Source organism: Ambystoma mexicanum, chromosome 5q, assembly GCF_040938575.1.
Source record: "Ambystoma mexicanum isolate Mex_15411 chromosome 5q, UKY_AmexF1_1, whole genome shotgun sequence".
In the NCBI taxonomy this organism is placed as follows: Eukaryota; Metazoa; Chordata; class Amphibia; order Caudata; family Ambystomatidae; genus Ambystoma; species Ambystoma mexicanum.
Window position 1 is genome coordinate 112,433,885 of NC_090933.1, and position 144,179 is coordinate 112,578,063.

Consider the following 144,179-nt stretch of genomic DNA (forward strand, 5'->3'; position numbering starts at 1 on the left):
TTTTAAAATTAAGTTTTACTGTTCCTATACTTTTATTTTAAAAAGAAACCATTCTGCAATGGTTTTGTTTTAAAATAAATGTAGGAAGCAGTTGAAGCTTGCACTGCACTGACCGTTGCCTTAAACAGCAGGTGCATTTGTCTGTGGGTTTGTATTGTGCATGGGAGGGGGCGTGGTGATGGGGGTTGTGGGGGGTGGTTTCAGGCCAGCAGGGAACATAGTTCCACTACTTCTTTTCATACACTTCGACCACTGCATAAGTTTGGAGGCAATGTGTCTCCTGGAGGAAGACTTTCTCATGGTTCAACACCCTATACAATCGGGTGCTATTGTGGGGTTTATTAAGACCACATACATTAAGAGGTCGTATTTGTACCATCTGTCAGTATGATATGATATGATATGGCATTTGTAACGCGCCTATACACAAGTGTTTCAAGGCGCGACGAGGCAGGGAGGGGGGAACAAGGGGAAGACAGACAACGATCCTACTAGGCCAGGTGTCATTTAGATCGCGCAAGTGCAGGGGTAGGGGGAAGGGAAAAAGTGCAAGGGGAAGGGGAGGGGGGGAAGTGCAATACAGGGTAAGTAGAATAAAAAATAAATAAATAGGGCCAGCTGGTGGCAAGTGCAAGGTAAGTGCAGACAAGTGCTGGGAAGGGGGGGCTGTAGGGATACAGAGACAGTCCCGCAGTGCAGGGGTTGCCAGGGAGGCAGTGCAAGTGGAGAGTGGCTGGGCCAAGGACCGAGGTCGGTGAGAGTGGCCCAGGTGCAGGTTCAGTGCAGTTTCAGTGAAGAATTTAGCAGGGGAGAGGGAGAGAGAAAGCAGAAGCAAAGAGGAAGGTTTTGAGGTGCTTCCGGAACCGGAGATGGTTCTCCTCAAGTTTCAGGGAGGCAGGAAGGCTGTTCCAGAGGGAGGCCCCTGCCGCAGAGAGAGATCTACCCCCAGCTCGTTGCTTCGAGAAGCGGCTGACCCTGAAGGAGTTGGAGACAGATGAGCGAAGGGCTCGGGAAGGAAGATATTTAGGAAGAGAGAGTTGAAGGTATTTAGGCCCCAGGCCCCAGAAGGCCTTGTTGACAATGCAGAGGGTTTTGAACTTAATCCTCGCAGCCACTGGGAGCCAGTGTAGAGATTTCAGTCCTGGAGAGATACGGTCCCTGGACTTGAGGCCAAGGACAAGTCTCGCAGTCCTGTTCTGGATGAGTTGTAGAGGGCGGAGAGTGGAGGCAGGCAGATTAAGATAGAGGTTGTTACAGTAGTCCAGCTTCGAGAGAACCAGGGCTCAGGAGACAGTGAGCTTCTGGGGGAAGGAGAGGAAGGGAAGAATACCTCTGAGAAGGTGCAGCTGGTAGTGTGACTTCTTAGAGACGTCAGATATATGAGGAGAGAAGGAGAGTGTGGAGTCGAAGATGACCCCGAGGTTTTTTGCCTTACAGGTAGGAGCAGGAAGCGGGCCAAGAGAGGCTGGCCAGAGAGCTGCAGGGAAGGAGGGAGTGGGTGTGCCGATGAGTAGAATCTCAGTCTTACTGGCATTAAGGCAGAGGTGATTGGCGGCACACCATTCCTGGATAGCAGACAGACCGTCAGAGATGAGGGAAGGAGAGAAGGAGGCCGAGGGTAGCCTGAAAATGAGCTGGGTATCGTCCGCATAGCACTGAAAGTTGGGGCAGAGAGCGACGATGCGGTGGGCAAGGAGTGCCAGATACTGGTTGAACAGCCAGGGAGAGAGATTAGATCCCTGGGGGACACCACAGGTAGAGAAAAAGATGTCAGAGAGGAAGGACCCCAGTTGGATCTGGGAGAGTCGATTGGAGCCTGACCAGTGATACCCAGGTTATCACGGAGACGGTCGAGCAGGATGGCATGGTTGACAGTGTCAAAGGCAGAAGAGAGATCGAGCAGAATGAGAACACACGGAGTGTTGGAGTCGAGGTTCGAGAGCAGGTCCTCACGGATGTTCAGGAGAGCAGTTTCCGTGCTTCTGGCAGCTCTGAAGCCAGATTGATGGTCATGAAGACTACCAACAGATTCAGCATGGAGGTTAAGCTGGGAGATGGCCAGTTTCTCCAGGAGCTTGCCCAGGAATGGAGTGATGGAGATTGAGCGATAGTTAGCTGGGCAGGAGGGGTCGGAAGAGGGTTTCTTAAGAAGAGGGTCACAAGGGAGTGCTTAAGGGGGGATGGGAAGACTCCAGAGGCGAAGGAGTGGTTGCAAAAGTCAGCCAGGGCAGGAGCCAGGGAGTCGATGTGGTCCTTGATAGTTTTGGAGGAACAGGGGTGAACCTGTTTAGACGAGACTTTCATAGATCGGACTTGTCTGGAAACCTTGTCAGCAGAAAGAAGGGGAAAGGCAGAGAAGGAGGGAGGAGGGGTGGCTGCAGAAGGGCCTGAGGAAGAGCCGGGAAGAGAGGGAGGGAGGTGATAGGAGGAGAGTGAGGACAGGATGTCCTGAGTTTTAGAGATGAAGTGAGAGGCCAGTGCAGTGCAGAGGGCCTGAGAGGGGACAGGAGAGGTAGAGACTGCAGCAGGACTGGGAAGCTCCTTGCAGATTTTAAAGAGTTCGGCCGAGTTGTTAGATGCCGCAGAGATGCGGGCTTGGATAAGGGCTCTCTTCTTGGTGAGAACGGAGAGACGGTATTGCCTTTGGAGCAGGCGGCAGGCCAGTTTGTCAGAGGATGAACATGAAGCACGCCATTTCCTCTCTGCCACCCTGCACTTGCGTTTTAGGGTGACGAGATCCGAGTCATACCAGGAGTTACATTTGGCTTTGGGCTTCAGGCGGATTCTCATGATAGGGGCAAGGATATCAAGAGTATCAGATATAGCAGAGTGGAGCGTGGAAAGGGCTGTGTCAGGGTGGGAGTCAGCCGAAGGGTGCGGGGGGGGCGAGAAGGTGGCAGCGAAAGCCTCAACTGACACGCGCTTCATGGGTCGGATGACCGAGAAGGTGGGTGGCAGTGATGAGGGTGGCTTTACCTGTGGGGTAGGGAGGGTGAGGTGGGAGGAAAGGAGAAAGTGATCACTCCAGAAGAGAGGAGTGGAGAGAGGGACAGAGAGGGGAAGGGCAGAAGAGATCAGAGCATCAAGAGTGTGCCCTGCAGAATTGGTAGGCCCAGACGGGAGAATAGAGAGTGAGAGAGAGTCGCAGAGGTCACGAAAGAGTCCAGAGGGGGGACTGGAGGCATCTAGGTGGATGTTGAAGTCACCAAGAAAGAGGAGTTGAGTGGTTGAGGCCAGGAGTGAGGAGGAGAGGTCAGACCACTCAGAGAGGAAGGAGGAAATTTGACCAGGTGGCCGATAGATAGTAGCCACTGTAAGGGAATGGCTAGGAGAGAGAGAGAGTCGGCAGACAAGACACTCAAAAGAGGAGTAGGTCTGCGTAGGAGTGACAGTGGCAGGAATCCACTCAGGGAAGATAAGGGCCACACCCCCTCCCCCTGCACTGTTGGGCCTGGGCACGGAGAGGATCTTGTAACCGTCAGGTAGGAGAGTGTCAAAGCTGGTGACAGAGCTGCCTGTGAATCATGTCTCAGTGAGACCGAGGACGTCCAGGTCCAGTTCCTCAAGAAGGCGACAGATATCAGAGGAATGTTTGATGGCAGAGCGAGAGTTAAGAGTGGCAATGTGGAGAAGGTTGCCATCCTTGAAGGACTTTCGGGGAGGGGTACAGATCAGAGGTACGCCCTGCAGAGGTGTAGAAGAAGGAGGTGAAGAAGGAGCACGAGAGGGGGCAGGGAGGGAGGGTAGAGGCAAGGTAGCCAAGGACAAAGGAGGGGGGACAGCAGGAGAGAAAAGGAAGTTGATGAGGCGTGGGAAGCATCTATCAAAGAGGTGAAGGTTGGCCTGAGGGCCTTGGACCAAGACAGTCCCATTAGCGTAGACATTAATGATGGCCTTAGAGGAGCGGAAGGGGGCCAAGAGGACATCCCAACGGGTGCCACCATTAATGGGAGAAGAGGAGAAAGGAGAGAGCACAGAGACCATATGAAGCGTCCATAGGTCAGGTGAAGGCACGAAAAAGAGGATGTCAGTGAGAGTTTCCTTGGAGCAGGCATTAGTGTAGGTGTCAGCGATAGGGAGGCCAGGGTTGGAGACCAGGATGTCCTTTTTAAACTTTTTCCTACCAGATTTAGTGAGGAGAGCAGGATAGTCAATAGAGAAGCAGTTAGAGAAGATAGGCGAGATAGAGAGCACCATGGAGTAGGTGGGAGTGGAGCGGAAGACAAACGAGACGAGAGCACGCAGACAGGAAGTGAGCAGCAAGGCCAAGTTTACCACATTTCAGAAAACAACAGTAATGCGTATTAGGTACCCAGTGGAGAGGCCACCTAAGTTTGAGAAACCTGCGAGGGGAGAAAAACCCTAGTTTACCACAACTGTGGAACACAGTGAGGTGAAGACACCGTGCGCATGAGGTGAACAGGTGTAGGTGGGGTGTGCCGGGAGAAGGTGAAGAAAGCAAGGTGAAAACTGGCGCCTGGCGTCCCCTGCGGACACCTGCAGACACAGAGGTAGCCGCAACCAAGGAGCCGCCCTTTGCCTAAGGGGCCCTTAGCCGAGGGGGCTGCCGGGCAGGGGGGCTGCCCAGGGGGAATCAGTTATAAGGCAGAAGGAGGGGAGGAGGGAGTGTGGGCCGGCAGGGAGGCGGGAAGGGAGAGGAGGACCAGGAAGTGGCTGAAGGGGGAGGGGGGAGCAGGCACAACAACGCACTCGAAGCGCCGCAGTAAAATGAAAAGAAAAGGCAGATACACTCACTGGAGGCCCCAGAGGACCTGGTAGGGCTTGCCTTGGCCTGTAGTCACCGGCGACTGCTCTCACCCGCTCACGCTGCACAAGAGGCGATTTGATTGACATGTGGTAACGTCCGAGGCTGTGATTGATTTAAAACCTTCCCACCGTCAACCTTCTGTTTTGTTAATGTCATCCGGGGTGCAGGGTCTACGCCCAGATCTCGGTCTCAAGTCTGCAGTGTCTAGAAATCCCAACTCCGCCTCGCTGACAATGCCTAAAAAGTCTGAAACATGCCTGGCGTTGCTTGTGGTTTCGTGCAGAAGGGATATAAGCTAGACGTTCAGGCTGGACTGCCATTTTGGGGTGGCATCACCTTTGATTTTCATGTGGTCTTTCCCCTTCTGTGGTGACACGGCAGGCTGAAACACGATGGTCTGGAGGCTTGCCCAGAGCGATGACAAAAGTTATAATTGATTCAAAATCTTACAACCATCTATCTTGACAATGCTGTTTAGTGCAAGCTGATTCCATCGCAATTTCTGGCCCCCTGAATGTAAATTTAACAGCGCCTATCAGATTTTTGTAAGGACAACCCACATTAAAAAAGAAAAAATCCCCGACAAGCCCAAACTCAAGACTACCTTTTCTCTCCTGCATATTTCTCAACAAACCATCACCTGGCTTCCCAATTCCTGGATTCTCTGGTGTGCCCCATACTAAATCTGATTGCCGCTCCCTGCCCCTCCAGACACCCTCCCAAGACTCAGATATCCTGAAAGGTAAGGCTGCTTATTATATCAGCACATAACCATCGTGACACTATAACCCTACGTCATTTATGTCTTTTAATGGACTTCTGCTGTACAAGGCTGCCTGGGACTCTAAAGTCCTGCTGGTTGTCCTATGGTTGAGTCTGCACTGCATTTACAGAACTCTGCCAGTAGGTGGTAGCACAATGTCTGAAATGAGACTGGAAGGCAGCAGCTGTTTCCCAGTGATTGCATGACTGACATGTGGCCGATCCAATGACTGCAGGGCTCCTGAGAGAACAGGGAAGGCGGGGAGGACTGCGAGGAGAGTGTGTAAAGCAAGGAAAGGAAATACACTGTTTTTCAGGTGAGTGGTGTTTTAAATCTCGTCCTATTTAGGATTTCATCAGCTCCTCTCCTCCGTGAGTGGAGAGGAGATAATCCAAACGCATAATGACAGGAAAACTACCATTATGTGGATCAAGACATAACGGTTAATGTTTCATTTCCTGGGCCAGTAAACCATAGCTCTCAATTTTTTGACATCAAGGCGGATGAAAACATCCGATTTGTTTTGGGGTGGGGTGAGAGCCCATTGAAGTGAATGTGCGTATAGGGAGCTTGGCAAGTGAGACAGCTGATTGTAAGGAGAGTGACGTTTTTGTTACAAATTAATCTCGTATTGTATTTATAAACTAAAACATACTTTCTCACATGAGGCTAAATAAACACACCATAGAAAGTGGAATCTTATCAGTGCTGACTTGGATGACTTGAGTCTGTGTGGCCGACCCCTACATTTCTGTTTGGCTTTCTTCTGTGCCCACAGCTCACTCCCTGGCTCAATTCGTAAGACTGAGCCTGTGTGGTATCAGGTAATAAAATCGCAGCAAAAATGTCACAGGTAAAAAAAATTGCAGCAAAAATGCTGTGGTTTGACCTGGTAAAGGTGTACCCCATTTTACCATTTAAAGGGAGCGGGGGTGTCCCCCGCTCCCTTTAAATGGTATAATGGGTCCGGGGGTTGCGGGGGTGTCCCCTGTATCATTTACATGATTGTGGCGGCAAAACCACAGCATTTTTGCCGTGATATTTTGTATACACTGCCATTTTTGCCGCGATTTTAAGGCATGGAACTGCCTGTGTGAGGTATGCACCAGAGTCTGTGGCTCCAAGGCGGGTGAAAAAGATGAGCTGGTCGGGTGGGCGGGTGTCTGGATGCTTTTTGCGGGTTACACCCACTGAAAGCGGGGGAGTTCCGAGCTATGGTGAACTGTCCTGGAGCCTTTCGCCACAAGGTTCAAGTGTGGTACATTAGACCTATGCGGTAGAGACTGCATGGTCTTGGGCATCACCACTGAGGCTCCCAGGAGTTTCTTTATGCATTGCGCTCCAGATGTTATTCTGCCTTCTAGACCACACACGAGCTGGTTCCTGTATGTGTCCCCTTTTGATTTTACAGGAAAGAGGGGACAATAGGTGTAGAAGACGCGTGGCACACGTCCAAACTCCTGTAGAAAAGTAGATGATGTGGTTATGTTTGACCCTCAGCTAGTGCATGGGATTTGAGGAAGCAGTTTGGTGATGTTGCATTGTGTTTGGTCGACTGCAGCTGGAGTGACTAAATGCTCCATGCGCTTATAGCCAATTCATAACTATTCACAGGCATCTGTCCCAACCCAAGGACCACACGAGTCCCAGAAATCATTAGAACTACAGAGTTGTGGCGTCGTCATTGACTCATGTCACGTGGGGAAGGACACGGGGAAGTGGTAAGAGGAGGGGCGAGCGACGGAAAGAAAGTCAGTTCCAGTTCTGAGTTGTAAGAATAAAGAAGTGTTGCGCCCCACCTCCAGCCTCTGCCTTTTATTCATGCTAATGAAGCATAACAGGCCTCTGGGGGGTAAGGCGTCCACTGGGCTACCACAGGAGTGTAAGTGTAATTCGTGAGGGGTAAGAGGTCTTGTTCTGAAGCCCCTCACATCACTTTGCATGTGTTGGCTCCGACCTGCATACCATAATGCACTCTTCTGGGGGGGCCGGGCAGGTCGATCAGCCACCGGAAATTCGGGGGAGAGCAATCTGTGCCAGACAGCATCAGACACAGTGCTGTGCAGGGCATCTGCTACCTGTTGTAGTTGGCCCCAGATGCAGAATCCTCTGCAGAGCTGGAAACCTTTCACATAATTACTGCTGCCCACCCCCCAAGCCTCCAGCCCCAGAATCCCCATGGGACCTTGGAGAGGCTACAGTGAGTAGTGGACCTCATCTCTCCCCGTCCCCGCCTCCACTCACTGCAGAGCCAATCCTCCTGCACTTCTACCTCTACGAGGGGCAGGCGGCTCTCCTCCACATGGTGCCACCCCTCCGTCCATCCAGCGTTTCATCATGAAGGGTGGCTTCTACTGCAACATGGATGGATCGTTTGATCAGTGCCAGGGGACGATTTCACCTCTTCTACACCCTTTGTGAAATGCGCAGGCTCTCTTATTCACAAATGTATCCTGTGCATTTGTAGAGAGCCAGTTGGCAGCACATACAATGTGCTGGACAGACCCCCTTGCATAAATTGGTGTCAGAAGTATGATTTCAACTCTGATGTAAGACAGGCCCCAAAGCACTGCTTTGGGTTCTGGGAGTGCATTTCACAATGGCGACCATCTAAAAGGCCTGGCATTGTGAAACATCAACAACAGTAAAAACACATTTCTATCTCTTTTTGAGGGATAGAAATGCGAGTGGAACAGCGGTGTTAATACTGCTGCTTTTCCATTTAAGTAAAAGACAGCATCCAACTTTACCCTGTCATGCATTGCACATCCCTCTGCTTGTTCCAACAGGCGCAGGGAAATATATTTGTTTTTTTGCACATTTTAAAGTGCAAGTGTTGCACCTCACCTTACACATACACTGTGATGTCATTTGTGGATTGTTGTGATAAAACGATGCCAGCCTGTGAGCAGGAGAACATTCTGTTTAGAGACAGCTGGGCTGCTAGCAAGATTATGGGTAAGCAGATGGATCGGATCATGACACTTTTTTCTACTACAACTCTTGGTGTGAGTCATCTTTGCAAAAGCACCCCATTTATGAATTCGGCATGAGCTTTAAGATGCGCAAAAATGCACGCTGATTTGCGCATATGTGCAAAGGAAGTCAATCGTGGCTTCTGAATGTGCACATCATTGATGCACACATTCAGATTCCTTTTGATAATAGGGTGCAACTTTTTTTGTGGCAAGTGAGAGATGTGCTAGCATGACTCGACACTTGGCAAAAATATTATTTTGCCTATCTGGCCTTATATGTCCACATGTGTCCATCATTGCTAGAAATTGTGATCATTCAGATACACACACCATTGTTAGCAGCTGCCATTACATTTCCAGGTACTTGACCCATTGGTATGGATTGCCAACCAATACCCACGTGATCACCACATTATTGTGCATTGTCACCAAAAATCCAGATAGATCATTGCTGTGCATTGTCACCAAATATCCTGGTACTCATACCTGTGCCAGAGATAGGCATCATATATCCATCTGTTATACAAAGGTAGCGGGCGCCCCTCTCTCGCAAGAACAGACATGATAACCTGTTCAGTGGTTATTAACCACTTGAGAGTTCGCAGCCACTGCTTTTACTCACTGTGCCTTTCACAGATGGGAAATATCCATTTGCATATCAGTCTTTGTCCTGCCCGTTTTGGGGCAGTCCAGCACCGAAATACAATGGCAACTCCAATCTGAACGAGAGTACCACCAGCAACCCCATACACGTGTTTCACCCTTGTTGGGGATCATCAGTGAGGTGAAGCTGATGCCTCTCTAAGCACAGTGAGAGGGAGACCACGTCTGGTTGCCCCCAGGGGACCTAGGGTTACCAATCCCAGGTTCCTTAAAAATTAGTTATACAAAGGTAGCGGGCGCCCCTCTCTCGCAAGAACAGACATGATAACCTGTTCAGTGGTTATTAACCACTTGAGAGTTCGCAGCCACTGCTTTTACTCACTGTGCCTTTCACAGATGGGAAATATCCATTTGCATATCAGTCTTTGTCCTGCCCCTGTAAAACTATCATATATCCATCTATTCATACCATGGCTCGAGATTGCCACCAGAATTCCAGGCAATCATGCCTTTGCCGGGTATAGTCTTCAGTCTTCAAATGCGCACATATTCATGCCATTATCATGAATTTCAATCAAATGTCTAGGGTCGTGACATAGTATAGGAGGATCCTCTGGTCACCTATCCTAGGTGTCAATCACTTGGCAGGAGACAGTGAACCGGGCAACCAACAGGGTTGCCAGTACCACGCAGACCCTCCCTGGGCTCACAGCAGGGCCAGAGGCTTTGACCTGTGCCACAGCCCCATTGCAGTGGAGGCTTGACCCACCCTTGATCCATCACAGGGTCAACAAATATCCAGACAGCACTGGACATTTGCCACCTCCCCTCAGGGCGAGCCTGTAGCTCCATCTCAGCAGACACAGAGCCCCTGAATATGAAAAGAGGCCTTTACCTTTAAGGGGAAGCATTTGCCTTCACTCTACATTGGTTGCATGTGTTTTGATAAGTTGTAGTTTCACACATTACATCAAATTAGTCATTACAGACTTTGAGGGATCCCCCTGAAATTCACAAGCTACAATATTCCAAGTAAGTGGCTTACCAAATGCTAAAAAAGAACTAAAAAAGCACATTTACAGAAGATTAGAAAAGGGGGAGAGGGTACCAGAAGACTGCTCTGCCTGTACTAAATGTAAAAATCAGAGTTTGGGGGATATGCTGCTAGTCTTTTTCCTAAAGAAAGACACTCTGGGCCTCATGACGAGTTGGGCGGTAATAGCACTACCGCCAAACCCCCCCCCGGCGCTATTAGTGCCGGATCACGGGTTTGGCCGAACGGTTATTGCCCATTCCCCATTGGGCCCATTCGGGAATTCCTCATTCCCCATTGTGCCCAAAGGGGAAAACTCGCACTATTACCGCCGACGGATTTCCCGCCGGTGGTAAAGGTGCTGAAAATCGGCAAATTTGCCCGGATTGCCCCCCAGCTCAGAGCTGGGGGGAAATCCGGTAAGGTCATGATCTGGCGGACACTTAAATGCAGTGGTAATAGCGCTACCGCCGCATTTAACAGTTACCGCCAAACTCGTGATGAGGCCCTCTGTCTTGTGTTCTTATTTAGAGTAATAAACGTCAAGGTTCCTAAATGGAGACCTTAATCTGCACTAATTCCAATTATCAAGTTGTTTCAAGCGATTTCAAGAATAATTGCTAAAAAAAGGTTTTATAGAATGAAAAAGATCAAATTCGATAAGTCTTCTATAAGATTGGGGCCGACACTTGGCTGGTGTTTCGCATAAATGGAGCTTTTTCTGTGAAATTTAATTGGTATCTAATCATCAGAGTCATGTTAAAGATTACATATTTGCCAAGGCACAGAGGAAAGAAATATAATGGACGAAATAAGAACCAAAACATCATAAATTAAACACTGAAAGAGAAATTATAGTAGACATTACATAAATACATGAGATCACAAAAGAAAGGGGGGGATACGTTTCTTGTTAGTGAACAACTAGTGTACACCTGTAAGCAATCATAATAATAAGGATGCTAAACATATAGATCTGGATTCAGAGTTAAATTGGATCAGAATTTGTAGTGCAATAAGACATAGACACATGATCCAAACACTTAATTTGTGGTTTAGAAATGTGTAGTCAATCTAGTACTGATTACAAGTAAATAGGTTCCTAATATTATAATCATAGGAGGTGGTAGTAGTTGGTAGGTGGATTAGGGTTAGATACGTTTTGTTGAAATTGATACCTTACGAGTTTCAGTGAATGTTCCTTGATAAGGTTGCGTTTTGCAGATCTTTGTAGTAGAATTGATTAATCATCTGCTGCATTCTAATTGTAGGTATCCGATCTGTTAAGGGCTGAGACTGCTAAAAAGGTTAGACAATTCGGCAGAATTGAAAACATTCAAATCTTTTACCACTAAGTTGTGTGAGGGTTGGTTATCATCTAAATTGCCCTAAAAAAGTGATATTTGTGTGAAACACTTGGCAAGTGTTGCTCCAATCTTTTTACAGGGACATTGTTTCCCGGCAAGAGATTTATACACCAGTGATACGTTTGGTTCAATTCATGCTTATTCTTAAATTAAACCATTAAACGTCCAAATTTAAAACATCAGATAATTGCTGGATTGCAATTATTCATAACATAAGATGGTGAAATTGCACAGCATTATCGTTAAAGAAACTCATGATTGCACTAAAAAAGGAACAATAATAAACCTAATTACATTAAGAACAGGTGCACCTATAAAAATTAACACAAACTCAATACAATTAGGCAAACAAAAATTATTATTGAATAATGGAACTCTATTAAGCAAGTCTCTTTTAGCCTAAGACCCCAAATTGTAGACCTTTATAATTCTGATATTTATTTCCATAATTCCCAGGCTGCAACTATATAATCGGCTACTGCAAAGGTGACAGAGTCAGCATCGCAAATGCGACAAAGATAATGTGCCTTGGAAGTGGTTATTATTATGGACAGAAAAATCAGTCTTAACAAATACTTCGAGTTTGTATTGTAGCCAGGGTAGATAACTAAACAATGCCGCAAATCACTATTTGGTTGTTTGGTCCACCTGGCAACAAGTGTTAGTATACCCATTCTGACCTTAATATACAGTATATTGGAAAACAGGTTAAATCAAACGCACTCCCCAAATTGCCCTTTTACTCAAAATAGCTGCTCTGCATACATTGAGACAAACTAGCCAATAAGATTTGATTGATTGTCCCCTCTTCCTCCCCTCTTTATAGGCTTATTTCTAAATCAATTTGGTGGTGATCAATTACAGTGCATCACTAATAAAAAGGAATCTTCATCCTGAAGGCCACCTGTCCTTTGTGGCTCAGCCTCCGGTAGAACGCAAGGCAAAACACCCTTCTGTAATTGATAAATAATGAAGAACACCAGCTCTCAATCCAATGCAGACTGGGCCCCACGTTTGCCTGAAAGCTAACGCTGCACGTGCCCAGCTCTAACCTTAGTGCAGTAATAGGGGTCCTTGGTAGCAGTGATGCAAAGGACCTATGCACCTTGTTGTCAAATTTCTCCAATTCGGACAAGTGCGCGAGGCCCGATATGTCTGACACGTACAAGGTGTCTAGTAATGCGTGTGCTCAATATAGCTTGAAGACTAGTAAAACAGATTGATCATGTAGCATTTAATAAAACTGTGTATGGCACCTACATGCCTGGAAAATAAAGGTGAGCCTTTAGATACCTGTCTCACTTTCCAGAAAAACTAAGCTGTTTCTTCCCATTGCGAGTCATACAATTTGTTTTTGCGACATTCATTGTGAAGCCCTAATTAGAGCATATAGACTCAATTAAATCTAGCTGTTTCTTCAAACCCGTTGGTGTCTTAGAGATTGTAACCGCCATGTCCTTCAATTTTAAGATGCTCATTTTTTCACCATCAAGAAAAGGAGCCTACACTTCTAGATTATTGACTTCCAGAATAACGGTGCTGATAAATAATGAAAATAGCAGGGGGGGGCATCACACAACCCTGCCTTACACCTAATTGGACAAGGGAGCTCTTGGTGGTCTCCCTGGTCCCAAATCTAACAGTAATAACATTTTGTGATTACAAATTAGAAATCTATAACAGTAGCACGTGGGGCTCCCAAGTCTGATTAGTCCTTCTATTGTTATTTATGAGGGACAGCGTTGAATAGTCAATGCAATAAATATACTTCTCCTGTTATTAAAATAAACTTCTAGTTTAACAGATATAAATGAAATATGTTGTCAAGGGTACTCACCCCTTGGCAGAAACCCTCCTGCAACCTTGACATTACGGGGGTAATTCATAGAATTCAGCGCACGAGTGGTGCACGCGGCTGGCGCACAGAGGGACGGTGCGCTAGTCTGCGCCAGCCGCGTGCACCAAAACCCATTTCAGCGCACAGCGTATTCATGGATACTTACATCCATAACCAGCCATGGCGCAGAGTGGCGCAGCGACCCTGCAGCAGCGCCAGTTACGCCCCCAACCCCGCCCTGTGCGCCAAAAACATCGCACAAATCCCCTACACGGTGCAAAGGCCAGTGGGCCAGCATACTGCCCCCCAACCACGAAAATGCATGTAAAACCCCCCGCGTACCCCTCGGAATACGTGTACCTCGCTCACGCTAGCGAAAACGCATGTAAACCTCCCCGCGCACCCGTTGGAATACACGTACCCCGCTCGCGCAAGCAAAAATGCGTGTAAAACTCCCCACGCGCCGCTCGGAATACGCGTACCCCGCTCGCGCCAGTGAAAATGCGTGTAAAAGACCCCGTGCACCCCTCGGAATATGCATACCCCGCTGCGTCAGGTAAAATGTGTGGAAAAAGTCCACCCTGTGGTGTGGGCTAACTGTGGGGCATGGGGAGGGTGGATGGGCTGCCTGGGGGGCATGGGGAGGGTGGATGGGCTGCCTACGTATATTCCGGGGGTGCACAGGGAGTTTCACACACGATTTTGCTAGCGCGAGCGGGGTACGCATATTCCGAGGGGTGCGCGTGGAGTTTTATGATTTGGCAGTGTTTGCCCCCCCCCTCCCCATGCCCCGCAGGCAGCCCATCACCCCATACCATGCCCCGCAGGCAGGCCACATGGCACCATGCACTTGGGAGCCCCGACACATGTCCTCCACCCCACCCCCCAGTGACGGGCACCTGCCAGCAGGCCCCGACACATGTCCTCCACCCCATCCCCAGTGACGGGCACCTCCGCCCTCTTCTTCACTCGCCGCTGTGTAAAGGGAGACATTGAACACAAGCATCAGGGTACTGAACAATAGTCCCCTAGACACAAAGCAATAGCACATGAGTGGCACTGTCAAACGTCACTTCCATCATGTCCCTCCACAACACATGGGTCAGTGCAGGCAACACACATGCAGGAACAGGCATGGCACATGCAACAAACATTTGCATCCATGTCCAAGGCACCATAGAAACATCCAATGGTCGGCTGAAACTCACATGCATCATGGGACATGCTGATCACATGCACACACATCACCGGAGGGTCATGCATCTGGCCCCGTATACCCTAAGACACAGTGAATACAAGGATGACTAAGCTCTATCTGCAGATGAACACATCACGGACATGTGTCATGCATCCATGGCGTTTACCAGTCACTCACACACTACTCAGACTCACAGACATGTACACCATGCATGTCCATGACAGCAGCACCCATCTCTCATACCCCAGACATGTCCAGGTACAGACACAGGCATGCATACACGCGTACATTCGACATGCTGCTCCGCATGATGCATTGTGACACATAAACCATCCATGTGGGTCACGCTGACTGCACTCACATGCAGCACCATCATGTCCCTCGCACACACACATCCATACATGACCCATGTCACACATACAGCCAAGTAGCTAACTACCACCACACTGCAACATGCACTGTTTTAAATAGGATGCATGGGCACTTACCGCTCAACTCCAGACGGGACTGCATCCTGAGGATCTCGTGGTGAAGCACTGGGCGAATGCGCTCCAGGACCCTCATCTGCAGGGTGGTAAGCTGGCCCTGGAGCCTCATTGCATCCGCTGTGTCTAAAATGCGCTGGGCCTTCTTGAGGGTCCTGGACTTGTAGTCCTCCCAGCGCTTTTGGACGTGTTTGATGTCGCGGGGTGCTACCCTCTCTGCGTTGATGGCACCCACTATGTCCGTCCAGATCCTCCTCCGTCCTTCCTTGTCAGCGCGCAATGGTGTGAAGTGGGCATCATAATGCCCCAGGACTTTCTCCACCAGGATGCCAACTTCATTGGCAGCAAAGCTGGCAGCCCTCTGCCTCTCTGCTGGGGGGTTGCCACTGGTGCCAGATGGTGTTGCGTCGGACATGGCAACCCCCGAGGCAGGTGTGGGTTGGCAACTGCGTCCTGGGGCTGGGCTGTGGAGTGATGGAACACCAGTCAGAAGTCTTCTGCTCCAACAGGGGTGGTCACAGTAATTGGACCCCTGCAGATGGCAGATGTGCAGGCACCAAATGGCAGGGCACGGTGGCAGCAGGCAGCAGCAGATGGCGCATGGGAGGCTGCTCGGGGCTATGGGGGCAGTAATTCAGCCTTCTGGGCAGGAGCATGGTCTTCCGTGTGTTGTCGCGTGGCCAGCTTGATACAGAATTATTTGGCATGTGAAAAACAGCAAATTTGCGTGAATTCCGAGGAAAGGCCCTTAGCGCGTAAGCGCGTATGTGACGTAACACGCGCAGGCGTTTTCCTCAGCACGGGTGCATCCGCACGTGCAAAAAAATCATGTCCGTGTGTGAATTTGTGTAATTCGAGGAAAGAGCCTTAGCACGTAAGTGATGTTACGTGCGTGGATGTTGCCTTCAGCACGGGTTAAAAGTGAATGCGGGCCAGCAGACCACTGTACGTGCTGTTCGTGGAGACCAACGCGTGTGTTTACTCTGCTGGAATCACACGTGATTACTTCACAGTATCTGAAGTCCGTACCTCTTCTTTTGGCGGGGTGTTGTCTACGTGCACAAGCGCGTGTGTTTTTGATTTTTTTCTCCACGCAAGGCAGGCGGTGTTGCGTACGCTATTTTTCCCACTGTGGTTCCCCTTGTGCATCACGTACTGTTTTTGAGGTCATAGTAGCCTGCGTGTTCCGCACGTATGTCTTTTTTGTGTCCCTGGGTGACACACTGTACTGCTGGAGGTAAAACCCACGCACGTGGGCTACTGGGGTCGCGTGCACATTATTTTTTTTTAATTTTCAATTACTTGTTCTTATATTTTGTCAATTTTTGATATCTTTTTTTTACTTTTATTTTTTTAGGGGGTGCCTGAGCATTGCGTGACCCATCATTTTTCCCCATGGGTCACAGACAGCTTTGCAGGAGCGCTGGGGTACCTATTCCATCAATTACCCTGCCCCTTTCTAGACAATTGCCCAGGACAATTGTTGATTGAACCTCCCATAGCCTATTTTCCATCGGTGCCATGGTTGGGAGGCCACCAAAGGCTAAGGGCGGCAAAGCTGGGCATCCTCCCAGGCCTGGGCGTGGTCGGGCACATGGGCACGAGACTAGGGAGGACGGGGAGTCCAGGGTGGCTACAGGGGGGAAGAGGCGGGGTGCCCCTCTGGGGCAGGATGCCCAGCCACGTGCTGGTGCAGGCATGCCATCACCCCCTGTGGCTCCTGGTGATGCAGCTGTTACATCACAACCTGGCGCCCATATCACCCAACAGCAATTTACATCTGCTGTCACGGGCCCACCGGTGGTGGTAGCTGCAGGTGCAGCTGTGGGCACCTCCACCCGGGATCTGGGTCAGGCGGCGCATGTTGCGTTGCGTGACGAGGACTCTCAGGACGATTTCCATCTTGTCCGCAGGTTGACGTCATGTGTGTCCACTGTAGCTGTGACTGTGGCACACGTATCTGGGGCAGTTATGACATCTGCTGCCCCAAGCAGCCGGGTGGTGGTAACTGCATGTGCAGATGCAGCCACCACCACCCTGGCAGTGAGTCAGACCCACGCCAGGCCTTCTGTCATCTAACAACACCCACTGCCTTGGTCCAGTCCACCAGTGCCACTGCCCCCACTGATCAGGGCCACATTGCCCACTCAGGGTCAGTAACACCGGTCAAAAGGAGGAAGCGTGCTCCGGCACAAGAGGCTGGGACCCCAGACAATGAAGAAGCCTTCTGCAAGCAGGAACTGGACTTCCTTGTGGACTACGTGTCGGAACACCAACGCGATATGCTTGTGGGCCCACAGTGCCATACAACGCATCATCAGTGTTGGGTCCACTGTCAGCATGTTGCAGATGGTGTGACAGCCATGGGATTCCAGGTGCGCACGGCTCAGCAATGACCTCCGATGCAGTGCAGAACAAAAGCGTGCCTCCAATTATTCCGTGTCTCTGATGACTGGTGGTGGGCCACCACCAGAGGAGGATGAACTCACTCAGCATGAGGCGATCGCTTCAGAGTTCATCCCAGAAGAACAAATCCATGGAGTGGGAGGGAGGATGGATTATGATGCATCATCTGGTGAGTATTGATGCGTGTGACTCAATGACATGTGTGTTTGGCATGTGTGTCCCTCCCAGCTACAACTTGGCTCCTTCCTTTCTTCAATCTCGCTCTCTACCTGTGGTGTGTACCAGGGGTCTGACCTCTCGGCCTGACTATACAAACAGCACCTGGCAGCTCTCGCCTACTGCATTTTCATTTTCTGCTACCACTTCCAGTGCTATGCTTATGACAACCAACTCATTTCCAGGCTGCCCTTGGGCAACTCTTCTCCCTCCCTTATTTCTGATAGCCTCATTACCATTGTCATGATGCCTACCCCTGGGGACCCAGACCAAGTCCAGCAACCCCGGAAGCAGGCATCAAGTTACCCCAAGCAAACCCAACAACCCCCGCTAGGGGCTATTTGGGTGCAGTCCTGGCACCTATCGCGCCAGGCTCATATAGAGAGTCAGTCCTGGCGCCATAGGCGCCAGGCTCATAGATTAAAACTTACCTGATGCAGACCATGCTGCAAACTTACCTGATGCAGACCATGCTGCAAGAGCTCCAAGCCAAACAAGGCTTGGAAGGGACTATTTTACCTAGGGACTATTTTTTTTACTCGGGTGGGGCTGGGGAGAAATACTTACCTGGGACTATTTTGGAGGCTATTTAAACCACGCCCAAAGAGCAGCACATGCTTTGCGTTATTCTGCACCCAGCAGCGTAACGTTCACCGTGCCTGCAAGTCTGCATCCAGTCTTCTGCCACGCCCGCCTCGAGTTTGGAGCTCCTAGGAAAAGGGAGAAAGAAGGAGAAAAGGTTAGAACTAGAGCAATACCTTTGATTCTTACCTGAATTCCCGATCCATCGCGCCTCCGAGCTGGAAGAAAGAAGTTATTTTATGCGCGTCGCCTCGCCTGCTGCAGCGCCGCGCTGAACTCACCGGCCTTTGCAGCATCTTCACATTTCACCGCATCCTCCTGCATGTTACCGCCGCACTCTGGCACCTAAGGAGAAGACAAGAACAGCAAGGTGAGCCAAGGGAATACAGAGAGGAATACCCCCCATAGACTTACCTGATTTTACCAGCTGGGGTACTATTCTTCTTCACGGATCGGCGCAGCTTCCACTGCATCCTAGCCGAACCCCGGCCCCTAAGGGGAAACAAAAGGACAGCAAGGTGAAACAAGGGACTAACAAGGGGAACCCTCCTCACCACAAAAGACTTACCTAATTTTACCACCGGAGGCATTATTCCCAGAGACTTCATACTTTCTCTCAGTGCCTGAATAAGGGAGAAAGCAACAGGTTACATATGGGCATTATTTTATCAAACTGTGTTGGATAATACAAATCCTTACCAGAACATTACCGGTTGCCACGAGGAACTCTTCAGTAGGGTCAAGCTGCAACCTGCAAGGAATCGGACAAGAGTGAAAGTCAGGCATTTGCACTCTTACGAACTACATACTTATGGCGTCTTGCCCGGAATATCGGAGTCAATATTGTCCTTGAACTCACCAATTCCTTCGATTCAGTGAAGCAACTGGTTATCTACGCGCCCCTGCGCTCAATGCAGGATGGAGAGCTCATCTTTTCAAATCATCAGGTGAGACTATAAGAGGGAACATCCAAGGTGATCAGTGAGGAGAACAGCGGGGTGGGGGGATTTACGCTCAACTCCACGGGTGGTTAATTCCCTTTCTCCACTTGCAGAAGAATATTCCTACTTGCCAAGCTAAGCAAGCTAGGTGGGCCAGTCCGTCATCTCGGCCCTACGCGTCACATTGGTGGAGACAGCAGCAGTCCAGTGCAGATCGACGCCTCTGTGGGAGCTAGGTGAGCATAACAGAACGCGAAGCCTACCCACAAATTCCCACCCGGGCGTTATGGATACCTCAGAGACTGACCAATTGGCCCAACTACTAGGGGAACTAAGGGCTGAAGTGCATTCCGCCCATCAAGAAACCAATGCTCTTAGGAGGGAACTCATTTTGTCAAAGGAGCGAACTGATGATCTTGCTAGCAACTTTTGCAAAGCCAGGCTGGACTAGCACCCCTACCTGTGTTATCGAGTAACCCTTTGCAAATAAACCTACCAGGACATATTCCATTAGCCCCACCCGAACGCTTTGCCGGAGATCCCAAAAGGTTCACCGTGTTTATGAACCAATGCCGCTTGCACTTTTTATGCAGACCTGGAGCCTTGCCAAACGATCAAGCCAAGGTAGCCTTTGTATTGTCATATCTCAGCGGCAGTGCAGCTGATTGGTCAGTTCTACTAGTTACTCAGGATGACCCAATTCTACGGGATTTTCAGGGCTTTCAAACTAGCATGGAAAGACTATTTACCCAGCACTCCCAGGGACAGGCACTGGATAACGAACTTTTGTCCCTACGACAGGGTAACCAGGACCTTCTATCCTACATCGCAACCTTTAATAGGTTAATAGTGGAAACTGGATGGCCTGAGGCAAAACAAATCACGTTATTTCATCGAGGGCTTCGAGGAGAACTCAAGGATGTCTTGGCTCAAGTCGTGAACCCACCTCAAGACTGCGCTGAATATATAGACTTAGTGGTCCAGTTAGATCACAGACTTCAGAACAGAAAGGCTGATCAAGCCAAGTTTGAGAATCGGTGTTGGTCAAAACCCACGCTAACCCCAAAGGAGCAGATGCATCAGAACCCATGCAAATCGGAGGGGTTAAAGGACCCTTAACCGAGAAGGAAAGAGAAAGGAGACGGCAAATGCAATTGTGTCTATATTGTGGAACTTCTGGACATTTTCTACGGGATTGCCCTGTAAAACCACCCAAGAAGGTGGTAGGAGCTGCTGATAAGAGCCATATGGAGTCAGACTCGGGAAACGACCACGCCCGACAAGCGTAGAGGTCCGCTTGCCGAGCTTGAAGAAGGATACTCAGACCTCGCATTTCATCATACCAATGGTCCTCGTAGATCCAGGGCAGCCATCGCGTATGCACGCAGTAAGGGCATACATTGATAGCGGGTGTTAGGGAGAATTCTCTGTTTAGGCTGAATTTCCTAACCTAGTGAGTCCCCCAGCAGCTTTGCTGGATTTTTGGGGTTTATTTTTTTCTCCTGCCAAGAGTGAGACTCTTTTACCCTCACTCTTGGACATGATTTGAGTGTGTTTCTTTGGATCTAGAAGTGTTTAATGGGCTATGGGGTCTTTTACTCCATAGGGTTTCATGTGTTTTTGTGATATGTGTTACACAGCACCCTCAGTGCAGTGACACAGGGGTGTCATAGTGACCCCCCAGTATAGACTCCATACCCTGGGACTGACTACTGTCTCCCTTTTTTTTTTTTCCTACCTTTTTCACAAACTTATTAGAGTGCAAGCTAGTTAAGCGCTCACCTCTGTATGAAAATAAGTGGTGTTTTACTGTGATTTTCTAATAGGGAAAAAGGGGTGTATATATCATAATAGTAACTGTGTTTAGAATATTTTACAATAAGAGTGCTGGAGTGTTTCAACTGTGTTTTTAAATAAATAATTATATACTTTGATACCAAAGCTCTGGTCAGTGTTTGCTTGTATTATTGTATCTGAGTGCCTATTGAGTATACTTTGCATACTGCCTAACTCTTCTTGAGGGAAGTCTGACTGCTCAGCCACAGCGACTAGGTAAATCTGGGTGGTACAGACTGCTACCAAGTGGGTTTACTGCCAACACCTGTAGTCTTAAATCTTTTGCAGTGGTCCCTAAGGGAACTGCACAGGTTTCTGCCTAACAGCGGGGCCATAGGAAACTATGTGGACTATGAATTGGCTTCCAGGATGAATCTACGTCTCTGCCGAAAAAACCACCTCAGATGTCATCACCACAGTCGATGGAACTGAAATTGCCTCTGGGCCTGTAACTCATTCCACCGCAGAGATGACACTATTGGGTCAGTATGGGCATCGAGAGACTATTGTGTTTGATCTAATCAAAGCCCCACAGTTCCAAATAATACTGGGGATACCTTGGTTGGAAACACATAATCCTTGTATTGATTGGTGAGAGAAGAGAATAACCTTCCCGGATTGTGCCCAAGCCTGTTACCCAAAGAAAAATCAGAATGCAGGCCTGGCCACAGTAACCACAGCAGTCATGCAACTACCTCCAGAATACCAAGAATTCCAGGATGTCTTCCAAAAGGAGCAGGCAAACACCTTACCTCCTCACAGATCGTACGATTGTCAGATCGATCTCATATCCGGTGCACAACCCCCTTGTAGCAGGATCTATGCCCTTACGGAACCTGAGAACCTTCACCTACGACAATACTTAGACCAGTACCTTGCCAATGGCTTTATTCACCCATCCAAGTCCCCTGCATCTTCAACTTTGTTCTTCGTACCCAAAAAGGAAGGTGACCTCAGAACGTGCATAGACATTCCGCCTACACCATGGCACACCTTATCGTTAGACTTTATCACCGTTCTACCTCCTTGTAATGGGTTTAACACCATTCTAGTTACTGTGGATCTTTTTTTTCAAGATGGCCCACTTTATTCCTTTAAAAGGACTACCTTCAGCCTCAATCCTGGCCAAAAAATTCCTCGAAAACATTGTTCGCATACATGGATGTCCGTCCGTGTTTGTCTCTGACCGGGGCAGTCAGTTCATTTCACATTTTTGGAAAAAATGCTGTCAATTGGCGCAAATCGATGTGACGTTAGCGACCAGTCACCACCCCCAGACCGATGGTCAAACGGAGAGGACCAACCAGACTCTCGAACAATACCTGCGTTGTATGATACATCAGACAGAGAGTAATTGGAAAGACATTCTTTGGATCGCCGAATATGCATACAATAATTCAGTACACTCTGGAACTGGACAAAACCCCTTTTATACCTTATATGGGCACCATCCTCGAACCTCAGACCTTGACTCACCCCAAGACTTAGAAATGCCCGCAGTGGACCATCTGCACGCTACGATTACACAAGCCTTTAAGGAAGCAACTGCACATTTAAAACAGGCGAAAGAAAAATACAAGAAAGATGCTGATCGGCATAGAAGTGATTCTCCACAATACCAAATAGGGGACCAAGTATGGTTAGCCACAAAACATATACCTCTAAAGGGAACACCGACCTTTAACCCAGATATTTGGGACCTTACTCTCTTAAGGCCATTATCAACCCGGTGGCTGTCAAGTTGGACTTACCTGCTAATATGCAAATTCATCCCGTCTTTCATGTGTCACTTTTGAAGCCAGTACAACCAGGGACAAGACTAACCAAGCCACCAGACCCCATCCTTGTAGACGGAGAACCCGAATTTGAAGTTAAGAACATCCTGGACTCCAAACTGATAAAGTCAAAACTTTTTTATTTAATCGACTGGAAAGGTTACGGACCACAGGAAAGGTCATGGGAACCTAGTGACCATGTTCATGCACCCCGAGCCAAGGGAATACACAGAGGAATACCCCCCATAGACTTACCTGATTTTACCACCGGGGGTACTATTCTTCTTCACAGGTTAGCGCAGCTTCCACTGCATCCTAGCCGAACCCTGGCCCCTAAGGGGAAACAAAAGGACAGCAAGGTGAAACAAGGGACTAACAAGGGAACCCTCCTCACCACAAAAGACTTACCTAATTTTACCGCCGGAGGCATTATTCTCCGAGACTTCATACTTTCTCTCAGCGCCTGAATAAGGGAAAAAGCAACAGGTTACATATGGACATTATTTTATCGAACTGTGTTGGATAATACAAATCCTTACCAGAACATTACCGGTTGCCACGAGGAACTCTTCGCTAGGGTCAAGCTGCAACCTGCAAGGAATCGGACAAGAGTGAAAGTCAGGCATTTGAACTCTTACAAACTACATACTTACGGCGTCTTGCTGGGAATATCAGAGTCAATATTGTCCTGGAACTCACCAATTCCTTCAAGCCAGTGAAGCAACTGGTTATCTACGCGCCCCTGCACTCAATGCAGGATGGAGAGCTCATCTTTTCAAATCATCAGGTGAGACTATTAGAGGGAACATCCAAGGTGATCAGTGAGGAGAACAGCGGGGTGGGGGGATTTACGCTCAACTCCACTGGTGGTTAATTCCCTTTCTCCACTTGCAGAAGAATATTCCTACGGGCCAATCGAAGCAAGCTAGGTGGGCCAGTCCAATCCGTCATCTCGGCCCTACGCGTCACATTGGTGGAGACTGCAGCAGTCCAGTCCAGATCGACGCCTCTGTGGGAGCCAGGTGAGCGTAACAGCCATTTGCAATTGGTGTACTGCAAACAATCTCTGTCTAAATGCCAGCAAGACTGACATCCTCCTCATCGGTACACCTTCACCATCCTTTCCCCTCACTCTCTGGCCAGCCCCACTTGGCCCTCCTCTTACCTCCACCTGCAAGGCCAACAACCTCAGGATCAGCTTTGACTCAACACATTCCTTTTCCACATACATTTCTGACGTATCTTGAGATAGATTAACTTCATCTCATCCTCAGGGGTACTGTGCCTTTCTTATCATTCAACTACATGCTCACAGTCTCTCATGCTAGCTTTTACTCAAGGTTGGAGTACTGTGACAGGCTCTTCAAACATTCCACCTGCCTCCACAATCCACCCTCTACCACTAATCCAGTACAGGACTGCGAGACTTGTCCTTGGCCTCATGCCCTTGGATCCTATCTTCCCAGCTCTGTAATCCCTTCATTGCCTACCAGTTGATGCAAGGATTATACTTCAGACCCTCTGCATTGTGCACAATGATTTTTTGGGACTGGGTGCGAAATAGCTGCAACAATCCCTCTGCAAATTCCTCCCCTCTTGAGTCCTTTGCTCCTCCAGCTCAGACTCCCTCCAGGTCAGTTGTTAATTGAATAGATTAGCTGGGGGCAGATCTGTCTGTACGGCTGGGTACTCCCTTTGGAACAGCCAACTGGGCATGTTGAAGCTTGAGGAGAAAAATCTTGTCATACGCAGCCGGGCCGATTGGCGGGTACTTCTGCATTGGAGGCTCCGGCGCAGACCGTAGTTCCAGCACGTTGATTTCGCTTACGTGCAGCCGCGGTCTAGTTCTGCGGCAACATGGCGGTCGCTGGGAGGTATTTCAGTCTCTCACTCCCAGCGATCGCTGCGTTGCAACCCCCGTAGTGTTTTGTTTCCTGCTTTGGGTGAGAACGCTAGTATTTGCCTTATCGCGGCTTGGTCCGTGCCTTTCCCTTCGCCTCTCCTAGCTTCGAACGAGGCTTCTTCCTCTCTCTCTCTCTCTTCTCTCCTTTGCTTCTCTTTGGCTTTCTTTCAGCTCCCGCGGCTCTCTCTCGCCGCCGGCACGACTCTCTCGCTACTCAATCTTGCGAGGCGAGGACTGCCTTGTTTCTGCCACCATCAGCTGTCGTCTACCTCCTCCAATCCTCAGTAGCCGACTACCTACTCTTCTGCAACCACTGGAGACGACGTACCATCTATCTCCTTGGAAGACTCCGGATTGGCTTCGTTCCTTTCAAGGGTTTTTTCTGCCATCAAGGCTTTTTCCCTTGTCGCCTACTACGGGAGAGGAGTCCCAGGACTGCTTGTTTCAACCATTCACTGTGGCTTCCTCTCTTGGTAGACAAGTATCTTCGACCACGAAGAGAGATTTCTGCTCACGTCGGCATCTCAATACGGAAGAGTTGGAGGATTACCGATCAGGTGAGGAGAGTGAGACAAAATCGGACACATCTCTGCTTCCGGTAGCAACTCAAGAACTTCCTATTTGCTCCTTCATTAGCCCCTCTTCTCCCATGCTGAACAGTTTCCTCTGTCGACACTGTGCCCCTGCACACACTCTGTCCTTCGGGCCCAGGTCCCTGCTCACCCTGCCTCCCTGTTGCACTGCCTCCATGCTTCCAATTGCAATGGGTCTTGTGCGTGCACCCATACTGTCCCCCACTCTTCTTCTGCAGTCATCAGATTTGCCCTATACAAATTGTCTTGAACTTGACACTTGCTGGCTGCACTGCCACCTTTTGAATGCCTATTCTATCATTGTACTTCATTTTCCTTCTTTGGTCTCCTCTGCTTGGCACGTTCCCCTTCTCCCCCTTCCAGGGTCTTCAGCACTTTATCCCTTCTCCATGCAGTTGCGTGTTCTCAATGTCACTGTGCCCAATATGATAGTTGTTTTGAATTCCTTTTCTCCCTTGTCCCACTCCCTTAGCTTGTTTGTGCTCTGAGCCACTTGTGTACGAGTGCAATCTTGATGAGATGTCATATCATGTAATTTACATCCTTTGTCCTTGGTGCTGTGTGTCTCACTCTGACTGTGCTGATGGCAGTGGGTCCCCATGCACATGTGTGCACAATCATGTTCCATGTGCAATCCATGTATGCCCCTAGGTGTCCTTGACCACCTGCTCATTGTAGTATGTGTCCAGAATGATCCAAGTGTCATCCCATTTGGACAGCCATGTCATGCTCACTGTAGGTCTGTGTGTCATCACGCATGACTTCAGGCTGTCCACATCAGTATTATGCACATGGCTCCCCCTATTACAGGCCCACTACCTCTTTTCAACTGGTGTTGTCTTCTACATGCATGGGTGTACTATTGATGGTTCCTCATCTGTCCTCCATAATGTCCACTTCTCATCGGCTGTAGTGACATTTGAATGACGAAATGCAATAGATGCATGCCTACATTGTCTGGCAATGCACAGTTCTGTGTGGAACATGTCATTGCCATGCAGTGCCTCCCTGCTATTGCCCAGAGGGTGGGTGTTTCACGGAAACCATGCTACGTGGTGCATGCCATTTGCACATGATGGCTGCAATTGCCGTTACACTGCCGTCATGTTTGGAGATTGTCATTACTACGTACGTGTTGATGTTGTAAGTTTAGGGGGTACAGATGCACTGCACCGCACACACCCACTCCTGTGCCAAGTTAAGCCCTTCAACATGCAAACACAATGCTGCTGTGTGATGTTGACCTGACATGTATGTAACCATGTCCCTCTTTTCACTGTATGGAAAGGCACTAGCCTAGGTGCCTCCTGTGACACATGTACTGTGCATAGTTGATGGTAGTTGAGTGCTGCACATGAACATGCATGTTACATGTATCATGGTGTGTTTGGTTAGATTTCTAGCTATTTGTGTGTTCACACATGCTTATGCTAGGTGCCATCTTTTTGTTGCCATTTCTCATTTCGGCATTGGATATGTGCCTGCTAGAGGTTGTGTGTGATGCAGGTGATGTGCAATATGCAGTAAATGTGTTGCCTTGACATTTTGCACACATCCTTTTCTGCTTTTGGAATACCCTTGCATTGCAATGCCACTGGATGCATGTTGGTGTTTGAGTTGCCTGTGACGTGGCTGTTTCATTATTTGGCTGTCAATGTTGTGAACTGTATGTGTGTGGTATGTGCTACTGACATGCATGTCCTTGTTTCTTTTCATTATGTTGTAGGTGATGACACACTGGCGGCAGAGGATGAAGATATCATCCCAGACATGGTGGTCAGTTCACATGACCAGCCAGGCACCAGTGGTGGTCGTGGGGTGGCAGCCCACGAGAACCCACAGTTGCTCCAGGCCATCGTGTCCAGAGCTGACTCTGAGTCAGGCTCTGATGTATCCTCTGACCACTATGTTGAGCCGGATCTGCATCATGACGTGTCATCGCCGGTAAGTGATCCTGTGTTGGATGATCTTCTGTCTGCGACACCTGCAGTATGGGGCCAGGCAGGGTTGGAATGTCCGCCTGTGGTGGTTACGGGTGCATGGTCACACTCAACACCAGTTGCCCATGTTCCTGGGGCATCAGGTCGACGGAGGGATGCAGTCCTGCAGCCGTGGGTGGCACCAACCCAGCAAGGACCACGGCTCCTTGGGCCCAGCAGGTGTGTTGTGGCCGTGTGCCAGTGGGGTCAACTGAGTGGGAGCGTTCCATGATTGCCATAGCACAGCAACGGAGGGAGCAGTTGAGATGATTGCTCAAGGTATGCAAACTGTGGCCCATTCCATCCTCTCCTCTGTAAAGCGAATGGTGCTCCAGCAGCAGGCTACGCAGTCCACGTGCTGTTCACTCAGGCTGTGCATGGCGGCGTCTGACAGGGCGCGTGCAGGGCTGAAGTGGTGGCTCTGCATCAAGCACTTAATGCTGAAGCAGAAGCACACCGTGCAGCCCTGAGGGTGGAACACCAATCCCTCCAATCTACTCTGGCTGCGCTAATGATGGACGAGAGTAGGCGGACAGAAGACAGGATGGTGCAGCTTGAAAGAACCATCTCAGCTGAACTCCATGCAAGCCGAGAGTCACTCTGTTTGTCATGTGAGGCCATGCAGGCAGAACTCCGTCTCACACTTCAGTCCTTGCAGGAGGAAGCACGTGTGACACGTGAGATAATGCATGCTGACCTAAGTCTCATTTCCATGCAGGACCTGGTTTACCAGACCTGCATGCATGTTGCCATTGAGGGGCTAGGTGTGGTGAGTCAACTGAGCCACGTCTACTTTCTGATTTCCATCCAGAGGGTGACAATGACAACCTATCTCCCACATAGGTCAGGCCGTGCAGGCGCGGAGCCCAGTGAGTTTTTTGTTTTATCTCAACATCTACACATGTGGGTGTTGAGGTGCACCCTGTACCTCCCCCCTCCTGGGTGCTCCCCCTATCCCCCAGGTCATATATGGCAATTTCTTTCAATTTTTTTCCTGCAACAATTTTTTGTTTTTCAGCAGTATTTTTTTTTGGCCCGCAAATAATTACTTTATCCTGCTTTTTTTGGGTAAGTATGTTTATAATTTTTTTGATTTCAAAATTTGTTTTCATTTATTTTTTTCTTGTTTTTTATATTTATTTTTTACTTTCCTTTTTGAAACCTTATGTAATTTTTTTTATTTTTTTTGATAATTATGATTTTTTTCCTAAAAAATAGAATTGTTGAAGTGATTTTTATTTTCTGTTGATTTTTTTCTTTATTGCATTTTCTTTTGTCTATTGTGTATACATTTGACAGTGTGGTGCTTTGTGGCATTGGAAGGCATCCACTGTGTGTTCCAGCTGGGCCCATTCAGGCTTGTCTTGTGTATGTGTTTTGCTTGGGGTCCTGACACATATGCTACTCCTGCTTCCCCTTTCCATGGGCTCACAAGGATGGCTCGGTGTAACAGCATATCTCAGATGGGCATTGGGCTTCCGTCATATCTGTGGCCAGCCTGCAGTCTTACTTGTGTGTACACCCCTAGTGGGTATTCCGGATGTTTTCTCCAATGCATGTCTGCACTTCATTTTCGTGAGTATTATGTTGACTGTGCATTTCATCATGTTGCTTATGATAGTTCTTATGTATTGACTGTCTATGTTCATGCACTTCCTGCTGTAGGTGGTACCATGCACCCTTTGGCTGTGTACGACACACTGTTGGTGGGAGGGGTCTGTGTGCTGACAATGTTGAATTGGGACACTTTCCCCACAGTGATTTTGATATGCCACATGAAGGCTGCACGCTGAGTTACCCATGTCACCACGCATATCAACGACCACCCATTCCTTGCTTGCACCACTATGGCCATCTTGCAGCCCTGGCTAGTGTTTGATGTGCCATTTGAGGTATGAACGCATTGCTCTTGATTTGATTGTCATGTTTGTGTCCTGGACCTGCTCCCCCCTCCCATTGGTTGCACTTGGCCCTTGTGACAATCCAGCCAACCAGGATGCTGGAGCCTGCCACCACTACCAAAAGCCCACAATGGAGGCCCTGGGCCTCATTACGACCCTGGCGGTAAGGGGTTAGCGCCATCGTTAGCTGCGCCGACCCCTTACCGCCAATCACGAGTTCCCTTTCCGCCATGGCGGATTTTACACCTGCTTCTAGCGGGTGTAAAAATCCATGGCGGTAAGGGAACTTGGTGTTAATTACGCCACCGTAATTTACGGTGGCGTAATTAACGCCTTCCCCACTCCCATTATGCCCTATGCGGCAAAAATGGGAATGGGGAAGGGTAAATGGGGATTGGGGATTTACCGCCCCGCCAAGGTCGGAATGGGGCGGTAAATCCCCTTACCGCCATGGTGTTAACGTAGTTAGCACCATGGCGGTAAAGTCACGGCCCTGGCGGTAACTTTCTGCCAGGGTCGTAATGAGGCCCCCTGTCTAGCCCTGTCCACCAGCCTTCTGGGTCACTTGATTGCCCCCTGTCTCCCTGCCCCTGCCAGTCTCCCTCTGTCTCCCCCCCCCCTCATCATCACATCCCCTACACTTCTGTACCGTCTGGTTTCCCTCTGCCCCCTCTGTGTGCTTTCTTTCCCCATCTCCCCCTTTATGCATTTTGACCTTGGCCCCCTCCTCCCTTCTCTCCTCCCTCTCCCTCTCCACCACCCTTTACCCTCCTCCTTGTCCTCTGTCTGTCATTTTCCACCACTACCCCAATTGCCATCAGGCATGGTGATACTTAGCCGCTTGTTCTTTGCAGACATTTGCCCTTCTGCCTCCGTCCATCCTCCCCCCACCTTGACCTTTTTTAGTATTATTTTGCCACTTTTATCATTAGTCCCTCCACCACTGATTACAGGTCGGCTGTTCCCTCATTCCCTTCTGTGTTTCTTCTCCCCCTCCCCAGCACTATCTTGATTCTTTGTCGCCCTACCACAGTTTGTCACTTATTTTGTTACTCTCCTCACCTCTTCCCTCCTCTTCCCTCACTCCCCTCCTTATGTGACTCCTGCACTGCAACTATTGCCATCAGGCATCGCAATGTTGATGCTAGTTTTGTTTTCCAACATTCCCTCTCTAGACTCCCCCTTATTGTTCCAGACACTTATAATATCTACTTTGATTTGATAGTTCATTTTCACATTGTGGACTATTTGAAGGACATGTAGGAATGTACTGTTCTTCTCCCCTGTTACCTCCCTCATTGATGCGCTTTGATGAACTTTGTGTGTAGGTCGTATTATGAATTTTTATGATTCAGTGGTGGGTCACTGTCTGCCATTGTCGATGTGGGGTACTCAGGCATGCTGTGTCCCGACAATCCATATTCACTTCCGAGTCATTGATCGTGTACATGCATGACAGGGTACTATTTGGTTGAATGCCCTTTTTTCAAATGATGCTCAAGAGGTTTCCCCAATGCAATGCACACTCACTGTGCTGTCCAGTGAGCGGTGTTTGAAGTGCCAATTTTCAATTGTCCAATGTGCATGGCAACAGGTATTCTGATTTTTGTTGCTTGCACCACTGGTGGCATGCATTTGTGCCACCGTTTTCATGGTGCGAGGTTTTGGTCAGTCATTTCTTCAGATTCCATGCCAGGTGTAATGTCTGGTGCCTATTTACATTTCTCACGTGGCACTTCATGACTATTGTGTCATGTGTTGTGCATATGGTTTGATGTTTTGCCGTTGCAGATGGGGTTCAAGGGTGTTGGGAGGGTTTGGGTGGCATACCAGTACTTTCATGCCCTGTTTAGCAAGGGGGTGGGGGGAGCACCTTGCATGTGTTCCCTTTGGTCACATGGGATTGGTTGTGTTTAATTAGCTAGGGATGCACACAATGTGGCACTTCCGTGGACACATTCTCAGGGTGGTAAGGTAGTGACAGTTAACTGTCCCTTTCTCATCATCGATTGTGACCTGGTATGTGCCAGGCCTGTGTGCACTCCGCAGGGGTTGGCGTTTAGGTGAAAAATGTGGGCACAAGCTGGGTACGGGCTGCCTCGCCACATGCCCTTTCCCCTCCCATGTGGAGCGGCCGTGTGTGTGGTTGGGGGTGTGGGGACACCACCATGTCCACCAGTACGCCATGCCGTGGTGCAACATTGTGCAGGACACATGCTGCCACAATGATCCGGCACACTACTGGGGGTGCATATAGTAGCTGTCCACCAGAGTGGTCAAGGGAGCGGAAGTGTGACTTGAGCACTCCGAATGTGTGCTCCACTATGGCCCTGGTTGCAATATGGGCTGCGTTGTATCTTACCTGGGGTGGTGTGGTGGGGTTCCGTATTGGCGTCATCATGTAGGTGCTCAGAGGGTAGGCACGGTCCCCTTGTAAGGTGATAATCGTTGCCATTAGTTGTGCTTGTGTATTTGTCTTTGTGTGACATGCATGCATGTGCACAGGCATTTGTACTCACCTAGGAGCCATGTGTCGCCATGCTTCCCAGCTTCCAGGGCCTGGCTCAGGGCAAACATTCTGAATATGAAACTATCATGGGTGGACCCAGGATAGTTTGCATAGAGAGAGGTGATGATTCCCTTGGCATCGCATACCACCTGCATGTTGATGGAATGCTAGTGCTTGCGGTTACGATAGATGTGCTCAGTGGCCCTAGGTGGACGTAGGGCCACATGGGTGCAATCTATGGCACCGAGCACTTTGGGGAAGTGTGCCACCCTGTAGAAGTCCAGGACCACGACCTGCCTTTCTGCAGGTGTTCTGGGCATGTATATGTGCCTGCGGACTGAGGGGCGCACAGTGATGATTGCCAACACCTGGTGTAGGCAACGTGACTGCGTGGGCTGTGAGGCATCCCCCACTATGGCAGTTGTCTGCTGAAATGACTCAGTGGCCAAAAAATGCAGTACATTGAGCACCTTCTCCAAGGGGCTCAATGCTTGGGAGCACAGGGTGGGTGATGTGAGTTCATCCTCCCACTCCTTGACCAGCTCTAGGATGACATAAGGTGGATCCTGCGCCTGCCATAGACCTGGCCATCAGGCATCCCAAAAAGGCTGGTCCTGGGCAAACAAATGCAGGGCCTGGCTATTCTCCACCTCCTTCAGTGTCCCACGATCACTGCTGCGAGGAACGGGACATTCATCGTAGCTGTATATGCTTGTTTGTTGTTTGCGTGCACTTTTATGCTGCGCGGGGGCGCTTCCGTCTGCTTTTGTGTGGCGGATGTAATTGTGCGTGTACGTGTGTTTTGACGTGCGTGGGTTTTCCCTATTCGATTCCATGAATACGTGTTGTTCACTAGCGTGTGGGTGTTGCGTGCGTTTCCCAGCGGTACATCCCACGTTATGACTACATTTTCACGTGTTGTTCCCCATTCCCCGTTTTCCGCCCCCTTTTTAGGTGTGTGCGTGAGAAGTTGTGCGCTTTCCCTGTTCCTCTCGCGCATTCGTTTGGAAAGTCGCAGTTAAGTGTAAGGTAAGTGCAGATTTGGCGCACATCGGGGAAAAACACGTGCAGGGACTTCCATGAATCGCACGCGTGCGATTCACACGCATGCGCCGGCATTTTCACGCTTGTGCCAGCTTGTGCCACAAATTTCGCCGCACATTTATTCCATGAATTACCCCCTATATTTCTTTCTTCTACTCAGTTTTTTAAATGATTTTGTAAACTTTTGCCATACAGTTTGGCCGAACTGTCAAGTAGGGAAATGGCTCGATAATTTGAAGAGTCAATAAGTGGCCGTTTCCTAAACATTTGAATTATTTCACCCCTTTGCAAGCTAATGGGGATCACCACTTGCTCATTCAGATTGCTAAAAAGCTATGAAATAAATGGAGCCCACATGGCTAGTGTGTTTCTTGATAAGTCAACTAGCACTTAATGCAGGCCAGGAGCTTTACCCACTTTCTGCACCTCAATAGCTTGCGTAACTTCACTTAGAACAAAATCTCAAATATCATCTTCTTGCTCGCTCTGGGTGCTATTGCCCTTCTTGCCTTAAAGTGTTTGAAAAATGTAAATGCAACTCTTCTGCACCAATATTATGATCAGATGCCAAATGTTCAGTAACTCCACCCAAACTGTCTACTAAATATTTCTACATTCTTTTTGTAAGGACTGTTTTCTTCAATTGCTCCCACTTCTTCCTTATGGTCCTCCTTTTTCCCCAGATAATATGTCTTAATATTCTCATCTTCCTATCTGTTCTTTATTTCCTTCTGTTGTATCTTTTCAATTCTTCATAAGCCTCAACTTTGCTTTTCGATGCTCTTTGTCAAACCACGTTTTCATAGAGTTATTCATGTCATGGTTTGGCTTGAATTAGCAACAAAAGACCTAACAGTTGATATTAAATCATCATTAAATTATAAAATAAGAGAAGAAAATAGTATAATCAGGTTTAAGAAGACATTTAGTGAGGGGGAGGAGTCCTGAATAAAGGAGTTGGATAGTGGTTTCCAAATTTAAGTTTAAACCAGCGTATTGTACAACCATTATTAGAGGCAGAAATTGTGGCAACCATTGGGTTCCATGTTAGCATTATAACGCACTACTGCAGCAGACAGAAAAGACAATGATAGATGCAGAGGGACATGGCTTCTTTCGAGGCGGGGGATCATCAGGACATCACTTAATAAACCATCTACTGCTAATATGTATTTACATATTTTTGATATGGCTATGTTTGGAATCTGTTCAGAATGTTGGGCTGGCAGAGTTATCACTGGGAGACTTCTCCTGCATGAGCTTAGACTAGCATCATATAAATAAGTGAAAAGTATTTTTTATATCAGAAGCTTGGCTGGGAGGAATCTACCGGGCGACTCTCCCATGCCTAATCCCTTTATATAGTCTTTGTGTTTGAAGCAGAGATTCTCTTCGCAAATTTAGATCATCCATTACCAAGGTAACGTCACCCAATACAAAATCATTGATAAAGGAGATCAACCAGATGATCTTATCTATCGATTTAGCAGCAGGTCTAGCATGCACATCTGCAAGTAACAAATATGAAGTATTTGCCAATTTGTTGTTTGTGTCCAAAATGGCATTCAATTCTATTGCACTGCAGGCATTTAACGCAAGATTATCTACCAACAGCCAAATGATAAGTCCCCATTAGGCAATCCCCTGTCACTTTTGGTAGCTGTTATACATCTACCATTCAACATAAATAAATTAAACCTGGTTAGGCAATTGGAGCAAGCCTTAACCTTCGATAAGCGTCTGTCTGAGTTTTGCCAACGCAGAGCCTTCTGCTCAAACCCATTTGGTTATATTTTAGCATTAAGCACTCCTAAGAGGAAGACCCGACTAAAGGTATAAAAACATGATATCAGGTTTCCATCCTGTTTACAAATGCCATTCATATTAACCAAACCCTGAGGGTTATAGATGTTGATTATAAGCCATCCAAGAGGACCAGTCTCAGAAGCTTCTGTTAGAAACCTGAAGGTGTCTCACCCGCTTGTCCCTGAAGATCTGTCATCCAGGTGGCCAGGACACGGCCATCACTATTGGATCCAGTTCCTAGGGGTTGACCAGTGTTGGAGGATCACCTGGATGAGGGGTCTTCGGGGAGTGGAAGTGGGACACCGAAGTTTGAGACGTGGTACCCCCTTCCTTGTAACACCTTTTCCCCATCTTACCCTGTTCAATATTTGGCAGGTCTACCCCCTCACCCCTTTTTGACACAAACACTTTCTTACACCGTAACAGACAACGGACTAACACCAGAGCCATATACCTGACATGCCCCAACACAAGGGTCAAGCAAATTCGGCAGTTGACAGTAACCACGCACACCTGATGGCCCTTTACCTTCCACACAGGGATAAAAGGCAGAGCACGAGAGCACACTACGAGCGAGGCTGAACTCACAAGCAAATAGCTAGATCGGACCGGCAGTTCAAACGGAGGAGAAAGGCGGCGAAACCTGGAGAGACAACGAAGGGGGAACTGCCCTTGCCCATTTCAACTCAGACCCGCAAAGCCTCCGAAAGGGAAATCATAAGACTGGGAGTTACAGCTGGCGTGTGGAGGAACAGATGTCAACGGTGCTCAGGGGCCTCCCGCATTGATAGCACAGGCAGGGAGGCACGCTGGCTACCGTGGTACCGTCCTTGACTCCGGAAGCAAGACAAGTCAACGGGTTCAACACAGCCGGTGAGTTCGAGAATGCTGATAGCAAACCGAACTGTGTTGAGACCAAGGTGCATGTGTCAACATTATATGAACGCAAGGCAATTCAGGAGAAAGACCATGTTTGACTGTGTTTGAACTTTTGGGGAAAGCCCAGACAAGGGCCAGCTGCAAAGTGGTCAGGCACTGCAGGAGTGCTCATTCAAAAGACTCTTGCTGGCCCCTTTTGTTTTGAAACTGCAAGTACCAGAAGGTCCTCAGAAAGGGCAATGTGAGGTGTCAGAGTGGTCCTACAAGGGCAACATCAAATCCCTTGTACAATCAAAAGGCTCTGACCCATTACTGAGAGAAAGCTAGGGGAATGGAACCCCGCTTTCTGATAAGATTGTGAACTGTGGAATAAGGCGAGTGTGAACCCGACAGAGGGATGCCGAAAGAATGCCAGAAGAAGGGAACCTGTGCTTTCTGATAAAAATAAGCAAATCATGAACTGTTAGAAATTCTTGAACTGTGTTAAAGAAGGCCATAGTGAACCCGATGGAGGGGGGCCCACTTTGCAAAGAGGATCCGAGCCTGGCGGAGCGAGATCCTAGGGGCGAAGAGCAATCGACCAAAGGTGCAAGACCACTGAAGCAACTTTTGTTTGTTTGTTGTTTTGATCCAGCAGGCCTTCTAAGGCAAGAGACTTTGTAGGAAAGAGACTTGGTCCTTGAATGTTCTGTTATCGTTCAACAGACTTGTGAGCCTCGTACTGGAAAGCCCCAGGAGCGTGCTGTGCTCAGGAGTTCCGCCTTGCCCGGTGCTGAAAACATGGGGAAGGAATACCCAGCCATACCATCCTGACTTATCATTTTGAAAACACTTCTTTCTTTTCTGGTGAACATTATCCCACACTCTTTTTGGAACTTGGTGGTAAGGATTGGCAATAGGTTTTTTAGTGTAGGCCCTTTCCATTTGACAAGACGCTACTAGGACTGCCTTATTATTATTTGATGGTTGTAGCTTGCTCCCATCTTAGCTTTAGGTTTAGATTAGGTGTTTTTCTCACGCATACATACAGTTTAATAAACACCCTTGAACTGTGATCACTTGTGTCTGTCTTTACTGTTGCCACCATGAGTTCCTTACACTTCCTAGAGGATAACTCCAGCCAAAGTGTAATCAGAATACATCTGCAAATCAGTCAGAGTGCAAGTTGAACCACAACTAATGAACAGCTCCTCCCCCCACTCGCCCCTCCTTCGGGTGCCCCACAGAACCTCTAGTGGCATGTTTTTGAATGGTAATCTTCCCTTCAACCGGATATCCCCTGTACACCAGATGCCTTGCTGAGCTATGATGGTGAATAGAGTTAATTATTATACAAGCCATCCTCCTCAGACAGATGCATGTGTCATCTGGTGTTCCAAGACAGAATCCTACAGCGATGGTTAAGGCCGTTTATCATAATTGCAGGGGAGGAAGGTAGACGACCAGTCATCCTCACAAGTTGGTAGCATTAGACTATTATTGTCACAAATTATAACTTCCCTTCCCCCATTCTTATTTGTTGCAACCTGATAGAGAGCAAGGGCAATAGATTCCCACGGGAATCAATGCCCTTCTCACCAGGGCAGCTAGCATTAGTGTGGGGTAGCTGAGAGCCAATCTTTCTTGGTTCTGTTACAGACGTTACCTTTCTTGACCTATTTACTTGAGGTATGAAGGGCAGCCGATCTGCATCTCTCCTTTTGGGTGGAGACGTAATGCAACAAGTATACCCAAGCTGATCAAATTCACCTTTATCCACCTGGATAAAGTCAACCATGGAGTCCCTATAGAAGTGCACTTAAATAGTAGCCAGTCCAGCATAATCGAGTATTTCAACCGACTTTGCTTCATATGGAGAAATAACCTGTAATTGGGGAACTGTGAGGAGCCAGGAATGAGACGCGGACACAGAGAGCTCACGGTGGTTGCTACAAACTTTTATTCAAATAATACAGCGGTTGGAAAATGCCTCACTGTCCCTTCTCTAGGAGGTATTTCCCTACCTCAACCAAAACTAAGGGTCTGTCCTGTGTCAAGATGTCCAAAGCAAGATCTATTAACAAACTCAAGAATTAAGGCCTCATCATTATCAAGGGATCAGCGCCTAGCACCAACAGAAAAGTCTGACCAAAAATCACTTGTTTATGTGACTACATATTCAGAGCAAAGTTACAAGATCAAAAAGATTTTTATGAGGAACTGGGAGATGTTGAAAATGGATCCAGTCTTGGTACAATTGTTTGAAGATCCTCCGACTTTTGCTTACAGGAAGAGTAAATGCTTGAACGATTTTTTAGTTAAAGCAGAATATGAGACACACAAAGAGGTAAAGCAATTTAAAGGCACATTGCTTTGTAACAATTGTCAGCCATAATGTAATTAGAGGTTCAACCATTAATCACCCATATACAGGCAAACCAATTTATTTGAATCACACAAGCACATGTGACACATTGAATGTGATCTACGGTATCAGATGCCCCTGTGGCATCTTTTACGTAGGTCTGACATCCAAGAAAGTCAAAATCAGGTGGACTGAACATAAATCAAATATAAGAAATAAGTCTATTCACTCACCAGTATCTCAACACTTTATTTTCCATAATCACCCTATAGCCCAGATGAAATTAATCATCTTGGAACACATTAAAATCCCAAAACGAGGAGAGATGAAGTTACTCTTGACACAGAAAAAAATTGAATGGATTGATAGGCTTGACTCATTGGAACCTAGAGGGATGAACAATTAATTTGATTTGACATGTTATATTTAATGACTGTGATGTATAAATCTTGTCTGTGCCTTTAATGTGGTGTCAATATGGAATGTATTTCTGTTTTGATTGTATGTTACCCTCTCTCTTTCTTAGTAGTGATCTTCTACAAAACAAAGATTGAAATGTGAATACGACATTGTGTTCATACAGTTCCTTGCAGGACTGTATCAATAACTGTTTTGTCATGCTGCTTTTCCATTTCCAAATACCACCAGAACTCAGTGCAGCATAGAAGGCTTTTCTTGAGCCTTGCAGGTTTTTTAATACCAACATAAAACCCAATAATGAACAATATTTAGGAATCAATACATCTTATACCTGTGTTAGTATTATTTAACATATTGTTTATTAGTCAACGTTAATTTGGTACACATTTTTTTAACACGTTTATTTAGTTAATAATTTGTAGTACTCAGAAATTGGTGGAGTAAATGTGTTACATTTTAATATCTGTCATGGACCCAATTCTTAAGTAACGAGTCCAATCTAATGATCACGTGACTTTGTATAATGCCTACGTAACTTGTAGTAGGACTTGTAGGTGATAGTGGTATGTTGCAACAATAGAAGATCCATTGTCACGTATTTCGTAACTATGACAGTCTAGATCCATTAGTGGCTATAAATATCATGTGATTTTCAAGTCCAGTAGTCCCGTGATCGGGGGATAGTGCACGCGATAATCCCTTTCTAATTTATATACACTTGAATTGCGCATATTGTGGCTCGCACCAGGAAGACTCCTGGCAATAGGGATTGTTTTTTACAAAATACAAAATAAAGATCTTACCGTCATTTCGCGTATGTGGACTGGTTTAAACTTAGGAGTAATGTGACGTTGATGTGTCACGTGATCGGCAAGGCGATCACCTGACTTAACCAAGGAATTAGATAAAAGCGAGGCCCGGGACGGGAGGTTGCTAATGCAGCTGTTCCTCCCGTTCCCGGCCCTCGGTTGTTGGATATATCCGGATAGTGGTGAGTGCTAATAGATTGTAGATGGTTGGGCACTAGTTCTGAGAAAAAAAAATTACATTTTTTAAAAAAAAACACTTGTGTATTTATGATTGGATATAAATTGTTGTGGTGTTTACATTTTGATAGTAAGATTCATGGCACTTGGGTGCTTCTCATTACAGATCTACATGGGTTGCTGGGCAGCAGCACACAGTCTGAAATCTTTGGTGATCTTACAGTAGGAAGCTTCTGGAGATTTCTTTAAGCAGGTAGCTTTTGAGTTCAATTTTATTTTTTTTAAGTGTTATATTGGTGGTATATATTTTTTTGTTACATGCTACGCACAGAGAATTAGAATGTTACATATTTTTTTTGGATTATTGTCCGCAGATTTCGGTGAATTCGACTCAAGGTCCTAAACAGATTCCATTGGAGGGGTTTGAGTTACCCCAGGTGTACAAGGTTATTTAAGCCTTTAATGCTGTAGGTGCGCTTGGTCTTGGAAAGGGATGCACCTTGGACATATTATTGATTGATATTCTTTATTTTTGTTAATAGATAAGAGAATTTTGAAAGTAACATGCATACCTGAAGAAGGGGACATAGGACCCCGAAATGCGTCGTATGATGTGTTGATAAAACTATTGTAAAACAGTATGAAGTGAATACTGTCTGATCAACACAGGATTGTTACTGGAGTGTACTATATATACCTGTTTAAAAGCTCTTTTCTTCATTTGTGAAAATAAATACACATATTTTGTTTGAAACAATCAGGCATATGAAGTTTATCTTATGTTGATATTCGTACTCTTATTTATTTCTTTGAGAAGTGTTAGAATCAAATACAATATGAGTTGATGAATTATCTAATCGTGTTTACATTAAGAAAATTGTTCGCAATATTTACGTTTAGAACTTAATAGTTCTAAGTCTATTTATAGGTTTGAACTTTCATTTGAAGAGGACTGTTTCCTCAGAGGAGTGACAAGGTGATCACCTCAGTGTGTTCTGAGGTGTTAATATGCTTTCTAAGATGTCCAAAGCAAACATGTCCCAATTCTGAAATCCTATCCTAGCCCTCCCATACTAAAAGTAACTCTAATGTGTTAAGGGTATTGTTCTTGGCCTTCAAAGTGCACAAACGTTCAAGTTCAAAAGGAAGGGATAAATACAACAAAAGTTATAAAAAAGTCAAAATAATAGCCCAGTTCTTTATAATCCAAGAGGGTTATAGCTCAAAGGATCGAAAACAAAGGATCGAAAGACAAAATGGTCGAAAATTAAAGGATCGAAAGTCAAAGGGTCGACAAACCACACAAACAATATACACGGGTCATTTGATCGAAAGAAAGTGCTAGCCCATTGAAATAGCAATGAAAATAAAAAAGGGTCAAAGGACATGATAGAAAATGAAGAGGAAAGCACCTTGTATTAGTACAATAAGCAGAGCTGACGGTTGAAAACAAACTGTCAGTGCATCAGGAAAGTGACAGGGAGAGCAGCTGACCAAAACAACCGAGTTAACAGAGTATACTTGACTGGAAAAACGGTAAGTTACACACACTAAATAAGCAAATTAAAAAGTCGTTCACACAGTTTTATATTAGAAATGGGGGGTTCCCCGCAACCCCCCTATTTTTAAAAAAAATCTTTTATAAATGCGAAACCCTCCTAAAAAACAAAATATAAATAAAAAATAAGAAATTCGATCGTTTTTTTCACCAATTTCGATCCTTTGACCATTCGACCCTATTGCAATTCGACCAAATTGAGTCGCCCTTTGACTGTCGACCCTTTGACTTTCGATCCTTTGACTGGACACCATCCAAGAGGATAACTCCATCCTCTCGGTGTTGTAGTCCACTCCAGGGAAAATTACTCCTTTTCTAAAGTCTTTTCTGACATTCAATGCAATTTAAAATCCTAAGGGGATGAATGTTCATTGGTATTCTCTTTTCAAAATATCATAATTTGTTGCGGGTCTCAGACTTGCAGAATACATGGTATGTTCTCCTGCCAGGTTACACACACTTGGCTTTGCCTGCTATACTCTCCTGCCATGCTCTCTTATGTAGTTCATTCCATACACTTGATTTCACTTGGATTTGCCTGGCCAGGACTTTCTCTCTTCTTATTCACTCTTTCTCTCATCTCTATCTTTATATCTCTGCACATTAGGCTCAGTGCCTTTTTAGTAACAAAGTTTGAACTTGACTTCGCTTCGCCTTCTAACAAGCGAGTCTGGACCCTTGTTCAACATTGTTCGTTCCTTCAATCTTGACGCAGCATTCACTGCTGGGTGCTACAGTACCCCACTTGCTCTCTATGGGCTCACTGTTTGGTTCAGGTGCTCCTTGCATCTGTCCTTCCTCCTTCTTCATCGTTTGCTGGCTTGGCGGGCATCCAGCTAGCCAGTTGGCCTCTGCGCCGCCTTCCTCTGCTTTTGGTTATTTCGTCTGTCTGCTGGTAATCAATACATCGCTTCTGTCGGCTCGGTCACCTGCACAGCCTCAGTGAGAGCCTTCATGCTGCATTCCTCAGTTTGCCTGTTTCCGGGATTCTGATCTGTGTCAGAATACAGTTGCAAGGTTCTCTCCCTCGCGACAGCCTCGCAGCTGTCTTACTCTGCGTCTCCGTCTTTCGTGCTCTGCTCGGCATGAGCATAGGATACTGAGTGTCTCTCTCCCTCTCGCTAATCAGCTGTATCCACTTTAAACTTCCAAGTGCTGCTCAATAGCTTCCAAACACTAGACCGCTGCGTTGGCTTGTGGTTTCTGGCTCTCTTCGTTACTCCATCCCTCTTCATCGTCTCAGTACTTACCAATGATGGATACTGTCAGCAGAAGTGGCAAATTGATGAAGGGGATTACTACAATATCCCATCAAGGCATTATGAATGGAGGGGATATTCCTAAAAGGAAAAGGGCAATACCATGTCTAATACCATGTCTCATCTGATGATGCCTTTCCTTCCCCTTGAGGGTAGTCTCCTCTCATGCGATCCTCCCTCACATAGCTACCTCCAGGATCAGGATTAAGTAGCGGCTGCCGTCCTCTGGCCACATGAGGAGAGGCAACCTGCGGGAAAGTAATGATGATATCATCAGGACCATCACAGGCACATAATTGCATACATCTAAAAAAGAAGATCGATTAAGTATAAGCGCATCCGAGTTGTGGATGTCTAGGTGCATTCTTATCCACAACTCTTTTTCGATGCCACCCTAGTCGAACCATTGAGAATAGGGGAATCAACCATAGAGAGATTACTGAACACGGCCAGTAATTCTAGTACCAGATGACACAGCCGGTTTAATACCCATATTAATTTGTAGTTTGGGGGTATTAAACGCAGCCACGTGACAATTACAATTGGACATGCTGATTTTAGGGGACGTGATGACCAAATCTGCGTGGGCAGGAGGGAGTTGGTTTAGAATAAATGATGGACATCTTCTAAACTGATTGAACTATCTAGGGGGGAGTTATCTTCTAAAACAACAGATCTAACTAACATCACATTATTAGTATTCCCCTTACAGTTATGTGGTTGGAACATAACCATAAAGTTAAATGGTAGGGAACAGTTGTCCTTTAGATTTTTCCTTTTACAAGTCCCCTTCTTCTTAATACCAATTATTTGGCTTCCCATCACAGAATTCGTGTCAATACGAATGCGTACTCTGCCCGTAGGCTGATTGTAGGCCAAACCAGCTTTAAAAGGAGCTGGATTAGGGGCAGACTTATTTATTTATTTTCAAAACTTTATTCATTCAAACACAATCACAGTTTACATGGCTTTGTCGGCGTAATTGCTCCAATGAGGATCACAAGCTCAGTTCTGTATAAACATACTAGCATTGTTCCACCTGAAGACAGCGATTGTGTATTTATGTGATTCAGTCCAACTTCAGTTATTACACTTCCAAGCCTTTTATACTCCTCTCCCCCTCCCCGTCCCACCCTAACCCCATCAGGTATGGTTCTGTAGTACTGACATTCCCTTTCCTTAACAAACTCGAGGAATGAATCCCACACAAACAGGAATTTCTGATGCTTGCCCTGCCTCAGGGCCCCCACTTTTTCCATGGCCATTACACCCCAAAATTTGACCCACCAGCATGCTATTATCGGACCTTCCGCATTTTTCTACCCTTGGGCTAGGGTCATCCTTGCCGTTTTTAACAGGTGGGTGATGAGGGTGGCATTGTTACCGGATGCTGAGTGAACCCCTTCCACCTCTGTCCCCATCATACTACCTTTGGTGTGAGTGGAAGTTATTTCCCTGTAATCTCTTTTATGTTACCTAGGACCTCCTTCCAGTATACCGTGGCCTTGGGGCTTGACCACCACATATGATATAGGTCTCCTTTACCACTGCATTGTCTTCAACATGTAGGGGGGTAACTAGGGTTCATTTTATGCAGCCTATGGGGGGTCAGGTACCACCTGTAACATATTGTATATGCTGTTTCATTAACAGCAGTACATTTGGATGTCTTTTGTGCCCTCCTCCAGATTTGTCCCCATTCCTCCACTGTAATGGGTGTGTCCAGGTCTTTATCCCAGTTGTCCTTGTATGAGAGTTTATCCCCACGTTGTGCCTTATCTAACAGCCTATACAACCTCGATATTTCCCTTGTTAACGTTCCTTCCTGCAGTGTCAGTTCTATCCCTATCGGGATCCTCGTGGCTGCCTTCCTAACCCCCTTCTGTGATATCCAGTGCCTAATCTGTATATATGTATATCTCTTTTTCCCTGATGCCAAATTTCTGCTTGCATTCCTCGAATAGAAGAGGGTTTTCTCCATGAAAGAATTCCTTTAAGTGAATTGTTTGTGCCTGTCTCCAGTTATCCCAGAACCTGTGTTGCTTGCCCGGGGTAAAGTCCATGTTGTGTGCCATTGGGGTAAAGGGTCCTAGACCCGGTGTAATGCGCCGCCTTCTGAGTGCTCGGTCCCATCCCCTCAGCGACACTTTGGTGGCCTCTAGTAGTTGTCCCTCTGTCCCTTACTCGTAGAGCGTGTAGCGTTCCCAGGGGGATGGATGTTACCCCCTTCCTCAATCCCCATCCAACTATTTAGCGTGTCCCTTCCCACCCATTTCATCATTGGTGCTATTTGCGCAGCCAGGATATACCTCTTGATATCGGGGACCCCCAGACCTCCCAGAATCAGTGGCCTAATCAAAACATTCCTTTGTATTCTGGGTTTTCTCTCATGCCACACGAAGGCTGTTAGCTCTTTCTGTTGTGCCTTACTTATTTTAGGGGGATATCCACCGGTAGAGAGCCCACCATGTATAGCAGTTGGGGTAGCAATGTCATTTTGAGTGCCGCAATGCATGCGAACCAGGATAGTTCTTGGGCGTCCCATCTGTGCAAGTCTTCCATTAGTTGTTTCCACAGGGGTTTATGTTTGGCCAGTACAGGCCCTTGTAATATTTTGTTAATTGTATCCCCAGATATTCTATCACCTCACTCTCCCACGTTAGGGGGTATAATGCCCTCAATTTGTGCATCTCCCCCTTCTCTTCAGTTATGTTCAGTGCCTTAGATTTAGTTTAATTTATGGTGAACCCTGAGATCCTAGCCAATTCTTGTAACTTTTTCAATACCATCAGTAGTGTGTTTTTAGAGTTTTTAAGGAAGAGCAGAATGTCGTCGGCATATAGTGCTATCTTGTGCATTGCCATACCACATGTCACTCCCACCACTCCTTGGTCTTGTCTTATTATTTCTGCTATAGGTTCCATTGCCATGGCGAATATTAAGGGGGACAAGGGACATCCCTGGCGTGTACCTCTCTGTATTTCAATCTGAGCCGAGGTTTTCCCTTTGACCATGAAGGTCGTAGTTGGGAGTCGAAAGTTCGATAACACCATCATAATCAAGTCAGGGCCACAACCAAATTTCCCCAGGACCAGTTTCAAGTACGTCCAATCTAAATTGTCAAAGGCATGCCGTACATCTAGAGCAGCTATGGAAAACCTTTGTCCCGTCCTGGTTGCTAGGTCTATGATATCCACCGCCCGCCTTATATTGTCTTGCGTGTGTCTCCCTATTATAAAGCCTGCTTGGTCCTCATGAATTATTCCGGGTAGTACCTTCATCAATCTTGCAGTGAGGACTTTAGCGTATAGTTTGGCATCACTATTAAGCAGTGATAGCGGCCGGTAGCTAGTGCAGTCTGTGGGGTCTTTGCCCGGTTTAAGTATAAGCACTGTAATTGCTCGTCCCATGTCGGTCGTGACCTTGCCGCCTTCTCTTATATGATTAAAAAGTTTTGTTAGTGGGCCTAGTAATTGGTTTCAGAATGTTTTCTAATATCTGTTCCCTAGTCCGTCTGGTCCCAGGGTCTTATTAGGGGGTAGGTTTGTTATGGCGTCACTTATGTCTTGTGCCGTTATGGGGCTCTGTAAGGTGACATTGTCCTCCTTAGTAATTTAGGGTGGGGTAACTTTTGACATGTATTACATTTGTGAGTGTGGGTCCAGGTCTTCCTGTTTCAGAAGTCCCTGGTGGAATCTCTCCATTAATTCCAGTTTCCCCTTCTCTGATGCACATAGCTCCCCTTTTTTGTTTTTGAGCAGTCAATATAGTTTCAAGATCTTTGTTTATGTAACTTGGCTGCTAAGAATCTGTTGGTTTTCTCCACCTGTGTGTAATGTGTCTGTTTGGTGTTCAGTAAGGACTGTGCCGTGCGGTCTGCTGTGTGTGTTTCCAACTGGGCTCTTGCTTTCCAGAGTGCTCGCTGCGATTTCTGCGTTTGCCTAGTTTCATGCTTTGTTTCCGCCTCTTGTAGCTCTGACTCAAGTGTTTCTTCTTATTAAGCCCCCTTTCTCGCATGTATGCTGTGGTCTGTAATATGAATTCCCCTTGGACTACCGCTTTCCCCGCATTCCAGATTATTCCCCAGTCTGTTTCCCCATTGTCATTGTCTTGGAAATAGTTATGCAATACCTTCTCCATATGTGCCCTTAGTGCTATGTCTCGCAATATCATTTCGTTCAGCCTCCAGTTCTTACGGTTTTTAATCGCGTCTCTTGCCATCTCAATTTGCACTAAGACTGGACCGTGATCAGAGAGTTATTTAACTCCTATTTGTACTTTTACCACCTGTGGATCAAAGTGGCCGCAACTAATATCATATCGATTCTTGAGTACCCTTTGTGTGCTGCTGAGTAGTGGGTGAATTCCTTTTCTTGCTCGTGGAAAAATCTCCACTTTTCTACCACCCCTAAGTCCCTAAAGAGTTTCCCTAGCGCTTGCCTGTTTCTCCCGTCTGCGGCGGTGGGTTAAATTTCACATTGGCACCCAATAGTATAGCCACACCTGTGGTCTTTTTCCCGCCCGATGCATAGTACTGTCTAGGGAATGCATTATGGGTCATCCTTACAAATGCCATATCATATCATATCATATCATATCATATCCTCTTTTCGTCTGCGGGGAGTAGATGTGTCTCTTGTAGAAAGACTATCGATACTTGAAGGTCTCTTAGTCTCGCCACTATAGAGAGACGCTCCGTTGGGGAGTTTAGTCCCTGTACATTTAGGGTTATGATGTTCAAGTCAGCCATACCCCTTACGTCTGGGATTCTCCTGATATTCGCGGTGTCACCTCCCGCTGCCATTGCTTTCCCCTTTTCCCACCTCCTAAACCATACCTCTGAACTTCACCATAAATCTGAACTTCAACAATCCCTCCTCTGCCTCCTCCTCCCCCCTCATCTCCCCGTTCCCTACACTTTGGACCAAGGTTCCTTAGAACATCCCTGGGCGCTTCATGGGGCGTTGGTTCCTGTACCTGCCACAACTTTCCCTATGCAGGATATTTCCATACCCTGATTTAGATTCCGAGATGCCCCGCTCTCCCCTCCCTGCCAGGGCATGTTTCTCTCGTCTCATAACCACCTCTCCTCCTTAATTTTCCTTCTTCCCTTCCTGACCCCAACAGTGGGGCTCACTTATTGATTATTGTCTTATGTGCGTTTCTGCTTTCGGGCCTCATTTCGGTCGGGGGCCTGTTAGTGTGGCCTCTTCGCCTCAACTCTTTTTGGTGCCGGATGACCACTCCCATAATCTGGGTCCTTCTCCCTTTGAATTTTGATTTGACCCCCTGTCCGTTCGGGCTTCATCTTCCTTTATCTGTTGCAGGGTCAGTCCTTCCTCATACGTGGTGATACACTCTTGTCTGCCCTCCCAGGTGACCAGCAGACCAAAGGGAAATGCATATTTGTAGGTGATCTTTCTTGCAATTTATGCTCTCGTGACCGCCTTCATCAGTCTTCTTTTGTGTAGGGTAGATAATGCTAGGTCCTGATATAGTCGGACTTGTGTTCCATTGATAGAGACCGCTTGTTGCATTCTCGATGCTCGCTGGCTCTCTTCCTTTATGGTGTAGGATGTCGTTGCCAATAAGATGTCTCTAGGCCTAGCTCCTGGGTCCCCTTTCTTAGGTCCTACCCTGTGCACTCTGTCTATTAAAATGCCATCCAGTTATATGCCAGTTAGTAGGCTGCTGAAGCAATGCTGCATTGTTTCTTATCTGTGATTGTTTAAACCAGGCCTTTGACCCTTATGTTAGATCTACAGGATCTATTCTCAAGGTCTTCCGCCTGGATTTCCAGGTTATGTGTCGCCCAAGCCACCTGTTCGAGGAGTACACTGTTTTGTTTCGTGTCTTCCGAGATCTCTGAAAGGTCCACCTCTGTAATGTCCACTCTAGTCCCAAGCTCCGTGATCTCCTTTCTGACCTCCTGTAGCGAGGACTTCAATTCCTCCCTTTTTTTGCAAAGTTGGTCTTGGAGGGATTCCTTCATTCTACATTCCACCCCTTTCAAGCATTCCTGCAATTCCTCCTTGTTAAGAGCTTTCTGTAAATTGCTCTCTCCTTGCTGTTCTTCCAAACAGTGCTGCCTACAGCAGTGCTCCAGCTGCCCCCCTCGTAATTTAGCTGTGCCTTTGGCTCTCAGCATGGTGTTCCTAGATTTGGCCACGGGCATCTGTTCGCTGAGGCTGACCATATGTGTCCTCTCCATGTCACCCTGGAAGACCGGGGGGTGAGCGTTTCTCAATTGGCTCAGTATGTCTCTGCCCAGGTATCCTGCATCTGGTGTTAGTTTGTGCGTGGACTCTTGTCGTGTTTGCCCCCCTCCACGTTTCTGTGTCATGATCCCGGCTTCCACGCTTTGTCAGAGGCTCTCTCCAGTCCCCTATCGGGGTGAGCGTTGATTCCCTTGGGACCAGTGGCCTCAGGGCTCTATTGCCTCTGCTCTTAGTATGTGGATGAACTGGGGTGGTCCTGTGCAGGTCCTTTGTAGCAGTTGCGGTACGTTGTTTGGTAGCTCCTAGGGTCGGCCTGCCTTGCTTCACCCAGTTTTCACCATAGATGCTTTGTGATCTAGGACGCTGTCCCTCAGTTTAAGATAGGGGCCTTATTTATTCACTTCTGCTCCTTCTTCCTCTGCCGTATAAGATGGGAGTGGGGCCGTCCCAAGTTGCCCATATACCGCTTTGCTCCATTCTATGTGTTGCCCCCTTTGTAGTTTTATAACTGACAGTCTGTCTTCTGGTGTACGGGTGTTAGTAGTGCCTTATTCGTTGTGTGCTGGGCTTCCCTGTTCACTGTGTGCGCTTGGTGTGTAACTTTACTATGCTTCTTATAAAGTACCGCGGGTATCAGCCGTACCTCATTCGTGGTGTCGCCGGGCTTCCCCCTTCACTGTATGTGCTCGGCGTGCAGCCTTACTGGGATCCTTGGAAGGTCGCGTGTAGCGTTGGGGGATGCGGCTCTCCCGCTCCACGCAGTGTGTGTGTTGTGTCACTGCCCCGGCGCAGGCCGCCACGTTCTCCCTCCATTGGTACCTTACTTTGAGGTGGCCTGGAGCTCAATGTCACCTCTGCTTTGTTGTGTGGTCTTGGTGGAACGTGAGACACCACCTCTCCAGCTGCTCTCCATCCCCCACTTTGTCCACACAGGGTTCCAGCCTCCGTCTGCAGTGCCAGTTAGCCGGTCCGACTGCTCCGCTCACCTGCTGTGCCCCTGCTCCACTTCAGGCTACCGGGTCTGTTGCTCATTCTATCCTTCACCGCAGGTGTTGTGGCATCTGGGTGGTTACGATCCGACCGGCAATGTCCCTCACCATCTATCCTCGGGTCGATGGCGAGCGGGTATTTTTCTTTTCGCTCTTTACCCTGGGTTGATATTACGCGCCAGTCTCTCTGTGGAGCCTTCCCCTCGCCGCGTTCTCACTTCACAAGCTGTCGACTGGAGGTACATAGCGGCTGAAATTCGACTTTTCTGTCCTGCTCTCCTTTCAGTGGCCCTCATTACGACCCTGGCGGAATTCGGAAAACGATGGCGGAAATGCAATACCGCCATCGAATAGCGCTCGGTGCGACTATGACCCGTCACCGCAAAGTACGAAGCCATTAGCGACACCGTAGTGAACGCCAACGCAAACTGCACCAAGCACGCGCGCGCGCGCCATGCCAAACCGTAAACACCACCATGGCGCAAGGGTACGCCAATTCCGACCCTAGCGGACATGTACCTAACGCCATCAAGCATGGCGGAATGAACCATTCCGCCATGGTGAGAAGTACGGCATCGCAAATCAACCGTAAACGGCCCCACTGAGTGCCTGTACACCGCTCCCTGCCCACAAAGTACAACTCCCCGTAGGTGCAATGAAGTCACAATGCAACCATTGAAATGTACAAGTCACCCATGCATGCCAACGAACAAATGAAACACAAGAGGGGCCAATGGGAGCTGCAGGGCACAGATGGCACGAATACAGAAGCCATCCCAATGGACATGACCACAGTCCCCCACCAAGAAACGCACGCAAACACAGGCACCTGTGACCAGCAATATTCCGAAAATCACATCATTCCACCAGTCCACCTGGCTGACCGGCATCTGTTACACAAAACCCAATCCCCCGCCCCTGAGCATGACAACATTCAAACTGTCATATTGGCAGCCCCCATCCCTGACCTCACGGGCTTCGTAGGCAAACGCGTCCAGTACAGTACCACGCAACTAAACTCCGAAGCTGGAACCCAATGCAGATCTCCTCACAATACATCGCTCCCCAAATAGGAATATGCCACATCACTTGCAAAGAAGAACGCTACACGGGCCAAATCAGAATAGAAATTTAATGCACAACAAAATCACCAAGCCCATACAGCCATCAGGCCATGAACTCCAAAACACATTTCACCATTGTGGGCTGCATCCGCAAGAAATGACCAGCCACTACTTGTGTGACGCCCTGTTCCATCATGGTACACAGAGCCACATTCACGTACGAAAAGGCAACATGGAAGCGCACAGAACCGCAGGGCCGTCCCAATGGGGAGGCACTAGTCCAGCTGAAAGGCCGAAATGTTTCTCCGAGCCACCAGTACTGCGTAAGGGCATGTGGCCCATTGGCGATCGTCCCATAAGATCGTAATGCTGCTCCACTGATTAACACGAAGCAGCAGGTGTCGGGAGTAAAACCCATCTGCAGGAGTGGCATACAGATGGCAGTGGCAAAAGGGGAGGAGATACCTGTCAACCAAAAGAAAAGAAAAAGAACAGAATGGCCATCAGAACTACATTCGAACAACTCACTTCAATGATCACACTAAATCCACAGCCATATGCATGCTAGCCCACTCCAAAGGTTCATCACCACCCAAAAACCACTTGCGACTCATAACTATCTATATCGAGGTGTAAACACCATCACAAACGAGTGTACCTGTGCATGCGTCTGTCAAAACAGAATCCATCAGATGGGATTGGTAACGTGCATGGACACAAGTGTCTGAGGGCGCGTCGAGACAGGGAGGGCTCAACAAGGCCAGATAGACGATGGTCCCACTATGGCAGCCCTGCATCACATAGCGCAGGGTAGGCGGATAGATTCCAAGAAGCCTTGTACATGGCAAACTCTGTATCAAATCACCTGCCCATGCATCCATTCATCATTCCCTCATCCCGGGATTAAAACGCCTGAATATTTACTCACATAACATTAGAAATATCCATTGAGTCTGTGCGTTATGCAGCCTGCAAAATCCACAGTGCCCCAGCCCGTAATGCCAGTGTTGTGAAGTAACATGTATTTGGGAACGTCCGGCCTCATCGCCCACGTCGCTATTGCGCATCCCAAACCATTCATATCAATCATTGCATCCTCGCCATGGCCCCTGTCCCAAGGACATTGAACAATAGTACGTTATATTTGCAGACAGACCTGTGGGCATTTCCCCGCCGCTAGCTGAAAACCGAAAGCGCCGCCCTTCGAATTCCTCATTTGCAACATCACGTCGAAGAAGCATCTGTGGCCGTTTGAAATCACTAATTAATCCATCAAGTGCGGCTGTGTGTGAAAATGGCAACTGCCTTCACCCACAAATGGGACGCCCCGCCCGTCGTTGCAACTCGGTACAGTGATGCATGAGGGCCCACCGTTACTCGAGTACTACGTACCACTGACCCTTCACAAGTCTGTTCGCGACTGCACAGATAGTATGTGAAACAATGGGACCATAGCAGAATAAACATATCAACCAATGTTACACGGCCATCGGGTACAAATACATGATTGCAATAGCAAGATGCCATTCCCCGAATTGCAGCGTTGTGTGCGGGACGTGCTCGGCCAAAGGGGAGAGCAGTTTGCACAGGTGGAATGAATCACCACAGGTGGAGGCCATACAGCCTGAAAACACATAAATTGCACAGCCAGTCTCCTCCCACAACCACACCGAAATGCTACCGGCAGGACTCGCGATGTTGGCCCTGGGGGACCTGATAGCACTGCAAGTACTCCAACTCCAGGAAGAAGACGAACACCAACTACAACCGGCCGCACGGAGGAGACGCAGGAGGAGGAGGAGGGCAAGGCAGGGCCAGCAAGGGCCGCCAGCACAGCCACTACCACCACGCAGGCAGCCCGCAATCCCACGCCTCCGAGCACATCCGTTCAACCTCACTGATGAGCAGATCCACACCCTCTACCGTCTGGACCGGGACACCATAGCCGCCATTGTGGACATGACACAGGCTGACCTTGTCAGCATGATAGACAGCCCAACCGCCATCCCACCCCTACTGAAGGTGGTGTCTGTACTCCACTTCCTGGCCACAGGCACCTACCAGCACACAGTCGGACAGTTGCATGGCATTTCTCAGCCACTGTTCTCACGGACACTATTGCAAGTGCTCGATGCCCTCCTGCAGCACGCAGACGACTACATCTCTCTACCACGCTCGGAGCAGGAAATTACCAACACAAAAGTGGGATTCCATGCACTTGCCGGCATACCGGGTTGCATTGGTGCCATCGACTGCACCCATGTGGAATTGGTCGTCCCACATGCCATGGAGGCCCAGTACCGCAACCGAAAACAATTTCATTCTCTTAATGTACAAATGGTGTGTGACTCCAACAGGATCATTACACATTGTTGTGCCAGATTCCCTGGATCAACCCATGATTCTATGGTCTTGAGGAACTCTACAATACCACGCTACATGGAGCGACACGCAGGGAACAGATCCTGGCTACTCGGTGAGTCTCATTACATGCATGATAATGTGGGGTATGTGATTCGGCAATGACCTGGCAGGAAGGGGGGGGGGGTGTGCGTACGTAGCAATGGCATTCCACATCATACGTTTCTCGTCCACATACAGGTGATGCTAGATATCCACTGAAGAGATGGCTCCTCACACCAGTCCGGAACCCACGGGACCAGCATGAGGAGGACTACAACCATGCCCACTCACGTACCCGTGTAGTCATAGAACAGGCATTCGGCCTACTGAAGGGTCGTTACCGCTGCCTCAGCAGGTCTGGCGGGGCACTCCTGTACCGCCATGAGAAGGTTGCAAAGATGGTGATGGCATGTGTCATGCTCCACAACATGTGCGTACGTAGAAATGTGCCCATGCCCCCTGACGCAGAACTGCAAGCACCTGATGATGGTCATGATGAGGGCGGGGATGTGGCAGCACCTCAAGGAGTCTGCGAGGCACCGGAGGGCCGTGACATTCGTCAGCATCTCATTGATGTATGCTTCTAGCACTCACGCCTGGTGGCTGATACATGGACACGGGACTCGTGGCACTGTGTGTGTCTGGGACATGCACAATATGGACTGTACGCCTATGATGGCCTAGTACACAAAGATCAATGTCCACACATCTCATTGGTTGATCGTGCACTGTTTATGGCATATGTGATATCATGTTGAACACCCTATTGACCCGCCACCCAAGTGAGCCCAACACACCCCCTCCACCCTCCTACCTCCCCCCCGAACACCAGTGTCCAAAGATGCTCATTGTCAGTGGGCTGTCGCTATTGCAAGCCCCCTCTGCGGGTATCAGGGGCACCCCTGCCTGTGGAGCGCAGGTTCCTCCCAGAACTACGTTGGGGGCTGCCCTGGACGGAACTTGCAACGGATGATGTCTCTGCCTGCTCACGTCCATGCATGTCCCTAAGGGTTTGCGAGAGCTCAGTGAGCACACGGCGCACTGCGGCAAGTTCGGCACATACGTCCTTGGACGTCGCATGCAGTTCCCCCCTCAGGCTCTCGGTGCTTCTCTCCATTTGGACTCCCAGGCTCTCGGTGCTACTCTCCATTTGTGCCCTTAGTGTCTCTGTACCTCTCTCCATTTCTGCCCTAAGTGTCTCAGTTGATGTTTCTATGTCTGCCTTAGTGCCCCCACATTCATCGGCATGGTCCTTGAGGAGCGTGGCCAGTTGCTGCTGTTGCACGATTAACTGGTCGAGGGACTGTTGCCTCTGCTGGGCCATGGCCATTTGCGGGGGTGTCACAGAGGGGCTGTTGACCTCATGTTGCCTTGCCACAGGGCTTGTGGGGGATGGCCAGTCGTCGTCTTGTGGGTGCCCCTGCGTGGTATCCTCATGTTGTACGGGATGGGACAGACAGGGGGATTGGGACAGGTCATGGATGGATCTGTCTTCGACATCCCCGTCTTCTGTGTCGGAGCATGCTGCCATCAATGGGGTGTCACCTATGGTGCTGCTGCCACCAGAGGCAGTGCCTTCTGTGGCATCCGTTGGGGGGACCTGTGGTGGTGGTGGTGTGGGCATGCTGGCTGCTGGGGTGCCTGTTGATGTTCCCTCCTCTGTGCTGCCACCTGATTTGTGCTGCTGCCGTGTCTTGATGCGTGCAGCTGAGGTGGAGGGTCTTTGGCCGTTGGTCTTGGCCCTCTTTGCAGGTGTGCTGGTAGGGGTGTCCTGTAGCTCGTCGTTTGGATCGGACCCTGTGGTGGAGTAAAGGAGGGCGAGGGTTATTGATGGGTCTGTGGGAATTGGAATGGCATTGTATCACATGCATTGGGGTGGTACCTGAGGGTGATTTGGGTCGGGGCCTTGGAGGTGCTTTCATTTGTGTGTGGAGTGAGGGTGCAGTTGTTTGGCAGCCTGCAGTTAGGGTGTGCCTGCTGCACGTGTAGTGCGTGTTTTAGGGGTTTTTAATTATTTATGTATTTATTGTGGGTTTTAACGTGCGCTATCAGGCCGATGTGTGTGGACGTTCTCCTGGACATGTGTTTCTGTTGCACTATGTGGACACATGGTACTTCACATGGTTGGACTTTGTGGATTTGGCATTGTTTTATCTGGCCCACCTACCTGAATCTTCGGATGTCTGCACTCCTTTCTCCATCCCTCCGACTCCCTCTATGCTCTCCATTCCGATGGTGGAGGCACAGATTTCTTCCCAGGGGGTCAACTTGATGGGTGATTCAGGACCTCCCCCGGTGGCTGTGGCAATGTTGCGGTTGGCAGAGAGTATGCTGCGGACGCGTATCCGCAGGTCGTCCCATCGCTTTCGGCATTGCTGTGGGGTGCGGGGTGCGGTCCCCACCGCACTTACCCGCTGTGCCACCAGAGCCCATATGGCCTTCTTGTTTGCAAGTGCCGTCCTGGTCATTTGCGTGCAGAAGACGACGGCAGCATTCTCCTGGAGGGTCTCTGTTAGCACGGTGAGTTCCTCACGGGAGAAGTGGACCTGCCGCTTGCGGTCGCACGCTTTCTTCGCTACTTTTCCCATTTTTCTTGGTTTCGCTAGGGTGGATGACGGGTTGGGGTGTGTCTCAGGGTAGTGTTTTTAGTGGTTGTGTGGTTTTAGTGGTTTTATAGGTGTACGCGGGATGTTTCCCGTTCCGGGCCCATGTTTTAACTTCCGTTTCCGTATATTTCCGGTCACCGTACTTTCCGGTAGGCGCACACTGCGGTGTCCGCTGTGATGGGTGGCGGTATTGCACCTAGGGCGCCGTACGGCGGCGGTGTGGGCCATTTTGGGGTCTTTTCCGCCATCGCGGACTTTGCACTTCCGCCATGCCGTGGTGCTCGTGCCCGATGGGTCGGAATGGGCCGCACTTTGCTCCTTCGTACAATGGCGGAAACGCTATTTGCGCTGTGGCGGTCCGGTCAGTCACTTTCCGCCAGGGTCATAATGAGGGCCAGTACATTTTTGGGGGTCAGGAATAATTGCAAAACTTCGTTCTTTGGTGTGCTTATGATGCCTTAAAGTTCCCGCCCGGACCGAGCACAGGAGTTGTGCACTTTCACGGACCGGCGGGCATCTTGGAATTCCAAGGGCAGATTTTTTCTTAAGGGACTTATTTATTTCCTTGCGTGTTTTTTCGCTGGTTGGGTCACGCCTAACAGAGTGTGACGAGAGGCAGTCCTGAGCACGGTTATCCATGTTAACATCATCAACAATGATAAGTTCAGAATCTGCAGCCTGCTCTTTTGCAGGCAGTACCTGAGCACACGATGGCTGAGTTGTACTTTGCATCGGTGCATCTGCCCTCTCCTTCCCCGACATATTAATCACATTGAACTCAGATACACATGCCACATTTTTAGAGGCAACAATAGGAGCAAGTAGAGATTCAATTTGCATACTTTGGGGGCAAGCAACATTTGTTATCAGTCTTCTTATTTTAACTAGATCAGTCAACTCAGGGAGGGCAACCGTTTAAACATTTGTTAGATTACTTATGGTAGAGCATTTTTCCATAATTTCCCTGAGTTGCTGATCATACGATAACATTTGTTCACATTTGTCTGGAACAGCAGTAAGCAGCCCCTCAAGCACCAAAAAGTGAGGACGAGATGAAGAGGAAGATAGTGAATTCCCACCCTCAGATAGGTCAGGCAATAAAGAAAGCCCCTGATGTTCCTGCAGACTTTGGCACACTTCTGCCTCAAAGCCAATATAAAAAGGATAATCTACAGGCCTAGATGGGAGATACAGGGATTCGCTGCAGACTTTTGTTAGCGTTTCATAAGGTGTTTCGAATGTACTAACAGTTTGGGGCCAGTCAAAACTCTCGTGGGTTCCGTAACAAATGGCAGCTCAAGGACAGGCACATTAGGCATCGGCCTAGCCACGCCTTAATTAGTAGATCATTCTTTCATACAGGTTCTCGTTTGGGTGAGCCGCAATCAGTTTATCATCGGAACATCCATGTTCAGGAGCCCGATTTACTTCCAAGGAGTTAATAATCGAGCCAACAAGCTTACTTCCCAAACAACTCAATGGAGTGAGCAAACGCCTTAATATTGAATCGTGGGGCTCTGACTCAGTCGAGGGTGGGGGGTGGAAAGTACTGGTAAGTACTTAGTGATCTTTGATCAGTCATCAACTAACTTGACCACAGGGGCCCTGATGATTATAGGTGGACAAACTTTTCATTGGTGAAGCGCATACGGACACGGAGATCCACCAGAATTAGTGCCAAAGGTAGAAGCGTCAACAGTTACCTTTGAAGGCACTATAGGTTTCAAGCAGGAAGAGAGGACCATGTCTGGATTCATCAGCTGCAAATCATCTGCAGAAAGCAGTGAAGTATCCATCATCCGTTCAGCCAGGATGCTGAATGATAGCGTGACGGTGCTGCGCTTTGCGTGTTCGCCGTGCTGCATGCGCCCCTGTCAAGCCGCGCGCCAGTAAGCGCGTTTCTATGCAGCTCAAAGAGCGATGATTGGCTCAACAGTCACTGCAAGGATTCTGGCAGTTGGAGTACCTCACAGCAACATGGTTACTCAACAGGCCAAACACTGGAGAAGGTAAGAAGTAAAGCAGTGCTTCAGCGTTCCAAGCGCCCTTCTAGGCAGCTCAAAGGGTGATGATTGGTCCAACAGTCACTGCAAGATTTCTGGAAGCTGCAGTTCGGCACAGCAACACGGATAATCAACAGCCCAAACACTGGAACAGGTAAGAAGCAAAGCATTTTAGTGGCTGAAAAATAAGGAAAGAATATGTTTTACTAATGTTATAAAGTTAGAACTGACAAGAGAACTATGAGAATACAAGGATCATGAAGGATAAAAGACAGTGGAGTAACTTTGCTGAAAATGTTGGGGGGGACATACATGAAAGGGGCACATGCCAAATGAGTGGGACACGATGGTGTGCCACAAAAGTTGGGGGGGCAAGACCCTTGTCCCTCCCTAAAATTATGCCCAGGCATTCGAAGAAAGGGGTAAGGGAGTGAGGTCAAAAATAACCTTGACCCACCCCAGCCACCCATAACCTCCTATGACCTGCCCCACCCCACCAGAGCCTCTCGACCATGAAAACCAAGAGTCCCCTAAACAGTATCCCCCCATCCCAACACCCATGATAACTGGTAATCACCTAAACAACGTCATCCCATTCGCACCGCCCCCCACCCTGTACTCTGCAGTTTTCGGCCATGTGCCCTCTTCGCCTGCGAAGCCCTCACCCCCTACCCCTCACATACCCCTCACACCACTTCTCAGCACTTTTTCTCCCTCTTTCCCCAGACCACCCCTTACAACCCCTTTCACTTTTCTCAGCATGGCACGCATTGCTTTCTCTCTAGAACCATAGCTTCATACCCCTTCCCCTCTCTCCCCCCTGCCCTTTCTCAGACACCTCTTGCATCCAAATGGTAATGACCGCCCTTCACCCTCAACTCTTCATGCCTCACCAAACCTGCATCAGTCCAACCGCCTCCTCGCCAACCCCAGCACTTCTGTCATTGCATCCCCACCAGCCAACCACCAACTCTCCATCTTCGAACACGACCTCTCGCCCAATACATCTGAACCCACTACCCCCTCCAGACACAAACCGTACTCCAAAAACTTGCAGACCTCACACATCAGACAAACAGCTCTTGCCACCCACCCTCCTAACCCCGATCAGCCCATCTTCATCTTACGCGAGGCAGCCACTGCCCGCTCACTCTTCCCGCTCCCCTTCCACCACACCCACTCACCGCCTCCACAAAGAATATCACTGACCGGCTCCACCACCACCGCCACCCAGTCGGTCTCAGTCACCACCTCTCCGCCTGCCACTCAGTCCTGCTGAACACATCCGCCCACGAGCCTCAGTAGAGCTACCACATCCCATCAGATCACATGCCTCCTTTTCAACGCCCGTTCCGTGGCCAAAAACAAACACAGCATCTTTGACCTCCTATCCACTGACAATCCTGATTTTATCTTCATTACTGAAACCTGGTTCTCTGACGATTTCGAATCAGTCGCGCACAAGGCCTTCCCTCCCGACTATTCACTCATCTCCCACAACAGACACTCCAGAGGTGGCGGAGGAGCTATCCTCCACACACCTCATCTCTCCATCTCACTCGCCGAAACCCAGCCATGCACAGCTAACTGTGAATCGCTTCTAGTCAGACTCTCTCTGATGCCCACTCTCTCTCACAGTTTCCTACTCATCTACAGGCCTCCTGAATATGACAGACTTTTTGCAAACAGTCTCTGCGACTCACTAGTTACTACACTGATCAACCATCGAGCATTCACACTACTGAGGGATTTTAACATTTGGTTTGATGTGCCCAACAACTCCATGACCCAATCCCTAGTTGACAGTCTAGAGGCACTCAACCTTTCCCAGCATACCACAGGCCCAACCCACACTTGCGGCCACATCCTCAATCCAATCTTCAGCTCCTCTGACCTTGTCTCTGTATGAAGTCCCAAACCCCTCATCTGGACAGACCACTCAACCATTCCTTTCTCTGTAGGCACGCCCCACCCTCCACCCAAGGCCGATCCTGCTCCCTCACATGACCACAAAATTCTGGAACAAGGTCAAGATCCTGACTGACCTGGCTGAAGCCCTGCTAAGCACCCTACCAGCACTCCAGTCCTCAGATAAACCATTAGCGATCGAATCCTTTGACTCCTGGTTTAAAGAATCACTTCTTCTTCTCACCCCCTACCGCCCTACTGCCACCCGCATAGGACCATCCCCCAAATAGTTCACGCCCCACTTAAAGATTTTAAAAGGCCAAAACCACTCCCTCGAATGCAAATGGCGTGCATCCATAACCCCTCACAGCAAATCTATTTTCGCCCTCCATCACCGTAACTATAAATCTGAGATATGAAAGGCCAAAAAAGCCTACTGTAATAAATGAATCCTGAACTGCATCAGCAGCAAAGAGCTCCAAAGGATAATCTCTGAATTAGTGAAGCCTGCATGCACCACTCCCCCTACCAATATCCACGCAAAAGCTATGCGACTCCCTCTCTCATCACTTCCACAACATAGCACTGGACAGGATGGCCAGGCTTAATGCCAAACTTTCCATCCTCATGCCCTTCCCAACTCCCGCTCTTTGCATTTCCACTGTTCCGACTCCCGTAATGCCATCCTTCAACTCACGGCTTTCGGGAAACACATGGCAACTCTGGCTTTCGGGAAAAACATGGCACAGAGTCTGCTTTGTTGGATTTAAAATCTAGGCTCCTTAGACACATGGATCAAGGCGACCCCAGCATGTTGATGTTGTTGGACCTATCCGCCGCCTTCGACCTGGTAGACCATACGTTACTGGTCTCCAGGTTGAGGGAGGTGGCGGGTTTCTCGTCGTCGGCGGCGAATTGGGTCACCTCTTTCTTGAAGAATCGTTACTGGAGAGTGAGCAGCAATTTAGCTGATGCCAATATCAAGGAGTTGACGCAAGGGGTTCCTCAGGGAGCCTGTCTCTCTCCGATTTTCTATAATCTTTTTACGGTTCCGTTTCTTGATTTCTTGGACATTAACAACATTGAGTTTACTAATTACGCCGATGATGCTCAGTGTATCATACCCATCTCTGGTGTCTTCTCCGATGATGAACTCAACATCAACAGAATTTATCTGCTTATTCAAAGTTGGATGTGCTCTAATGGCCTGGCCCTTAACACAAGTAAGACAGAGCTTATGCTTGTGGGTACCGCCCCCAAGATCCGTAAGCTTGAAGATCAATATTCCAAATTGGTTATTGATGAATGTGTTATAGTGGTCAAGAAAAAAGTCAAGACTCTGGGCATTTATCTTGACTGTAATCTTAATATGAAAGCTCAGGTTGGTAGTCTGGTGGCTTCATCCTCCTACTATATCAAATTGCTCTCACATGCTCGACCATTTCTTTCCCATACTAGTAGGGAAACCCTTGCCAGGGCATTGATTAGCTCCAGGCTTGATTATTGTAGCAGCCTGTTAATTGGTCTTTCTAATGGTGAGCTTAACAGACTGCAGGTTGTGCAGAATAATGCTGTTAGGGTTGTCATGGACAAGAAAAGGTCTGATCATATTTCCGAGGCGAGAAGGGAACTTCACTGGCTCCCTATTAGGGAACATATCCTCTTTCGGCTCTTATCTATCTCTTTTAACTGCCTGAAACATTCAGGCCCTAGTTATCTCAGTGAGGAACTATGACCTAAAGTGAGTAAACATAATCTCAGATCCAACAACCAATATCATCTTATGCTTCCGGTATGTAAACTATCGCAAACCAAGGCAGGTGCCTTTTTCTCTGCAGCTCCTGTGGCCTGGAACAATTTGCCCTTGAAATTGAGATCAGAAAACTCCATTTGTGTATTTAGAAAAGGTTTGAAGACACATTTGTTTAAATAATCTTCGGGTCAGTGGTTTCTGCGCTATATAAATGTTAAATAAACTCCTTCAACCCGATCTTGAGCAAGAAGTGTATATATCATCCTGGAGACCATAGCCTACCAGCACCCACAACTAACCCTAGCCACGACAGTATTAAATTATAGAAAACTTCTTGTACTAGTCCATACAAATATTTGCATATTCTGGTGAAAATGTAGACCAGATGGAGGTACATTTGAAAGGATAATAAAATGATCTGTTAATTCTGAAATAGATAAAATCGAGACGTACGTGTAAAGCTATAATGAATAATTCATAATTCACACCTTCAGATCTTTTTGGGTCAGAGCAGCGTTGACCGTGGTAACCCCTCATTATGCTGAATATTAGCATAGAGTTGCCCTACATCCACAGTAGCAATAGTTATTTTCTTATCACTTGTTACCATACCCACCTCTCCCGGGTACATGTATTCCCATAGGAATCTGCAGTGGCAAAGAGAGGGTCCTGAATTATGGCAGGAAACCCAAATGCCAGCTGTCATTCAGCGAACAAGGCCTCCATTACCATACCCTTAAGAACAGATAGGATGAAGGGTCAGGGCATTGCCACTAAAGAGAAGACCTTCAAAGAGGCGGGACTAGCCAGATCCAAGTCCGACATCACAACTGGAATATACCCACAAGGGTGGGGCCCATCGGCCAATCCCAACCCCAGCTGCATGAAGAGATACACTTGAATTACCTCAAGCCAGAGATAGAGAGAGGCTTGAAGGGTAGACCCAGGTGTGACACGCAAAGAGAAGGACTGGCCAAGATGAGGGGCACGCCAATAAGAATTCCCACGTCAGGCCTTTAAACAAATCATCAATGGTGGGGCCGAACAGCCAATCATCATGCTGCTAACACACCTTTAACCAGATAGAGGCTGTAAAACGGAACCACAGCACTATAAAAGCACACAGCCCCCCAGTCTGCGAGTTGAAGTGATTGGTGTGGAAGCTGGAAACAGGAGATAGAAGCGAATTTGAGGAAAGATGGAGGAGTGACTGGGTCTAGAAGTATGACCCATGAGGCTGGAAGGAGGGATCAGGAGCTAAACCACACTGGAGCCTGAGTATAGGAGGAAAGACCTAGAGGACCAGAGCAAGTGCAAGGAGTATTGAAGAAGGTAGTAAGGAGTGGAGGAGGGGTGACCAGAGTTGGGTGTTATGAAGAGTTGGAGGGAGGTGATTATCAGGAGGAAGCGGAGAGGGAGATAACTGAACATTAAGAACGGAAGAACGCTGAAAGGTTGGCACACATGGGTGAAGGAGGGAATAGAAAGATTGAGATGTAAAATGGTAATAGTCTTCTCCGAATGGGTGAAGAAGGTGACAGAAAGATAGATCTAGAGACTATATTTGTGTTTAGTTAATCACAGGTTGTCATTCTGACAGAAATGTTTGACAAAACAGGCAATAACAGAGAAGCAGTGGCAGTGCTATGTGAAGGGCTGCTTACTTTGGAACATTGTTGGATTGGATGACATGTACCAGCTGGTGAAGGGGTAAGAGTAGACAGATATACCGGGGACAGGGACTGGAGGACATAAGACCACTTTCAACATTGAAAGCCTAAGGCCAGTATGTGCTTATTCATAATTTACATAGAGTAGTCCTGAATACAGATTACAATGGAGGTGGTTTGATACTAATGGTTATATTCTGAACCAAAAGGTGATAGAGAGAGGGGTTTTAGGAGGGGTATAAACTTGCTCGAAAAGGTCCAGCAAAGGTCTAGTGATCTAGAGATTGGTAATAGTCATGCTCAAAGTGGTGAGGAAGACGAGAGGGAGGAAGACAGATTTGGAGAGTGTTAGAAGCTGTGCCCAAAGGGGTGACACAGGGGATGTGGGAGAAATCTGGAGAGTGGGGACAATCTTGCCCAAAGGGTTGAAAAATGTGATAATAAGTGAGTGCCTTGGAGAGTTTCAGGAGCTCAGTCCAAGAGGCGAAGGAGAGAGAGGAGACTGAGATTTTGCGATAGAAGAGTGGGCGAGAGACACTGCTCATAGGGGCAAAGAAGGTGTTCCAGAGAGCAGCACAGTAGAGACAGAGTACACTGAACAAAGTTGGTTAGAAAAGGAGAGGGCCTTTGAAAACAGAGACCAAGAGCTGGTAGAAAGACTGATTGCAGAGTTTGGCAGCTTGAATCAAGGGAATGGGGCAGGCGGAGCCGAGCTGACAGTCATCTCCACAGGAGGGATAAGGAAACAATAACCTGAAGAGAAAGGACTGGCTTATTAAGCAGTGGGGATAAACTATATGAAATGAGAATCCTAGGGAGAGCAGTTGACCACCCCTCACCATGTTGAGGTCCCAGACCGTACCCAAGACTCTGGAACATGCCACACCTTACAGCCAAGCCCCATTTCCTTGGACACCAAAGGTCTAGGATGCCCTGGAGGGACTGAGCCATGAAGAACAGACTGGAGGAATTCCAGATTACAGTGAACAACTGACGTGCAAGAATAAAGGCCAGAAGGAGTATTAGAAGAAGAGGGGAGACATCCCCATCCAATTAGAGAACTTGAACCAGTACGGAACTCATGAAAGGTGTGTGGGAGCGATGGGCCATCAGGCCCCTCGCGCCCTCTACATCTCAGTACAAAACTCGGACCAAGTGCCCCCAGTAGTGGGTTCGCCCCTTTCCTTTATGCGATGTTAACCTTGGTTGACTTTCACGTAGATGGGACCACTGAGCAGGACACGGGGCATCCATTTTTGTACCCCTTTCGACTCCATCTTGGTGACTAGGCCTCACTGCGATAGTACAAAAACGCTTCTCTTCCCTTTTGGCACACCAGCCTGGCCAGGTGCGCAGGGCACAGGGCCCCCACCCCTGTTCTCACTCTGACTGGAAAACTTTGCGGGTCCATTCTCAAGCTGAAGCCGGAGATACTTGCAACACAATAATAAATGTAACACATCGCTCTTCCTCTGAGATCACTGTCCTGTATGTGAACCAGCATGAGCTAAGCATATAGCTCGTCCATCTCCACAAATGTGTTGTTGCCCCTCGCGCACACTCGCCAGTGGAAACTTACTGCCATTGTGACCCTGTGTCCCTGCAAGATATTCCTTTCATGTGCCAGACCACTGACCATGCCATGGTGCCCACCCAGCAGATCCCCAACTAACATTAGACCCCTGCTGCAATATATCGTTGCCTACCACTAACAAATGCCACATACCAGAGATTCTTATGTGTATGAACCCTAACTTCAACCAGTGTATTATAGCGGTCAAGACCCTTAACCTAAGCCTTGTATGATCCTATGTTATTGATAGTATAGATATATGTGTGACTTTTATAGAGACATGATAAACTATTGAAGGTCTTTTGAACAATTATTATTTAGTGCATGCATTTTTTGAGAATATATTATGTTAGCTTAGACAGTGACCATCCTACCTCCCAGCGACCTGACCTTCACCCATGCGGAGCACAGATGACTGACGTCAATCCTCCCGCGAACCAAGCGACCAACCCGGTTGAAGAGATGCCACCCCTCCTGAGACATCGAGTGAACTGACCAATCCGGGACCAACGTAGTATCCTATGTTAATTGCGTCATTTACCCTATAAAACGTAATGTAATGATAACTTGTGCAGAGCGCTCTCAGATATCTCTTGAATACTATTCACCAGAGATAAAACCTTTTATTGAACTCTTGCAGCCTGCTCTTTTTGCCTTATTCCTCGTCAGGGGTGTGTTTGTTTTTTATTCTTTTGCACGTCAAAGAGGGGGAGGGCACAAACATTTGGTGACCCCCTGTGACGTGATTTGGAGAGGTGCCTCGAGGCTCACACCGTGCGGCGAGATCCGGGACGCCCCCCAGCAAATCCATCGCCTCCGTGGCCGACCAGCCTGTGCGCACTACAAGAAAGGGTCAAAGGTTCCCAGTTGACGAATACCCGACTGAAAAGCTGCTAGCCGAGGCGGGTCATGGCTTGGTTGGGGTGCGGACCTGACTGGGGTCAGACCGAGAACGGTGACCCTCGGATTACCTGACCGAATACGTGAGTGCCATTGCGAAGGTTTCGAAGGAAAGGTAAGGGGGAAAGTACAGGAACAAGGGAACAGGTGATACTGGGTTAAAGCCAGAAGTAGGGACTGTGTGAGTGATGTTGAGGCTTTTCTGATCTGTCCTTTATATGGCCTTTAGGTTTTGTGAAAAAGTGAGAAGAAAAGGAGAAGAGGTATCCTAGCCCGAAGGGGGTAGAAGGCGGCGCCGCCTAGCATTGTCTCGTCCAGTGCAGATCAATAAGTGAAGATAAAGAGAAAATAGTAGGGGTCTCGTATATTGAGTAGACTCGGAGTAGTTATTTAGAATATTCTTTTTCCGCGTAAGCAAGGTCTCTTTGGGAACAAGTAAGAGGGTGTAAGAGGTGGGGAGTGAATGAGAAGAGTAGGTAAAACTGGGAGTGGGAAGAGGTGTTCAGTAACGGGAACAAGGGAGAAATTGAAGCGCGCCGGTAGTGCATGTGCATGTTATGTGTTATATGTTTTTGCTTTTTGACCATTTTGTGTCGCTTTTGCTAAAATATTGTAAGTGATTTGTTGGTAAAAAGTCATACATGCTAAAAGTGAACTATTGAAGTTAGAAATGCAATAGGTACAAAGGTAACATTGAATATTCGTACACAATAATTGCCAATAATTGAGAAACACTTGACATTGCTGATCTGTACAAGGGGACAAGTGGTTGGAGGGGGGTGATTAGAAGGGAGGCTCAGGTGCAAGTGCACGTACAAGTGAAGGGAGAAATATGGTCATGGGAGGAATAACACCACTAGCCCATATTTGCCAACACCTCCTGCTATATAGTGATAGAATACAAAAATACCACGATCAGTGGGTGATAGAGATAAAAGGGGACAGCGTGACACAAATTTGGCCAGAGGGCGGGTCGTTCGACAAACGGGTGTTAGATTTAGTGTCCACGCACTTATTGGCGAGGTATAAGGGAAAACAGTTGCAGAACAGAAGGGAAGTGCTAGATCTGTGATGAATGTTTGAGGAAATAGCCCCCACAGTAGAGGTAAGTTCAGGGAAGGCAATTGAAAAGGAGAAAACGAAGGAAGAGGTAAACGGAACACCGAAGGGTGAGTGCACAATCCCCACAGCTGAGAATAACACAACCAAAATACACCCCTTAATGACAAGGCCAGCAGTAGGATACAGCGAGCCTCTGTACATTCCACCATGCCCACACCCACCCCCTCTAACGGAGCAATAGGCACCGCACCACCGCCATATGACAAAGGAGGCCTGCATGGCCCAACGAGAGTGCATCCAGTAATTTAGCGCGATTAACTGGAGACCTAGACCGCCAGCTAGCGCATGCACAGATGGAAATAACACGGCTGAGAGCATTGTGTCATAGGGGCCAAATGCTACCGGGAGGAGGCGAAGTACCACCCTTGACTATGGCAGATCTCACACCCCTGCTAAGTGCAACAGGGGAGTTAGCTCCAACCACACCAGAACCAGCACAGTTGGTATTGTCCCAGGGAACACCCACATCACAAGGGCGAGAAAAAGAATGGCGATCAGGAGAGTTCCTGTTCCATCTGAACGATAAACCAGTGAGAATTATACGCCCAGCCACCCCAGAAAGCCAGCGCGGACAAGGACAAGAGGAGGATGGTGAGCAAGAAGAGGAAGTAGAGGAGGTGTGGAGCGACCTAGACGAATACAAGGAAGGAGTGGCAGCTGTAGGATCCCCACTGCCACATCATTTCGATGACATGGATCCACGATCACCCCCACGATGGCAGGGTAGATTAAGGCAGCAAGTAGGGAACATGTTGGTGAGTAAGATAAAGAAAGGGACGGTAAGTAAGACAGGGAAGAAACATAAGTTGCAGATGCAGCTGATACATAAGGGAGCAGGTAGGCCACACTACATTCCGTGGGCCCAAATGGACAAATACAACCTGTTGAAGCTCCTCCCCCCACTTGCGGGAGGGGCAGGGAAATTGATACATGCATTTGAGAAAAACACAGCAGGAGTTCCATTAGCGATAGGTGATGTAAAGAGTTTGTTAGTGTCCGCTGTCGGTGATCAGGCAGATGCTGTGTGGGAAAAAGCAGGGTTCCCAGGAGTGACAATGAATTGTGACCGCCACGATGGATCGCCGTTCAACAATGTTCAAGCGCAAGTATGGGATGCATTGCGGCGCACGTTTCCAGATATTCCAGATTTACATTTAGCGATGCAATGTACAATGGAGGAGAATGAGGATCCTACGCAATTCATACTGTGAGTACAAGATATGTGGAGAAGCGAAACTGGCACGGCGTGGAATCAATCCACTGCCCTGTTCTACTTTATTATCAAAAAAGGGCTCCCGAAGGAGGTACAGAAGGCCTTGGATAAAATAGCTGGGCTAGAAGCCAAGGGTTGGCCAGAAATTCAGAGTATAATTGTACACCACTGTAGGAGGATCAAAGAGAGAGAAAAGGAGATGGCACAAAAAAGGTTTGCAGACAAAGCAAAACTAGTGCAGAACAAATTGATGAAGGTCACCACCATAAACGCCAGAGTAACTGCTGATGGAGAGAACGAGGGGGATGAAAGTGTGGGAAACAGACCATTTGGAATAGCAGCGCTGTGGGCCGCAGGAGAACAAGGACAGTGGAATGGAGATGAACCACAGAGAGGACCGCAGTGGCAAGAACAACCAAGCAGAGGAAGAGGTGGGTACCGCTGCCAGAGAGGGGGGTTCGGAGGTATAGGAAACAGAGGTTTTGGTGGGCAAGGGATGAGAGGGGGACAGCAAGGGTCATGTTGGAATTGTGGAAGATGGGGACACTATTCAAGAGATTGCAGAATTAGGCCGTCAGGGTACTTTCAAGGGCAGCCACCCATGGACAATGGACAGGTATGGGGCTGCCCACACCCAGGTAGTCCCTATGGACTACCAATGGGGAGTGGAAGACCACAGGACCAGTGTTATAAAGAACCCCAAATGCAACAAAGACAGCCACGCCCACAGCCACATCACAGTGCATCACAGCCCATGGCACGACAAAACACTGTAGGGAACGCCAGCAATAACAGCTTTACAACAGCTGCAAACGGTGTACCTGCCCCATTCCGTGGTGTAACAGTAGTTGGAGATAATGTCTTTTCAGTGCCAGGGCAAGAAAGGTACGCAGATTAGGACAGCCCACAGGAAGCACTTGCGTGTCCAGTCCTATCTACCACCCTACGTGCAGAAGAGGAACCACTAGTGGGGGCAGAAATAGGAAATAAGCAGTTTATCTTCATGGTAGACTCAGGAGCAGAAAATCATGTCTTATGGAAGGGCGGTTTCCGCTCTCAGGCAGGAATTAGGAAACACAGAGGTTCTCTGGGGCTATTTTAAAAGTTCCTTACACGAAAGATCTTGATATCACGGTGGGGGGAAAAACAGTGTGCGCACCCTTACTGTACCACGAAGACGCGCCAATCAACTTGCTGGGAAGAGATTTGCTAAGCAAATTGAATATGACCATTTCATTTACAGAGCGGATGATAATGTGTTCCACCCCAGGAGTGTGCCCAGTACGAGCAATGTTGATGATCAGTACAATAATGAATGAGGTTGCAGTGCGAGGGATACCCATTGATATAGGCATGTTTATCTATGGCATCAAGGTGTTAGCCCGAGTAGTGCCTGAAATAACAAGAAAAGAGTGGAGGACACCATCAGACTTTATATTTCACCCAATCACAAGTTTAGATGTTGTGCCGGGCACGATAATGTCCATAGACATTGAGGCAGTTCAGGTATCGAGTAAACGTATTGTGGTCATAGGCTTGGACACGCATGGGTGCGAGTGGAGAACTGTGCTATGTTTAGGTCCCAACATAATGCTCAGAGACATAACTGATGAAGAATTATTCACTGATAACGAAGACGATGGAGAGATAATAATGGAAATAAGCATACCATGTGACATTATGATCCAGTACAGAGAGGTACACAACCCGGTTATGGCCAGTGTTAGTGCCCCATCAACAATATTTGAGGAAGACATGGCAAAGGTGGCACCAGAAATTTGGACTACAAGCCCCCATGATGTAGGGTTACTGCATGAAGTGACACCATAAAAATAAAACTCAAACCAGGTGCCATACCGCCGAGAGTGAAACAATTCCTAATATCCAGAGAAGCAGAGGAAGGAATAAGGTATCATAGTGCCATCAAACTCCCCGTGTAATACGGCAATCTTCCCGATCAAAAAAGCAAAAGGAGGGGCGTGGAGGATGATCCAAGATCTGCGCCCACTCAATGACGTCATCCAAAAAGAATTTCCGTTAGTGCCTAACCCGTCATCAATACTGTGCAGTATACCCAAAGAATTGACATGTTTTACTGCGGTTGACTTGAAGAATGCTTTCTTCTCCATACCACTTGATCCAGGATCACAGTACCTCACATCATTCACACTGGGAAACAACAGATATGAGCATCACAGACTCCCACAGGGGTACTGTGAAAGCCCCAGCATTTTTAACAGTGTACTACGTGAAGATATTGGGAACATAAATGTAGAGAGCACCATTATACAATACGTAGATGATCTGCCGTATGCAGCAAAAAAAAGGAAAAGTGCAGGGAAGACTCCATAACACTACTAAACGTGTTAGCTGTAAAGGGGTACAAGGTGGATAAAGGGAAATTACAATACTGCCTTGCCGAAGTTTTATACCTCGGACAGTTGATATCGAAAGACAGGAAACGAATACTCCCAGACAGAGCAGCTGCTATACGTAACATAATCATACCAAAAACTGTGAAGGACATGCAAAAGTTTCTTGGCATATGTGACTATTGTCGAGCATGGATCCTTGATTACGCAGCATACACACGTCCATTACTGCAAGCACTAAAAGAAGGGCAGAAGAACAGAGCCCCAATAAAATGGACACATGACATGATGACCCAGTACTTTAGGCTAAAAGACCTCATTGCAGATGCTCCAGTCCTCGCGAACCCAGATTATGAAAGGGAATTTTTCCTGCTCTCACACTGCAATGGAACACTGATGACAGCAGTACTGACACAAAAAACATCATTAGGCCACAAACCATTGGCCTATTACAGTGGAACACTAGACGCAGTGAGGCAAGGTCACTTCACGTGCGAACAGGCCCTCGCAGCTGCGGGCTTCGCCATTGAAAAGAGTGCCACAATTGTGATGGGATGTTCAGTAACACTATATGCCGAGCATTCATTATTTTCAATTCTCAAGCGATCAAAGTCAACACTGACAACACAAAGAGCAACAGCATATGAAATAATAATTTCTAGCCCCAATGTACATTTAGTTAGGTGTAAAACGGTAAACCCAGCAACGTTCATAACAGAGCCATGCACAATGGAGGACATGCAGGAACATGACTGTGCAACGTATGAGGGAGAGGGTGATGATATTCCCAAAGCAAGTGAAAACGCCCTGAAGGAAGGAAAAATATACTTCATCGATGGCTCAGCATCAATAAATCTGGAAACAGGGGAAAAACATGAAGGGATGGCAGTAGTACGAATGGAAGAAGATAGCTATGAAACAATCGTCCAAAAGCGCCTCCCGTCCCATTACTCCGCACAAGCAGCAGAACTAACTGCATTAATTGAAGCATTACGCACGGCCAAAGGATGCACAGTGACAATATATTCAGATTCAGCCTATGCAACTAACACTGTTCATTCAGGACTATCGCGTTGGCGTAGGAGAGGGTTCAGACGAGCAGATGGCTCGCCAGTACAGCATGCTGCACTATTGAATGAATTGATAGATGCATTAGCAGAGCCATCGGTAGTGGCAGTGGTGAAATGCCAGGCCCATACCAACAACACAGATGCGATCTCATTGGGGAACGCGGCAGCCGACGCAACAGCGAAGGAGGCCTCGTTTTTCAATACAACACCAGCAACAGAATGCATTGTAAAAGCAGCTACTGCAGAACCACTAGAAGGACCTTATAGTAACACACCCATAGCACAGCTAATAGAGCTACAAAGGAGAGCACCACCGGAGGAGCAAGAGTTGTGGAGCAAGCGGGGGTGCAAACAATCAGCCACAGACCTCATATGGAGACAGGAGACAACGGGAAAAGTAGTGATCCCGGTAGAATTACTAGAAGTAGCATTCCAACAGCTGCACTTCCCAGCCCATGTGGTGAAACAACACATTGCAGCAGACATTCAGGAATATTGGTTTGTCCCTAACTTACAGGAGCATTTGCCAAAGTTTGTAATAGAGTGTACGACATGTCAAACATACAATTCTGAGATGACAATGAGGACATTGCGAGGTACTTTGCCACAACCAGTAGGGAAATTTAGAGAACTCCATATTGACTACGCCGAAATGAGAGAGAGATGTAACGGAGAAAGATATCTAATTGTGGTGGTGTGTCCCTTCTCAAGGTGGGTGGAGGCGGGTCCATGTCCCCACCCAGACGCAAAGTGTGCGGCGAAGTTTCTAGTACGAGAAGTGTTTTCCCAGTGGGGAATATGTGATGTGATACGGTCAGACAATGGCGCACACTTTGTGAATGACCTCTACAAGGAAGTGACGACACTCTTGGGGGTAAGGCACAAACTGTGTTCCATTTATCATCTGATGGCCAATGGGCTGGTGGAGAAGATCAACGGCCTGCTCAAGAGCAAATTATCAAAGTTGTGCAACACACTAAAAAAGAACTGTGTATATTGCCTGCCCCTATGAACTCAGAACACAACCATGCAAGGACCACCATCTGAGCCCCCATGAAATTGTGACTGGGCAGCGAATACACACACCACTCTCCCCGATTAGAAGAGCGTCAGACGCACACAGGGCTGCCACAGTGCTGGGGGAAGAATTCAGGGAATATTTAACTCAGCTGACGCGCATAGTTCACAGTATAGCGCGCCAAATAGCACCACCATTCACTGAAAATGTGGCAACTGATACTACCAACCCAGCTACAGACAGCCCCAGCGGGCCACTGATGCTAGGGTCACAGGTGTACGTCTGAAGCATTGTGAGGAGATGGAATTCACCTAGGTTTCATGGCCCCTACGAGGTCATATATAGTATACTGACTGCAGTCAAAGTAAAGGGACTGAAATACTGGGTGCACCTCTCAGATGTGAGGAGGGCATGCGATAGTCCACTCTCTAAGATCGAACAGGAATGTGCAACTGGTACTACAAACGATATTGAGAAACAATGACAATGTGATTTACTGAAACATGAAAGGATGTTATGCCCTCTGGTTTGCTCTGCTAAATGTTTGCATCAATTTCCTTTCACTGTCCTTTATCTATCTATCTATCTATCTCTCTCTCTCTCTCTCTCTCTCTCTCTCTCTCTCTCTGTCTCTCTCTCTCTCCCTCTCGATAGAAATGCCTAGAACAGAGAACGTAATTGGAACACAGGGCTAAGAAATCCTTTTAAAAATGAAATCACAAAATGGAAATAATGAGTAAATATGAAATGTAAATATATAAATAAATGTACGTATTATGGTGACTTAACAATTTTGTATCGCCCCTCCAGGTGACAAATGGCCCAACGAAGTACAATTGCGGCGAATGCAATTATGTTAGATAGTGATAGGGATGCCATCAGGGCAAAAAGGTTTAGCAATGTTGAATGTGTTTTGAAATGTGCTGCAATTTTGTTTTCAGTGATGCTATTTTTCATGGATTACAGCGCTGGAAAAGCCCATAAAAACGCAAAAAGAAATATCACATAAACTATGCTTCCGTGGAGAAGGGAAGGTGAACATGGAGGAAGCAAGAAAATGCAACAAGACAGTAATAATACCAGACATGAAAAAAGGCACCACAGCCCTCACGGACATGTACTGGGTTTGCGGCAAGCAAGCATACCTGCATCTACCCGCATCCTGGAAGGGTACCTGCGCCTTAGCCACTCTCCATACAGCACTGATGGTAATACCAGAAAGCCATATCCAAGGGGCAGCAGAGGATTCGGCTGGCAGATAAGCAGCAGGAGATTCGGCTGACAAATCGGCAGCAGGGCAATCGGCTGGTCCATCGACAGTGCCCCAACGAGAAAACACAGAACTTCCAGCTTATGAACTATTGTCAGAATACGAGCTGAAAACAAAGTTGTCACGAAGCAAAAGATCATCCAACTACATTTTGTCCGAATCATCAAAACTCCTTGCTGAGATCCCGCAAAAATACAAGCTGTTCTCATCTGCAGAGAAATGTTTTGCATCGCTCCTAACACTAGGGCTCCAAGCACGAGCAAACGCCAAATGGTTGCAAATAGTACGCTGGGAGCTCATCCAACTGGCCAATGACACTGAAGAAGGATTCAATGTTATAAAAATAGACCTCCGCGCCCTACGCCTAATGACAATGCAAAATAGATATGTTCTAGATCTCCTCACTGCGATGGACGGTGGTGTTTGCCGAAGAATTGGGGGGGCCTGCTGCACATTCATGCCATCCGAAGATGCAGATAACGGGACACTCTCACATGTGATAACAGCAGTTCACAATCTAGGAGAGAAGATGAGAACAGAGGGCGGAGCAGAAGAAAGTACATGGTTTGACAACTTGTTCAGTTGGATACCATCGTGGGTAAATGTGATGATGATAATACTAGTTCCTATCATCGTCTTTGTGTTACTATTCTTCTGCGTGTGCCAACTGGGACTCCGGTGTTGTGCAACAAGTATGCCTACCTCGGCTACGATGATGGTAACAATGGGCCGACCGACAACGGTAGCAACCAAGATAGATGCCCAAATACAAACAGGGGAACATGATCCCCCCAAAGTATAGGCTGACTGCCATCTACAGGCAATATGGGGACAGGGTCGATAATTTATACCACACCACAATAAAGGAACCAACAGAATTGCAATGGTATAACGAGGTATGGGTAGACTTAGACGGGGATGGTGGGATATACCTAACATGCAATCCAGATGAATATGCAAGAAGAGGGAATAGTTAAGAAGTGTATGCAGAGCATGGATGCCAATAAAGGGTACCCCAGCCGAGAAAGAAGAAGCAGTGGCTGAAGCTGAGTACTACCGAAGGGAGAATGAAAAGAATAAAGTGTCATAATTCGTTACTTTAGATGTGACGAAAGGGGGGAATGTGTGGGAGCGATGGGCCATCAGGCCCCTCGCGTCCTCTACGTCTCAGTACAAAACTCGGACCAAGTGCCTCCAGTAGTGGGTTCGCCCTTTGCCCTTATGCGATGTTAACCTTGGTTGACTTTCACGTAGATGGGACCACTGAGCAGGACACGGGGCATCCATTTTTGTACCCCCTTTCGATTCCATCTTGGTGACTAGGCCTCACTGCGATAGTACAAAAATGCTTCTCTTCCCTTTTCGCACACTAGCCCGGCCAGGTGCGCAGGGCACAGGGCCCCCATCCCCGTTCTCACTCTGACTGGAAAGCTTTGCGGTCCATTCTCACGCTGAAGCCGGAGATGCTTGCAACACAATAATAAATGTAACACATCGCTCTTCCTCTGAGATCACTGTCCTGCATTTGAACCAGCATGAGCTAAGCACATAGTTCGTCCATCTCCACAAATGTGTTGTTGCCCCTCCCGCGCCCTCGCCAATGGAAACTTACTGCCATTGTGACCCTGTGTCCCTGCAAGATATTCCTTTCATGTGCCAGACCACTGACCATGCCATGATGCCCACCCAGCAGATCCCCAACTAACATTAGACCCCTGCTGCAATATATCGTTGCCTACCATGAACAAATGCCACATACCAGAGATTCTTATGTGTACAAACCCTAACTTCAACCAGTGTATTATAGAGGTCAAGACCCTTAACCTAAGACTTGTATAATCCTATGTTATTGATAGTATAGATATATGTGTGACTTTTTTAGAGACATGATAAACTACTGAAGGTCTTTTGAACAATTATTATTTAGTGCATGCATTTTTTGAGAATATATTATGTTAGTTTAGATAGTGACCATCCTACCTCCCAGCGACCTGACCTTCACCCTTGCGGAGCACAGATGACTGACGTCAATCCTCCCGCCAACCAAGCGACCAACCCGGATGAAGAGATGCCACCCCACCTGAGACATTGAGTGAACTGACCAATCCGGGAGCAGCGTAGTATCCTATGTTAGTTGCATCATTTACCCTATAAAACGTAATGTAATGATAACTTGTGCCGAGCGCTCTCAGATATCTCTTGAATACTATTCACCAGAGATAAAACCTTTTCTTGAACTCTCGCAGCCTGCTCTCTTTGCCTTATTCCCCGGGAGGGGTGTGTTTGTTTTTTATTCTTTTGCACGTCAAAGACGGGGAGGGCACAAACATTGGCATGGCCCGGACACCGGGAAACAAGAGACATTTCTGCTAAGATTTGTTTGTATACATCCGCTGAAATGTTCCCAGAAGGGGAATCCATGAACCACTGGGCACTGGAGTGACACTGCAAAGTTTTTGCTGAAGTTTAGTTAGTCAATCACCAGCCCTATCCTGACTCATTTAAGTTGCAGTTTATGCCTTCCCTGTTAATTATTTTTACCTGGACTTTAACAGACCAGATCTAAAGTAAAACACTTATATTTGTTTGGGGTGTTGTGTGGTCACTGGGTCCTGGAAGGAATGCCACACTAGCCATCTATAATTCTGTGTGACTGAAAAAGACAGAAGTGCCAGAAAAGGACATTAGTTTGTGTGTTGCTTTTCTCCAGCCTCTTCCAGCGGGGAAGTCACTGCATGTAGCTGGTGGACACTGTATTCAGGTGAGAGTTTGACACTTCCCAACCCCAGAGTCTCATCCCCCCTATGTAGCCCTTCTGGGGCCCTCTTTCTGGAGTCAGGGAGAGCCCCACAAATCATACATTCTTCAGACATCAGAGGGTATGTCCCTCTACAAGATTAGTAAGAGACCTTGAGGGAGAGAGAGACTGTTTTTTCCCTGTGGCACCTAGAACATATGGTGAGATTCAGCCTCTTATGCTTTAAGAGGAACAATGAACAGTGACCAAAGTCCCCATTGTAACCGGAGTGCATTGAGACCATTGTTAGCTCAAACAATCGGTCTGTCTCCCTTGTTATGTCTAAAGAAGACCACTACCATGGCTAAGTGGGAATCACTCTAGTAATTTCCTTTTGGCACTCGTTAAAAACTCTGTAAAATTAACCCTTTCCCTCAGCTGATCCCAGCATTGTGTTCAGGAGAACGAATGCTTCCAGGTTGTCTTCAAGTTTACTTACTTTTTACTTTACAAAACAATTTAACTATATAGTTTACTTACCTTGGCTCTTGTTTGGTTATTCTTTTCATTCAACATCATTTTACCTTATATCTTGTCTGCACTGCTTCTTCCTTCCTAGATGCCTGCCTTTGATTGCTTGACCATTGCTATCACTAGGTGAGCCTAGGAGATTCCAATGGAAATTCCTGTCCTGCTTAGAACACTTGTCCACTTGGACAATACACGCTAGCAGTGCGGGAAAGCCCCTGACTGCAAGAACAGCCGATTATTTCTTAGTGATGTGCAAATGCTATGCAGTGGCAGGCAAGCGCCATACAACTTCTTCACATCGACTCAGTCAGAACCTAGAGCTTGGAATCCGAGCTTGAATAACATGTAATGCAGTCCATTAAACAAAGCACATTTTTTAATGTCTTTATATCCAAAAACGAAACTGTTGATGCAAAGAGAGTGTATGTTTGTTCAGTCATGTATATGAATGACATGTGGATTTCTACAAACTATATTTTGATAGTTTGTGAGCAGGAGCTAGAAGTGTAATATAAGTTTCATAAATTTAGTTAAGCTTGTTGATGAGGCCTACATTTGTTAAATTGTCATTATCAGTGAGAATCATGCAAATCAATTTAGATCCACTTTTGCATGTATCTTTGAGAAAGGAGAACCCTAGTTACAACTGATATGAGTTTATCCAAGACCCAGCTCTGAACAGCTAGGGAGTGCAGAGGTCAACATTCTGTAAAACATACCTCACCATAGATCAGTGACTAATCCATTAACAGAGATGAGCAAACACAGCTCTGGGTATTGTGGTGCGTCAGATATACGAGACAGACAAGAAGACATGGTTCAAACTTAGAAGTTTTATTAAAGGTAAGAATGCCCCACCTGTGCCTGCATCTATGACAATGATATTCCCTAAACTGCAATTTTGTTGGTGATTTCCCAGCACTGAACATTTGGGGACTGACTTCAATTTCTCAATGTATTATATTAAATTAAACAGAATATTGAGATTAAAACCAGTCTGTTTCTTGTTCCAAATTTTGAGGTGGGATTGGCGTGGTGGGGGGTGTTAAAATAAGGAGGTTTCTTCGTAATTAAACCTCACTGGCTTACACTAATTCTGCCTGCTCCACTACAATGTTGGTTGTAAATTCTATTATTGTAACTCAAATCTGGGCATTGTGACCTGTGTATTTGTAACTCAAATCTGGGCATTTTTACTGTGTTTTTGTAAGTCAAATCTGGGCATTTTGAATCTGTTCGTACTTCATGGGGGCATTTTCACTGTATTTTGGATATTCTTATTCCTGTTGGCTCTGATCCCGTTTCCCTGAACTGGGAATTCTAATCACAGTCATCTGTAATTCACTATGCCAATAGCTAAGCCTTCTACCTTTACCCTGTTTCATTTCTGGTGGCTGTGCCTCCACATAAGAAGCCAAATTGTTCATGCTCCTGCTGCAGCTTTTAACCTATGCCCTTTGAAGGTGGCAATCAGCTTCACCTAGCTACCCTTAATTCTCGCTCTGCTGTTAAACATTCCTCTGACATCTGTCACCGCCTTGAAGACTTTAACCTCAATGTCTTCGCGCTCACCGAGATATGGTTCAATGTCAGCTCGGTCACTGCTTTTGACACTCTACTTCCTGAGGGCTACACAAACCTCTCCAAGCCCAGGTCTATCCGGCCTGGAGGTGGAGTGGCTCGTATCTTTCCTGAATGCATTCCTGCTTACACCATACCCACTCAATCCTACTGCTCCTTTGTATGTCTTGTCTGCAAGCTTTGCATCTCTCCTACCCTCTCGCTTACTCTCGCCACAATCTACAGGCCTCCTGGGTCCACCCCCCTCTTTCCCTCTGAGTTGGCCGACCTTGCCTCCTCTCTTCTGATCTCTTCCTCTAATCTTCTTCATCTTGGTGACTTCAATATCCATCTGGATTTTCCTGATGCAGCCACTCTACACTTTCGCAACCTCTCTCTCTCACTCACCATCCTTCCCTCTGGCCAAACCCATGCTGCTGGATACACTCTGGATGCGCTTATCTCAGCTATCTCCTTCTCTAACTCTCTCACTACTCCTATCTCCTAATCTGACCTCTCTCTCCTCTCCTCCCATCTGGAGCTCTTCGGCCCCCCGGATAAGCCTCTGTCCGCACTGCCAGTCTCCTTCTCTGTCGTTTGAACAATGAAGCGAGTGAGTAGCTGCTTTTGTCACCTCCTTCACCCCATTCCTACTATTCACTCTCAGACTGACTGAGCTCTTGCTAACTAACCTTCACCTTTCCATCTCCAACTCCCTTAAAAAAACATTGCCCCTGCCATGAGGATCCGCACGAAGTCAGAATCATACCAACTGTTCCAAGTGCAACAGTTGGTATGATTCTGACTTAGCCTTGTTAAAACGCAAGTGCAAAGTTGCGGAACGGAAGTAGATGGCTTCTAGCACATCCTCTGACAAACTGGCCTGTCATCTGCTCTAAAGGCAATACAGACTATCTATCCGCTCCAAGAAACGGGCCCATATCCAATCCCGCATATCCAGAACCACAAACAACATGGCTGAACTTTTCAAAATCTGCAAGGAACTTGCCAAACCTATTGCAGTCTCTGGCCCTCTGCATGGCGTTGGCCACCCATTTCACAAGCAAGACTCAGGATATCTTGTCCTCTCTCTCCTCTGTGCTGCTCCCTCCCCTCCTGCATGCAGGCCCTCCTCTGCCCCCTCTCACTTTCCCCTACTCTCCTCCTTCTCACCCACAGCACCGGAAGAGATCACCAAGATAGTCTGTCCTATGAAAGTCTCCTCCAAACAGGTGCTTCCCTGCTCTTCTAGAACTATCAAGGACAACATTGCCGCTCTTGCTCCTTGCTTGGCTGAGCTCTGTAACCACTCCTTTGCCACTGGCTACTTAACTTCACCCCCCAAGCACTCCCTGCTGCACTCTCTCCTAAAAAATCCACCTGCGGACCCTTCCTGCCAAGCTAAATACCACCCTATCTCCACTACTCCCTTCTTGGGCAAACTCCTGGAGAGGTTGGTCATCTCCCAACTAACTCATTACACTGAAACTGCCTTAACGGCCACCAGTCTGGCTTCAGAGCAGCCAGGGGCATGGAACCTGCTCTCCTGAACACCTGTGATGACCTGCTCTCTAATCTCAACTCCAACTCTCCTTCCATTCTTACTCTCTTTGATCTGTCCTCTGCCTTTGACATGGTCAATCATTCCATCCTCATAAAAAGGCTTGTGATACCCTGGGCCTCATGCACTGGGAACTGGAATGGTTGACCTCTTTCTTCTCTAATCGGCCCTTCTCCCTCCCCTCACCCTCCCTGCTAGTCTCCTCCTGCCGCTACGATTGGATGCCTGTGCCGCTTATGATCTTGCAGCGGTCAGGCCCTCCTTCGTCCAGTCTCCCCTCCTCACCCCTTTCTACCAGCACTTGCCTGGGGCTCTCTTCAGTGATTAGCCTTCTGAGGCTGGTCCCCCCTCTCACATTACCACCTTACCCTTGTCTTCCCCTGACACTCCCCCCCCCCGGGTGCCCCTTAGCACTTGCCCGGCCCTCTGGGCCCCCTCCTTCCAGCACTTCTCCCCTTCTCCCCTAACCCATCCCTTTCCCTGACCTACCCCTCGCCCGGCACTTCTGATGCTGCACTTGCACGATTTGAACGTCACAAGGCCCAGTAGGACCGTTATTGTTGTTTTTCTCCTTTGTCCCACCCCCATCGCCCACCCCCCCTTTGTCTTGTCGCACCTGGAAACACTTTCTGCTGTATAGGCACTATACAAATGTTCAATAAATACATAAAATAAATAAAACAGAAATTGAAATATATTCCACAGATTGAAGTAATTATAGTAATAATGATGTCTATTTACAGATAGTAGGATCTGTTAATGCATTAATGATTAAAAGAAGTTATCATTAAGGTTGAGATGGGCTACATATCTTTCAAATTAATTCTACTGCTTTAAGGGTCCTCTGACAAGAGAGGGGTGCAGAGCTTCCTTTCTTGTGTTTGGCTATTAGGAAGCACTGTAAATGCTATCTCTAAGCCAAAACTATTGGCATAAGTAGTGAAGATAGGATAGAGATGGGGGTGAGAAGGGGCACACAGCCTGAAGTTGTTTTGCTTTTTACCCACCCACTAACTGCTTATGGCCATGCTAATCACACTCACAATTCCCACACACTATGTGCCCTCCCCCAACCAAAACACGCCCTCTCAGATGTCTTTGTGCTTGCTCTGTGCTTTTGCAGTGATGCCAATGTAAGTTCAGGCCCTCCTCTGAAAGGCAGTGGCTTAATTGCAGCTGGAAACCATCTCCTGGTGTAATAAAATGACTTAACCAAGTGTGGATTAAGCCACTTTATTAATAGGCAATTTGTGTGTCCTTGCATCTATTCCTTGTGCTGAATCCCTGCTAAATACAGTTTTGGCGCTATTAAAGGCATTCGTTAGCATTTTTCCAGGTACTGCCATCATATGCCCAGGAACTAACACCATTTGCCAGTCTTTGCCATCTTATGGCTAGGTGCTTGGCCTTTATGGCTGTGCTTGGCCAGTAGTTATCCCACGCAAAAACCCAAACTGTTGGCTTTGCGAATGCTTGTTCCTCGAATGTCCTAGTCAAGTACAAATTGCTTCGTGACATTCAGATTTAGGGAGTTGATCATAATCTCTGTACAGTTGCCTTCCTGTTCCCCGCTTTGGAATGATTAATACCGTAGATGTGTATCCCAGAAGCAGTAGCCTTCCCACTATGGTATAATGCAAGCAGCATGTGTTCATATAATGACTCCTCCATCAGTGTCGTGGCAAACATGCTAATTAGGGTGAGTGCTCAAGGACAATACATGGTGACTTTAGCCGCTGCTGAGCCCGCCATATAATCACATCTTTTAAAATATGGACAGGTATTGTGTGCATTGACACCACGTGATTCTAGAAGACGGACACCGAACGCGTAATACATATTCATCAATGTTAAGCGGCAAACAGTGAGGAGGTCTTCAGTGACGACTAGGCCATTGCCCCTAATTTAACGCTGTTCATTGGGCAAATATTAAATATGAAAAGGTAGCTTATGCTGCTATTGTTTTCTTCAGATAACTCAGTTCATTCTATTTCTTCCCCAAAGAAAAGCAAGTCGCCTGAGCAGACCCCTGCGGCACGATTTAATTCGCTTTGGACATGATATATTTTAAATGTTAAAGGTATTTGTACCGCGCACCGTCACCAACGGAATTGGTGCCCAGGCGCTCAGGTGGATCTGTAAACGAGAAGGCGCGGTGGGTTAGTAAGGTGAAGAGGGAGCAGGATAGTAAGAGAGAGGAGGTGCCCTTTTGGCACCTTCAGTTCGTTTGACACTGTGCGCTGAGCTTTAGTGCGAGTATTGGATCCATGTCAGTGCTCGTGTGCTGTTGGTGCGGCTTATGTGTTGTTTGTTTTTGCTGTGTGGTGAAGTGCGTGGGGATTGCTGTGCGAGAGGTGGTTGTGTGGGTTTTTCTATGAGTTAAGTATGCAGACATTTTGAGCTTTTTTGTTAGTGGGTTATATGTCTGGCCGCTGGCTTTTGCAGTTTGGCTAAATGCCTAGATTTGAGAACCCTGCGTGGTGGGGGGAGACCCAGGTTTCACAATATACTACGTTTCACCATACAAAAGACAAGGATGTAGGCCACACCTAGATTTGAGTGTCCTGCAAAGGTGGTGTAGAAGCCTAGGTTTCATAGTATATTACGTTTCACCACCCAGTAGACAAAGATGGAGGCTAAACCTGGATTTGAGAGTTCTGTATGTTCACATAACACGATTTTAGACAACTTTAAGTACATGTAGCATAAAGCAGCTAAAGAAGTGGACGCACTAAATGCAAGCTCCGCACGCACATGCTTTTATCGCGTGAATCGGAATAAGAGAGCGAAGTTCGTTTCTTATTCAACTATTTCTTATTCAAAAGCCGGAGTTGGCCTCCTATTCACCTGTTACTTATTCACACGCTTAGAACTTGGTTTCTAATGTACCCAGCTTTGTATTCACTGGCAGTGGGTAACGTGCGTTTCCGGGTGTGCGGTTCCCCAGGACGTTATAACCTACTAAACTGGCAGACGCAGATGCATAAGAGCACAAGCTGTGTGAGACAACTGCCCTGTTTGTGGGAACGAGTATCTCTTCAGCAACAAGAAGACCGATGGCCTTGATGGTCCACTAGAGGTGCCTCAACGGCTGCCTCTCTATTAGAAATGAGAACAGGAGAGATGAGCCCTTTGAAAATCGGAGTGGTTTTGTTTTGGTCCGGAAGAAGGTGGCGAGTCATGTGCCACTGAAACCGGTCGACCTGTATCTTGGATATCCTTTTGATATTGAGTGCTTGTTTTTAGAGGCATTGTCGCTATGATTTGATACAAATAAATAATGAACTTGTGGGCACAACACATTGCCGCACCCTGAGGGTGGGTACAAAAAAAAGTGGAAATCCACCCTTCAATGCAGAATGGATCTGCCCTGCGAAAATTAGCCCTTTATGTGTGTTTTGATTTTTTGTTTGTGCTTTTTTATTTAAAAAAAAATAATCTTTGTCCTGTTCCTTTCTGTTGAGGGCTGGGTGAATGGATCATGCTATTTGCTGGCTTCTGATGCAGTCTGCGTTTTAGGAGACGAGCACAGTGGACAAAAAGAGCAAGACCTCACTGGTGACCATGCTTTTAGGATGCTTGTTTGATTCATTGTTTTGTGTTTAGTGGAGGGAAACAGTCCTCTTTTTCTATCCCTGTTACACAAGCGGAGCAACACCATTCCCTAGGGTCATTGTTTGCCCCCAGGGATAGTTAAGTCCTTCGGTGCGGGCTAGAGACAGTTTAGCTAGTGATTTTTCATTGAATCAAAGCATTACAATTGTTTGTATACTTGTGTGACCTATGTGTGTTACAATGAAAAAACACTCCTATAACACTCAATACACTACATTTCCCATGAATGTTGGGGTTTTGAGTAGTTCCAAATCCAGGCCCAACACCAGTGTCGTCTATTAGATAATGGGCTTGAACTCTTGTGCAGATCTCAGTCTTTCCTCTTTCTTTGCAAACTCGACTGATCATCAACTAGATTTCTGGATCATCCCTGATATGATGCGCCTTAATGCCTCACATGTCTCCAATGCCACTTCCGCTCCTACCTCTTTTGAATTCACCATCTCTACCATTGTTCCGCCTCATTCGATTCACATCATCTCCATCTGTCGCCCTCCTTTCCCTACTGGACCATTCATTGACGAAATTGGGCAACTCTTCTCTTTCCACTAAACATGACCTCATTCTCTTAGGTGACTTTAACCTTCCCTCTCCATCCACTTCTCAGAAATCTGAACTTCAGTCTTTTCTTAGTGACCACGCTCTACACTCTAACCATAACCTACCTACCCATATTGCGGTTTACTCTGTTGATCTCTTATTTACTTTATTTATTGGATATTTGTAAGGCACCTATGCAACCAATTGTGTTTCAAGGCACCACAAGGCAAAAAATGGGGCGGGGGACAAGGGAGAAGATAACAATAATGGTCCAACTAGGCCTGGTGACATTCGGATAGTGCAAGTGTAACAAGAAGAGCGAGATAGAGGCGGTGGGGGAAGTGCCAGTCAGTGCGAACACGAAGTGCTAGGGTGGGAAGGGAAGTGCAGGATAAAGAGGAGAGTACAAGTGAAGGGGGTGGAGAAGGGGGTGGGAGGACAACAGGGGCTAGGCGAGTGCTAAGAGAGGGCAGGAGGGCAAGTGCCTGGGAATTGCATGTATCAGGAGGGTGCTGGCAGGGAGGGGGGCCTGGTGCCCGGTAGAACTCAGAGGGAACCAGACAACCTGCAACCTGTCACTTCGGCAGATGTCAGTGTTAGCAAGGGGAGGGGGAGAAGGAAGGAAGAAGAGAAGAGGAGGGTCTTGAGGAGCTTCCGGTACTTAAGGTGATCTCGCTCAAGCCTGAGAGGGGTATGGAGACAATTCCAGACACCAAGTTTTTTGCCTCACAAGAGGATGAGGGGGACCCATAGAGGGCGGCTAGAGGGTAGGATGGAGGAGGAAGTAGGCGCCCCAGTGAGAAGGATCTCTGTCTTACTGGCATTAAGGTAAAGATCATTGGCAGCACACCATGCCTGAATAGCAGTCTGACAGTCAGGGATGAGAGAGGAGGAAGAGAAGACAGTAGAGGAAGCTTGAAGGAGAGTGGTGTGTCGCCTGCATAACACTGGAAGTGAGGAGAAAATGAGGCGATCAGATGGGCCAGAGGGGCGAGGCAGATGCTGAAGAGCCACGGCTAGAGGATAGAGCCTTGAGGGACGCCGTTGATGGAGAATGTGATAGGGGAGAGAAAAGGGCCCAGTTGAACCTGGGAAGGAACCTGGGAAGGACGGTTGGAAAGGAATGATCTCAACCAGTGAAGTGCGAGGCCTGTGATGCCAAGGGTGCCACAAAGCTGATTAGTTGGGGTGGCATGATTGACCGTTTTGAAGGCAGAGAAAAGATCCAGAAGGATAAGAATGGATGGAGAGTTGCAGTTGAGATTTGAGAGCAAGTCTTCACGGGTGTTCAGTAGAACTTTTTCCGTGCCTCTGGCTGCTCTGAAGCCAGACGGGTGGTCGTGGAGGCAACCAACAGATTCAGTGTGTTGGATCAGTTGGGAGATAACCAGCATCTCCAGGTGTTTGCCCAGGAAAGGGGTATTGGAGATTGGGCGGTAGTTAGCAGGGGCGGAGGGGTCAGAATTTATCTCCACCTCTCTCTCAGCCACAGTCACGCTTACCGGGAGACCGGGGTTCGCTGCTCGCGCTCTTCCCTCCTGGCGCCTCTATTCGCGCTTTCACGCTTGGGGAGGCGCCGGGGGGAGAGTTCCAGGGACATGGGCTGCAGCTCCTCAGCGCGTGCGCGGGAGACCGCGGTCACGGTTCCGCGCATGCGCCGTGGAGCGGTTGCCCAGGATTGGAGCAGCTTGCTGCTCAAGCCTCGCTCTGGGTCCGCCGGCGCCTGGCGACAATCAGGCTTGCGTTCCAGGCCTCGCGGGCGCCGGCGGCCCATAAAGGGAGAGAGAGGATCGGGAGCAGATCGCGTCTCAACGCGTTCTGTTCCGGATCGTGTACTCGCTCTCCCTTGTTTTGCTCAGCGTTGCCTTGGCCCTTTACTTCTGCCTCTGGCTTCCCTTCACCTCCTGCCTGCTACCTTTTAGGCTTTCCCCCCGGGCTCGTTGTGGTGCCCTCCCAGCCTCTCTCCTACCCCTGGTCCCAGTCAGTTTTCCCTTCTCTTCCTGGTTTCTCTTCCTTGCCAGCCCAGTGCTCCTGCCTGTTTGCTCCCTCCTCTCCTCCCTGGCCAAGCCTGTACCTAGTGGTTCCCACCAGTGCCTTTCTTGGGACTGTCCTCTCTCCTTTGGACTCTCATCATCACAGCATCCAGTGCCAGCTACGGGAGTACGGCTCCCACTCCTTTGGACTCTCATCACCACAGCTTTCAGTGCCAGCTACGGGATTACGGCTCCCACTCCTTTGGACTCTCATCACCACAGCTTCCAGTGCCAGCTACGGGAGTATGGCTCCCACACCATTGGACTCTCATCACCACAGCATCCAGCGCCAGCTACGGGAGTACGGCTCCCACTCTTTGGAACTCTCAACTTCTACAACACCCAGTGCCATCTTCTGGAGTACTGCTCTCTCTTCTTTGGACTCTCAACCACCATAGCATCTTGCGCCATTCTTTTGGGGTTATCCCCTGACTTCTTTGAACTCTGGAGCCTCGCCACCTCAAGGATTCGCTCCTTCAAATTCTCCTGTCTGTGCTCGCACAGTCCCGACGTCACTAAAACCAGGCGAGAGCAGCTTGTGGCGTTGGGGATCAGTCCATCTTCTACCCCGTACCCATTCTGGGTGGAGGAGAGGCTGGTTGCTAGCGTCACCAATTCTTCTCGTCAGTCTGGCTGCCCCGTCGAGATCAACCAGGAATCCAGGTACGCAACTCTCCCGTGATACTCACCTTAACAGCCACTAATACTACTGTCACACCATCCCTATCTGATCACTCCATTGTTTCCACCACATCTCCTTTCCACCCTCTGACCTTTCCTCACCACTTGCCTCATCTATTACTAAAAGAAAATTTAAACCTTCTGCCATTCCTCCCTTTCCGTCTCCTCCTTCACACCTGATGCCTCTTCCACTAAAAGTGCCTTCTCCAGCTTCAAATCCCTACTATATGATTCATTCTCCTCTCAATTCCCACTGCTAACTTTCACCCCTATGTCTCAGCATCCGCAACCATGGGTCACCCCATTCATAAGCGGTCTCCGCACAGACATGCAACAGCCCACTTGCTTGGGGACCTGCAGGTCTACCTCTTTGCCCTAAACTCTCTTAAGTCCTCTCGTTATAGAGTGAAGAAGCAATTCTACCTCACCATCATTGACTCTCACACCAACCATCCTCATCGGCTAAAAGACACCCTAAACCCACTCCTCACTCCTATCTTATGGCTATTAACTCTGCTCTCACAGCTAATGACCTACTTGAATCCTTCACTGCAAACAATGTCCAAATTTAGAGACTCTCTCTCCTAAACTTCTTCAAACACCTACAATCTATATTCTGCCTACTCTACCATCATCCACTGCCTCTATTTCCCACTTTAGTCACACTAATACTGAAGATGTCCTATCTCTACTGCTGAAGACTAACCCCTTGTGTGCCCCATCAGATCCTCCTGCTCCTCAGCTAGTCAAGCCTATTGCCCCTTTAGGCCCTCATTACGACCCCGGCGGTAAGTGAAAAACGATGCCGGTAAATGATTACCGGCATCGTTTACCGCTAGGTCCGATCATGATCCGTGAAAGTGCTATTAGCGGCATTGTAGTTAACGGTGCCGCTAACAGCACCAAGCTCGCGCGCATGCGACCTTCCACGCCGTAAGTACCGGCATCGCGCAAAGGTAGGCAAATCACGAACCAAGCGGACATGCTCTTAACGCCATCGCGAAGGCCGTAAAGTACCTTACCGCCATGGTGCTAATTCCGCCATCGCGAACCAACCGTAAATGGCCATGTGCAGTGTTCCCAGCTGCCACAGGTGCACAGAATCAGCACAGGTGGAGGCAATACAGACTCACCAAGTACAAAAAGAGCACACCCCACCCCTTCCCACACCCAGTCACACTCCACAATGATTCCAATACGACTAGCAATGTTGGGGCTGGAGGACCGGATTGCAATGCAAGTGCTACAACTACAACAACAACAACAACAACAGGCAGCACAGAGGAGACGCAGGAGGAGAAGGAGGGCAAGGCAGGGCCAGCAAGCCCCACCACCACATCCAGTGCCACCACGCAGGCAGCCCCCAATCCCACGCATCCGTGCTAGTCCATTCAACCTCACTGTTGAGCAGATCCATACCTTGTACCGTTTGTACCGGGACTCCATCACCACCATCGTTGACATGATGCACAACGACATCGTCAGCATGATAGTAACACCCACCTCCACCCCCCCCCCCCTACTGAAGGTAGTGTCCGTGCTCCACTTCCTGGCCACAGGCACCTACCAGCACACAGTGGAGCACTTGCATGGCATTTCACAACCATTATTCTCACGTACACTGATCCAAGTGCTCGATGCCCTCCTCAAGCACACAGACGACCACATTTCCTTAGCACGGTCTGCCCAGGAGATTGCAAACACCAAAGTGGGTTTCCATGCACTAGCCGGCATACCTGGTTGCATTGGTGCCATCGACTGCACCCATGTGGAATTGGTGGTCCCACATGCCATGGAGGTAGCGTACCGCAACCGTAAACTATTTCACTCAATCAACGTGCAAATGGTTTGTGACTCCAACAGGATCATAACACATTGTTGTGCCCGATTCCCCGGATCAACCCATGATTCAATGGTCCTGCGTAACTCCACAATACCACGCTACATGGAGCGACATGCAGGGCCAAGATCCTGGCTACTCGGTGAGTCTCATGTCATGGCCATGGAAATGTGAAGTGGGTAGGTGATTGACGTACCAATGCATACTTTACCTGGCTGAAAGGGGGGGGGGAATGATGCATACTTTACCTGGCTGAAAGGGGGGGGTGATGCATACTTTACCTGGCTGCGAGTAGCAGAGGCAATGGAGCCAGCTCATACCCTAAAGCAGCCCAAACGTCAACTGACACCTGTACACATAATGCCCGATGTAAGCAGCCCTACCATGTGAATGAAGGTGTGTCCCAACCATGACACAACCATCTGCAAGTGCATTGTACCGATTCGGACCACATTGACCTCAACGAAATGCACCTACATGCAATGACTTTAGCCAATACACAGCACCAAACGCCATCAACTGAAAGGCCAGTCCACCCATAACTGCGCGCAAAGGAGGCACATGACGGACAAAAACATCAATACACCACTACACAGACACCGAGACCCCAAAAATTTGCCTATCAACATTAGTAGTGCTCAGTGGGGTCATCATGAGGCTGACAGCAATGTTGCCATGATGAGAGCGTTGATATCACAGGACACCTGCCAGGTCACCGAAACAAACGCCATGAACGGTCACAGTGGATGGGAACTCACAAGGCACTTGACCCCCCTGCATACATTGGTTGATGGCATGCAAAACAGTCCATGAGAGGAATACACATATACCGGTCACATAGTGTGAATCCATTTGTGCATGTAAAAGTGGTACAAAGTAACAGTTGAATGCATGCCATGGTGGCACGTCATGATTTGAGATTTGATGTCATGACTAACACATACATTGTTGCCCACATACAGGTGATGCAGGCTATCCCCTGAAGAGGTGGCTCCTTACACCAGTCCAGAACCCACAGAACCAGCACGAGGAGGACTTCAATCGTGCACATACACGAACCTGTGTGGTGATTGAGCAGGCATTTGGCCTATTGAAGGCACGGTTTCACTGCCTCAGCAGGTCTGGTGGGGCACTCCTGTACCGCCATGAGAAGGTGGCAAAGATCGTCATGGCATGTGTCATGCTACACAATATGTGCATTAGACGGAATGTGCCCCTGCCCCCTGAATCTGAACTGCAACCACGTGACGATGAGGATGAGGAGGGTGGGGATGGGGCAGCACCTCAGGGAGGCAGCGATGCACAGGAGGGGCGTGACATGCGTCGGACTCTGATCAACCAATGTTTCTAGCACACACGGATGGGGGTGTCACATGGAGATGTCAATTGGGGCACTGTGTGTGTCTGGGATATGCACACTGTGGACTGTTCACCAATAAATCACACATATGCAATGAGCAATGTCCACACATGTGATTTGTGATCAAGCAAAAATGGTATTGTAAATGTGAATTCAATTAACACACCCACTCCCTCCTCCCCCTCAACTCCCCAACACACCCACTCCCCCTCCCCCCTCAACTCCCCAACACACCCACTCCCCCCTACCCCCTCAACTCCCCAACACACCCACTCCCCCCTCCCCCCTCAACTCCCCAACACACCCACTCCCCCCTCCCCCCTCAACTCCCCAACACACCCACTCCCCCCACCCCCCTCAACTCCCCGCAAAAGTGCGTGGAGGCCTGTGTAGAAGTGCCTAATGTGGAATTGATCCACTGGGTGGCCTCTATTGGCAGCCCCCTCTGCCGGCCCCCGGGGCACCCCTGCCTGTACTCTGCAGGTTCCTGGCCGACCTGCGGACGGGGCTGCTTGGGGCAGAACTGGCAGCGGAGGAGGTACTCGGCTGCTCACTAGGACGCATGTCCCTCATTGTCTGTACAAGCTCCGAGAGCACGTGCCGCACCGGGGCAAGTTCGGCACAGATGTCCTTGGTGGAGAATTGTATAGCTGCCTTCACAGTCTCGGCACATTTTTGCATTTCAGCACTTGCACCTCCACAATCGGCCACATGCTGAGTGAGGAGTGAGGACAGTTGGTGTTGCCTTGTTAATATTTGGTCCAGTGACTGTTGGTATTTTTGGGCATTGGATGATGCCATTTGCGCGTTCATTGGGCTACTCCCCTCCTCCACATCTTCCACTGGGCATGGAGTGGCTGGCCATGAGTTATCAGGGGATAGCCCCTGTGTGTTGTCAGCATGCAGGCTGCATGGGGACAGGTAGGGGGAATGAAGGTGGGCAGTGGGGGGACATTCTATGACATCCTCATCATTCCCCACATCACTATCAGAGCAAGCTGCAATGGCAGCAGTCTCCCCAGTTGTACTGCTTCCTGCAGACACAGTCCCTTCAGTGGCCACCAGTTGTTGAATGTCTGTTGCTGGTGGCACCATGCCGCTTGCCTTGGTGCTTATCGAACCCTGGCCGGTGTTGTGGCAGTTGACTTTGGCTGCTGTGGGGTTTTTTTTGGTCCAGCAGAGGTGGAGGGTTGGTGTGGTGTTGCCTCGGGCCTGGCCTTCTTGGCAGGTGTGGTGCCAGTCTCGTCCTCGCCTGGGTCCGAATGGGAGCCTGTGGTGGAGCAAAGGAGGGAAAGTGTTATTGATGGGTCTGCGGACATTGATCAGGCATTGTGATGACTGCCATGATTTTGATGACTAGATGGTGCACTTTGGAGGCAGTGACATACAGGTTGTCTTCCTTTTGGGTGGGAGAAGCAAGCAGGAATGTGGGTGCCTACAGTGAGATTGTATATACTGCATGTGTACAGGGTGTAGGTCAATGATGCCTGTTGGCATTCTTCTGCTGATGTGTTGCATTAAACCTATTAGGCAACATTGTGCTTCCCATGAAACTGGACTTCAGGAAGTTTAGCATGGCTTAATTTGGGGCACCTACCTGATGTCAGGGCTCCTCTCTCCATTTCACTGACCCCCTCGATGGACTTGATGCCAATGGCTGTGGCACATATCTCCTCCCACGACTCCATTTTAATTGGTGAGTCTGCTCCTCCACCAGTTGCCATGCCCAGGTTTCTGTTGGCAGACAGTATGCTCCTTACACAGAGCCGGAGGTCGTCCCACCTTTTCCGGCACTGTTTTGTGGTGCGGGGTGTTGTTCCTACTGCACTGACCCGCTGTGCGACTAGGTCCCATATGGCCTTCTTCTGTGCTATTGCCGGTCTGGTCATTTCAGTGGAGAATACGATGTCCGCATTTTCTTGTAGGGTTTCCACCAACATGGTGAGCTCTTCCCCACTGAAGCGCTCCTGCCGCAGCCGATCGCAAGATTTTTTGACAACCTTCGGCATTATGACAATGGGTGGATGTGGGTGAAGGTTTGTTGCGGGTCTCGGGGTCAGATGTGCACTGGTTATGGCGTAACTTCCGGATCTGCTTCTTTACGGTCACCGCTAATAGCGGTCACCGCTATTTGCGGTGATCGCTAATATCGGTGGGTAGGGTGGCGGTGGTGCAGCTTGCACGGCATACGATGCCGGTAGGTGACGTTTTTGGGACGTTAACGGCATGGCGCAGATTACATTACCGGCATGGCGCAATGCTCGTGCCCGAGAGGTCGTAATTTACCGCTTTTAATGGTTTCAGGCCAGCACGGACACGTTAGTTGCACCATGCCGGAAATGTCCATTACTTACCGCCGGGGTCGTAATGAGGGCCTTAGTGTCCTCTCGCCTCACTGAACTCTATGGGCCTCATTACGACCCTGGCGTTAAACATGGCGTAATTAGCACCATGGTTGACGCCAGTAAATTACCAACTCCGCCATGGTGAATGGCGGAATTACCGCCCCATTCCAAGGTTGGCGGGGCGGTAATTCCCCATTCACCATTGGCCCTTCCCCATTCCCATTTTTGCCCCCATAGGGCTCAATGGGAATGGGGAAGGTGCTAATTACGGCACTGTGAATTACGGTGCCGTAATTAGCTCCTAGGTCCCTTTGCGGGTCAGTTTTTTAACGCCTGCTAAAAGCAGGCATTAAAGTGCAACCCGCAAGGGGACCTCGTAATCAGGTGTTAAGGGTTTAACGGCGCTGACACCTTTTACGGCGCTGTTAACCCCTTAACGCCTGGGTTGTAATGAGGCCCTATAACTTGTGCTTCGACTTGCTTTCCCTCCAAAATGGAAATGGTCATTCCTTTCCTAAAAAAGCAAGGGGCTGACCCGAACGCACCTGCTAACTTTCACTCTGTGTTTCTCCTTCTGCACTACTCTTAAGTACTTGAAAGGGTTGTGTTCAATCGTCTTACACATTTCGTAGACATCCATAACCTTCTAGACCCGCTACCAGTGCTTTAAGTGGGCCAGGGCCTGCCGGGGCCGGGCCCCGGCAGTCTCCAAAAAGTGGGGCTGAGCCGGGGCCCTCCCGGGGCCCCCAGTCCCACCGCACGCAACATTGGCGGGATGCATTATCCCGTCGCGGCCGCAGCCGCGACGGGAGATGCGCCTGCCATGAAGTCAGGCTAGCTGACAGAAGTGGCAGCCAACCACTGCGATGCTGTGCCTGGCTGCCACTTCTGTCAGTCATAGTAACTGCCTCTGGTGACCCATCGCGTGAGGGGTCATCAGAGGCAGTTACTGTTCCTTTGTTTCCCCAGGTCGCCGAGGCGTCTTTAACCCTCGGCGAACCTGGGGATTCCTCGACATATTTCGAGGTTTATAAAAGATGGCTTTGAAAGTACACATTTCAAGCCATCTTTTATAAAGCTTTGCCGACGGACAATTTTGTCCGTAGTCAAAGCTTTATAAAAGATGGCTTGAATTGTGTACTTTCAAAGCCATCTTTTATAAACCCGAAAACATGGCCTGAAAACTAGGCAAACCGTAAGGTACGCACACAAATATATATACATGTTATATATCTGTGTGCGTATCTTACTATGGTTTGTGTACTTTGCAGGCCATCTTTTCTAAACATAGAAATATGTAACATATGTAACATATTTCTATGTTTAGAAAAGATGGCCTGCAAAGTACACAAACCATAGTAAGGTATGCACACAGATATATAACATGTATATATATTTGGGTGCAGACCATTTGCGTGCTTTTCAGGCCATGCCCCTCCCAGAAGCCACGCCCCCAAATGAGGGCCCCCTCTCGATTTCTTACCCCACTTAAAGCCCTGCCCGCTACAAACAGGTTTCGGCTCCAGTCACTCCACAGAAAGTGCTCTCATGAATGTCCCCAACTTCATTGCTTCTGCTAAGCACTCCAACCTATCCTCTATCCTAATTCTCCTTAACCTGTCCGCTGCTTTTGACACTGTCAATCACTCTGATCTTAACACTCTCATTCTTGTTGGGATTTGCGATCAAGCCCATGCTTGTAATTAATCCTACCTGGCACCTCACTAAATCTCCTGAGGCTACAACAACCCTCAACACACTCCTCCAACTATTGGTGTTTCACAAGGCTCTGTCTTGGGTCCTCTCCTCTGTACACTGTACACCTCTGCTCTTGGGGCACTACTCTTGTACCAACTGTTTGCTGACAATGTCCAAATCTTCTTCTCTTTTCCTGAATTCTTCTTTGATCTCTCTATAAAAAAGTTCAACTGTCTCTCTGCCATTAAATATTGAATGGCTTCGCACTCTCTGATGTTAGCTCTTACAAAACAGCGGTGCTCCGTTTCCCTGACAAACACGCTCTCTCATCTCTTCCCTTGTCTTTACAGTTCACACCTGACACTCTCCCCTACGCGTCTTCAGCCAGAAACCTCAGCGTGATCTATGACCCTTTTCACACCTCTACTTTCATCTCTAAAACTGCAACGGTGGCTCACCTCAATCTCCTAAATATTATGTATTTTCTAAACTGGACTACTCTGCAAGCATCCTCTTTTTCTCCCCAGCTAGGAGACAAAGAGGATGCTTTCTGTCCTCTCGATAAGATCATTACTTTCGCTACCAGGACTCCCTTTGAACGGTCCAACGTTCATTCATCGCCCGTTTGGAGGGGCATTGGGGGAGAATAAGGGCATATAAGAGGTAGGGTGAGTTGGTGAATAGAGAATAAATAATAGGGGAGGGGGGGCTTCGAGGGGGGGCCCTCACTAAGCAAATAAAATATGAGTTTTTTCAGGCAAACGTTTTGCCAAAATATGCAGTGAAAAAAACAGGCGATGAATGAATAGAACCCTTTGACCTCCCTCACTTAACACTTTCTTCCTCTTACCACCGCCGGGCTGGATGGCAAAACAGGGCTATATTTAAATGCCTTCTCCTGGTTCACAACTCTGTCCATGGTAATGCACCACTGTATCTATCCTCCTCTAATTAACTCAACAAGCCTTCTCATAATATCTCCTCGACTACCCTTGTGGCACCTCACCCTCCCTCTGCATTATGTCGCTTCGGCTCTTTCTCTCTTCTTGCTCCACTTGATGGCATTCACTTCCCCTGGACATCTGAGAAACAGTCCACATGGATTTGTTCAAAACCAAACGAAAAGCCTACCTTCTGACTTACCCTCTTAACCTACCTCTCATCTGCCTTGTAGAGAACATTTTTCCCTGGCCTCTAGCCTGCCTCTGTCCCCCACTTTCTCAGCCTCTACTCTAGCACTTCATCCGTCATGGTCACATCCCTAACGCAGCTGGCAGTACCATCTAACTGCACTTAGACATGTTTAATGGTGGTTGTCCTTAATCCATGTATGTCCACCCATGTACTGTACCGTGACTGTTTCATTTACTGCTCTTGACAACCTAGTCAGAATGTCACTCTTGAAAGAAGCTCATTGTTTCTCGCCAAATCTGATTTCTTACCCTTTTGTGATTAAAAGAACATTGTTCGTCCCTGTATATAACCGTTAAAAAAGTAAATATGTTATTTCACAAAATCTCTCTAACTTTTCTTAACATCGAACCTAACCAATTATAGAGGAACACCTTCTGGCTCTCGTCTCGCTCTCTCTGTGGTCTTCTGCTCTGAACCTGTCAAAGACAAAAGAACAGTCAGTGTTTGGGTAGTAAATCAGCAGAGAGATTTACTTCCCTGCATTTTTGTGTTTGCTTGCATTTATTTTTGTTGGATTGGATAATGCTCACCTCCGTGCCTTAAAGAGAATCAAGACTCCCTGCACTGATCTAGTCTGCGTAATCTTTATTACATGTCAAGTTCGAAGGTGAGCAATAGGTAAGTTCAAAGCTTACTCAACACCAACTGAGCCAATTCTGAAATAGGTTTGAAATGAATTCTTCATAATGTGGACTCTGAGGACTAATATGCAGATCTCATACAATCGTTTGTCCCCAGCACCTATTGTAAAAGTTTTAGAAGCCATGGCTCCTGTCACTGAGTGTGCCACAAATAAAGCTATGTCTATACCTGCTTTGGCTATCAGGCACTTGACCAAATGTGATATCACTGGAGCAGTGCCAGACCGAAAGGTTTTCTAAGTGTGATCAACAGCTAAGATACATTGGCAGACCTAGATCTTGCCACGAGGCTCTCCTACTGCTTTGGACACACATATCTGCGCTTTGTCTCTGAAATATGGATATGAGACTGCCCTGGTGCTCGTCGTGGTATTTCTCACGATCATGAATGTAACTCCTTCTAGAGAAACATCAAGGACTCTAAGGTCTGATACCCGTTTGCATGATATGAGACATAGCAATATGGCTAGCATATCTGACAATGCGTTTTGATCTAACAGATCGTTAGGCTGCCAGTTCTCAAGCATCTGCAGAACAAAATTGATATCCCAAATCACCAAATAACGTGTCTCTGTTGGCGTCAAAAGCCTCACTTCCTTAAGGAGTCTACAAACCACAGGATGCTCCACAGCCGGAATGCCTTTCAAATGTTACTGGCCTGTGGAAATGGCCACCCTATCATTCTGAATGCTTGCCCCATCTGGGATAGAGAATCTAAGAAATATAGAATCTCCACTAAAGATCCTGAAATGGGATGCGCACCCTGTTCCACACATCAGTTGCTTGAGGCTCGCCAAGCCGCCTTACAGCTGCTAGCTGTGGCAGGTGCCCATGACTCCACAATGAGCTTTCAAGCAGACTGTGAAAGTCAAGGCAATCTCCATCACTCCATGAAATCCTGCCTCTGAATGTCCAGGCAACCTCCATCACTCCACAGAATCCTGAAAACTGTCAGCTACAAAGAACCATCGCATGGCAGAGGGTCACCCTGTTCTTTGGGGTCTGCCAACAGCGCCAAATCCCTGGGAAGAATCTGTGGGAACTATGTAGAAAGTCCCAATAGAACTGGAAAACAAACTTGTGTCATTCACCAGGGGTAGATCATGACCATGCATGCTTACTTCCTGTTCAGCTTGCTCAGCACCCTCAATATCATGGCAAACAGTGGAAGTGCAGCTTCCAGTCCTGCAGAACATGGATCTGTCTTGCCACACCCTTGGATCTGGCCCCAGTGGGGGCTGTTGAATTGTTGTAACTGGAGAGGCTGAAATTTCTGTGCATAGTATGGAGGAAAATAATGGGTTAAAGGGTGTATTTTACAGCACTTGTGAAAAAGTGATAAAAAGCCACACAGTTTGCAATCGATTTTGAATGGTAGGACATGAGAAATTCCATGCAATAGATGCAAGTTAATAACAGTGATCAGGACTATTATCCAATGCATTTCATGATACTTTTACCCACAACATATACCAGTGTATCAATCATTTTCATGCTCGGTGTGCTCCATGGTGGGTCAGAAGAAGGACATGGACTCTTATTAGATATTTCACAGGTGAGTTTTATGAAAGGAAAATGCCTATCTTTCCCTATTCTACAAGGCGTCCCTACCTAACAAAACGAACTACGGTGCTCATCAGTCGTCAGTGAATGTCCATGAATGAAAATGTGTCCACCATTCGACTCTGACCCATCTGATCCTACCGCCATTTGTACCAACTCAAAAATCAGGAGAAAAAAAGAGATCACCAGAGACTATCTGAAAATCATATATTGAGAAGTGCTTGAAAGACAAGTCAAGAAACGTCATAAGTGCAAATGTTGGTGGTCCCCTACATACAATTTGCATTTGTTGGAAAATGAGGCCGAGAGGGTTGCAACATCACATGCGCTGTTTATGGAGTCGACTAAGGTCTGTATTTCTGCAATGCATGGAAAAAATATGTGGATGACACCCTTCTTTTGACACATCACAGTTTTGAAAAATCAGTCCTTTAAATTTGGACTATAGGGCAGCAAACATTGTCATTTGAGAAAACAATGAACAGTCTCATCTTGTAGAGAAAAAAACATTTAAAAAACCTTTCATGGGAAGGACTCATTCAGTACATATGATTATTGTCAGCACAAAGTAATGGAATCATGTCCCTGGATTGCGCTATGTACATGCACCTTAACATAGGCTGCACAGTTTTCAGTGAATACACTCTAACATCTGTTTTTATCATTGCATGAAATAGGCAGAATAAGCTGTGCACAGGGATCCCGAGAAAGAAAATTGCAGGCATCCATGTACAAGGCTGCAAAGCTGAAAAAGGTGCAAAATATTTACCATTTACCACCCCTCAGTGACAGACACTATATTGTGACAAGTTCCACAAAGCACCTTAAGACAATGGCTAATAGGTTTAACGTGGTATTAGAAATTAAGAAAAAATGTGTATATGTGATGTAATTGGGGTTAACAGACTAGGGGTGGTCCCGCAACTTTCCTTAACCTTGAATTGGGTTCCTACCTCTCTAGCCCTTATTCCAACACAACAATTCTGAAATATCGGTTGACTACCGCCGGGATACCCCTACTGTCAGGGAGGCCTTAAGACTGTAGTTTTCCATATCGTAGTCCCTCAGGGACTTCATAGGGACCTAACGTGATAGCTAACTCAATCGGTACCACCGTCTCTAACCCAACAAATTACCTTCACTCTCTCCCTTTCCTCCAACAGTGTCCTCCTACAACTTCTCCACCTGGTGCACCCTCCTCACTGGTGTCTTGGTCCACCCCCTCTTCTCCTGACCTCACATGAACACCTTTCATCGCCTTTTGCACCTGTTGGCTTTTTGTATAGCCCTGTTCTCCCTGTCCAAACCCTGCCCGGTCTCTGGTTAGTTGACTCATCGGGCCGATCCCTGTCCTGTCTGACCCAAGAATTGATCATCAGAGGCTTAAACCCCGCCCCTTTCCTCAGTCTCCATTGCCGTCCACATGGCGCTGCTGCTCCTGGCATTGCTTGTTCCAATTTCCTCTCCATTTCCTCAAGTCTTTTCAAGTAAGTGCCATATAACAACTATGGGAAAGCGTTCCTCTCTCCCCATGTGCTGTACCTCCCGTTGTCCCTGTCACAGTCGCTCGCTGCTTCTGTTCTTGGGACCCTTGTTGTGACATTCGTGGAGACCAGGGTTGTTGTGGGGCTCTTTTATAGCCATTTAATAGGTTGGAAGGCTTTACAAGAGCAAAATGTTAAAGCAGAACTAGCCTGGGCCATGTTTTGGCTGTTGCTCCTAAGTGCATTCTTGGAGATGTAGAATTTTCTTCTGGAGGGTGCAATGGCTGCTGATGGCTGTAGTTCCTGGGTTTAGTACTGGATTCTCAAGCTGCTCTGATTCCGGTGGCTTTTTGGAATTTTCTGAAATAGAAGAAAAGGAGACCTGGACAGGACAGACTTTTCTAGGTTTTGAGACAGGAATATTTATTTTTAATTTTGTATATTTCTATTGTGCACTTAAGACAATTACCTGCATCTATGTCCAGAATGTTGTAATATAAATGGGGGAACACACTTCTGACCTGTTATTAACCCAAAAACATTGGTACCTATAGCCCTGCATATGCTCAGGCATGCTGCGAAGCGAGGGTCTAGTGTCCCCCTTACCTCACCCCTCTCTAGACAGGCTCAGACCCTGTCACATTCCTCCTCCCTTTCCAATAATTCCCCCTCCCCCTTCAAGTTCCTTGTTCTAGGCCTGGGTTCTGATCTACCTGTCTTACTGGACTGCCGTATTCCTCTGGATGACACCGACTCTAGGCACTGATTACATTGGGGAACATCAGTGCCAATCAACACCTCCTCGAGAAGGCCCTGCACCTCCATTGCAGGTACCTTTATGCTTTTTCCTAGTATTTCTCCTTACACCTGGGGATACAATTCAGGATTCCTGTGTGCGCATAAAATACTTGAGAGGGCCCCGGTTCTTCTCTTGTGATGAGGCCCACTCGAATGGCTGTGTGTCGGCTTCCGGAATCCTCCAATGCAAGGGTTTCTCTGCCCTGTATAGTTTCTGGAAAATTACATTTCTGGTCCCTCTCTGCCATGGAATAGACTCCTCATGTTGCTGACTCAGGAGTTTCGTGATCTTCAGAGAACAGATCAGGGAGGTATCCTGGCTGACCTGATTTGCTCTCCCTCCTTCTCTGGGTCTGTCTTTGGAAAGTAATTCTCTGTTCGTAGCAGCCCTATCTCCATGTGCTCCTCCTTTTGTTGTTCTGGATAGAATCTGGCAATGTGGCCATTCTTCCTACATGCACATCAGCAGATTCCCATCTTCATCCAGGGAATTACATGAGGTCTGACCCTCCCGTTTGGGATGGAGAAATCTGTCTTCTTCTTCTTCTTCTTGGTTGTGGTTTGTAGAGTGCTGTACTCCAGAGCTGAAGTACTTCCATCTTTAACCGATGGCAGGGATTTTGCCTTGCCAGGTTTTCGAGGAGTCATTAGGGGGTCTTGCTGGGACATGGCTCACTGGCAACCATTAAACGTTTGAATCGTCTCATCCAGGGTAAGTTCCTGTAGCTTCTACTTCGTCTTCTGTAGATACGCAGGCACAGATTTGATGAACTGCTCCGATATGGACATCTCTTTGGCTTCATCGAATGTCTTCAGCCCCAGCCATTTGTTCATCATGTCCCGGACTTGGTAGCACGGATGTCTTGGTGTCTCCTCAGGGCATACTCGCAGATTCCTTAGCCCCCTTCTTCAATAGTATTGGTCATGCCCCATCCTCTCTGGAATGCCCATTTTTATTTCCTAATAAGAGGTATTCCCTTCTAGGTTTAGGACCTGCAAATGCCTGTGAACTTCTCCCTTAAAAAGTGTAATTACGTAGTGAGCCCAACAGTCTTCTCTGTGACACCAGGCTGTCTATGCTACACTCTCGAATATACAAAGAAGGCTGCTGGGTCTACTCCATTCCCCAGTTTTTGCAGCACTGTTGGTAGTATAACACCCTGCCCATGTCTCCCTGCCAGTGCACCCTGCAGGGGCACCAGTATCTCCTGATGTTTGATGGTTCATAGTTAGTTGTCACTCCACCAAGGCAATCAGTAGGTCGTCCATGGCTGCTTGGGTGGGTTTTGTCCTTCTTGGGGAGCTTGATTCTTGGGATGCTCAATGTCGACCGCTTCTTCCTTGTCAGTGAGGCTGGCATCTCTCCACTGATGAAAGGAGGGTGTGCAGGGGCTTGCTCTGAGTTTGCTCCCTCGGTCTTGGGCTTTTTCCAGTTTCCAGTCCTATTGAGCATTCCCAGGCCTCCCTAATCGCTTCCAGCAGGTTGTGTTTCGGATCTTCTGCCAGGGCTGTGTGCTCCGCAGGGTTGTCCATCTCATTAAGGGTTCCCTGTGATGCTGCTAACTTCCAGAAGTCGTTTGACTCATCAAATGGAGTCGCTACATTGAGAAATGCCAACCACACTTCCAGTTTCCAAATATTCTTGGCAAAGGGTTCAGTAGCAGCTGTGACACAGGACTCAACTGCTTCAGAATGGCTGTCCATCTGTTTCGAGGTGATATGTATACCCCTGGTCTCCCCTTGTGTGTGGCCGCTGTCTCGGGTCCTAAATGATCCTACGATGACATGAGTTGTGACAGGTTGCTCAAAGAACCTCACCACAGTGATATGATATGATATGATATGGCATTTATAACATGCCTTTACACAAGTGTTTCAAGGCACGACGAGGCAAGGGAGGGGGAACAGAGGGAAGACAAAGATAACGTTCTTACTAGGCCAGGTGACATTGAGATTGCGAAAGTGCAGGGGATAATAGTTTTAAATTTATATTAGAAAACAATATGGACATGTGACGCTGCTGGGTTTGCCAGACTAGGGGTGGTCCCTGCAACTTTCCTCAACCTTGAAGCGGGTTCCCATCTCCCTAGCCCTGGCTTTCATATTCCAACACAATGGGCCTCATTAGAACCCAGGCGTTAAGTGGTTAACGGCGCTGTAAAAGGTGTCAGCGCCGTTAAACCCTTAATGCCTGATTACGAGGTCCCTTTGCGGGTTGCACTTTAACGCCTGCTTTTAGCAGGTGTTAAAAAAGCAACCCGCAAAGGGACCTAGGAGCTAATTACGGCACCATAATTTACGGTGCCGTAATTAGCACCTTCCCCATTCCCATATGGGGGCAAAAATGGGAATGGGGAAGGGCCAATGGTGAATGAGGAATTACCGCCCGCCAACCTTGGAATGGGGTGGTAATTCCGCCATTCACCATGGCGGAGTTGGTAATTTACCGGCGTCAACCATGGCGCTAATAGCGCCATGGTTAACGCCAGGGTCGTAATGAGGCCCAATGCATCTGAAATATCTGTTGACCACAGCCAGGGTACGCCGACTGTTTGGGTCTACCGTTCAGACTCATGAGGCCTAAAGACATTGTTATATTTCACTCACTCCTAAGGGACCTCCTACAGACCTAGCGGGATAGCCTAATTGCTCTGTCACCCACCCCTACTTTATAGCCTACTCCTCAACTTCTACTTACCCACCTGTTTCCTTTCACCCTCTTCCTTGTCTCTCCCTCACGCACTGTCTCCTCCACATTATGTCCGCTGGTCTTACTTTTCTCTTCTGCTTCTTCTAGCTCCACCCTCCAACTTGTTCTCTCCCATCTCCCTGTACTCCTCTTAGTGGTCTTACCTTTCAATCCACACCCCTTGTCTTACCACTCTCTATTTCACTCCTCTCCCATTTCTGCCCTCTGATTGTCTGCTTCCAACATGTGGGATATCTTCACCCACTCGGGTGTGCCTCACTACATCACTTTACTGCAATGGTGAAAGAAACAGCCCAAAATGACCATGCTGACTCCTGTGCGTGCCAAAATCTTTAAAACTGTGTTTGTGTCACAACCAGAAAAAGGCTGCACACCCTGCCACACACATTTCAGGGGGGTGTGAAAACAAAGTCCTCACGGCAGGAGTATGCCAGTGGGCTCTGCTATATTTTACATGGAGCAAAGTGAATGAAGCAGCATCATTGTGCTGAAAAAACCAAAAAGGCCTTTTAAATTGACACTTTCCCAATCTCAAAAAGCGCTGTTGGTGCTAAATCCATTCATTTCTCATAAACCATTCTGATCATAAAGGGCCCTGCAATACCCAGGATTATTCATTTTGGCTCAGAGAAACTGGGCCTCATTGAAAGACAGCTCCTGGCAACAGTATCTTTGTAAAAGCAAACCAGGGACTGTGTTTTCATTTTTCCAATGGAAACGTGGCTAAAACTGTGCAACAAGTATCAAGAATCAGCTGTGCAGAGAGAGACTCTAAACAAAATGTCTGATACATGTATCCATGCTGCAAAACAATTCTAGCACTCAAGACAAGAACTATAAGCTGCACAAAGTGTATATTTGCTGAGATGAAAACGGAATTTAAAGGAATAGTAAAATGGGCTTGTTCCTGACTGAAGGGGGAAAATTGCCTATTTTAAAAGTACATTGTTGTGTCAAGGCTTAAATACTTAAGAAATGTAAAAGGACTTGTAATGGTAAAGACACACTTATAAACTGTTTTAATTCGATATGTTTAAAGTTAAGATTTAAAACTGTAAATCAAAGCTCAACCCAGTCTGAATGCCAAATTATAGTTAAAAGAAAAACAAACTTGCTCTGTCAGTGCTGACCCTGAGAAAGGATGACAACTCCACTGCTGGAACAGGAAAAGGCTAATTTCTGACTGGAGGCTTGGAATCCCCAGGACAATATGGTCTTTCAAGTCCCATTAGACATTCGTCTTTGCCCCAGGCCAGGACAATAGCAGGCTAAGACACTCACCCTTCCATTGGGAGGGGCAGGAAGCTTCACTCTCGAACGAGGACCCTCCACCCTGCTTCAAAGGATTTGACACTTGCTTACAGTTGAAAGAAGAAAAAAAAACCTGCTTAAGTGACAATGGACTTCCTTTTGGTTTAAAAATGCCTATTCTGCAATTGAACTTCAAGACATTTAACTTTGCCACAAGAATAAGAATAAATGTGAAAAGTGCATAATTCTAAATTAAATTTTATGCTCTTTTGAAGACGTGATTGAACCCAGTACTACATAAGGAACAGAAGTTGTAAAGAATAACCAATTGTGGGGAAAGTATTGATCTTGTACACTTGACACTTTGTACACATATCCCAGGGGTAATTGTGCATCTATAAACAAAATTGGGAAATTATAACTTTTGCCTGGTCATAGCAGTAGGGGTGTGGACAGTAGGCTTGCACCTGCCATATAATTTAGTGATGTCATTTGGCATGATAAATAAGGGAACCTCACAGCACACAGGCACTGATTCCTGACTTCATCCTGATTTTCTGCGTGGTGCCCTGTTCCTGAATTCTCCATCCTTGTTCCTGATTCCTGATTTTACTTACCAAGCTAAGGCCTCAGCGTTGCTGAACTCCTTTTTCAGCTAGGCCCAAATTCTGAAGTAATCCCAAAACCCCCGGGAAGCATCTTGATCCAGTTGGCTTGCTACTATTAAAGGCTTGCCTGCAACAAACTCGCCATCCCACTGATTTCCAGTCTCCAGTAACCAGCGCAGTCCAGTGTGCAGTCCGGTGACCAGAACCGCCCAGCTGACCTTATCCCGCCAGATGTGCCCTGCTGTCTTTGGTTAGACCGATCCATGTGATGACCATAACCCTTGATGGTCCAAAATCTTAAATTAAAATTAAAATGGACTGTAAGTATTAATAGGAAGCATAGAAAAATCATAGCATACCTTGCCTTGTTTTGTTCCATCCCAATCTCTAAACCATCCTATCCTTACCTTAAGAACTTGTCACATTGTCAGAATCCTTATTGCAATCCTGTCTTTGATATATCTTGCTAAGCGCCATTTCTTTAGTCATTTTCATCTTGTGTAAATCTTAACCCATCCATCCTACTTCGAGTGATCTGACTGGTTCCGCCAGGAGAAGACACTGGGGATTTGGTGTTGAAGTCATGAATCAACACCAGAGCTTACTTTGTCCCTCCTTGGTATGCTAGCCGGAATGCTCTAGTCATAGAGTAAACTATAGTAAATATTTTCTTGTCCCAACTGAGTTCTTTTCTGTTTTCACTGCCCGATTTTTCTAAAAACGCCTCTCATTCAACCTTGCATATCTTCCTCAGTTTAATAGCTAGAGATTTCATTTCAACTCTGGAGTATACCCAAGACCCATAGCTACATCCCAACTCAGAATCTGTAGATTTCACTCGTTTTTCTTAAAAAACATTTGGTCAATTTTAGGCGGGAATCCGCATTTCTGCAAAGTTTTACACGTGTGATTTTTGTTTTAAATTATTTTCAAACTTCCATTAAGATTCAAAGTGTTTACTGTTGCTCAAGTTATAGCTCATTATTATGAGCAGCTTTCCAATATAGCCCCCATAGAAATGTGTACTGATTTAAGGATTTTTACAAACATTAATTGTCTTACACAGCCATTTTCGAATGTCATTTTAAAAAGTGTAAGATTGCAAACCCGTTTTTCTCTCTTGTTTGGGGAGGGAAGGTGGTATTTAAATGCTGTTTACTGTTCTTTAATCCTGAATACTTGCTGCATCCTTATATCTATTTAGAATTGCTTATTTGTGAGTTGAGGAATGTTGCAGGGGAAATCCTAACATAAGTTCTATCATTCTAAACAAGCCAAAAATGTTCTTTTCTCTGGTGTTTTCCTTCTGTGTGCTAAAGAGTGAATTTAAGTGCCTTACATACCTTTTTATTTGTTATTGTCACCACATTGGTGATTTCTGTTACCTATTACAAAGTATATGTTTAATTTAAATTTTAAATAAATAAATAAATATTACCTTTACCAACCAGCCTGATTCCTGGTCCATTGTGACCTGGGGTATTTTGAGAAGGGGTGTAATATGAGTGGTATTTCACTCAGAATATTAAACCTGTAGACGTAATAAAATAAGTATTTCATTTGTGCGCTGCATACTAGGCTGAGACCAGGGTGTATCACCTGATTGAAATACTTAACAGATTTGGGGGCATGTTCCCTGATTTTGAGTTCGAGTTACCACCCATGACAGTCTAGCACAGCAGATTAACCTGCCAGGTAAAGTCGCCTTGCTTGGTTGGTGTGCTTTGCTACACTGTACAAGCGCCTCCCAAAACAAACACTCCAAAATCAGGCCTGTCTGTAAAGGTAAAAGTAAATCAACCCTGAAATAATTCATAAAGAAATTGATAGTTGCAAAATGGCGATTCCTGTAGAAATTAGCATTGCTAAGGAGCACCTCCTGCACAAGCTTTTTGTCAGGGGTGAGTGGCCAGAACAGAATGAACATGTCTGGCTGCAGGCAGGGGAGCCGACTTATGAATTTCCCGGGGGGTGCCCAAATATAGGAAGTGACATCAAAAGCAGTTATATGACCGCATTTGCACGTAGTTGCCAACTTGGTGCAAGGGAGGCGGGGTGGGGGCGCAGAACAGTGGAAACATTGGCTAGCATGTACTGCATATACAAAGTCAAGTAAGAAGTAGGTTTAAGCCTTCCAGTTGCGTTCCAGTGTGCCAACACTGCCCCTACTCCACCCCTCTATAATCACCCAGGTTGTAGTAGCCCTCAAAAGGCAGAGCAACACAACTAGGATGGGAGAACGAAATGCCATCCCATCCTGTCAGTGTGTCAAACCTCAGAGCAAAGACTGTTTGTGTGCCTCCTACCTTGGAGCACAATCTCACTAATTTGGTTCAAATCTCGCAAGTGGGTGCATGGGAATCCCATGCGTGTGTGTGGGTTGCAGACCCCGGATCACATGCTCACTTCTTCAGTGTGTATACCCATTGCTGGTAATCTCACAACTGAACGTACACAACTGAACGTACAGTTTCACTCTTGGTCATCTCAGTGACCCCATGTATATTAATGGAGTCAGTCTCCCATCTGGGAAGACAATTATATTTCTGTTAAACCACTCTGAATTCTCACTCCAGTTTTCACGATCTAAAGATCCATACCGTACTCATTCATTGTGTGTGCAGGGGTGATAACTTGTGTCTGAGAGAGCTCATTCTTTCATTCAGGAGAGATAAAGGCGTAACAACCCCCTGTATGTGGATCAGGATCATTTTGCCCCATGGCCCCTCACTCCAGAATTAGTGAGCAGGTTTTAAGACCCTGCTGATTCTGCTATCCCACAGGCTCGAGCCTTCTATCCCTTGCCCTATCACGGCTTCTAACATTCTGAGCAGCAGCTTATGTACAACAGGCAGCTCGGGACATGCCTGTTGCCAATTCAATGTAGCCAGATCTACTATTTAGACACTGGGAGAGTGCCATGAACCCACACTGATGGTGAAGAAGCACTCGACATACAGAACACAATGGTATAGTGTTGCAGTCCTGCTGAGAAATGACAATTCGGTCTGTTTAAATGTAAAGCAGAGTGGCTGAGAAGTACACACATGGTGCCATTAAAAATAAAGTAGCTATGGTGGGTGGAAGGGCTGCTTCGGTGGCATCAAGAGTATGCAATTCCCTGCGGGGTAGTGTTGGTCATTTCCTATTGAAGTATAGCAGTCCTATTGAGAAGTGCCATTAAAAGTGAAGCTGTCCAGGAGGTTGGATCAGTGCTGCCCCATAAAAGGTGTAGAAGCCTCTGTCAGAAGTGGCAGTACTGTCCCAATGGTGAGAAGTGTAGTATTTTCACATTAACTATGCTTAAGCACTTTGGGTTATTGAATAGTGCTGCTACATTCTGAGTAATTCCATCCCTTTAAATATATTAGCTCTTGTACAACCACAACAGTGTTGAGTTATTCTGATGATGATGATGAAGATGATGTTAGACTTGCTTAATAGTTCTGGTTCTGTATCATTAAATGTACTTCAGATCTTCAGAGTCTCGGGAGGATAGCTCAGGGGCAACATGCTCGCCTTGGAAGCAAGACGACATGGTGCAACACAGGTTCAATCCCTCGTCCGTGCAACACAGATTCAATCCCTCGGTCCGCGCTTAGAAACCTCTGGGTATTACGCGCATTATAAATAACCAATACAAATAAAAATAAATACATCTGCTGAGAAGTGCTGGGGCCTTGTCAATAAAAGTGTAGCAGCTCAACTGAGAAGTGCTGATGTTGTCCCATCAAAATGTATAGCAGCCTCACTAAGATGAACTAGCATTGCCTCAACAAAAGCATAGTATTACAATTATAGAAGCCCTGTTTAGCGAGCTAACTGAGGAGTACCAGCATTGCCCCATTTCAAATATGGCAGCTCTAGTAGAAAATAGATTACACAGCCCTGCTGAGAAGTGCTGTTACTGTCTCTTTAAAAATATAGAAGCCCATTTGCTCTGCACCATTAGGCCCTGCAAGTACTGTCCCATTGAATGCTATTACACTGAACAAGGTCAAAAGTATGGCAAGGTCCATACTGGGTTCTATGTGATAATTCTGCATTTTGAAGTACAAATACAAAAAAAGACTGATTTATTTTGGCCGATTTGTGTGGTCTTCAAAAGTCCAAATTATCACGTTCTACTGCCCCCCCACCCTGCTAACCCCCCTCCCAAGAAGGTGATCCCACCTCACCCCACACTCCCACCCTCTCCCACGCTGTTACCTTCCTTAGAATTCAGGGGAGTTACCTCCCTCAACGCCCATAGCATAGCATTCACCCTCACCACATACACACTCAGAGACATGCAAACAGTCTCATTTGCCCTCTCCCCTGCCACCTCCCTCAGCAGATGCAATGCAAGGGGGGTGCACAGATATACAAATACATCCAACCTAAAAGGATTTTTAGAAATTGAGGGACAGACTTGCTTTGCCTCTGTGCCTCCATTTCTAAAAATCGTTTTGTGTTGGGTGTACTTCTACATCTGTGCACCCCTCTTGGCAAGAGGGGTGCACAGATGTACAAATACATCCAAACCAAAAGGATTTTTAGAAATTGAGGGACAGACTTGCTTTGCATCTGTGCCTCCATTTCTAAAAAACGTTTTGGGTTGGGTGTACCTCTACTTCCGTGCACCCGGGTGCACAGATGTAGAAGTATACCCAAACCAAAAAGATTTTTAGAAATTGAGTGACAGATGCAAAGCAAGAGCCTCTTGCTTTGCATCCATCCCTCAATATTTAAACATCGTTTTTTACCCGGCTTTTACCCGTGCAGCCAGAGAGAGACACAGTATGGATGCGTCTCTTCTCTGCGGCCGGGGGGAAGGGCTTAGCCCCAACTTCATTCTACCGGCGGGTGCCCTGGCCCCAGAGCCCCCGCGTACTCGGTGCCCCTGGCTGCAGGAAATCACAGAACAGGTCCCTGCCATGGACCTGGATACATGGCAGGACAAAGGTCCATTAAACCAAGCTTGCAGTACAAGAGGAGCAGAGTAGAATTGCCAGAATTGCGGCCTACCTATACCACCACATAGGAGTGATGTGGTAAAAGCACGCTGAAAACATATTTCTGGCACAGAATCAAACTGAGTTTACTAGAGACTAGAATCTAGACAGCATGTCACAAAATTAAAAAAAGATCTGGCTCTCCTACATAAAGAGAATGCAGAGCAATAAACCCAATTACAGGCACTAAAAGAGGAGTGTCAGGGAATGGTTGACTCTCTGCAACAGAGTCAACAGAAAGGAGCGCAACAATTAAAGTACAATAGAGCCTGCGCAGAACAGATAGTTTCCCTACAGAACCAAATAGAAACCTTGGAAGAGGAAAATAATAAATTAATTATGAGAGACCTACGCTCTCAAACAGAATTTGATGAGGAGCGCCAGAAATCCAGTGCCATCAAAAAACAAAGGGATGACCTGGCTGAACAGAGGGGAACCCTAAGTCAGGAGAGGGACGCCTTAGGCCAGGAAGTAAGCCAATTAAAAATCGAGCTAGAGGGAGGAAAGCTGGCCCTCCAGGAGCTCAATGAATTAAAAACAGAATATGGGAAGCTACTAGAGCACACCAGATGGGTGGAGGATGCTCTGGAACAAAACACCTAGACCAATGATGCTAAAACTCAGGAGGTGAGTCTCCTGCAGCAGAAATTGGCCCAGTACTCCCAGACCAGGCAGGAAGCACAGAGAGACAATGAGGCTCTCTGTGAAAAGAATGATGTGCTCCACCAACAAGTAGCAATGCAAGAGCTAATCATTGAGACCAGTAAGGCCTTGATAGAGGAACATAAGGCTCAGATTTTTGCTTACCACCAGGAAATAGGGGCTGAAAGAGAAAAGGTAGAGAGGGACAGAGCAACCCCTGATCCTAACATCAGGACCCTTGTACTTAGGGACTCAAACCCCTTCAATACAATGAACTCTGCCAGCTCCATGTCCACTGGCTCATATGAACCAGGGGCCATGGGGATGGTAGACTTCAACAGAGTTGGTAAAATGGGACTGAAAGATCAGCGCCCCCCAGAAATCGATGGACGGGCGTCCCTGTACAGATCCACAAATGTTAGGGCTAATATCTCTGATCAGGAAAACTCCCTTGAGGGGAGAGTCAGGGAACTGGATCCACAAAATTACTGCCTTCCAAAAGATCAGTTTGTTAAATTTGGTGGAGAACTCCAGGAAATAAGGCCCAAAAAGAGTATCCTCAAGACCTCTACCCAGTTAGGGCAGTGGGGGAGGGGGGTGCTCCGCCAATCCTGGGAGCAGGGGAGAGTCAGAAGACTCTTCTCAGCACCACAGGAATAGAGAAACTAGGCCCCCACATACTGCAAGCCCTTCTCAAGATCGCAAAATCAGGGAGTTCAGGGAGTGCCTAGAGGATCAAGAAGCCACCTCCAATAGTAGTGCCTCTAAGTATGAGGACGAGTGGACTCGGGTGACTAAAACCAAAAAGGCAAACAAAATCAAGAGAGCTATGCAGAAAGGTCCCCTTAAGCAGATCAAGGCCATTACGTGTTATAACTCCCTATCATAAAAATGCAAAGTATTCGGTCTGGGAACACCTTGAATTATATGAACAGACGATGGACACTTTTCGCCTGAAAGATAGCCAGAATTGCATGCAGTATGTGAAATGGACATTCTCTCCGGAATACTCCAGTTTCTTTGCGGGACTGGAGGATCAGAATCACTCAAGATGGTCCACCTACAGGGCAGCCATCTTAAAACAGTTCTCTGCACATAGAATCCCCAAGAGGCCTGCAAGGCGGCCTACAATCGGCAGTGCGGGGAAGATCAGGCCCCACAAGAATTTGTGCAGGAACTCAAACGTGCCTTTGCCCAGACCACCAGGAGGGTGCGCACAGATAGTAGGGAGTTCATCAACACCTTTTTCCATGCACTCCCCAAATATATAATGATCCAGCTGGTGAGGGACTTTCACGAGAAGAGATCACTAGACTGGGTCATAGAACAGGCAACTCGTATTTATGAGGTACAAAAACCTGTAGATGACAAGAACACAAATAAAACTCCCAAACCAGCCAACACCCTGCTGCTGCTAAGGTGGCGGAGGTGAAGTTTGCCGCCATTTTAGATCTGGACATGGGGGGGCCTAAAAATATACCTGTACAAAATCCGTCCAGCCAAAGAACCAGAAGGCCCTCGGGCCAATCCCAGACAGGTAGTCAGGGAGATAATCCCACAAATGGCACCCCCAAATCCCCTGATTATATTAGACCGCGATAGAGGGGTAACAAACCCATCCTAGGGTTTGTGTGGACTCCCCCGGCCCAGGGGGGGGGAACCAACCAGGTAGGTACACACCCAGGAAACTTCCCTCCTAACTTTCCCCAGGAGGGCAGTAATCCCCCAAATGCTGGGTTGAGTTTCCTTCCCCGGTACCCTCAAAACTTCAACCTACAAAACAACCCTCCTTTCTTTCTCCACTTTCCTGAGCCCAGACAGCCCAATTCGGGAGAGGGGAGGCCAAGGGTGGAGGGTTACCCCAATTTTCGAAACCCATGGTACTATGGGAGAAGGGACAGTTACCCTTCCTGTGAGCCACCTAGGATGGACCAGAGACCCCCGTACCAGCCGGAACAGGTGTCTCAACTGGAGCGCCAGGTCTAGAACTTGTCCCAGGATCTGGGTCGCATGATGAGGGCTCAACAGAACCCTCAGATGAACATGGCCGCTCAGAACCCCACAAACCAAGGGTCTGCTACTCCAGAACAATGACAGGGAAAGAACCCCGACAACTCACTGGTTCCAAAGGAGGAGGCACGGGGGGAACGGAGGTGTAAAGCCTTAGAGGAAGCTTCCTTCCCCACTTGTGAAAAGCCCCTGGAAAACCAGGAACCGGAATCCAAATCTCCTGCCCCCGAAAGCCTACAACCCAAGGAACAGAGGGCGGGTAGGAGAAATAAAGAACCTAAAAAGACCCATTTTGTGGAGGCGGTTAGTGTCCGCCAATTTGAAGGAGGGGGTCCTCAGAGGATTCTGGAAAAAAGATCTTCTCCTTCAGGGACCGGGGAACTTCTCCCAAAGAAAAATGGACCCTTAGAGATCCTAATGAGGACTGGGTGAATGTGGGGACTGAGTTCGAATCGCCCATCATTGAACCTCAGAACGATAATCCAGAAAACTACATTATCCAAACCTATTCTGGTGACTGCCTCCAAAAAGGGGGCCGGCCCAGAATCAGAACCGGGGGAGCCCAAAACTCCCCCAAGATCCAACTGCCACATTTTTCTTGCAGATCCCCAAGCTCCCACACAGGATCGTGCCCAAACCTATTCTGGTGACTGCCTCCAAAAAGGGGGAGCAGCCCAGAATCAGAGAAAGAAGATTTCCCAGCTCCCCAAAGCCATTCTGGTGACTGTTTCCAAAAAGGGGGGGCAGCCCAGAATTAGAAAGGGAGGAGCCCGAGACTCCTCGAATCCCTGAGTGTGAAATTTCCTGTTCAGATTCCCAAACTACCCAACTCCATACTGGGGACCGCCTCCTAGAAGGGGGGCAGCCCAGAACCAGCACAAGAGGAACCCCAAACCTCACCAACCACTTCTGTTGACTGCCTCCATAAAGGGGGGGGGCAGCCCAGAATCAGAAAAGGGAGATCCCAAAACACCCCAAATAGCGGGGTGTCAAAAATGTTTGTCGGATCCCCTTACCCTAACACCAAATCCTGACCAAACTATCCCTGTATCGGAGTCAGAAATAAGGAAAATGACCACCAGCTTACCCAGAATGGCCATTACCTTTGCCCCTTGGAGGAGAAAGGAGGTAGATTCTACGCTTCCGTCCAAGTTCAAGGGCAATGTGCAATTCCAGCACTGGTGGACACTGGATCCCAAGCCACTCTTCTGTCAAGGAGGACCTTTGATTAGCTAAATTCAGGATGGGGGGAGAGATACCAGATCCCTCTCACCCCTCTTCTTGGACAACTCCAGAACTTCGACGGGAAGGAAATTCCTCTCGAGGGGTCTGCAGAGCTGGAAATTAAAATAGGTCGACACAAGATGAAGCACCCGGTCTTAGTCGTGGCGCCAGAGGGAACTCCCTGTCTATTAGGGAATGACATCCTCCGTAGGCTGTCTCCCCTAATAGACTGTGTGAATAAGGTACTCTGGACCCAGACTCACAGGCCAATCAAATTAAAACAGAGTGTCAACCATGTTAGTCGAAATGGCACATGCCACATGGTTGAACAAAAACCAGATCAAATGAAGTTTCTTCTTCAAAATAATGAAATACCCGATGTTACCATAATTGCTGTGGGACAACAAACTGATGATGGAAACTCCTCTCCATTTCTGCAAATCAACCTTCCCTCCAGTCTCAAGTGGCATTCCACACTGGAAGGAAATACTCTGAAATTCTATACTAATTCACAATCCGAAAATCCCAATTCCATAGCCAAAATTGAAAACAAACCAGCACCAAGTGTAGCTGGCATTCAGAAGAAGGGCGTACAGCTCCTCTTCCCGATTCAGTTAAATGATGGGAAGGAGTCTGTCCTCACCCTAGTTTACTTGAATAGCGAAGAAAGCTTCATCAGCAAAGTATTATTCAAGAAACTCCCAAAAGACCAGACCCTGCCCGCCATTGAGTCACTTTGTCCATGGGTATGGGGCCTGGGCAACAGGGACAGGGTGAGGTAGGAGGAGGATTCCCCTAGCAAGCACAAGAACCACCCCAGTGCTGGACATGCGGGCAACTAGGTCACATTTCCTGCACATGTAGGAGTAGAGGCATACAACACGGGTGGGGTGAACAAGGGCAAGAAGCTTACCAGGGCGGACACAATGGATACTATACGCAAGACCCCTTACAGACAGGCCAACAACAAATTCTGCCACAACAAAGCATACATCCGCCACAGACACAACTCCAACCTACGCCAAGAACACAACAAATACAAACACAACCAGCACTACAAAACCAACAAATGGCTGCACCAATGGCCCAACATACACAGACAGCACAGCAACTGACACAACTACAGGACAACTCAGCACAACCCATGGACACTATGGCAGTGGTACCAATAACTAGGCTGGGCGGGGTAACTATTGTGGGACACAACCCTTACACAGGAAACTGACAATCGCTATACCCACAATAGGACAGCCAACAGACAAACTTATTGTGTCCCATCCTATCAGTAACACCTAACCCTGCGGAGGAACCTCGCATAAAGGTGGTGTCACAGATGGCACTCTGTAAAGAGTGGCACAGGACACCCAGGAAGGGTTTTGGGTGGTTGTGCCGAAGTAAGGTGGACAGATAAGTACACACACAGCTGAAAGTAATGAGAACGAAGAGTAGGCAAGTGTAGCAAGGAAATAAGGTACAACAGAATGGATTCCCTCTAGGGGTGTATGCAGATATAGGGAAAGAGTATTCCACGGACCTTCGGAAAAACTCTAGCCTTCTGTACAGTTTGCTATAACAGAGGCCCACGCTGATTGCTCATGGCTTGGAACAACAGCTATGGGTGTCTGTAACACAGAAACGAGTCAAGGGAAAGGGCAGAGGTTGCCTGACGGAAACCAACAGACAAGCTCTGTACAAGGGGTCTACAAACAGAACAAGAGAAGACACTAAAAGACAAATCCAGGAAAAAGGAAGTCGATAGCAAACTAGCAGAAGGAAATGAAGGGAAAGTCGTATAACAGGATTGGATAGGGATAAAGAACAGAGGATTGAAAACAAGGAAGAATACAAGGGAGCAGCAGTCAGGAAACAGGGGGACTGCAATAACTGAAAATAAATAAAGTAGGTGAACTGTTGTGGATAGCAGAGGACTGTAGGATACAAGGTTGAAAGCTCAGAGGAGCAGGAAAGCAATGAGCAAGCCCAAAGGAGCAGGGCTGTAAGGAAGGGAGCCCAGAGGGAAAGGGCTTAGGGCAGCGGAGTGAAGCAGTCTGCACGGCAAGGAGCCCAGAAGGACCAGGCAGCAAGGAGTGAGCCCAGAGAAGCAGGGCTGCTGACTGTAGAAGGCTGCAAAGGACTGTAGATAGCTGCTAGGCTGAGAACCCAGCGACCAAAGGCTGTAGGTAGCAAGCAGTGGAGCGTGATCGGCTGAAAGGTAGGAAGCCCCGAGGACAAGGGCTGTTGGCAGCAGAGAGAAACTGGCTGTGCGGCAAGGAGCCAGAAGGACCGGGCAGCAAGGAGTAAGCCCAGAGGAACAGGACCGCTGACTGTAGAAGGCTGCAAAGGACTGTAGAGGGCTGCTAGGCTGAGAACCCAGCGTACAAAGGCTGTAGGTAGCAAGCAGCGGAGCGTGATTGGCTGCAAGGTAGGAAGCCCCGAGGACAAGGGCTGTTGGCAGCAGAGAGAAACAAGCTGCGCGGCAAGGAGCCAGAAGGACCGAGCAGCAAGGAGTAAGCCCATAGGAGCAGGGCCGCTGACTGTAGAAGGCTGCAAAGGACTGTAGAGGGCTACTAGTGTGGAAGCCCAGCGGACGAAGGCTGTAAATTGAAGGCAGCAGAGCGTAATCGGCTGCAAGGCAGGAGCCTGGAAGACAAGGGCGGAACGTAGCAGCGGAGTGTGATTGGCTGCAAGGCAGAAGCCCGGAAGGACAAAGGCGGAGGCTGGGAAGCAGCAGAGCGTGATCGGCTTCAAGGCAGGAGCCTGGAAGACAAGGGCGGAAGGTAGCAGCGGAGCGTGATCGTCTGCGAAGCAGAAGCCCGGAAGGGCAAAGGCGGAGGCTGGAAAGCAGCAGAGCGTGATTGGCTGCAAAGCAGAGAGCCCGGCAGGGCACTGGATCCAAAGCAGGAGTAAGGAGGAACCGCATAGAAAGATCCGTAGCTCGAAGCAAAAAGGTGCCGGAAGGACTCTAAATGCAAGAGACAGAGCTCCTGCAGGCAGCAGCTTTTATACCGCCCAGCCAAGCACAGAGGCAGGCTAATTGGTCGCACCTGGATCAGCACACCTGCATACAATCCGCCTCCTCCCTCTCTGTTCCTGAGCTGGTGGAGGCAGAGCTGATCCCTAGGGCTTCTGGGGATTGTAGTTCTGAAGATGACGAATAGGAATGGCCAGGAATAGATAGTTATAGCCAAGTGCATTGTGGTAAGTGTAGTTTGTTGGGAAAAATAGAAAAGCACCAAAGTCTCGCAATTTGGAAACAAGGTCCAAAAAGTGAACAACGGTTGATCCAAGAGTTCTCCGCAGATAAATGAATAACAATTAGTCCATATTGATCGCCAATGAATGCGCCCATGGCGCAGGCATGACAGTATGCCCCTCTCCAGGCCCCTCTCCAGGCTCCTCTCCAGGCTCCCTGAAGACCGACCAACAAGAAGAATGTCTGTCACACCGTGAAAGAGTCTCATACCAAAAAGGCACATTATGAAGCACCAAAAACTGTTTGAGGTTGCAAGGTGAGAGTCTTGAAGGACGGAGACAGTACCAATCTTCTGAACCATTGATGTAGAATTCAGAAAAGACAAAGCCTTTGGAGCACAAAACCCAACAGTGTGTTCATGAATAGAGGAACTGTGAATGTCTGCTGCAGGCTCCATGGCAAATCTTGCTTTCAAAGGCAACAGTAAGGTGTTGAAAGGTGGAGCCAGAGGTACAGCAGAGTTGGTTGCTCTAGGAAGGTTTTCCAAGGCATCAGAAGCAGCAATGGCAAAGTCAAGATTAGCCGCAGAAAATTCAGGAGTCACGGTGGCGGGTTCTCCATGATTTGTAGGAAGTTCGGAAACCACCGCAGCAGAGAGATCATGAATGGATGTAGATAGTTCCGATGCTTTAGCAACTGGGAGTGTGGGTGCCATAGAAGAACCAGCGGGCAGTGACGCACCTGAGACTGATAGAGTAGAATCTGGTAGTTCTAGTGCTGCAGAGGCACCAGCAGGAACAACCGGAGCTGAAGTCCTAAAAGAAAAGTTGTTAACTGACTTAGCAACAGGTTTTCGTCCTTGCACGCAGAGAGGAAGGGGGTGCTTCTACTGCATAAAGAGTGATTTGAAATGCTGCAACAGTAGCAGATTTAGAAGTATTAGCAGGCGGAGCAGCAGAGATTGGGCTAGCAGATACAGTAACAGGCAGTATGACAGATGTGGGGTCAGGATAGGGTAGGTGTTCTGAAGGCTGATCTTCAAAGACTGGTGTGCTCAGATTGCTAGGTGGGTCTGGGGTATAAAAACCCTAAGAAGCAGAGTACATTTCTGATTTGATCACTTCAGAAGAGGCTGTAAGTGTGAGTAAAGGACAGTAGTCAGGGGTAAGAGCGGAACAATCCTTTGACTTAGAAGGATATCTAATCAGAAGATTACACTTGTGTTGTGGTGAAATGGCAGTATGAGTGATTTGGCCCACCGAAGGAGTTAATTCTTTACTGTCTGTACAACAACCTGAGTTACTGTGGCTGGAAAGTGAAAGAGCTGTATCAGACTTTAGAAGGGATGCATATGCTAAATTTAGGTCTTCCATCTGCTTGGTATAAGTCTGTATTCTTTTCTGCGTGGCAATTCCAGGCCTTATCATGTCGATCTTTAAAGATAGAATATCGGGTGTAGGACATAGTGTCAGAAGGTCTGGAATATTGTGTCCCTTCATTAATTTTTTACTATGTAAATAAACAAAGTCATCACAGAGATCTTCGGTCTGTCTTCTAAGGCGTAGGAGTTGTTCTTGAAGCAGGTATGTACCATTAGCCTGATCTAAAGCTTCAGAATCTGGTGTAGCAGAAAATGTGGTTGTAGCAATAGGAGGACTGACCTTAAGGTTATTATGGTTGGTAGATACTGGGGAAGTATTAAGACAACCGATGGTCAGTATTGGTCTTTTGTACCCAGGACTAGGTGGACTAACCTCAGGATACTTCATGCCATGTCCTGTCAAATGAGGGTTTCCAGCAGTCTGGGGAGCATGCCAAGCTGATCTTGAACATATCACTCTAGCAACAGCGTACTCTGGTTTAGAGTCTTCCACAATGAGTGCTATATCCTTGGCTGTAGCAGTGTTAGAAGAAATGTCAGAAGATGCAGGAGTGTCTTTCACTGTTTGGACTAACAAGATCTGTAAGAAATCATTATCTTGCTGTTGCTCTTCAACAGATAAGGACTGCGGATCATAGTCGCAAATGTCATAATAATTATACATGGAAGAAGGGTCAGCTAGCCAGTGAGTGTAGTACCGTGCTTGTAAATCTTTGTTAACTAAGGCGAGACTGTCTTTTAGACTAATGTTTTTGTTTGCTGTCTTTAGGGAAACTATAGATCTTTGCAAAGGTTTCTTAACCCGAAAGGAAAGCATCCTTGGTCTGTGTGTGCCTTTCTTGCCTATAGAACAAGACATTTTTGCCTCTTGCATTCTGTCACGGATGGCACTCTGTAAAGAGTGGCACAGGACACCCAGGAAGGGTTTTGGGTGGTTGTGCCGAAGTAAGGTGGACAGATAAGTACACACACAGCTGAAAGTAATGAGTATGAAGAGTAGGCAAGTGTAGCAAGGAAATAAGGTACAACAGAATGGATTCCCTCTAGGGGTGTATGCAGATATAGGGAAAGGGTATTCCACGGACCTTAGGAAAAACTCTAGCCTTCTGTACAGTTTGCTATAACAGAGGCCCACGCTGATTGCTCATGGCTTGGAACAACAGCTATGGGTGCCTGTAACTCAGAAACGAGACAAGGGAAAGGGCAGAGGTTGCCTGATGGAAACCAACAGACAAGCTCTGTACAAGGGGACTACAAACAGAACAAGAGAAGACACTAACAGACAAATCCAGGAAAAAGGAAGTTGATAGCAAACTAGCAGAAGGAAATGAAGGGAAAGTCGTATAACAGGTTTGGATAGGGATAAAGAACAGAGGGTTGAAAACAAGGAAGAAAACAAGGGAGCAGCAGTCAGGAAACAGGGGGACTGCAATAACTGAAAATAAATAAAGTAGATGAACTGTTGTGGATAGCAGAGGACTGTAGGGTACAAGGTTGAAAGCTCAGAGGAGCAGGAAAGCAATGAGCAAGCCCAAAGGAGCAGGGCTGTAAGGAAGGGAGCCCAGAGGGAAAGGGCTTAGGGCAGCGGAGTGAAGCAGTCTGCACGGCAAGGAGCCCAGAAGGACCGGGCCGCAAGGAGTGAGCCCAGAGGAGCAGAGCCGCTGACTGTAGAAGGCTGCAAAGGACTGTAGAGAGCTGCTAGGCTGAGAACCCAGTGGACAAAGGCTATAGGTAGCAAGCAGCGGAGCATGATCGGCTGCAAGGTAGGAAGCCCCGAGGACAAGGGCTGTTGGCAGCGGAGAGAAACAGGCTGCGCGGCAAGGAGCCAGAAGGACCGGGCAGCAAGGAGTAAGCCCAGAGGAGCAGGACCGCTAACTGTAGAATGCTGCAACGTACTGTAGAGGGCTGCTAGGCTGAGAACCCAACGTATAAAGGCTGTAGATGGCAAGCAGCGGAGCGTGATCGGCTGCAAAGTAGGAATCCCCGAGGACAAGGGCTGTTGGCAGCGGAGAGAAACAGGCTGCGCGGCAAGGAGCCAGAAGGACCAGGCAGCAAGGAGTAAGCCCAGAGGAGCAGGGCCGCTGACTGTAGAAGGCTGCAAAGGACTGTAGAGGGCTACTAGTCTGGAAGCCCAGCGGACGAAGGCTGTAGATTGAAGGTAGCGGACCGTGATCGGCTGCAAGGCAGGAGCCTGGAAGACAAGGGCGGAAGGTAGCAGCGGAGCGTGATCGGCTGCAAGGCAGAAGCCCAGAAGGACAAAGGCGGAGGCTGGGAAGCAGCAGAGCGTGATCGGCTGCAAGGCATGAGCCTGGAAGACAAGGGCGGAAGGTAGCAGCGGAGCGTGATCGGCTGCAAGGCAGAAGCCCGGAAGGGCAAAGGCGGAGGCTGGAAAGCAGCAGAGCATGATCGGCTGCAAAGCAGAGAGCCCGGCAGGGGTTGACTACGAACCATCTAATAAGGGAATCTTAACCCTTCCTGAGATAACTCAACCGAAACATGTTGACAACAGTTCTCTGAACCCCTGCATGTAGACAGAGGGTCACATCGTAAAATGATAGAGTGAACAAATTGACATTTGTTTGATTTTCAATTGTGGTATCAAGATTATATCACTTTCTTAATGTATGCAAATATGATGAATGTATGAGAAAGGTATGAATGAAGATTGTTTGGAAGGATTTGCTGTTTGGTTTATTGAGCTGCATTTTGTAAAATTTCATTGTTAATAATTCTTATCTGTATCTGTAAAATAAATATGCAACTATGATTTGAAATAATAGTCATTTGTCATCTCTGGTCTACTTGGCACACTTCCTCCTTACCTCATTGTTTAATTTCCTGGAGGGCCATAGACATAAATCAGGATTTCCTTATATTTCTCTATTGTTGACACTGGGGCCACTAGGTCATGCATACGGGAGGGAAGGTACACATTGTCAGGCGATGCCATGAACACTCAAGGATTTTCTTGGGCTCGCGAAGTGGTTCCCTTTACTGATAACATCTCCTTATGAATCGGTGATCATGACATCTTTGTCTTTACTCTATTCTAAACAAGCACCTGTAAATATATTGGGCCACGACATAATGAGCACACCAGGCATTCACATGCTCACAGCCAGGCAAATACTACACGCATATTGCGGGAAAAGTTTACAGAGGGGGGAGCCGGTTGTTCCCGAAATGTTCCAATACGGGACAGACATGGCACTTGCATGGCTACCCGGAATAGCAGGGAAGGTTTAGAGAAGGCCCAATGAGTACCTCTTTAGGCCAGAGCCACCAGCGGATAAAAAGGAGGGAGCATTCATATCAATTGACATAGAGGGAATTGTGGCAAGAGAAGACTGGGTTGCAGTGCATGCCCTAGATGACGAGGGTAAGCCATGGAGGGCGATAATAGCACTATCAGAAGGGTGTCGATTAAATCAGGTGTCAGATGAGGAGCTATTCTCACAAGAGAAAGGGAAAAGCGAGATGATGATGGGAATGAGTGTATATTTCTGGTTAGGCATAACATGCAGAGAGGTGGCTCAAAATATAGCAATGGCACTGGAAGCGCCCCTCCCAGCACCACCTCCCTTCTGCGAGGAAAATCTAGCCAAGGTACCCAACACACTATGGACAACAAATCCCTATGATGTTGGATGCATAAAAAGCATAGGGGGAGTGAAAATTAAGCTGAAGAAGGGGGCGATTTTACCCAGAGCTAGACAATACCACCTGACAAAAGAAGCAGATGAAGGCATTTATGAGAAAATCAGCGCCCTCATAGACAGAGGTATCCTAGTACCATCAGAATCCCCATGTAACACTGCTCTGTACCCCGTCCCCAAGGCAAATGGGGGGTTGTGGCATTTTATCCAGGATTTATGACCCCTCAACCACATTGTAGGGGCAGAATACCCCAAAGCAGCTAACCCTGCCACGATAATCCGTGGCATCCCAGCTGAGGCGGAACAGTTCACCGTTATCGACCTCAAGAACGCCTTTTTCTCAATACCCTTACACCCAGACTTTCAGGATCTGACAAGTTTCACGTACCGCAATCAAAAATGGAAACCCACTAGATTGCCCCAAGGATATTGTGAATCACCATCCATGTTTAACAGAGTGATCAAGATGGACTTGGGCAATATCCAAACAGAGAGCACGATCCTGCCGTAGGTAGATGACATTCGCATTTGCAGCACCACAGAGGAAGAGTGCCGGAAGGACTCAGTACACATGCTAACAGTCTTGGCAGAAAAAGGGTACAAGGTAGACAAGGCAAAATTACAATATTGTCAGAAGGGGGTACTATACATAGGTCAGCTGATATCTCGAAAATGGCAGGCACATAGCACCAAAGAGAGCACAAGCAATACTTCACACACCTCAACCAAAAACGGTATGGGAACTGCAGCAATTCATTGGCCTCTGGAACTATTGTTGGGCATGGGTTTTTGACTATAGCACCTACACGTGTCCTCTACTTACCGCCCTTAAGGAAGCACAAAGGGGCAGACTTAGCTGGGGTGGACAAGAGAAATGACAGATGCCTTCCATGAACTGAAGCAGGCAATCTCTACAGCCCCAGTTTTAGGGACCCCAGATTACAAAAAGGAATTCTTCATATTTTCACACTCTGATGGGGTGGTCATGAAGGCAGTTCTCACGCAAAAAACTAGCATGAGCCACAAACCAATTGCTTACTACAGTGGATAACTGGACCCAGTAATAACAGGACACTTCCCTTGCAAACAACATTTGGCTGCTGCAGCCTTCGTTGTGGAAAAAGCATCATCAATAAATATGGGATGCTCCTCCACACTTTACGTGGAACATGCCCTCTTTGCGATCCTGCACAAGCCAAAAAGCACACTGACAACACAGAGGGCAACAGGATATGAAATACTGCCGTCAAGACCCGAATTAAAAATAGTGAGGTGCAAAAATATAAACCCAGCCCACTTCTTGGCTGAAGAATGCGAAAAAGGGGCGTATGCCCATGATTGCACAAATGCTATTGAAGTATGTACAGCAACACGGACGGTAGTGGAAAATGCACTTGAGGGGGGAGAGGTGTTATTTATTGATGGTTCATTGACAATTGATCAGGGCGATGGGATCAGGAGAACTGGTGCGGCAGTGGTTAAGTCTGGACGAGCGAGGTAGTAAGAAGTGTTCAACTACACCACCAATATTCAGCATAGGCAGCAGAACTATTGGCTCTGATATTGCCCTCAGGGAATGTGAAGGAAAAAGGGTTACAATATACTCCGACAGCGCCTACGTAACGTCAACAGTACACTCCGGCCTAGCAAGATGGTTAAGAAGGGGATTCAGGATAGCGGATGGGACACCAGTACAGCATGCCCTCCTGTTGGGGGAGTTAATAGTGGCTGTTAGGTACCCGATGGAACACGCATTGATAAAGTGCCAGGCACACACTAATGGAGACAATCCAATATCAAAAGGGAACGAGGCAGCATACTGCCATGCAAAACATGCCTCATATTTTGGGGAAATGTGGAACCTCAAAGAAAAACAAAAAGAAAGGGGACGGGTGTCACCCGCAGGCGTTCCGCTTGGCGGCTTCTCCCGCGTTGGAAATTAGGACACAGGTATGCAGGGCACTAGTCCCTCCTTTGTGTCCATCACGCTTCCTCCTCACGACGCGGGGCCGCTGGGAGTATAATTACCTTCCCGGCCCAGCGGTCCCTGCGTTGCAACTGTCCAGTGGAAGCCCTCGTTGCTTCCTGGTTCTTCGCTCCTACCCCGTTTCAGCTTCCGTCTACTCTGCTCTGCTCTGCTCTGCTCTCGCGCCCCTTCACGGCGTACGTTTTTTCTCTTTTCTCTCTCTCCTCCAGTTTTCCCTGTAGTCACCGTGCCTCGGCGACTTTTGTTTCAGTTCTCTGCGGTTCCGTCCTCGCGGATAGGCTCCGCCCCTTTTTTCCTTCGTTCCTCTGCTTTCTCTCTGGACTGCCTTGCCGGTGCCTTGCCGGTGTTTTTTTCCTGACCTCCTCCCATTCCTGGTCCTCGCCCCGCTAGTTGCTTGGCTGGCAGGGGTTTCGGGGATTCTTCCACTCAGTAGGACCCTCCTGCTGCTTTGCTGTTCCTGCAACCAACACGGATCCTGCTTATTACTTTCTCCTGCTCACCTGCACGGCCACGTACAATACTACCTTGCTGACAACCTGAGGAGTCCCAGGGTTTTTTCCCCATCAGGGGTTTTTTCCCCTATTTTCGGCTTAGTCCCGGAAGGGAGGTCCCCGGCCAGCTGTTCCCAGCAGCAGTCAAGGTGGCCTCCCTCCGTGACAAGCAGGCACTTCGAAAAAAGGAGAAGGACTATCTTACTCGACGGCGGCTACAGGATCCCAGCAGTAATTCCGGCAGTTCAGGTGAGGAGAGCTGGACAGAAGGGGGAGAAAAGGGAAATCAGGCACCTAAACCATCACAGATTGCAACGCCAAGTAAAGACACGATGTCCGCTGAGGGACAAGTGCAAGAGCTTTGGAAGGCGATCCAAGCTATGTCTCAAGAACTCCAGGGAGTCAAGGCGGAGAACGCCCTCCTTAGACAAATGGTTTCCGCCAGGGAACCCCCTCCTCCAGAACTACCACCTACGATACTATCCTCGGGAAAGTTTGACGGTGCCCCCAAGAAGGTGAAGGAATTCCTAGAGGCATGTACTGTCTACTTTACTTTCCGACCCCGCACTTTCTCTACGGATCAAGCTAAAGTCGGCTTCCTAATCTCGAATATGACCGGCAATGCTTTGACTTGGGCTACTCCCCTAGTCATAAGCAACAATGCCATACTTCAAGACTACTCAGCATTTCAGAATTCTCTGAGACAGACATTCGAACGCCCAGAATTATCATTCACTGCTTCTGAAGAATTGTTGGACGTCAAGCAGGGTTCCTTGGATGTCCTGTCATACATTTCGGCCTTTAAGACAGTAGCTTCTGGCGCTGGCTGGCCAGAACCTGCACAGTATGCCATTTTCAGGAGGGGTCTCAAAGAGGAAATTAAGGACGAGTTAGCCAGGTCTACTCGCTCGCCTACTTTTTCGGACCTACTAACGGCTGCACTGCATATCGAGTATCGTCTACAAGAAAGGAAGACAGAAAGACGCAGACAACGTGGCTCAGGATTCCCCCTGGATGTTCGGGCATGCTCTCCCCCTCGTCGCTCTTCCACTGCCGCGTCAGAAGAACCCATGCAGATAGGCGCCACAAGAGCACCTTTGACTGCTGCCGAAAGACGGCGAAGAAGGGAAAAGGGACTTTGTGCCTATTGTGGGTCAGACCAACACCTTCTTAAGGATTGTTCTGAATTGCCTAGCAAGAGGCAGGGAAACGAGCACCCTCGGCATCAATAGGGACTAGTGTCCGGGGGTTTCCAGTTCTCTCTACTCGTCCCTATGTTTCGCTTACAGTTTCTTCTTCTGAACCCAAGGAAGATACCAGACTCATGGTAGTTACTGCCACTCTTACGGTAAAAGGCGAGAAGGTGGAGACTCTCGCGTTACTGGACTGCGGAGCAGCCGGCAACTTTGTTGATACCCTGTGGGCAGACCAGGTCGGTCTACGCAGGATACCCCGGAAGGAAGGACAGAAGATAGAAGGAGTCGACGGCTCTCCCTTATCATCCGGACTCATCACCCATACCACTGAAGATCTGTCCTTAACAGTTTTTCATCATTCAGAAGTGGTAAGATTCGACATTATCCGGGCTGCACATTTCCCAATCATACTGGGAATCACATGGCTTCGCAAACACAATCCCCAGATCGATTGGACTAAGAACCAGCTGAGCTTTGGTTCTTCATACTGCACCGAACATTGTCTTTCTCCGAAGAGCCAGAAGGGCCCTGAATCCGTTACGGCCTATACCTCGGACTGTGTGAGAGTGTTTGCATTGCCCAACTATTGTTCAGAATACTCTGAGGTGTTCCGGGAGAACCTTCACTCCATACTGCCACCTCACCGGCCCGAAGACTGTACTATAGATCTGGTACCCAATGCCCTAGTTCCCTTTGGCAGAATGTTCTCCCTTACTCTGGCCGAGAAACTTGTGTTACGACACTATCTGGACACTAATATGAAGAACGGGTTGATTCAGCCTTCAAAATCCCCAGCAGGGGCTCCTCTGTTTTTCATAAAAAAAAGAGACTCTACTGATCTGAGACCCTGTATCGATTACAGAGGTCTCAACAAGGTGACGATCCGTGATCGTTATCCTATGCCACTTATCTCCGACATCATCGAGGCGGTACAAGGGGCCAGAATATTTACAAAACTTGACCTCAGAAACGCTTATCATCTGCTCAGAATCTCCCAGGGTGACGAATGGAAGACGGCATTCCGCACTCCATTCGGTCTATATGAGTATAAGGTGATGCCATTCGGGCTAGTTAACGCCCCGGCTGTGTTCCAAAGATTTATGGACAGAATGTTTTCTGACATGCTCTCTACTTCCGTCATCATCTATTTGGATGATATCCTTATCTACTCCTCCAACCTACAAGAACATATCGGGCATGTCACTCAAGTCCTGGAACGTCTACAAAAGAATGAGCTGTTAGTGAAGGCTGAGAAGTGTAAATTCGCGGTCCCTTCCGTGCAGTATCTGGGCTATCAGCTGTCCGAAGAGGGTATAGATATGGATCAGAGGAAGGTTCAGGCCATCCTCGAATGGCCCGCACCCACATCTGTCCGGGAGGTGCAAAGGTTTCTGGGACTTTCCAATTATTACAGAAGATTCATCCCCAACTTCTCTGAAGTAGTATATCCCATCACTCGCCTACTCAAGAAAGAGGCCTCTCCGTTCTACTGGTCGCCCGATACCGAAAACAGTTTCAGACTACTCAAACATCTTTTCTGCTCGGCTCCGATCCTCCACCACCCAGATCAGACTTTGCCCTTCATCCTGGAGACTGACGCTTCTGCAATCGCGATTGGAGCGGTTCTACTTCAGACTGTCAACGGTGTGGAGCATCCAGTAGCCTACTTATCCAAGACTCTCTCACCTAGCCAATTGAATTATTCGGTCCTAGAAAAGGAGTTGTTGGCTATGAAATTGGCTTGTGACGAATGGCGCCATTTACTCATGGGGGCCAGGCATCCATTCCTCATCAGGACTGACCACAAAAACCTGAAAGCCCTCCAAGAAATGGAGTGCTCAAATTCCAGGCAAGCTCGTTGGGCCTATCTTTTCTCACAATATGATTTTCAGATCTCTTACATTCCCGGTTCGCTTAACCGTCTGGCAGACGCTCTATCTCGCAAGGACTCCAGCAAGGAAAGGGCTTCACTAGACACTGAACCCATGTTTCATCACAATCGGATATTGGCCCAGGTCAGTACTTTCCTACAAGGGGTTAAGACCGCCGTGAGTCAAGAGCTTCCTCGAATTGCGTTGCACCCCACTTCTCCTTATCAAGAGAAAGACGGCTGGCTGTTCTTCAAGAAACGTCTATACATTCCGGAAGGCCCGCTGCGGAAGAAGATTCTGGATTGGTGTCACACATCCCGCCTTGCGGGTCATCGCGGGGGAATCAACACTCTGGAGCTCATCTCGAGAACCTTTTCCTGGCCCACCGTGAGGAGAGACACCCTAGACTTTGTGAAGACCTGTCCTATTTGTGCCCGATCAAAATATCCGACGGGGAAACCGTTGGGATTACTTACCCAAGTTGAAATGCCTACTCGCCCTTGGGGGTTGGTTTCTACGGATTTCATTGTAGACCTCCCGGAATCTGGATCATGTACCTGCATCATGGTCACGGTAGATGCATTCTCCAAGATGGCACACTTCTCCCCTCTTTCTGGGGTTCCCACAGCCACCAAGATGGCTGAAGTGTTTGCACGAGACATTTTCAGGCTACACGGTCTACCCGACAAGATCATCTCGGACCGGGGAAGCCAATACACTTCGAGATTCTGGACAGCCCTGTGTACCCGTTTAGGAATTGAGAGAGCACTCTCTTCGGGTTTTCATCCCCAGTCCAACGGGATGACGGAACGACTTAATGCCACTCTCGAACTATATCTGAGATGTTACGTCACTCAACACCAGGAGAATTGGGTTTCCCTACTCCCTACTGCAGAATTCTCGTATAACAATGCCAAACACTCTGCCATAGGTCTTTCACCTTTCTTTTGTACCTATGGGGTTCACCCTAAGTCCTTTCTCCCTGAAATTCCCAGTTTCACCAATTCCCCGACGGCCGAAGAGGTGTTAGATCAGATCAAGGATGCCCATGACACAGCATTACAGAGTTTGGAGAACAGCAGGAGACGATCTAAGATGGGAGTGGATAAACATCGCAAAGAATGTCCGGACTGGAAGCCAGGCGACAAGGTGTGGCTGTCCACCCGGTTTCTACCCAAATGGACAAGACCCTCTAAACTGTCCCCTCGTTATCTGGGTCCTTTTCCCATTCTTCTCAAAATCAATCCTGTGGCTTACCGTCTTCGGCTGCCGCCTTCTCTAAGTCGCATTCACCCAGTCTTTCATTCCTCTCTCCTTAAAGACTTCTATTTCGATTCCCATCACAGACCAGTGCCCAGACTTGCTCCATCACAGACCCCCACTCAAGCAGAATATGAAGTCTCCAACATTAGGGACTCTAGGTTCTATCGAGGCAGGTTGGAATACCTTTTGTCCTGGAAGGGTTATCCGGAGTCGGAGGACTCTTGGGAACCGGCTTCTCAGGTGCATGCGCCTCGTTTGCTCGCTAGATTTCACCGCCTGCACCCAGGGAAGCCGGGGGTGATACGGTCTGGAAGGGGGCATACTGTCACCCGCAGGCGTTCCGCTTGGCGGCTTCTCCCGCGTTGGAAATTAGGACACAGGTATGCAGGGCACTAGTCCCTCCTTTGTGTCCATCACGCTTCCTCCTCACGACGCGGGGCCGCTGGGAGTATAATTACCTTCCCGGCCCAGCGGTCCCTGCGTTGCAACTGTCCAGTGGAAGCCCTCGTTGCTTCCTGGTTCTTCGCTCCTACCCCGTTTCAGCTTCCGTCTACTCTGCTCTGCTCTGCTCTGCTCTCGCGCCCCTTCACGGCGTACGTTTTTTCTCTTTTCTCTCTCTCCTCCAGTTTTCCCTGTAGTCACCGTGCCTCGGCGACTTTTGTTTCAGTTCTCTGCGGTTCCGTCCTCGCGGATAGGCTCCGCCCCTTTTTTCCTTCGTTCCTCTGCTTTCTCTCTGGACTGCCTTGCCGGTGCCTTGCCGGTGTTTTTTTCCTGACCTCCTCCCATTCCTGGTCCTCGCCCCGCTAGTTGCTTGGCTGGCAGGGGTTTCGGGGATTCTTCCACTCAGTAGGACCCTCCTGCTGCTTTGCTGTTCCTGCAACCAACACGGATCCTGCTTATTACTTTCTCCTGCTCACCTGCACGGCCACGTACAATACTACCTTGCTGACAACCTGAGGAGTCCCAGGGTTTTTTCCCCATCAGGGGTTTTTTCCCCTATTTTCGGCTTAGTCCCGGAAGGGAGGTCCCCGGCCAGCTGTTCCCAGCAGCAGTCAAGGTGGCCTCCCTCCGTGACAAGCAGGCACTTCGAAAAAAGGAGAAGGACTATCTTACTCGACGGCGGCTACAGGATCCCAGCAGTAATTCCGGCAGTTCAGGTGAGGAGAGCTGGACAGAAGGGGGAGAAAAGGGAAATCAGGCACCTAAACCATCACAACGGGTGAGACAGATGCTGATGAAGGACGGATACAACCACCTACCAGAAACTCAGATTATGGAACTACAGGCAGCAGCACCAGTAGGTGAGAAAGAGTTATGGGTCAAGCGAGGATGTTCAATGTCTCCCACTGATGCCCCATGGCTATAAAACAACACTGGAAAAGTAGTAATGCCACTAGCAAATTGAAAATAGCACTGGCACAATTACATTATCCCACACACACAGGGAAGGAGGTCATTGCAGCACATATTGGAGAATCATGGTTTTGCCCCAACCTAAATGCACAGATCACAGACTTTATCAGCAACTGCCTGACGTGCCAACAGTTTACTGCTGGACACACACCAAGAGTAATACAGGGAACAATCCCCAGACCAGAAGGACCATTTTTACACCTCCATATTGACTACGTAGACATGATTAACGTATGTCAAGTCTACCGATACATGATTGTGATAGTGTGCCCCTTTACAAGGTGGATAGAGGCGGGATCATACTCCCATGCTGACGCCCTTAAAGCAGCAAGATTCCTGGTACAAGAAGTATTCCCGAGATGGGGCATCTGTGAGGTCCTGCGGTCTGACAACGGACCTTACTTTGCAAATGAACTGTTCCAGAACATAACAGCCCTATTAGGGATCAAGCACACGTTTGCGTGTGCATATCACCCACAAGCTAATGGCATCTGTGAATGCCTCAATGGTCTCCTGAAAGAGAGCATAGCAAAGAGATAGCAAAGTACTAAAAAGAATTGGCTTCATTGCCTACCCCTAGCCCCATTTGAGCTCAGGAACAAGCCCGGGTCCGACCACCATTTAACACCCCACGAGGTGGTAACTGGACGACGTATGCATTTCCCTTGGGCTCCACACACACGGGCTATAACAGACTGTGAATCAACTGCAAATGTTCTTGGGGATGAAATGTATACCTAGGTGACTTCACTTCTTTCTAGCGCATCTTTTATCGCTCGACAGATACAACGTACAAAGGTGAGGCAAGAAGACAGTGCAGAAGAGACTGACAACTTCCCTGAAGCAGCTAAAGAACCCCCAGTAAAAGTAGGGGACACAGTTCTCGTACGCAATTTTACGAGTCATTGGAATGCCCCACGATTCACAGGACCCCATAGAGTTGAAGAAGTCACAGACAGGGCAGTGAAATTAGCAGGTAAACAAGTTTGGTACCATTCCCACAATATAAAGCTCTACAAGGCACCGGCCTCGCCTCAACACGATACTACAGAGATCAACAGGATAAATGCCTGCAGCGACGAACGCCGTTCAACCAGCCAATACCGCCCCAATTCAATAGCTAGGGAACTAGATACATCTCCCAGCACGAGTGACCAAGAAGGGATGGTCAGATGCTCCCAAGCATCAGAAATTCCCAGAGCAACAATGGTGCAAATTGACGATTGAGAAAGAATACCCTTATCCTTTCCTTGGACATTAACTATTGCCCTGAACAGTAGCTCCTGAAGAGATCCTACGGTTACCCTGTACAATTGTTCTACTAATATACTGAACTCAGGCCAGCAACATATATTAGACCGCGGCCAATTTACCCAATGAAAAAATTAGCTCCTAATGATCATTATACTATGTAAACACTGTCTTAACATTCTTCCTATTCGCACATGCAGGGTTCTCCGTCTGATAACTGTTATTGGATAAATGCTAGAAATAGATTGTGATATTTGATTTATATGTCACCCTCTACTGACTACCCTGAAGCATTGTCCCAACAGCACATCCATGCTATACGGAGGCCCCTACATTCCATACCAAGGCCACCATGGATTTATTACTATGCCTTTCTTGCATACATAGAGCAAACCTACCCACAACTTCACCACATCCTGCCCAAACTTAGAAATAGATCCATACGCAAGATCTGGGAGGAAATGTTTGTCTGGGCTTTGAATGATTACTTAGTTCACGGGGCTTAAAATACTTACAAATACTAGCACAATAACGCCTTTTATTGCAATTTTCAGGCAGGCAACTTTATCGTCTCATCAAGCATTGGGCAGCGGTCTAAGTACTGAAATAATGGCTGTAATAATAAAACTTGTTTTGACAACATTGTGGTTTATCTTGACGACTGGACTGCTAACTGCTGCCCTTTGGCAGCTTTACATGGCTTTGCATGTCTCTGCAACACCCAATACTAACATTACCCCTACCCAAGCTGCAAGGAGCACTGTGTCAGGTGGTACAGACAACACTGCTGACAAGGTAAGGAGAGGTAAGGAGAGGTAAGCAAAGTGTTGGTACTGATGTTAATGGAGTAGACACATACATCACCGGCACAGCACCCATAACAAACAACATGTGGTATAAACACATGTCAAAAATAGGTAGGGGCACAACAAGGGACAGCTGCTATGTCTTCTCATTGATCCTATATGCCATGAGTGCCTCCAGGACCTTAGTAGCAACAGAAGTACCAGCGACGACATCACAGTGCCTCCTGTATCTCGCACTGTTCCAGACACGAGGAAGGTTCCAAGGGAAAACAGCAACACTCAGATGGAGATCATACCCTTACGAAGACAATTTTATAAAAACATTACTCATGTTACTGGCAACATACTGAAGCGCTGCGATACATAACTGACGGGCGAGACAAAAGAAGTAACATTGGACTACTGACCCTGCAAGTGGAATGTAAAAGAGACAGGCAGAGAACCGGGGTGCTGGGAACAACCACAAATATTGATATATGGAAAAGTATACACAAAAGATGGATGGGTAGATGGGGTGGTGGGGAGCAAACCATTGACTTTGGCAAAAGCTGTTGTGAACAAGGTTCGGTAAGAAAACGACAAGTGCCTTAAAGAATGGGCCAGAAGTGCAAGCCTGCTGACCTGGATGGATAAAGAAGATGGATCACTGACAATAAATCCCCTAACAACACCAGCCTTGTGCTATCAACACGACAGGGACATTGAAGTGGGGGCCAATGAGGGGTGCAAAAGAACCGAGAAACTTGCTGAGATGGGGACAGGTACGGCAATGCTCATGGACCACTATTGGGCCTGTGGTTCAAACGCATACGACAAACTACTACTAAATTGGGGAGGAATATGCTCCCTAGCACACGTCAATGTACCTTCACTGGTAGTACCAAAGAAGCACATTAAAATAGATGATTTTCTAAAAATGGATGAAGGTAGCAGCAGAAAGAAGAGATCGATATCACCAGCAGAGCGTCTCACAAGTAATATCACTACCAAGAATGGAAAACTAAGGAGAGTAAAACGACAAGGAAATTACTTCTGGGGAAAGTCTGAAACGGCCCTCGACGAAGTACCACCATCGCACAGGCTCTTCAGCAGAACTGCCATGTTTTTCTCAGCACTGATAGTTCCAGCATTTCAAACGTACGCCAATGCCAAATGGCTTCAAATTACCAGATGGGAACTAATGATGACAATAAACTCAACAGTGAACTGGTTCAATGCAATAAAAGAAGAGCTCCGAGCAATACGATTGGTGGCATTACAAAATAGATACGTCTTGGACCTCCTCACAGTAATGGAAGGAGGAGTATGCGCCAAGATTGGAAGTTCATGTTGCATGTTCATACAGGCAAACGATGAAGATAACGGGATGTTATCAGAAGCAGTATCACAATTAGCGAAGATGCACGCTAAAATGGAAGAAGAATCTAAAGTCACAAAAAAGATGGAAGCTGGTTTTTGTACCTCTGGTCCTGGATGCCGTCCTGGCTATCGGATGACCTAACAATATTGGCAGGAGGTCTGATCCTGGGGATGGCCTCACTATTTGGGGTAAAAGCATGCATGGCAAGATCCAAGACGACAGCAGAGGAGATGATCGGAATGAAACTGCTCATGCCTGTGGATGATGAACAGCAGACGGACATGATACATGATACGAGACAGACTGCGTCAACAGCTAATGCAGTCAGACATGTATCCACCCTCAATGAAATTAGAGAACACAAGGAATCCGAAAATATACATTGGGAAGTGGGTTTACTGTAAACCCAGAGGAGGATGTGTATACATGTATTGGTCGTTCGAAGATCATGTCAACCACTACGGACATTTGGCTGGGATCACAAAGGTGTGGCGTCTGAGAGAGAACAAGAGAATTCATAATTTGGGGGTCGACAAGTCGACCAGAGGGGGAACTGAAGAGGGAAAAACCGACCACACCCCCCCTCCCGATGGACCCCCCAACCAGAAGAAGCATCCATGACAAAACGACCGCCGACCGTACGAGTTCGCACCGGTCTACACTGCTCCCACCATCAGCATGCACCACGAAAGATACCCGGCCAGCCGACCTTACAGCCTGCAGCGGTACAAACCCTAAACAAAGTGAGTGAGGAGAGACAAGACCGAGCTGGGGACAACTACATGGACAGGATCGACTAACAACATTGCAAAAGCCATCCTGCAAGTCATTAGAGACGTCAAGACGACATACATATGTTCGACAGGAAGCACACATGCACTCCGCACATTCGGGACATTCGCAGACCTACCTGCACGAAGGATACATTCATACAGTTGTATGAGATAGAGGACGGTAACATATACATACTGTCTGCACGTTTATCATTTCGTTACTTAGGCCGCTACAGCCGCGCAGAAACGCAAGATGCCAGAAGAGATTGTGCACATGCTTGCAGATGCTCCTTGCTATTAACCCTATGAAAGTACAGCAGCACTCGAGGGACCTGACCGAACATGTCTCATTCTAACCTATGGACATTAATCTGAACACCTATGCAGAGCCGGAGTAGGCCTCAGGAAAATCCAGCAGGCCAGGATCATCTCACAGAACCCTGAAGCAGCGAGATGCTGTGCAAGCAGAATCACATTGGCAGGTGCATCGGCAGCCAGGGCCACAATGTTGCAAACGACATTCCACACCCACCAAGCCAAGGTGATACCGGCCCCAGCAGGGACTCGTCTATGCAAAATACAAAATAAATCGAGATAATTCAGCCTCACACACGGTGGCCTCAAACCTGACTTGGCCGAAGCTGAGGTCATGCCAAGCTGGGAAAGCACAAGCAGCTTTGTGCCTAAGACCGAGCTTGCAACAAATCGCAACATATCAGCAACGATATACGCCAGGAATGGAACGCTCTCATGGTAGTAGTATACACACACCATTGTTACTCACTGTCACATGGTCACACATTGCTGATACCCATTATCCATTATGCTTGCGGATTGGGAATGAAGTTTGTCCCAGGCTTGGGGGCCCGCGGCCTAGCCAATGAAAGCACTGGGGGTTAGGGGGAGGTGGCTGGAATCAATAGCCAATCACCGGGAGGGCTAATGTATCAATTCCAGAGTAACCATTTTTAGGGCTGGTCCAAGCACACCACCTGACCCAGCGGCCTCCACTAATATTGTGCACTATATGTCCCCATACTGGACCTACCACTCAGGGAGCCAATCCCGTGTGGCGTTAGGTTCAGGGCCGGAACTCACTGAGTGACGCCAATAGTAACGTTCATTTACTTACAAAACCGGCCTGCGAGCCGGAGAATGTCTGATTTTGCCTGGAGTACTCCATGTAGATGATCCCTGTGGTTTGTGCTAATAAACTGCATACATGTTTGCTCCTTGTGTGGACCTCGACTTCTTTGGGACAAGGGAAGGAGTTAGGGCCTTCCGTGAACCAGAGGTCCGCGGAACCCAGGTGCGGCTCTACCGGCCCTGGAATTACCCTAACAGGCATTTCACACTAACAGGATCTGCCCTAGGATTTCCCTTGATACTGAGTCGAAGGCAGTCCTTCGGTCCAAGAAGGCCACATAGAGAAACATTTTTATTCAATACTGTGTAATTCTGTATAATCATGGATAATAAAAAGCAATGATCAACTTTCGCCCGTTTTGGTTAAACCCTGCCTGGAGATGACTAATTACATTATTACGATCAGCCCAATCCTGGAGCTGATTAAGAATTAATTTACCGAAAGTTTTGCTGGCACTGTCCGAGAGTGAAATTGGGTGGTAGTTAGCTGGGTGGTCCTTACCTCCCTTTTTGCAGACTGGTAGGATGGTGGCCATTTGCCAAGAGACAAGGATTTTCCCACTATTCAGGATTACGTTAAAGATTTTGCAAAAGACTGGAGCCGATATTTCCGTCTCACCCTTAAATAAATCTGGGTGAATCAAGTCTGGCCCAGCAGCTTTTCCATTGCCACTTCTTCCACAGAGAATACAAGATTTGGACAGGAAGTGGGGTTTCCAGCAGCCGGCTATAAGGCTGGTGTGCACTCCAATTCATATAGTTTAGAAAAATGGCACCACCAAGCATTTTCATCAATGGAACAGTGTATATGCCAATCCTCGCTCAAATCTTTAACTGAGACCAATTTCCAAAAACGACAGACATCTCCCATTTCTAGGGCACTATTCAATAGACACCACTTATTTCTCTCTTTGTTTCGAGATAATGAACCTTTTATAGTTGGATTTTAAGGAGCGTAGAGCAAACTTGCCAATTCCCCTTTGCGCTCTCACACAAACTTCAATATCCCTTTTAGCTCTACTGGCAGTCACCATCATTCCATTCATCTTTCATTTTAGCTCACTTCTTCATTTCACTTGGCCAGACGGAGATAAAGGGGATTAAATTACTATTCAGCTTCTTGTACGCCTATATACAGTTCTGTCGTTGGAGTGCTCATCGCATATGTCAAGAATATTATCAAAAATTGAAGAATATATATCTGGTTTCGCTGCGTAGTTCAACAGGTTGGTCCATTTAACCGTTTGCTGGTGTGACAGTGTAACTCCAAGGGTTGGACAGAGGGAGAGTACCTGGTCTTGCCTTTCTTCCCAGGGATGCCCAAAACGTCAAGCATCAGGGGATAGTGGTCATGTTCCGATCTCTTGCTAATCATAAAATCTCCAACTCTTGCTGAGTCCTTCCTGGAGATCAACTCGTAATTTATCAGAGAACTTCCAGTGAGGCCGTGAAAAGTTTTTTTAGCAGGTTGGTCTCGTGAAAAACACTCTTTACAGGCCCTAAGATTCAGGTTAAAAAAAATACAGGCTGACTCCACTGCAAGACTGTGTATGCAAGGGTGGGTGGAGGCAAAGCATTTCATACAGGGATATCCCAGGCCTGGTCATGGTCCTCCCATAGCTCTAATAGATCATTCAGGGGTTCAATTTGTGGGTTACGGTCTCCAGCCACAAGAATATAACTAGAACTCGGAGCGGGAAGGTGTTTTTTGTTAATTGAATTCTGGACACAGACTAATCCTCCATCTAAACTTTACAAAAATAAGTACCTTTGAGGTGGTTGCTAGTAAATACTGTGATTTAAATTGATATAAAAAACCTATACAACGGTAGATGTATTAGGGTGTGTGAGTTTTTTTCCCACCGGGGTAATTGTAGCAAGCTCCTGATTTTGCGGGTACACAAAATTGCCAAGTTTGTGGTTTTTATTTCCGCCTACGATGACAGCCAGGTTTTTATTGCCGGCACCATTCATTTAGATAATATTTCCCATCAATTCTGTTTGCTGCCACAAATCCTCACACACATGTATGTGCATGAAGTAGTTGACTACAATATAGTTGTGCTGAAGAATTGAGGCGCATATGCTCATTTGCAATGTTTATTACTGGAATTTAATACATGTGCATAGTCACATTTGAAAATGTTATTGTTAGCTACACATACATAAAGAAAAGACGCAATAGCTACATTTTTGGAGTTGTATGTACGCATGCTGTGCATGATGTAGGCGGAAGCAGAAGTCTAGGTACTGTGATGAATCGAGGGAATTAATCCCTTCTCCCCAAGTAGGAGCCCATTCCTGTGAGGTTAGGGAGGTGAACCCTCTCTGTGACACCCTCCCTATGGGTTGAAGCCAGTAGGACTTCACTGGGAGAGTCTCCCCCTTAGGAGATGAGGAACTGCCTGTAGTGGCACGCACTATGGCCTATTTGACAAGCTCCACAATACCAAAGGTCTTTGTATATCAAGACTGGGATGAAGAAACTTCTCAGAGACACAATCAGCTTATTAGTAATAAACATGTCCCTTCAAATCTAAATATGCAAAACATTGAGACGAGTATGTTAAATAATGCACCTTGGAGAGAGACAGAGAGAGAGGAACGCATATGCGGACTAGAGAGGGCCCCACACTGCGTAAAACTGGAAGGAGGCGGACTATGCACTAGAGAGGAGAACCCCAGGTTTGCAACTTTCTCGTGACGAGAAGCTGGAACGTCGAAGTCACGGCACCATACCGGCACCATAGAACATCAAGACAGGAGTCCGGTACGAGAGGCTTCCATACCAAAGACACAGCTAAGCCTCGTCTAGCGAGAGCATCAGGGCAGGAGCCTGGTACAAGAGGCTGACATGCCAAACTTACGACGCATCCCAGATACAAAAGAACATCAGGGTAGATGCCTGGTACGAGAGATTGAGATGCCAAAGTCATGGCGCAGCCTCGACCAGAGAGAGTATCAGCGCCAGAGCCCGATATGAGAGGCGGTGATGCCAAAGCTCTGCTGCAACCCCTGAGACAAGAAGGACACAGGGAAGGTGCCCGAGACGAGAAACTGGGACATGAACACAAACCCCCAGTAGCGCTAAACACGTTCCACGACTCGAGAAGAGGTTGACAAGGAACAAGGTTCCAGAAGACAGCTGCCCTGCAAAGAGAAGGAAACAGGCACAACGGGCATAGTAGGAGGCCAAAGAGAGATCATTGTATCATGCAGATCACTCGTCCCAGTAGAACTCACGAGAGAGACTTATCCTTGAACCACTGGAACCTACATGATTGGTAAGGAGAGAAAGAGACAAAGCAAACTCTGAAGTCCCTGAACTTAAATTATTAGGAAGGTACAAACAGAGACACTGAAAAACGAAATGTTAAAGTGTTAACACAAGGAATAAGAATACCCTGGGAGAAGGGGAAACCCATAACATATTTCAGATAAGTAGAAGAGGACGCCAGAAGGAATGTACATTGTGAATCAGAAAGTATACCATAGAGCCAAATAATTAAGTCAATGAGGCAAAACAAGTTGAGTTCTACTTCACCCAGAGAGAAAGGCCACCTGAATAGTAGTATCTGTCTAGAATACATTGAATTTAGTAACAAGGAATGCATATCTTGGAAGAGAAGCCTAAAAGGGGATTGTGATGCTGGAAATGCATCAGAGGGACAGGGCCTCCATATCCTTGTCCTTTACTGCCTTTTTATCGTGTGTTCTGTCGTGTTTTCCGCGCAGGAGTTCATGTGGGACTCCTGGCGGTGCAGCTCTCTCTCTTTTGGTTTGGTGGACAGACCCATGGAATACCCTTCCGGCATCCATGGGTGGGGGTACAACCCTGTGCCCCTAGTGTATGTTTTTGGGTACCTGTGGGTGGCCCGCAGAGCAGGGTATGGGCTGGTGGCAGCTACATGCTGAATTTGACAGGTGCGCTGAGTATCCTCCATTTTGGGATACCCAGGCCCTGCCATTGGAATCAGTTGATTCCTGATGGAAAACAAGATGGCCCCTGTGGCCTCTTGCTTTCTATTACCTGTTACCTTGTTTTCCCAAAGCCCTGGGAAGCCCTGACTCTGTCCCTTCCCCCTGACTGGCTGTTGGGTGGAAGTTCCATATATGGTGTTGGTGTGAACTCCAGTCCAGACTGATTGGAGCCTTCCCAGTGACTGTATGTTGTGGGTATGCCCTGCGGGTAGGACCTGGGTGAATGGAGTGTGTGACCAATATGCACTTCTTGTTGTGGCTGTCTGGTTTCTGGTATGAGAGACAAAGGCCCTCATTACAACCCCGGCGCTAAACCATGGTGCTATTAGCACCATGGTTGGTGCCGGTGTTCTAACGAGTCCGCCATGGTGGAATGGGGAAATACTGCCCCATTCCAAGGTTGGCGGGGCGGTATTTCCCCATTTCACCATGGCCCTTCCTCATTCCCATTTTCGCCCCATAGGGCTCAATGGGACTGGGGAAGGCGCTAAGTACGGTACCACAAATTGCGGTACCGTAATTAGCACCGAGGTCCCTTTGCGGCACCCTAATTTAACGGCTGGTAAAATCAGCCGTTAAGGTCGGGTCCCGCAAAGGGACCTCGTAATCAGGCGTTAAGGGTTTAACAGCGCCGACACCTTTTACGGCGCCGTTAAACCCTTAACGTCAGGGTTGTAATGACCCCCAACGACTGAGACAGCCCTGCCTGAAACTGGTCTGAATGCAGCGTGTAGTGTTGAATGACTGGGTACTTGTCCCAATCCACATTCCTTGTTGTGAGTGTCTGAGAGGGAGGAGGATGGCCTGAATGCACTGTGTGCCTGATTGGCTGACTGACTGCATGAATGCCCTTCTGTATGATTGGCTGCTGAGAGTGACCCAGCAGTGTGGATGAGAGACAAGATAGTATATCTGGGGACCTCTCACCACTGGAAATGGTTCAGAAGCTGTGTCTACACTTGAAGAGTAACTGGAACTGCTGATCCTTCGACGCCCAGCTGGAAGAAGAAGACTTGCTGTTGCATTTGCTTCGACCTGATCTGAAAGCTGCCGAATTCGTCGAAGACTGATCCGAGAGAGGACCTGTTAAGGCGCCCTCTTCCCGTGCTCCGAGGGACCATCGAGCACTGCTAACCTTTGCCGAAGCTCCCTGGAAGTCAGACCCTCGAAAGGCTGCCGACCCGAGATGGGACCGCTGAGGAGAACGAAGCAAAGCACCTGGACTTCGCCGCTGTCGAAGTCTATTGCCGTCGACCAGGGTTTGCAGGTTTGTGTAACCGCTGGAGACCCGTCGAAGTTGTGTTGACCAGCCATGGGGACCACTTGATGTCGTGCCGCCGACGACCGGAGCCGCCCGCTCCTTTGCATAAGAACATTTGAATCCAAGGACTCCCTTGTCCGCAACGTCGACCGCTTTGTCCCGCCGGAGAAAGTCGAGGACGACCAACGCGCCGAGGAGAATCCGCCGGTGGGTTTCTCGTCATCTGAAGGCCACAAAGACTTCGACGACTCGACGCCCTTGTTGGGCCACAGTTCTTCTGAAACTCTCTGCGGTCCTGAGCAATCCATCGCTGAGGTGCCCCGTACACCTCATCCTCTCAGGACGTCGCTGACGAGCACCGCCTGGATCAACGCCGTGGTCTCGGCACCTTTGAACTTCTCATCGCCGCCGTCAACGACAAGTTCACCATCTTCAACGCCTCTCGACGGTCCGTGGCTCCTGCTTTTAAGGGAGTCACTCAAGAAGGATCCTTCGACGCGTCTTTGAAGAACTCTACTCCACCAGGTACATTGGGGGGGGGGGTAAAACCTTAATAGGAGGAAATAAGGCTATTGAACAATATATGGACTGGGCTTGTGCTATATATATGTTTATTTTACAGGTTGCCCAGGTGGGGGGATCTCCACACAGAACTGTTCTTAAGGGTAGAGGCCAGTACTCTGCCTATTGTTTCAACCATCTTGCTTTCCTTCCTATCTCTATTGCTGGTTTCCTCGTTATTGATCTGTGTGACATTTTAACCATACAGTTGATGCACTTTAATGAGATTTGATAACATTGGTGGTACCACTTTAGAATTGTATATATTTATCATTGTTGATTTTCGAGTACAAAGTGCGTTATTGTGATTGTGTACATACCTTTGAATATTAATTATATAAAGACTGTGTTTTCAGTAATACAGTGTGTGGACATTCCTTTGTGAGGGTTCGGGGGACTACACTGTACTTAAGAACCAGCCTGCTTCACCTCCTGAGAAGGTAGGTCTTGATTGCTCGTCCATTGCTACTGAATAGAGAATCTTGGCTGGAGTCCTCTGTGCCTCTCCTCTACCATATAGAGAGCAGAAGTACAGACACCCCCCTCCAGTCTTTACACTGGTGGCAGCGGTGGGACGCCTATGGTTTTAAAAATCAGTGTATAACTGTGCCACTTACAAAATATCTGCACTTTATTAAATTAAGGTTTGGTTGTGTACAAAATAACTGCATTACCAGCAATGGAGTCTATTGCAAATGGTAAATTGACTAGGATGTGCTTAGAGGTTCTCCAGAGTGCTTGTGAAGCCAGCGTGTTAGACTTTGTGGATAAGTCTAGGGCTAAGCTGATAGCTGCCCTGGTGGACTACCAGACTGATGGTGAAACTCTTGATGGGGGGGGAATGCAACCAATGAGGACTCTGCCCCTGGGGGGTTCTACTGAATCTGTTTCTGGCAATGCCATCATTTCTGCTGCCTCTGTTCCGAACCCCAGCAATTCCTTGGAGCTTGAGTTATTAAGGATGAAATTGGCCTTTGAATATAGCAAGTTGGAAATAGATGCTGAGCTTAAGAAGGAGGAGTTGGCTCAATAAGTGGAGATCAAGAATAGGGATCTTGAACTCAAAAATAAGGACCTTGAACTCAAGAACCAGGACACTGAATGTCAGAGAATCCAGCTACAGAAAGCTAGAGTGGAGACTTCAGCGAAACCCAGTGAGAGTGTCAGGTCCCCAGCAACTAAATTTATGCAAGATTTGGTTGGTGTGTTTGTGGAGGGTTCTGATATCCTCCAATGGATTGAAGCGTTTGAAATGGCTTGTGCAATTCATGATGTTGACAGAAGAGATTGGGCTAAGTGTTTGTTAAGCAGAGTGCCTCAGACTGGGTATGACTGTATTCTGAAGCTGAGTGTGGAAGAAAGGGGTCAGTATGAGTGTATGAAATCTGCTTTGATTGCTAAGTTTGGCAAGACACCTACCCAATACCTTAAAAGGTTCAGGGATTTCAAGAAAAGGGAGAATGTGTCTTGGGTTGACTGGGTGAGTGCGGCGCACATGAACATGATGGGGTGGATTGATGGTTACAAGGTGAAAACTTTTGTTGAATTGTCCCACCTGTTGTTTTTTGAGCATTTTTCGGAAGCCTGTTCACCAGAGCTGCGTCAGTGTGTTGCTGACCAGAACATTTTGGATCCCTTATAAGCTGGCTAGGCTGGCTGACAAGTGGGTCTCCCACCAGGTGTCCCCTAAGTACTCCAGTGGGAAGGACAAGGACAAAGAAAAGGGGGCCTCTCAGAAAGCTGAGGAGTCCCAAAAGCAGTCACAGTCGGGTAACCCTAAACCCTCCTCTCCTAAGACCCAAAAATCTAGTGGGGATAAGTCATCTATGGGTGGGAATAAGAGTAGTGGTCCACCTGCTGCAAAGCAGGCTTCCAGTGGTTCCAGTCCCGTACCCCGCACTCCCGGCACTTGCTGCAAATGTGGGGTTCTGGATCACAAGAGGGGTGACTCCAAGGGTAAAGTTAAGGCACTTGGAGTACAGGCTGTCAACCTGACCTACCTTTACCCCATGTCTGAGGTGGAGGCCACTGTCCTCCCCTCCTCTACAGGGATCACATTTGGTGCTCCTGTAGAGATTTCCTTAGTGTCCCTTGGGGCCTGGGACCAGTACGCGGAAGTACTGGCGACTATCCCACAGAACACCCGTAGATTTTTTAGAAGTGTCCTCCTGAATGGTCAGCCTTCTACTGGTTTGAGAGACACTGGGGCAAGCATGACAGTGGTGGACAGGACCCTGCTCAAGCCAGAGGACTATGTAGGTGCTCCTCTGAGAACCACCAGGTTAGCTGGTGGGCCTCCCAAATTATCGCCTGTAGCCTTTGTCACTCTCGTAATTAGAGACAAGACGGCAAAGCTTCCTGTCCTGGTTCAGGACAATGTCCCTGCTAACATTCTGTTAGGTAATGATCTAGTAGAGTTGGGATTGATCTCGGATGGTCTTCCCATGACTGCTGCTGCGGTCACTAGGTCACAGGTGACCCCGGGTCTGGCTGTGAGTCAGGTACCCGAGCCAAAGGCGCGGCCTAAGGCAAGACGAAGGAAGAACAAGAAGGCCACCTCTGTGGAGGGAGCTCCTTCTCTTCCTGCTTTTCCTACAGCACCCATTGGGATCCATGCTCCGGACGGGCTGGGTCCAGTGGTCAACCCCGTCTCAACTCCTGTGGGAGAAGAGCCAGAAGACTCTCCTGTGGGAGAGGTTCTCAACCCGGAGGATCATCCTGATCTTCAATGCTTGTTAGCTGAAGGGGGACCCTCCCGGGCAGACTTCTGTAAAGGACAGAGAGAGTGCCACTCCCTCGAGGGTCTGAGGAAACAGGCCCTGGCCCAGGCACAAGGAGAAATGCCTAGGACATTCCGGATTTTTTGGGAGGATGAGCTCCTTGTTAGTGAGCCCACTAAGCCTGAACCTGGTGCCCTCAAGAGGTTGGTGGTACGCCAGGTTTACAGGCCCTTCCTACTGCAGTTGGTGCATGAGGTATCCTTGGCTGGTCATCTTGGTACCAAGAAGACTAAGCAGAGGCTCTCTGCCCATTTCTACTGGCCCTGGATGGGAGTAGAAGTGGAGTCCCACTGCAGGACCTGCCCAACTTGTCAGTTGTCTGGCAAGACTAGAGGCAGTGTCATTGCCCCACTGCAGCCATTGCCAGTGGTTGGCACACCATTTGAGAGGGTGGGCATCGACATTGCCGGTCCCCTGGACCCTCCCACTTCAGGTGGACATCGGTTCATCCTGGTTTTGGTAGATCATGCCACCAGGTACCCTAAGGCTATACCCCTTTGGACTGTAACTGCCAAGGTGGTTGCCAGGGCTCTCCTGGGCATTTTCACCCGTGTTGGATTCCCCAAGGAGGTTGTCTCTGACAGAGGATCCAACTTCATGTCTAGTTACATGAAGACCATGTGGTAAGAGTGCAGATTAACCTATAAGTTTTCCACCTCTTACCACCCCCAGACCAATGGTCTGGTTGAGAGATTTAATAAAACTCTCAAGGGCATGAAAGGTGCTTTGGAAGAGCCCCTAAGGAGGAAATGGGATCTCCTCCTGCCAGGCCTGCTGTTTGCTTACAGAGAGGTACCTCAAGAGGGTGTTGGTTTCAGCCCCTTTGAGTTACTCTTTGGACATCCCGTGAGGGGGCCCCTTGCCTTGATCAGAGAAGGTTTGGAAGCCACCCCTCCAGGTCCCGCCAAGTAAGTGGGGGACTATGTGTTAGGCCTCAGACGGAGGATGACACAGATGATGGGTCAGGCAACAGCGAATCTTAAGGCCAGCCAGGAATTGAACAAATACTGGCATGACCTTAAAGCATTGCAAGTGGATTGGACTCCGGGACAGGAGGTCCTCGTGATG

General features: G+C 47.9%; 1 long non-coding RNA gene across 2 annotated transcripts; it reads left to right on the plus strand.

Annotated features, from left to right (window-relative positions):
* Positions 1–5,770: 5,770 nt before the first annotated feature.
* On the plus strand, positions 5,771–75,363 carry LOC138497274 (uncharacterized). 2 transcript variants are annotated; one of them, XR_011278554.1, is made up of 3 exons: positions 5,783–5,847; positions 39,319–39,405; positions 72,818–75,363. It is a non-coding gene; the product is annotated as an uncharacterized lncRNA (long non-coding RNA). The 2 variants fall into 2 exon arrangements; XR_011278555.1 differs by lacking the exon at positions 39,319–39,405 and having other exon boundaries at positions 5,771–5,847.
* The last annotated feature ends 68,816 nt before the right edge of the window (positions 75,364–144,179 follow it).